General features: G+C 32.2%; 1 protein-coding gene across 1 annotated transcript; it reads left to right on the forward strand.

The window, feature by feature from the left end:
• Positions 1–29,263: 29,263 nt before the first annotated feature.
• LOC143049758 (uncharacterized) lies at positions 29,264–97,705 on the forward strand. The gene is made up of 5 exons (XM_076223474.1): positions 29,264–29,514; positions 68,731–69,018; positions 70,382–70,602; positions 82,492–82,588; positions 91,751–97,705. Exons 2-5 carry the CDS (start codon positions 68,799–68,801, stop codon positions 95,494–95,496), a joined length of 4,284 nt encoding a protein of 1,427 aa, XP_076079589.1. The 5' UTR covers positions 29,264–29,514; positions 68,731–68,798; the 3' UTR covers positions 95,497–97,705.
• Positions 97,706–144,179: the final 46,474 nt, after the last annotated feature.

The following is a 144,179-nucleotide window of genomic DNA, read 5'->3' on the forward strand; positions in this document are numbered from 1 at the left end:
CGAAACCAATTATATTCGGTGTCCATGAAGTGTTAGCAAACTCGCTTATAACTTCTTCCTTTGTTGTTGTATAAACCAAAAGATGAATATTTTTTCAAAAAGATCTTTCAAATTCTTTAATATTTATCTTTTTCTGTTCTATACAAATTTTATTTATTTTGACACATTATTTATGTTTTCTGTTGCCCTCCATATTATATAAGTAACCTCCAAGTCATAAAAAATTCTGCCCGAAAGTGGAAAATCGACCAATCGACAAATTAAAGTCATAAAAAACCTCAAATTACAAAAAAAAAATATGCATATGTTTTTATCTAAGAATTGAATGCTTCTTTTTGTAACTTCATAGGGGTGTAAAAGCGTTGACCGAAGTACATTTTGTATGAAGCGCGGATCCGCGCTTCATACTAAAATTGTGCGCACGGTCAACGCTTTTACAACGGTTACCCTATGAAGTTACAAAAAGAAGCATTCAATACTTATAGTTACAATTTTTTAGCAATGATCATGAAAACACGAATTTTATTATTGTTTTATTTAATTCACCTGTGCACTTAATTGTGGGACCACGTGTTATCATGAATGAAAAGTTTTATTGAGTAATGCAATTGCTTACGGAATAACACGTGATGTGCAGTTAACCAATCAGAATAAAGTATGATAATGAAACATACATCTAATGTAATTATAACTAAATGGACAGTGTTTATTATACATGTACAACTTATGTACAAATACTTTTTTTCTGAGGAAAATTCTATAAGAATCACTTTTAAAAGAAGTTTACATATTTTCAATTGCTTCCTTCCAGAAAGAAATTCGCCTACATATCTTCCGTATGCATAGTAACCTGAGAGTAACCCTTCTCGTAAAAATCCGGTGATCGCCAATACGCATGGATCTGCCATTGAAATAAACAATTATCTGATTGTACATGTTAAACACGTGCTCAATACCCAGTTTCGAATCCAGGGGGGGGGGGGGGGGGGTCCGGGGTTGGAACCCCCCTTTTTTTGGCCGATCAATGCATTTGAATGGGAGCATATAGTTGGAACCCCCCTTTACTCTGTGTTGGGAACCCCCCTTTTTTAAATGGCTGGTTCCGCCACTGATACCCATGCTTTTTGTTATTTGTTTACTAGAAGGTGACAATCGGTAAACTTCGGCTTCAAAACACGGCATTTAATGAGCAGCCATATTTGTTAAATCATAACAGACAGAGAGAAAAAAAATTGACGATTAAACGATATATTTGCGTAAAAAATGAGAAAATCGTGCACAAAGGACTAAGTTTATGATATATACACGCATTGGTTCAAGAATTGGAGAAACATTATTTTTCACCACTCGTTTCATACATGACTTTAAGTTATAATACTGTATGATTTACCTTTAATCTAGCATACTATGACAACTATTTTGTTTATAAAACATTTATACAGATATGTTATGACCCTAAGATATAAAATAGAAATTCCCTGGACTGTACAAACAACAATCGCACATAGAACAGATTTGTAATAGAAAAATCCAAGGTTATAAATCTGTTTACAAGAGATATAAAATCAAATTGTCTGTTCTTGAAGGTAAATTGAACTGTTAGGTTATGTTTTGAACTCTTACGGCTTGTAATGTTCAGATAGTGACTTGAGGCTAACACATGAATCATTTGGAAATGTCATTTAGGAATAATATTGTTTTATATATTTCGGTAAACAGATTACAGTTTGCACTTTTATATGTTAGGATTTGCCGCCAACCAGAAAATAAATAAATAATATGTCTGATGTAAATTCTCTGAGAACAATTTTGGGTAACGAAATATTTTGAAAAAAATGACAGATACCCCAGAGAATGCAGTATATCAAATTTCATAAAATGGAATCATGACTTCATACTTATAAAGTTTTCATTTGATTTTTATGTGTGTGTGGGGGAGGGGTAACTAGGATGAAAAATGTTGTCCTGGCCTTTTTATTTTTCACTGTATTCGGTCCTGCCTTAGTGAATCCGTACTTCTTTTTTTTTTTTAAATAAACTGTCATCCTGCCATTTCTTTTTTGCTCATCCTGCCTTTTTTTCAACCTAAAACTCATGTCCTGTCTTTTTTCAAATTTCATCCTAGCCCCTCTCTCCCTGTAAAATTCAAATGGTGTCTCACTAAAGGACACTCCTCTTCTTTTCTTCCTCAAATTTATTTCTTAGCGTGGATTAATGCATATAATATATTTTCTGGTTCATCAGCGAACAACGCCTTCTTGGACATTATTTAATCTTTAAAAATAGGCCATACTGACATACTAAATGTTTCTTTACGAGCACAACTACTAGGTAATTGTCTGATGCTTACCTAGTCCTATAAATAAACAAGTTCTCACAAAAATCAATATGACCAGCACGTTAGAAATAATGTCACAAGATTAAGTCAGATGTATGATTGCATTTTACAGTGGGTTGAGTTTAAATTCGTGACTTTTAGTCATAAAACGTATATGATTTAAAATTACATCGAACCCGCCTTCCTCCTTAACTATATGCAAAAAATCTACGAAAATATTTTGCTTTTGAAAATAGTTATAAGAAGTATTTATAAGAAGTAATACTGTAAAATGGCGATTTATCCAATAAGACACATTGATAGAATACAAACTATTAAAGTAGTTTAGAAGTTATAATGGCTGTTCTTCATCTCTGAACAGTGTCGCATTAAAATATTGCATGTTTTTTTGTACACTCACATCACTGACTTATGCTAAAGGAGGACCCCGTCAGTGAATGTTCCAAGTCAGAAAGCTGCAGTTCAGTAGTTGATGCTGTGTGAAATATTTTGTTTTTCGTTTATAGTTTGATCACAATTCAGTAAGATGATTTTCTCGTTCGAACTGCCGTACGTTTTGTCATGTTGGCGTCTCTTATAAGCCACATCAACCAGCGACAACCACTGAACAACACTGATTTTAGACAAGTGCAAACAAATGCAGTGGGTTGAAAAGTTTTAAAAGCACTGGTGCCAACCTTCACCCTAATTCTGGTACACAGGGCTATAGCTGCTTGTACGTCATGTTGTTACTGATTGAAAGTTGTCACATTGTTAATCATAACACATCACCTTGTTTCAATATAGATTACGTTGGTCATTCTACTATATCAACTCAGATACCAGTGACCATCAACGTGAATGACCAGTGTGGATGTATTATTTATCATATCTTTATAAAGTTGTTTGTAGGTTATTTCAGGTCACAGGTAGGATAGACAAATAGTCAATAAACAAGGTCAATAGTCAGACTGACACCAGAGATAACCAGACATCTATATTTAGTCAACAATAAATGGAATATTTACCTTAAGACAAGGTCAAATTACACAGTCCATATGTTGTACTTATTTTGGCGTGAGGATGATGGATCTATAAAAAAGATGTGGTATGATTGTCAATCAGACAACTCTCCTCAAGAGACCTTAATGACACAGAAATTAATAACTATAGGTCATCGTACTGCCTTCAACAATGAGCAAAGCCCATACCGCATAGTTTTTATAAAAGAATTTAAAGAAAAAGATAAGAAAACAATTTGCTTAATGCCTAGTAGCAAATATTTCATGCATGTTTCTCGTTTTTTTAAAAATTTTATATAGATAAGACCGTTGGTTTTGCCGTTTGAATGGTTTTACACTAGTAATTTTGGGGCCCTTTATAGCTTGTTGTTCCGTGTGAGCCAAGGCTCCGTGTTGAAGGCCGTACATTGACCTATAATGGTTTACTTTTTAGCTCATCTGGCCCTTGGCCAAGTGAGCTTTTCCCATCACTTGGCGTCCAGTGTCCGTCGTCGTCCGTCGTCGTTAACTTTTACAAAAATCTTCTCCTCTGAAACTACTTGGCCAAATTTAACCAAACTTGGCCACAATCATCATTGGGTATCTAGTTTAAAAAATGTGTGGCGTGACCCCGCCATCCAACCAAGATGGCTGCCATGGCTAAAAATAGAACATAGGGGTAAAATGCAGTTTTTGGCTTATAACTCAAAAACCAAAGCATTTAGAGCAAATCTGACAGGGGTGAAATTGTTTATCAGGCTAAGATCTCTCTGCCTTGAAATTTTCAGATGAATCGGACAACCGGTTGTTGGGTTGCTGCCCCTGAATTGGTAATTTTAAGGAAATTTTGCTGTTTTTGGTTATTATCTTGAATATTATTACAGATAGAGATTAACTGTAAACAGCAATAATGTTCAAAAAAGTAAGATTTACAAATAAGTCAACATGACCGAAATGGTCAGTTGACCCCTTTAGGAGTTATTGCCCTTTATAGTCAATTTTTAACCATTTTTCGTAAATCTTAGTAATCTATTACAAAAATCTTCTCCTCTGAAACTACTGGGCCAAATTAATCCAAACTTGGCCACAATCATCTTTGGGGTATCTAGTTTAAAAAATGTGTGACGTGACCCGGCCAACCAACCAAGATGGCTTCTATGGCTAAAAATAGAACATAGGGGTGAAATGTAGATTTTGACTTATATCTCTGAAACCAAAGCATTTAGAGCAAATCTGACATGTAGTAAAATCGTTCATCAAGTGAAAATCTATCTGCCCTGAAATTTTTAAATGAATCGGACAATGGGTTATTGGGTTGCTGCCCCGAAATAAGTAATTTGAAGGAAATTTTGCAGATTTTGGTTATTATCTTGAATATTATTATAGAAAGAGATAAAATGTAATCAGCAATAATGTTCAGCAAAGTAAGATCTACAAATAAGTTAATATGACTAAAATGGTCAGTTGACCCCTTAAGGAGTTGTTGCCCTTTATAGTCAATTTTGACGACAGTCTTTCAAGTTGGATGATGAAAATGCATATCTTTGAAAAAATATAATTTTTTTGTGTGTGAAAACTAGGGTTTATAGTCTTTATACACTAAAAAAATCTAGTCTGCCCTTCCACCAAATTTTTAATTAGAATTTTTTTAAATGTTTATAAATTTTCGAAAATTCCACCTGGCAACCGATCAGACAATAGTTTTAAGTTGTATCAATACAGACAAGATCATTAACTGATGCTCATTAGCTAGTTGATACATTTGTCTTTTAAAATACGACTGACATATAAGGATCGTAATGATACAATGTGGATAAATTTATCGATTTCTATGAGCAAAATTGGTAGCGCGTCATCCCTACAATGGCTTCCATTTCTACGATTATGAAAATGAACTGGCGTAATGGGGAGATAATTCTGACAAGGTAGAATCCTGACTGGGAAAAGTGACAATCCTAGACAATTAAAATTGTGAGTCGAGTGCACCGGCACGAGCAGGTTCTTTAGTTTTCTATGTTGTTTCTTGTGTGCTATTATTTGTATTTTTGTCTTTTTCTTTTTAGCCATGGCGTTTTCAGTTTATTTTTCGATCAATGTGTTTGACTGTCCCTCTGGTATCTTAAGCCCTCTTTCACAACCTCAGTCTTGACTGGCTAGTAATTACTTACATAGTCTTACATAGTCTGTAACTGATCGCTTGATCACTCCACTATGCTCAGATCTTCAGTTATTTGCTGACTTGTTTCGGTTCCGGCTCCTGTGTCAGCTTTTGCTCTATAGTTATATTCCATTTCACTATTTGTCTTAAATTTGTCTTGTCGGCTCTCAAATGTCTGAATAGTTGGTGCATTTACAATATTGCTGTATAGGCTGTTCCATATTGGTAGAATTCGTTGGGTGAAGAAGTTTGATCTAATATTTTTGTTGCATCTTTGATTAGCCAGTTTTTTGTTGTGTCCTCTAGTTGCAGAAATAGTGTTGTACATTAATAACTTGGGCAACGCTTCGTCGTATATTCCAGATGTTTTAAAATTTGTAAGCTTCTATCATATCACCTCTCATGCGTCTGTATTTAAGTGTTGGTAATTTAAGATTCTCCAACTGTTCTTCATACTCTAAATTTTTCAATTTTGGTATCAGTCTCGTTGCTAGTACAACTTCTTAGCCACCTGGCCACCGATGCCACGCCATTCAAATGATGAAAATGTTACAAATTTTTGGTTATTTTAATTTTTTTGTATTTTACTCCAGTCTTTTTTGTACATTGTGAGGTGGATATGTTTTCTTCCTATACAAGCTCTATCATCTAATAATAACAATTATTGTATTTGGCCATATGAATCAAACTAAAAGGTCCAGGATCTCGTTTTGGCAACACTAAAGCTTGCTTTATAAATAGCTGACAAAGGTAAAATTCAGATTTAATAGTTGTTTTTGCTAATAAAGTGATTGGTAGTTTGTATAACCGCTATTATAGCAGATTAAAGAGGTATCACCCTTATCAGACTATAAAAGCATATTGCTGCGTTTCTGAAGTAGAACTTAAAAATATCTATAAAAAAGTTAACGAGTAATTATTTGTTTTTCAGATAACACAAAGTTTGAACTTCATTTAATTCAGATTTTTCAAACAGTGATTTTATTTCTTTTCCAACCTTTCAAAACATATTCTTCTGTTTTTGTTAAATGTATTGACGAATAATATTATTGCAGTCAATACCTTGTAGTACAAGGTAACATGTACATGTTATATTTATATTTCTAACTGCGCAAATACCACGAACTAGTATTGAAGATAGTCATAGGATAACCCAAATGGAAAGAAAACAATATTTGTTTATAACAAGATAAAAATACAGAAAAGTAGTTGTCTTGTAATCTGATTGACTTGTAAAAGTGTTTATTGACCCTATAGTTTAGGTGCTATAGACTAATTAAACACAAAAGGTATGATGTTACTAAAATAAGTAAACTATTCTTATATTGATTTGGTCATTGAACAAAATTTATTTTGTACTAAATGGTCTTTTAGTGAAACTTTGTTTTTGAACTTCATAACTTTTAGATGCTTCCATCGACAGCAGGGGGAAAACAACGTGTATAACGATTGAAAATTTGCATTCTTTGTAGAACTTAAACACTAACAATTTTTTTTTAATTTTCATATAGAGTTCAGAGTCATTGAATATTCGAAATTAGCCTTATTTAAACAAATGACAACGACCACGACTACAATTGCCCTATTAATTATTTTTTGTTTTTCTCGTTATGGTTCTTGATCAAATGGATGTATTATTGTTGACAGTTGTACTACAAACACTGCACAGATTTAATTTGTATTGACTTTTAACTTTGTATAAGTAATTATACCACTATTGTTGAAATACTAGTTAATTAAACATGTTCAAAGAGCTTGGTCATCGATCTACATTTAGACTACTCGGACAACCTTTGCATGAAACACCTATTGGTCCTATAAACATTTGAAAATAGTTGTCTTGGGACGATGTTAAGGAGCAAGGACGATAAGTTTTTTGAAGTTTTTTTGTGTGTTTGTGTAGCCTATCTATCACCTTATGCATACTGGTAAGTTGATCCATTCAAACAGTTTTGACCTAGTTTGGTCACTAACCTCGTGTACACTGTCAAATATACAAGTGCCTTGTTATCAGTAAACAAGGTCGTCGTTATTTGGCCTCGAGTAACCTTTTTAAATAGCAAATATTTGCCTGTATTGTAAATAAACAAGTCATCAGTAACTGTGGTTAATATTTGATACTGAAATTCATCGTATCATTTGGAAATGTTTACATTTATTTCTCTACTGAACACAATCGGTAAAAACAACCTTTAATTTCTCATTTAGCAGTTTGCTCTCATTTTAGTATTTAATTTTACGGTAAGACAAAAAAAAAAGCTAAGCTACTGCTTGCACAATTTGTTCTAGACTTGCTACAATTCCTTTTTTCTTTTCTTTCTTTATTTCATTCTTACTAATTTTTATGTTTACTGAAAACTGCCAGTATACTGATTGCCCTTGGAGAAAGGCTTCCTCTGCAGATGTCAGTATAATGGTAATCTCTTAAAGTTGAAAAAAAATGATAAGGAAGGGACATGTAGCAAGTCTATAATTGCTCACGTGGTCGTAATACTATTACTATTATAATTTACTCGGCCACCAATCGGGGCTTGTGATGATAACCCAGGAACTTTCTATTCCACCAATAGTTGCATGCAGCATTCCTTAGTCGTTATAATAAAACATAAGGCACATAAGCACATTATTAAGGTAGATGGGGTGTCTAAATTATAATCCATAGAATTTTTTAATAGTTTGCCAAAAAGTAGTTTATATCATACTTTTTAAGAAAAAATAATAAAAAAAAAATGGGTCACGGGGCCTTTTTTCATGCTACGGGCTGTTCAAAATTGACAGATTTTGTATAGATTATGCAATGAAAACCAAATTTTCTGCCATAAAACGAAAACTGTACCATAGAATTTTGAGATAGAATATGATAACATAGCTTTCATAGTATGCTTTCAGATCAGAAAAAGATAAAAAAAAAAATGAGGTCACCAGGCCCGTTTTCTTGCTACATAATAAAATATTAAAATTCCTAACACATACTTTTGTAAAAGTACCTTAATCTGAATTATCTGCCCTTACACTAGAGTTCCCTCCCCTTATGTGGCAACGTCGGAAAACATTGAAACAAGCAAAAGTTTCTGCTTTTTTGTAAAATATAACCATAAATATGATAATACATCTCATTTTCTATGTTGAATTGAAAATTCGTACACATGAATTACCTACTACTCTAAAAATTTGCACATTCTATCAAAGATCTATACCGATGTTTTCTGGTATTTCAAAATCCAAGATGGAGGAAGACACCCTATCTACCTTAGGGGCACCATTCAGCCACAAGTTTGGATACCCTAGGATCTTCCTTTCACTTCATGTAGCAGTTAAATATCCCTCGTGGTGTTAAACTTAATTTTAAGATAACGACGCTAATTTGAAGCACATAGTTTTAAAAGTATGTTATATGGGCGTTTTTCAATAAAAGCTTGAATCTCAGACCTAGAGAAATGGAAAATCAACTTATCAAACATTTTATTTCAAGAGTTATTTTGAATGCCTCTATTATAGACCTGCTTGTAAACAAAAAAGTGCATTCGTCCACTACAAAACTGCTTCTAAACACGCATCTTATTGCAATTTTAAATGTTTCCTATAGACATTCCCGTTTGGTTTACTTTATATACTAAAAAGATCTAAGGCCGTTAGTTTTCTCGCCTTTTATAGCTGACTATGCGGTATGGGCTTTGCTCATTGTTGAAGGCCGTACGGTGGCCTATAGTTGTTAATGTCTGTGTCATTTTGATCTTTTGTGGATAGTTGTCTCATTGGCAATCATACCACATCTTCTTTTTTATAGTTTTTTTTTTTAATTGGAGAACCATTTTTTATCGATAAAGATTAGACAAAACTTCACATATGAAGGTACAACTCATCAAGAACTCAAAGTGGACATTTTGATGCGTTTCGTAGTTGGACAAAAAGTTTCGTAGTTGACATCAACCCTATTCAATGTTAATAAAAACATACTGAAAACTACATGAAACTAGCCCTTGTTATTTGTTTTGCACGAATATAATTGAAAAAGAGAAAAAAAAAAAAACCGACTGCATGGTAGTGGTAGTGTCCACTACGAAACATTTTTCTTCCATACTTGTTTCGTAGGTGACCGTTTCGTAGTGGACATATTCACTTGTTTTATTTCCCCCCACAATCCCTATATTGCTATAGTAACAAGAATGATTCTATTCATCAAAGCACGCATTAAGCTGTAAACTGATATTTTTTTTCATAATTTTAAAAGCAGATACTGAAGGAGATTTGACCCGTTTCGTAGTGGACATTAACAAAAATACGGTATCACTCTGGTCCATTTGATGAGCTCAATTCTTTTTACCAATGATTTAAATACCGTTATAAAAGCATCAATTCTTTTGTAAGACCCTTCAGTCTCGGTCACACCTTAACGGATAGCTCGAACGGACGCCTTATGGATAACTTTTTTTCAATCCGTTCATATCCGTTCATATCCGTTAGACGTCCGTTCTTATCCGTTAGACGTCCGTCCATATCCGTTGCATGTCCGTTTAACGTACGTTTCATCCGTCGACGTCCGTTCTGTCCGGTGGACGTCCGTCCATATCCGTTGCATGTCCGTTTAGCGTACGTTTTATCCGTCAACGTCCGTTCTGTCAGGCGGAAAATTTTGAGCATATTTTGTCCGTTGAACGTCCGTAAGGCGTCCGTTTTGTACGGTACTCGTCCGTTTCGTTTTCGTTTTGTATCCGTTACGTGTCCGTTATACATCCGTTGGAGGTTTGGAAGATAAATTCACCAACGGACTTCTACCGACCGCTTAACCGATAAAACGGATGTTGAACGAATGAGAAACAGACTTCTACCGGACGTATAACGGATACAACGGATGATGAACGGATCTGAAACGGATAAATGCAAATTGAAAATTTCACATCAGAAATGCCAATTATTGGTATGTCAGATTTCTTAAAGTTCATGAATTCTTATTATTCATAATCGATCTTAGAGTAAAGGCACGTCTTCACAATCAAGCAGCTCTTATTCAGACCAGACACTGCCCTTTGGCGGCATTTTGAAGAACAAACCAACACCAGTTACACAGAAACATTTTGAATATTTATGCTATTTACATTTATTATTTTTGTCGCCTTTAATTTTTCCATATATCTTGTTCATCCGTTTTATCCGGTACGCTTCCGTTATGTGTCCGTTTTATGCGTTACTCGTCCGTTGGATGTACGTTCGACATTCGTTCTGTCCGGTACGTTTTCGTTCCCGTATGTTGCATATCCGGTGTGTGTCCGTTATGCATTCGTTACACGTCCGTTTTATTTGGTCAGTGCATCAACGGACTCCCAACGGATAACAATTTTGTGAACGGACAACTTTTATTTTCATCCGTTAGGTGTCCGGTCGTGCTATCCGGTAAGGTGTGACCGGGGCTTAGTGTTTATATCTCTTGCAAACAAAATTACATTGATTTTATAAAACTGTTTATTAGCAAAATTTGATGACTTTGTTTCGTGGTGAACATTTTGTCAGGAACACACCTTCTAAAATAAAAAAAATCGTATGTCATAAGCTGTTTATTAAAATATGTTGGCGCTAAACATACTTTTGAATTATTAAAGAACTTATATTAAGTAAAAATAACATTTATTTCTACCTTTTTTACAATATTTTAGAGTATAAATGTTGAACAGGGCGGTTAGGGACATGCCAATTTGTTATTTTGGACCATTCAGGAATCAATATCTTATGAATCACTCAAACAATAGGACTGTTTCTTTGTTTAAAAATGTTAATCTAATTCAATGTACTGACTGCACAAAAAATTATTCGCAAAGATCAAACACATATTTTTAAAAGTGACTGGGAGAAGAAATCACTTTTTTTTTTTTATTGAAAAACGGCCATATATTTAAAAATATTAAACTAACAGTCCACCAGTGGTGGCATAGTACTAGTTCTTTTCTAACATGATTGAGGTAAATATTAAGGACAACTCAGAGCTTGTGATACCTCCAAGATATACAGTCCACGAAATGAAGCATAGTCCCATGCAGTGCAGTTACTCTAAGTTAAAAATGTACAACATAACTTGGCTGAATTGAGGCATCATTTCAATAATCTGCCAATTTAAACAGATACCTTTTGCAGCGAGATTTATTAAGGGCATATAAAAAATTATATTTGTCACACAACAATGATGCATTTTGGTTTGTTACAAAATGTCGTAGCCCAAGTTTTAATTTTGTTCGGTAACGACTTTTATTTTCATGTTCGCAAGACAGTTAGTTATTCATCTGATGAGTTTTCGATTATTTCGGTTTTGTATTGTCATCAAGAGGTGTATAGTAGATTATACAGAATTGTTCCTTAATTACAAGACAAGCACGTGTTTTCCCTAATATTCAAACTTGTATTTTTCTGATTTTTTCATAATCATGCGAATACTTTTTATGTATTTCTCGTTTTTATACTTTTGCTGACAAATTCGTTATTACTCTCATTTCTCTAACAAAAGAATTTTCAAAGAAAATATAAATTAAATTGTGTTTTCCGAAGTAAGAGTTTGTTAGAAGTGACTAAGAACTTTCGATTGTTGATAAGATTTGTAATTATGTTTTCTTGCTGTTATCGACGAGATCTTGATTTTTAAGAACACCAATAATCGTATGACACACAATCTTATGACAAAGAACACATGACACACAATCTTATGACAAAGAACACATGACACACAATCTTGTGACAAAGAACACATGACATAGTCATGATCAGCAGACGGTTTAACATGGAAAAATATCAATCGGCTGGGAAAATGGATATACATGTACTTAATATTTAGATTAAAGTTTGATACCTGTTATATTCATATATTTAATAATATTTGCCATTCAAGATACGTTTCGATTTTAATCAATATCATGCAATATGTGTTTTAATGGTGTCGTCTCCCTGTTTTTACTCAACAATCACAATATATGGCATATGCACATTAATGTTCAAGCATTTACTAATAAATTTTGAGAATCATTAAATCTAATACAAAATGTATTTTCAATCAGAAAACAGTTTGCTCATTGTTGAAGGCCGTACGGTGACCTATAGTTGTTAATGTCTGAGTCATTTTGGTTTCTTGTGGACAGTTGTCTCGATCATTGGCAATCATACCACATCTTCTTTTTTATATTGTTTAACTGTATTGGTAACTGTTTACCTAATGTTTAATACATGCAAAAATAATGGAATAGCTGTTACTAAATAACTAAGCACGCACAATTCATGTTCTCCATCTCTAGCTATTAAAGGGATTAAATTGAAGTTCACATGGATACGGATTCAATGAGGTCGAATTATTCAACTGCAAGTGAATACTTCATCATCAATGTTTCTTAGATTAGCTTATTTGGACAAAATCGGAGAATACTGACTGCTACATGCGAATGTTTATTGCCAATTGTATATATATACTGAAATTTCTAGAGGCGGATTGACCTAAATATATTCACTATTTTACTTTCATTAATGATTGAACAAGAAAAATCATATTTTGTATTTTTTATATATCTCGATCGTAGCTGGTGCCTCTTTAAAGAACGATTTATTTAAATGATCATAGTTTTTCAATTGTATTAAAAAAGATAACACAATTCTTTCAATAGAAAAATAGATTAATAGATTCATTTTTTAAATAAATATACCACCAGCAGGTAACACATATTTATATATAGGTCAATCCGCCTCTAGAAATTTCAATATATATACAATTGGCTGAGACAATTGGCAATAAAAGTGTCAAATGCAGCAGGTTTTCAGTTGAATATTTATAATAGGCAAAATCGGTCAAATTGTTATTTTTTTCTCTCTCTTGTGCAATTACTCAGTTTCTAGGCATATACTAATGGAGAACATTGTATCGTGAAGATGCAGTTTTATTACTTTTAAACATTATGTATCAATTTGAATTACAAAAGTTCATGCATAATTCAAATAATAGAAGAATAAAAAAACATAATGCATTATAATTATACCTGTTTGATAGAGCGAATGTCAGAACATTATAGGTTTTGTTTAACAACAAACCTCTTGAAAGAATTTTAATGCCAAAGTCACTTTTATACATATAGTGAGAGGTCGATAATATCGTCTTAAAGTTGAAAATAATAGATCTCAAATTAATTATATTTTGAGCAAAATTCACAAAAAGGGCTAAAACCGTCATTTAATGGCAGTTGCTTCTGTAAGGAGTAGATCTATTTGTAGATTTGTACTGCCAATCATGTCTGCGTTTTTAATTTTTCTCAATCTTTTTGTTTTTGTTTTCAAGATATTGAAAAATGTATAAATCATCATTCAAGGACAATAACTTCTTTATTGAGACAACTTATTTTTTGTCCATCTGATGAGTTAAGCCTTTTTCAACTGATTTTTATAGTTCGTTCTTATGTTGTACTGTTATACCACTGTCCCAGGTTAGGGGGGTTAGGATCCCGCAAACATGTTTAACCCCGCCACATTATTTAAGTACGTGTCTGTCCCAAGTCAGGAGCCTGTAATTCAGTGGTTGTCGTTTGTGTATGTGTTACGTATTTGTTTTTCGTTCATTTTTTTTTTATATAAATTAGGCCGTTAGTTTTCTCGTTTGAATTGTTTTGCATTGTCTTATCGGGGCCTTTTATAGCTGACTATTCGGTATGGGCTTTGTTCATTGTTGAAGGCCGTACGGTGACCTATAGTTGTTAATGTCTGTGTCATTTTGGTCTCTTATGGACAGTTGTCTCATTGGCAATCATACCACATCTTCTTTTTTATACTGTCTGATTTATTTGTAAATTTCAAGATAATAGAAAGTACTTACAGTCTACCCCGAGGACCTATGTTCTATTTATTTGTGCATTGGTGTGTGGGATATCAAACATTTTTTTAAATGGATACCCAACCATGCACCATCTTAGTCCAGATTGGTTCAATTTTGCCAGCTAGTTTTAGAAGGAAAGATTTTTTGTTAACGAAGAACAACGGCGGATGTCAAGTGATGAGAATATCTCTAGCTCTTAGAAACAGATGAGCCTAAAGTGAGCTAATGATTATAACGCGCGCACTGAATCACATCTGAAACCATACTTCTGGTTATGACTCTTTTCTATTACAGTACACTATACACCTCATCGAGATTTAGTTCGATCCCCAAAAACAGTTACTTAGACAACTTAATTCCTGCTGAGGTCAAATGGAGCAAATAAAAAGCAACAGTCACCAATCGATTTACCAGAAACAACAGAAACATTGAACTGTTACAAAAACAAAGGCCAACATACATATATATAGAAACAGGTCATCTGAAAACAAATGCCATATTCATGACTTGGTACAGGAAATTTTAAGTTTTAAGAAAAATAATTGTGGTTGAATCTGTTTTAAAGACAATGAGCTGATGGAGGAAAAAGTTCAAAAAGTGAACATTTTGAAATTTTGAAATTTTAAGAAGCAATTTTTAAAAACCTTTAAAGTCATTGAAATGCTTTTTTGCTGTGTTAAATATGGTTTCAACATGACTCTAGTAAGAAAAGTTTTATGCGCAATGCATTGTTTAAACAATGCCACAGACACCTTCAACCGGTTTGCAAAGTTGTGTATTTTAAAACTTATCCGGAAAAGAATAAATAGTGAACATCGTATTCGTCATTTGTTATTTATAAACTGATGCAATTGTTTATTGTTACGTGACTGTCTGCAGCTCTCGCGATAAAACATTGTTATACTAGTAATTAAGAAGTTGAAGGATAATCTGTTTGCACAGCAGTTTTGAAAATAAGACTTTCTCATCAAAATCTATCAGAATGAACTATTAAATGATTGTATGAATATTCCTGGCTTGCAACATCTATCGGGATTTTCTTAAAATAGTGTAGCGATTCTTTAAATACAAAAGGGTCTTTTATAGTAACTTTTAAAGTTGGTAACATCTTTTCGAGGGTCGTCATGGATATAGTGTGTTTCCGGAATGTCTGTGTCATGATCATTTATAATACATCAAGTTTTATATGTTATTCTAAATTATTCATGTAATCTGTTAATAAGTTTGTTTGTTTGTTTGTTAGTTTAATTTTTCGTCAATTTCAAATACTTAATCCCAACTGAGAATCCCAATTATTTTTCTCTCTGAATTCCTTATTATAACTAGTTAAAATATATGAACGTGAATTGCTTTACTACTTTCATTTCTTTTCATCAGAATGGGATTTTCAGTGTGGAAAATTTGATTTCCTATATTATAAAGCAGGTCACTGTATCGATTCCGTACGGCGACATGTGTTTTTATGGATTGGATTTTCCTATTTATTCTATGATTCATCTACAATTGATACAGTATCTGTCTCGCTAATAAAATCATTTAGTAAATAAATATCATTTACAATATGTTACATTAATGTTAAATATAGTCATGCATGTTTACAAAACAAAAAATCCTTGACACAGCGTTAAAACATGTTCTAACTATTATCTTTCACTAACAGAAAAGGGTACCTAACTATTTATGCTTTTAAACACAAATGCAGAGGAAAATGAAAATGAACGAGGAATGGTTTTAGCAAAATGAATCAAGTTTTGCAAAGATTTTTATTTGCCTAAAGTCCAGTGACACCTATTTCAAACATGCCAATGGGAAAATGATGTCGAAATTATAACAGTTTTACCGAGAGATAACCTGTAATACATGAAGAATGTCTTAAAATATAAAAAAAAACCTGATAGAATAACGATGCAGGATATACAACAATGGGAAAAACAAGTGAAAGACATCTGAATATCTCATATTACTTACTTTTGCATAAACAGTCGTCAGCATCCCATATGTCGGTGCGGCAAAAGCATATAAAATGCATATAGTTCAGTATTATTTATTGTGCAAAGTATCACTTGTAACATATACATATAAAAAAGAAGATGTGGTATGATTGCCAATGATACAACTGTCCACAAGAGACCAAAATGACACAGACATTAACAACTATAGGTCACCGTACGGCCTTCAACAATGAGCAAAGCCCATACCGCATAGTCAGCTATATACAGTCTTTTGATGCTTGGCCTACAAACGAAATTGAAATGTGTGATTTTAATATATTCCTAGGAATATGTTTTTTTTTTAATAAGTGACAAAGAGCCAACGGCATGTGTCTTGATCATCGTTGTACATCTCCTTTTCTTTTTTTGTTGTTGTTCTTATGAAATAGTAGTTAGGCGATAGAGGGGAAATAACCCATAATAATACCAAGATAGTTTGTTATATTCTAATAGAAATAGTCCAGGAACAAATATATTGATATACTGTTTCCATTAAAGGGCAAGTGTATTTTAAAGACAAAACAAGTTTGTTCTTATTTATCATCAGTAATTCTGGTCACAGATGAGTCATGCAATTTGTCATTTCTAGTAGAAGTTTGATTTCATCTTAACAACTGCATTTGCAATTGTTAAATGGATAGAATAATGAAATTAACAAGTTATCGGAAACTCTCGGAAAACCAGCAAATACGTCGTTGTGAAAACCACAAATTAAACATTTTACTAGACAACATGCATCGATTATATCACTGCATAGATGTTGACAAGAAAAATGCTATTTTTGTTTTGGTTTTCAAGCATAAATCATTTAAAGTCTAAATATACACAATGTATTACATTATTACCTATTAACTACCTTGCATGGTAATGAATTCTGAAATGTTGTTAAGTTATCTTTCTTTTGAATTCGAATTATCGCACATATTTTCATTATTATTAAAATCTTGCCATATTCTGTATTCTGTATCAATATAAATTCTGCCAATGTAGGCACACCTCCATAACATATCGATAAGGAACCAAGAATTCGATTGTGTCTGTATTTTTTTAATGCCATTGGTCATTTTTATCTATTCCCATTTCTTCAGTTTTGACAAACCATTATTTCCTCTTTTTTGTCAATTTTTCTCTATTCTTTATTCATTTGGCCCCCTTTTCTATAGTATTGACATATTACAGTGGCGGATGAAGGGGGATTCCTGTGGTTGGAACCCCCTTTTCTTGGACGATCAATGCATTGGAATAGGGACATATGGTAGGAACCCCTCTTTCACCTTGGTTGGGAACCCTTCTTTCAAAAATGGCTGGATCCTATGGCACGCCGTTTTTATATTTATTCAAATTTGAAGATATCTTATTTATTTAACAAGATATCTTATTAAGTATTAAGATATCTTATTAAGTATTAAGATATCTTTAATTTTTATAAGATATCTTATTTAATCTGAAAGTAAATAAGATATCTCTATTAGTTTATAAGATATCTCTATTAGTTTATAAGATATCTCTATAAGTTAATAAGATATCTCTATTAATTACTAAGATATCTTATAAAGTATATAAGATTTCTTATAAAGTATATAAGATTACTTATAAAGTATATAAGATATCTTACTTCTTTATAAAGATATCTTTTAAATACATACTTTATAAGATATCTTATTAATTAATAGAGATATCTTATAAACTAATAGAGATATCCTATTAACTTATGGAGATATCTTATATATTAAATAAGATATCTTTATAACCAATTAAATAAGATATCTCTATAAGTTAATAAGATATCTCTAAAAGTTTATAAGATATCTCTATTAGTTTATAAGATATCTCTATAAGTTAATAAGATATCTCTATTAATTAATAAGATATCTTATTAAGTATATAAGATATCTTACTTCTTTATAAAGATATCTTTTAAATACATACTTTATAAGATATCTTATTAAGTAAATAAGATATCTCTATTATAAACTATATAAAAGATATCTTATATAGTTAATAAGATATCTTATAAATTAATAGAGATATCTTATATTTTAAATAAGATATCTTATATATTTAATGAGATATCTTATATATTTAATAAGATATCTTATTTAATATATAAGATCTCTTATTTAATAAATCAGATATCTCAATTAATATATAAGATATCTAATTTTGTTATTAAGATATCTCAATTAGTTTATAAGATATCTTATTTAACTAAATAAGATATCTCGAAATTGAATAAATATAATAACGGCGTGCCATAGGATCCGCTCCTGTACTATTCTCTATTTAGTAATTCCTTTCAGACCCTAGGAATAGTTCTAGAAATAGGTTTTTAATTATAGTCTCATGATTTAAAGTACAAAAAAATCATTCTTTTGATTGATAAGGTCTCAAATGTGACAGGTAAAAATATATACGAGGATTAAATCTATGTAAAGTGCAAATAACAGGTCTTTAAAAAGTGATGTAGTGTCGGAAATCTATCATTATCCATCCTCAATTTGAACCTGAGTTGAATTGTTTTTGCTGAAAAAGGTTATTTTTGAATAAAATGAATGTCAAAAATTAATTATATATACTTTTTTATTTTATGTCTTTTTTTAAACTTTAAACTGCACTAGACAATGGAGCAACCGTTGAGTTGCAAATTATGATGAATAAAAAAAAATCTTGAAGCGGTAAAGAAACAAAGGGCAACATATTATATTTGTTAAAGTAGAATACTGTTTCAAAACTATATTTACAATTTTGCCTCTTATTCAAATTGGGATGAAGGAATCTTCATTATAACTCTTTAAATCCAACAATTCCCAAACTATTCCTAGCAGTTAGAGTAAAGATACAAATACTTCCCGACTCGATTATTGCACATGTGCATTGTCTACTCGATATATGTGCATTCAATTGATATACACAAATAAGGTAAGTTTATATATATATGACTTCGTGACTTGTCAAAAAGTGTAATCTTTACTACCTACCAAATAATTTGTAGGTGTCAATTTGTCCTGGACATGATTCGATCGTGCTTACTAATTTTTTGTCACTAGGCATTGAAACTTTCACTGCACGAAGCTATAATTAAAATGGTGAAGTTAAGATCATCCCTTCTTAAATTTTACGGACGCCATCACGAGTTGGTTGACTGATATGGAATATCCGTTTCACAGATGATGTCGGATGCTCCTAATGTCGTAACTAAAATCCCGTTCATTTCCGAATGTAACCTACCGAATTAGACTATTAACCGGGTTTGTAATAACATGAGTAACACGACGGGTGTCACATGTGGAGCAGGATCTGCTCACCCTTTCGGAGCACCTGAGATCACCCAAAGTTTTTGGTAGGGTTCGTGTTGTTTAGTCTTTAGTTTTGTGTTGTATGTTGTATGTTGTGTCTTGTGTACTATTGTTTCTGTATGTCTTTTTGTTTTTTAGCAATTGCGTTGTCAGTTAATTTTGATCTATGAGTTTGAATGTCCCTTTGGTATCTTTTGTCCCTCTTATGTAAAAAAAATCATTTACAAACACTATTATCATTTCTACATTGATATAAAGAGATGTACATGCATGCATTACATAAATTATTAATATACATGGCTTTCAAACTAAGCATTTTTGAAATTGGGCTTGATAAACTAGCTAGCGTTTCCTTTTTATCACCAATGCATACAACACATTTTTTATTGAAAATCCCACTCTGTGCATGTACACCTGATCAATATTCTGTTTAAGATAATTATATGTCAATATAATCTGAATCAATTCAAAAACATGCATTGTACTTTAACATTACGTAACAAATTCTTAATGTAGTAATAAAACCACTATGATTCACCATTTGTTGAACAGATTATTCTTTTATTTTCGGATAATGCCTTGCATCACACGTTGTATAATAAATAAACCATATCATATGAAAACACAATAAACTTTATATTTTGTACTTTACAAACTTATGTTTTTTGCTTCCTTTCGCAGTATTTAAAATATCTATGTAGTAAATTATAAACGGATTTAACAAAGATTCGCAGTCTGGATTCGTGTAATTTATTTACCTTCTAAATCATGTCACCAAGACGACAACCGATTAATATGTCTCGTGGATTATTAACTTAAAATCTCAATTTCTGGTGTTTATAGGAAATGATTCAATGTACAGCATTTTCTTATGAAAAAGTCCAGGCCTTGAAGGCAGAAAACTTTGCTCAGTGCTCGGAGCAAAAAAAATCATGCTCGAAACATGAAATCCAGCATTTTGATAGGTTGATTCTTGAGTCTGAGTACAAAAATCGTGCTCGAAACTTTTATGACCGCAAGTCCAGGTGAATTTAGTATACTTTACTTTTTCATTTGTCTTACTAAAATTTTATTATTTTTGGTGTAAACATTATTATGGTATAATCATCTTGCATAACAGCAAATCAAACTTTGGTCTTTTTAGAGGAGAATTAGTGGTTTATTGTCAATTCTAATAGACTTCTTACACTAATTTGATTCGAGCGCTACTGTTGAGTCTGAAGTAGACAAAATGTATTTTTTCTATTTGTTTCGAGCGATGATAAGGACTAAGATTGGAGAGCTGAATTGGGAAATAAATACGACGACGATGATGAGAATGAGGGGCTGGGATTTCAATACCATGTTTATTTATCTTACTACCATATCGCCAGCCTTGTTTGTATGAATTAAAAATTGACTAAGAATATCGCTTTTTTATCAAGAACTTACTGTACTTCCCCAACACATAATGTTATATAATCGATCTGGTTTCTTAGAGTACCAGACAACCTTCGCCTACTTATTTAAATATAGCGTGTCAGTGCAATCATTGTCGGATTAAATAGAATAAATGACCATATCGTAGGTTTGAAGCGTACATTGTAAATAATTGATTCAGATAATAATGTACCAAAGAAGTGAAAGAACCAACATTACCGGTCTTAAACTACTTATATAGAATAATTGAATATCATAAAGACATTTTTTATACCAATTATTGTCACGCGATTAAGTGTACTTTTTCGTTATTGTTACGGATATATCAATGATATTGGAAAAGTCACATCGGGTTTATTCGGCTCGATAAATCAATTCTCGCCGGCCTTATTTCAGATAAAAAATACTGGTAAATTCCCTTATGTCCTTGGCACCGACGTTCTTGAACTGTTGTCTCATTGGCGCTTGATTTGTTTGAAGCTTGAAATGAAATTGTAAGGCCCAAGAATATATGACATGCAGAGTATAACCGCAAAGTGTTTAAGGATCGTCTTTTCGTTTCTGGTGTCAGTGAAACAGACATACATAAGTTCATGTTGTTCTCTGACTATGTTTATGACTTCTATACACGAAATCCATTGGATGTTGGATGTATATTGATTAATGATTTCTTTTTGTTGTTGGGATATACTAGTACCCGGCCACGTCCAATCTGTGTTTTCGTATTTCTATTTGTATCCATCTGATGAGTTTAGCCTTTTTCAACTGATTTTTATAGTTCTTTGTTATGTTATGCTGTTACTCATACAAGTGAGAGGTTTAGCTAGCTGTAAAACCAGGTTCAATCCACCATTTTCTACATTAGAGAATGCCTGTACCAAGTCAGGAATATGACAGTTGTTATCCATTCGTTTGATGTGTTTGGACTTTTGATTTTGCCTTTTGATTTTGGATTTTCCTTTTTGAATTTTCCTCGGAGTTCAGTATTTTTGTGTTTTTACTTTTTACACCACTGTCCAATGTTAGGGGGAGAGTTGAAATGTTTAGCCCCGCCGCATTCTGTATGTATGTGTCTGTCCCAAGTCAGGAGCCACTTATTCAGTGGTTGTCGTTTGTTTATGTGTAACATATTTGTTTTTCGTTCATTTATTTGTACATACATTAGGCTGTTAGTTTTCTCCGTTGAATTGTTTTACATTTGTCATTTCGGGGCCTTTTATAGCTGACTATATGGTATTGGCTTTGCTTAATATTGAAGACCGTACGGTGACCTTTAGTTGTTAATTTCTGTGTCATTTGATCTCTTGTGGAGAGTTGTTTCATTGGCAATTATACCACATCTTCTTTTTATATATATATCTTCGGCTGTCTCGGAAAGTGGATGAGCGCATTACAGGAATAGTAGTCATGTGAGTACACCAGATACATTGTTTTAGCCTGTAGTCGGTCGATTTTGCGAATTCTAAACCATGATGATGTCCTCATGACTTCTTACCATGAACCATACCGCCAGATCAGGCGCGGATCCAGAGGGGGGGTTCCGGGGGTTGGAACCCCCCCTTTTTTTGGCCGATCAATGCATTTGAATGGGAGCATAAAGCTGGAACCCCTCCCCCCCTTTACTCTGGGTTGGGAACCCCCTTTTAAAATGGCTGGATCCGCCCCTGCAGATAGTCATGAGGTTTTTCCAGTCATAACATTCACAGTTTTAGGCTATTTTTTGTCGAGCCTGCAACTTTTGTTGCAGAAAGCTCGACATAGGAATAGTGATCCGGCGGCGGCTACGGCGGCGTTAGCTAACTTCTCAAAAGCTTTATATTTTAAAAGGTAGAAGACCTGGATGCTTCATACTTTGTATATAGATGCCTCATGTTACGAACTTTCCGTCAGTCACATGTCCAATGTTCTTGACCTCATTTTCATGGTTCAGTGACAACTTGAAAAAAAAAGTTAAGATTTTTTGTAATGTTAAATTCTCTCTTATTATAAGTAATTGGATAACTATATTTGGTATGTGTATACCTTGCAAGGTCCTCATGCCCGTCAGACAGTTTTCACTGGACCTCGACCTTATTTCATGGATCAGTGAACAAGGTTAAGTTTTGGTGGTCAAGTCCATATCTCAGATACTATAAGCAATAGGTCTAGTATATTCGGTGTATGGAAGGACTGTAAGGTGTACATGTCTAACTGGCAGGTGTCATCTGACCTTGACCTCATTTCCATGGTTCAGTGGTCAAAGTTAAGTTTTTGAGTTTTGGTCTATTTTTCTGATACTTTATGCATTAGGTCAACTATATTTGGTGTATGGAAATATTTTATGATCTATATGTCTGTTACGCAGGTTTTATTTGACCTTGACCTCATTTTCACGGTCCATTGCTAAGTGTTAAGTGTTTGTGTTTTGGTCTGTTTTTCTTAATTTATAAGCAATAAGTCAACTATATTTGTTGTATTAAAGAATTGTTAGCTGTACATGTCTGCCTGGCATGGTACATCTGACCTTGACCTCATTTTCATGGTTCATTGATCAATGTTTCTTGGTTAATGTTGAGTTTATGTGATAGTGGTATTACATCTATGGTTGTAATAAAGCTTTATATTTAGGTCTATCAACATTATATCAACGATTAGTAAAGAAGGCGAGACATTTCAGCGTGTGCACTCTTGTTGTGATAAGTTGTGGTTGGCTTTAACCAATTTTACTTGTGCATACCATACCCCCTTCTGTTAACTAAAACAATAAAGTGTTATTTTTCACATTTTAGAGTATTTTAATATATATATGTTAAAGACATAAGACAATCTGTAATAGAGTAGATTAAAACGTTTCCATAAAAACCAACAACAAACACAGTATCTAACAATGTATCACAGTGTACCAATCATACATGTATTCATAAGGGTCGGGATGGGGTTGACAGAATAGTGAATAATAAACAGAAAAATGGACCAAAAAAAATAAGGAATGACAGAAACATAGGCTAAAAAAATAAGGAATACAGAAACATAGGTAAAAAAACTTAAGAATATAGTAACATAGTCCCAAAACATAAAGAATAGACAATATGTCAAAATCTATATAGATTATAAAGGGGAAAATCGTAGAAAAAGACCCTCATTAATATATATGTATAATATATACTATCAATTACCTTAAACTGTTACTCTTTTTTTCATTTCCGTTTAAACGACATCGATTTTTATTTTAAATTAAGAAGAGATAAACACATAACTTGAAGTGATCTACAAAGAATAATAATCGAATGCATGCAATTTTAGACAGAAGTCCAGCTCTGTTTCGTGGAGTGCAATACATTACATTTATCTTATGTCTCTCGTTTTTTTTGTAACGCTTAGATAGATATAAGAAGATGTGGTATGAGTGCCAGAGACAACTCTCGATTCTAGTCAAAATTTGTAAAAGCATTAAATATTTGTGTGCCTCATTAAAATTGAAATTTTAAACTGCATTTTAATATTTTCGTTCAATATTTTCTATTCTATCAATATAATCTAAATCAACAAGAATTCAGCGAACAGATTTATAAAAGGAAATGCCATGGACATAATATTAAAGACTCAATTAAATGCAAATACAAGAACGAAAGCCGAAGCTATAACAGAATTAAATGCATTATTCATATGCACATAAAAAAAAGAATTTTATAGGATGTTGGGTGAATCAATCTCTTCATATTACAATGTCAAGGTCATGTTGATTCTTTGTATGATGACTGTACACACAGTTCAATTAAAGGTCAGTGTAACAGATGCTTACGCTACAAAATGTAGACCTCTCCTGAAGACATCCAATAGGAATCATATACACCCAATTAAAATATAGAATATAGAACAATGGGATGTTGAAATATAATTAATATACAATAATGGCAAAAAGTTTTAAGAATAGAGCAAAATGGACTTACAAACCAAAGAACATAGGAATGTTTTTCGAGACCCTCAAATCTAGTTGGTCACAGTTGTGATGTTCTGTTTGTGTGTAAGATTGCGTGAAGATTTTGATGGAAATCATGAAGACGACTATGTTTCAGAAAAGATTAATATGATAAGGTTACTCAATGTCAATATTCAGTATTAAGATTAAAGCTGGATTTTGAAAATAAATAAACCTGATCGGGTAAAAACGAAACTAAATAGTTTTACACCAAATTGTATGAAAATGAACATTCTGCAACACGAAATGCAGGAAATATTTAAATAAAAAGTGAAGATAATTAAAATGAAATAAAAAAGCATGCGCAGAAACACAAGTTTAAAAAGGATATTTTTTTTTATCAAAGTACAAACAAAATTTAACCCTTAGGGTGACTGGGGTTCTTTCTAAACATATTGTCATCACTCAACTATCCCTATCTAACAGTAAAACATTTACTAAATTTAATAAATTTGGCACCAGTTTGGATGGTAGAATGTAGAAATACCCTGTCGCGTCCGATCGGAATAAGTTAAATCTGAAGTATCGGGGAGGATGAGTGCCATTGTCTCTGCAGGTCACACAAACTTTTCATAACTATACGAGGGGATGCACGACGCATATTCTGTTCTTGTTAAGTCTACATACTCTCACAACTATTCTGTCTCAACCCCATTATTACTTTACAATTTTCTTATTATATACATGGTGGTAAAACTATCTATATTACAATTTATATATATATCTTTTAGATTAAGTATAAAATATTTGTCACTGGACCTTAAAGTATTCAATGATCAATGATCAGTGTTATGAATAAATCTGAAAAAAATGAGGACGAAAAAAAAAATACTATTATTATTAGGTTAATGTTTGATCAATTTATAATTCAAGAAATTTAAGACATTTGTCTTGTCTTGTTATCTGGACCTAAGAGAGATAACTCACAAAATTCATGTGAAAAAATCATTAAGTCTAACCTGGTAGTGTTTCCCTTTACTCAGATGCTCAGATTACAGCACTGTTAAACATTTTACATTGTCTCAAAAGAAAGAAAACAATGATTTCTTGCTGAATGCGATTAATCTTTAATGGGAAAATACACACATGACACACAGGTATATGGACAGGAAAATTTTGTTAAGCCGTGCCTTATTATATTTTTTTTTGGCGTTCTATCAATTATTACTATTTTCATGTAATCTGCATTAAATGTATATATCAACACGAATATACTAGAAATAACTTGTACGTGCTATTTGAGTTAAAGGTTCAATCAATTTCAGGATTACTATCCACAGCAGTCACTGATATATTATATAGAGCTCTACATGCTTTAAAAAACATTTAAAAAATTGTTTGATTCCGGCTTTTGTGAACAACACGTTTAATAATTTCTTGCATTCGAAGCGCTTTTCTGGATTTATCTTCATCAGGAACGATCAAAGCCAAACATTTAATATCCGAAGATGTATAAGTACCGAAACCGTTGAAGAGCTTTATGTCAAAAATACCTAAAATAAATAGCAAAATTAATCTAAACCAACTTTGCCTGATGGAGTTGAAACCTTAGTTTCTTCATAATTGAATTGGTTCGCAGTTAGAGGTACGAAATACAACTTAGACGGTTAAGTGGAATTCGTTGCAAAGTAATTGTCACGAGACTTTCTTATTACATTACATACTATGAGAAAATTTTCGAAATGTTAATTCAATCATAAGTTACAAGTTTTTAGGTTGTTTTTTATCCTTGGTTTAAAATATTCGGCTTTACAAGCGTTTCTTTTGAAGTATAATCCAGAAAAGAACTTCGGACGAATGTAATTCATAACGCGTTTTTTAAATTTTTTTTTAGTTATAAAAACGATTTAAAAAAGATATCTATAGTTATTGAAATAAAGTTTTGCAAATGTTTTGAAATCACGTTTTTAATGATCAAGAAAACTCAAACATATTTTCCGATCACTAAATAGATAAACCTGAATGCTGGCACTGTTTACTTAATTTGACATGTACCATTGCAACGACATTCATTCAATAGCTTTTTAAAAAATGCACTATTATACCCCAATAGAGTTGATGGGATACACGAAAATGTTTTATGTTCTATTGTTTGTCTGTTTGTCATTTTCTTTTAAATTTTAGGCATTGCGTTGTCAATTTATTTTCGATTTATGAGTTGGAATTTCCCTCTGGTATCTTTTCGCCTCTCTTTTACAAAATAACACAAAACATATGTAAAACACTACAAATAATAAAAACTACATGCATGAATACCTTAACTCTAACCCGAACCCTAGACACTGTCATATCATGCATTGTTTAAAACACTCTCTGCAGTGTCCAGACTTTCTAAAAAAATGCAAATCTTTCTTTTCTGATTTGCTCGCTTTCCTTCTAAATGTAGGAACCAATGTATTTTTCTCGCAGTTGTCTCTCTTTTATAAGCAACATTATAATTCATTATCGGCAATATAGTAAATTAAATAAGCAATCGTATAAACTACGTATTCTTATTAACTATATTAGATATTCAATAAACTATATGAGATATCTCAAATAATATATAAGATACATAATATATAATATATCTTTTATAGTTTATATTTTATAAGATATATAATATACCTTTTAAAAACTTTATAAGATATCTATTATACCTTAAACTTTGCAAGATATCTCTAAGGGAAGATACAAGAGGAAACAATAATTGATGAAATGGGCAAATATATTTGATCTCAAACATTAAAATTCTCAATGTGTTGTTGATATGTCTGCAAAATTTACGTGAATGTCAAAAATTGAAAAACGAGCAAAAGACAAACTAAACATAATACTAGTACAACATAGAAAATTAAAAACTGTTACACTAACCACACCTAAAACTAGAGCTAATGTCAGGTGCACTGGAGGGGTAAACATATACAAACCCGGTCACAAGACTTATTCGGTAGGTCACCCTTCAGGAAAATGATGGCGTCCTTAAAATATCCCGAGGGATGCTTTCAATTTCACAACTTGGTTTAACTCTTGGTTTAATAGTTCCTTGTATGTCGCTGCAGTAGCCCTCTATTAAGGAATTCCTGATAGTAAATGCAAGCTCTCAGACTGGAATCTCATATCAACTGAGAGATATAAACCCCACATGCAGGCGCTGATGGAATGTTGCTACATAGAAATTTAAAGTCCACAATTGGGAAGTAGCAATAATCTCTTTTCGCATAAAGTATGTTATGTCAACCTACCCTTATTGTCAATTTCTAGATGTAAACCAAGATATGAGGTAGAACTAACTTTATTGGCTGTATCCTTTATTCCAAGTTCTAATGGATAGATGCGTTCAGCATACTTACCAATTTTTTTAATTATTTAGTAAGAAGGCATCAGCTTTATATCGGAACGTGAAAATTAAAGGATAATGTTGGCTCAGGAGACTATAAAGTCAGCCTCATATGAATAAAGGAACAATTCGACAAGAAGAAGAGCACATATGGTCCCATTCTTAGTAATGAAAAGACAACTATCGATGTGTATATATTTACACATATCTCTATCATGTTTGTAAATATATATAGATTTGAGGCTTTAGAACATTTCCAAATAATAAAAGATAAAATAAGAATACGGTATTCAACAGCGATCTGCGATTGCTATGAAACAAAATTTCCTTCATAATATAAGTTCCATTTGAACAAATGTTATAGTTTTTGGTCTTCACAGAATAAAAGGTATGGAATATTTGTTTAAGCAAGAACAGATTAGTATAGCTTTGTTATAAAGTTTCAAGGAAAAATCTGTCAGGAGGATCAAATATACGTTTACAAGGAATTCGAATATTTCACAATTTTAAACACTTACATGACCATGAATGTGCAGAAATAATTATTAATATGTAAGTATGCATACAGACAAATATGGAGATTCATATAAAATGAGACGATCTTTAGTTCCTAATAGTTAAACTGAATCTATACTAAAAATCAACTGAGAGTTTTTAAAACAAAACTGTTCATATCATCAAATACTGAAAATGGAAAACATCCCGTCTAAGGTACGATAATATGATCATCAATAATCGTAAAGTATGACGATCTAGAAGTATAGTTTTAGGTGACCTTAAAACTATGATATACTAAAAAAATTCTACCTTAAGAGTTTAAAATTCTACAAACAGGAACTGTATTCATTATAACTGTCTTTGATTGGTTTGCTTTGAACTATTTTTTAACCAATTATAAAATATATAGTTGTTTATAAAGACTTAAAAATAAAGTGTATTCACAATTCGTATAGTCAGTCAAGGTCGTTAAACACTTATATATATTCAAAATTACAAGACTTTTCTTAACCGAATACTTGTACATACATACGAAAACATGTAGGATTTTACAAAGAAAATGTTGTAATTTAAATTGTGCTGATATAAAAAGGTAGACGATGACTTAATTAAAAAGAAATTTCGAGTACTACAATTGAGCGGTGAAATTCACGACCAACAAATTGTGAAATAAACATTTGTAAATGTGCAAATTTGTATGCGTTGCAGCGTAAACAGATCTTTAAAGGTAAGACTTTTTTCATAGTCCTTTTAACACGATGTATAAAACTATCTTATTTCGAGCAACCATTGAGTTGAATAGAAACATATGTTGTCGGTATTTATAAATATAAACATGCACTTAAAGCAAAAGTAACAACACTTTAATTTCGCGGTTTTTCAGCTCAAATATACTTTGAGTCTCTAAAAGATGCCAAAGCAGTTCCTTGGTACAAATAAAGCGAAATTCTAGGCTAGGTATTTATTATTCTACATTATTTTACATTATTGAACGTAGCTTTGGGTTGTTGTTTTGGTGTTTAGTATGCCGTCCATTTTTACTGAACACGTACACATTTTGTTTAGTGGGCAGCTGAAGCCCGTCTTCTGTTCGGGATATTCGTGCTGTGTTGACGACCCATTCGTGGCCTTCGGCCGTTTTCTGCTTTATTTGTCGGGTTGTTTCCTCTATGACACATTCACCATTGCAATTCTCAATTTTACGATTTTACAATATTATGGTGTAATGAAATCTTACGAAACCTAAAAACACTGCTTGATAAATACAGATCAGTAAAATCATTAATGTAACAATAGATCATTTCAAGATATTTTAACTCTTTTTGCAGTACATAATTGACGTTATCGTAATTGTCAGGTATATACTTGTAATAAGTATGATAAAAATGTAAATTGTTTCAAACATTCATCGCGTGCAATTTTAAGGCAAAGTATATATAATATCTCAGTTTTATGTATTGTAGACTTGGTAAACTGCAGTATCAAAATGAAAAAGAATAAGATAAATATAAAATTTAAAACTTCTAAAGAGACCGAAACTTTAACTATTCTTACTGATCTATAAACGTGTAGAATGTTTACGTATACTATGCAATTTGTCAAACAGAATTTAGTTTGAAATGCTGTTGATATGTTTCCGTATATATATTCTATATAATAAAAGTATAAGTGTTGTAAGAAAAAATCCCTGTTGTATCATTCTCCACCGTACGCTTATTCTGTCCTGTCTGACGTTTTTTCATAGTTATTATCGAGACTAAGTGATTTGAATGAAAAGATAAAATATAAAAAGATGACTGCTATTCATATACGAACATTCGTTCTGTTATGAAATGATAACCCAATTTTTACTGCCATCGAACGTATACTGACGTTTTCCCAAAATATCCTGCTGAATTTTTGGTAAATGACTTTAGAGAGTGACTTTATCACCCGATTATATTTAATATACAAAAGAAATATTGAACAATGCAGCAGACCACGTCGCCTACCAATATTGAACCACCTTTCATCCGTTTTAACTATTCTGGTCACATGTATCGTGTACGTATTCATTTTTATTATATGTTGGTACGCATTGATTATAGAGGAGAAAATATTGAAAATAAACCATAATATGTGTATATATTTCGATATATCAGAACCCATACCATTGTTTCAACTTTAATCAACAAATTCATTGAAAATAAACTCATCATAGATACCAGGACTAAATTTTGTATATACGTCAGACGCGCGTTTCGTCTTCAAAAGACTCATCAGTGACGCTCGAATCAAAAAAATTTAAAAAGGCCAAATAAAGTACGAAGTTGAAGAGCATTGAGGACCAAAATTCCTAAAAAATTTGCCAAATACGGCTAAGGTAATCTTCGCCTGAGGTAGAAAAACCTTAGTATTTCAAAAATTGAAATCTATCCTATCAAAGTTGATATATAAAAAGGAAATAATATATATGTCGATTTGGTGTCACGATATCACAGTAGCATGGGTTCGAATCCCGGCGAGGGAAGAACCAAAAATTTGCGAAAGCAAATTTACAGATGTAACATTGTTGGGTTGATGTTTAGACGAGTTGTATATACATAATGTACACAGCCATGTATCACCATCATTGATGGCGATCCGATGGATACATCTGTTGTAGGGTTGTCACTGACTCAGACGTACTTATAAATATAATTATTTTCTGTGACTGTATCTTACATTAATTTGTAGGATCCTTTACTATAGATAATTTGGCTGATCTGTAACAATAACATCTTCATTCCTTATATATCATGTACTGCAGTACGCCGCTAGATTAAAACTGACGTGGAAAGGTAACACACGGCCAGCGAAAGCTCTATTTTAAGAGCCCAGGTGGTCCTGTGGTCTAGCGGGACGGCTGCAGTGCAGGCGATTTGGTGTCACGATATCACAGTAGCATGGGTTCGAATCCCGGCGAGGGAAGAACCAAAAATTTGCGAAAGCAAATTTACAGATCTAACACTGTTGGGTTGATGTTTAGACGAGTTATATATATATATATATATATATTTATATAAGGTTTGAAGACATATGTGAGTTTGTGATTTAAAGGAATGGACAATATATATATAGTGTCGTCAAGGACATTGTTAAAACGTCGCCTGAAGATTGCCAGAAGGCATGAAAGCGCTAGTGACAATATTTTAACGAACTGTTATTATTTGATGTGAAATGTCAAATTTAAAAATATTATTATATATATATATATATATATATATATATATATATATATATATATATATATATATATATATATATATATATATATATATATCTAAAACTGAAATTATCTAACCTTGTAGTTAAAACAATAAATTACCCCTTAAGACATGACAGGCCAATTGCAAAATCATATATATATATATATATATATATATATATATATATATATATATCGATATAGTATTCTCTATTCGTGTTAATTTGGATGATTATAAGGTTTTTAAATGACCCTAAAACCTTTATAGATCAAAGGATAAAGTAAATTTTAAATTTTATAATAGTAGGATACGAACTTTAAAACAGTGTTCTTTGTCATTATATTTGTTTAATTTGCCTTTAAATTTTACTCGTATGAAATATAAGCAGCTTTTATGAAAAAGTCACTTTCAGAAAATTATGTATGCTAAGGTGTGTTTTTGTTGCACTTCAGTGTTCCGCGCTGTTTACCTCTTATGGTGATGTGTAATCCTCGGTTTAGTCTGTAACCCGGATTTGATTTCTGTCAATAGATTTATGACTTTTGGTGGCACGGTAGTATTTCCTGGCCCATAAGGCATAATGATAGCCTTTTTAGAATTTTCACCACTTTCTAACACTGCAAAAATTATACATTCACAGTTAACTGAAGTACTTTCATTTTATTATTCAGAAATGAATTTGAATGTGTATCATGACCGTTTACTACTTTTGTTGCTATTTTTAAAACCTAAGCCCACTAGTGCATTTAGGTCTTTAATCACGCAGTGAATACACAATTCAAAAAAATTCTTAAAAATTTATTTTCATCTGTTTGTAAAATTATTTTATAGTTTTCTACACCTGATTCATCCCCCGGTTTTGGAAAGTGGTGTTCAGTTGAAATGATTTTTTGTCCAATCACACTGTTCAGATACATTGACTTAGGTAGGGTATACAAAAGAGCAACCTAAATTCTGAAATGCAAATACTACCGTGCCACCTTTTGAACAATGGTATACTACTAATGCCTTTGTGAATAAAACATGTTTTTATTTAAAGAATATAAATAAAGCAATAACAAAATTAAAATAAAATATTACGAATGCATTACATTTCGAATTTTATTATTTAACGAAACTCTTGATTCATCTATCACGTCTGGAAGAATATTGTTGAGCTAAATAATTTGCGTCCTGTTCTGCTGAATTAGGAGTTATAAGTACGCATTTCCCATTTGATTTTGAAATACAATTGTAATTAATTCCAAAATATTGAGGATGAGGGAGAAATATCATACCCCTCCCACTTGTTAAATTCTTTGGATGATCTCCTATAAAATATGAGACTATTTGAAACGTTTTAAAGTTATTAAAAAAAGACAATATATTGGACAAAAGGACCTCCATAAGTCATTTTTTTTCTGACCAAAACATTCAAAAGAACACGTAAGACGGAAAATTGTACAGTAAAACCAAACTGACAATAATATAAATTACTTTTAAAACAAAAAATCAAACTGTAGCTTACATTTAAGTCATTGTAAATAAGGTCATTATGTTATGCCTTGAAACAGACTACAGAAACTAGGTATCGTCTGGGTGTTTGTTTTTTTTCAATTAAGGCTCTATCATTCTGAAATGAAATACCTCTATATAGTATTAGACAAACAAAAATATAGTATCTGTTTGGTTATGTGTTTAGAATTTGATTTGTGGACCACACATGTCCTTGTTAAAAAGAATAAGTGTAGTCGGAGTCTCTGTTTCATTGCGGAATTAACAATTTGTCCGTTTATAGATTTTGTAATCATAAACTGAGGTTTCAACTTTCTCAGATTATTCATATCATTTGTTTCATCTGCTAAATTCGGCCACAATGCAAGCGACAAAATCAATCAACACATTCCACATTTATCATAATCACTTTGTTCTTTGTTTTTATTTTAAAACTATCTAGAACCGGACGTGTTGAAGACACGCTATGTTTCGACTTCTGACTGTTGAGATTTTGATAAGGGACTTTCTGTTTTGAATTTCCTCGGAGTTCGATATTTTTGTCTAATTTACATTTTACGAAAATGTTCAGATCTATCAAGTTGTATAGTTCCGCGACATATCCTTTCTTTTTTCCGCAATTGTAACTTCGGTAATAAAACACCGATTTTGTACTTTCCATGAACAACAAGTCTATCGCCATGATTGCAACAGGATATTCTAACCACAAAACATTTTGAAACGATATGAATTCTAGAATGACTTATGAAAAGTCAGTTATCCAAACGACAAGGTTAAAATTTAAATTTTCGTATGACTTTTGAAAATTATTTTGTCTCTTTTTAGGTACAGCAAATTTAGATTATCAAACTTCAAATGAAAAATTACCTCAGATATTTAATTCTTGTTATTTATGAACTTTTCCGTGAATAAAGATTTTACATAGATCGTAGACCGTAATATGTTATTCTCAACATTATCGTTTTATAAGTAGTAAAAACTAAAATCACAAAATACTGAACTCTGAGGAAAATTCAAAACGGAAAGTCCCTAACCAAATGGCAAAATCAAAAGCTTAAACACATCAAACTAATGGACAACAACTGTCATATTCCTGACTTAGTACATGCATTTTCTCATGTAGAAAATATTGGGTTGAACCTAGTTTCATAGCTCCTCTCACTTGTATGACAGTCGCATTACGTTCCATTATATTTACAACGATACATGAACAAAATAGACATAATGGGCAGGAGTATGAAAATAAGAGTATAGTAGTCAACCTATAGACAAATTTTGTAATTTATACAAAGGTGACCGCTCATTAAATTTATTACGAATAAAGCAAGCGTTAGATTTCATGACTGACAGTCACAGTGTAGATACTATTCTGTACGCTATACGGAAGTCGCGATTTTCGAAGCGATGATTTCCAACTGGCTTACAGGACGGTTTTGCCTACGGTAACTTTTCTCATCATTTGTTTCTACAAAGTGCTTTGAACATCTTCAAGGTATATATAGCATCATAAATATGAGTAACTGTAACAAAAACATGCATTGGAATATAAAATATACGTGTGCATCACATCAACTTGGTAGAAAAAAGTGAAATCGATGGACAATTTTGCTCTCGTAGTACAAAGCAAATAATCTTTTATTGCAAATATTTGCATCAGTTTACAGTTAAATATATACTGTTTCAATATTCTTTTCGTATTTAAGTAGAATATTCGTATTTCCCATAAAAAAATATATTTTCCTAGAGGATCCCAAAATAAATTACTGTACGATCAGTCTAGAACTGACTGTATTCTAGAAGCGATTTCAGATTTTTTGACTGTATGATCAGTCGTGATTTTGAAGAAAAAACAACAGCAATTTGAAGGTATATACGTGTATATGTGATATTATGAACTATCCAGGGAACTATAACGTGTAATTACTTTCATCAGACAATACAAATATATTTCTGATGAATTTTTTAGACGGCAAAATAATTGTATTTTTGTTCCATCAGTCTTATTTAAAATAAAAAAATAAAAAAAAAGTAATACATGATTCGCTTGTGGACTTTGTAATAGTGTATCGTTACAGTTATCTGTTTAGCTATTACATTTTTAAAGATTATTTACACCGTCCGCCGTTGACCAATTGATGATAACATAAATCAAGCTTGTCTTTTAAAATAACAAAAAATGGATAAAGACAGCTTTGCGTAGGGGGATAATTCATGTGATATAATTTTGGTAAGTTTACAGAAAAAAGAAGGTCCATAATGCATTAATCGAGTAAAAATGGAGCAATTTCAGAAAACTTTAATGATTGATTTAGGAGGTGTTGGAAATACCTGATGAGTGCCCCCATATAATGTAATGTTCAAGTCCGTATCTTATATAAAGTAACCTCATAAAAGATTTTTACTAAAATTCGAAATAGACGGTACACAATACAATCATTATCATTTATGATAAGAAATCCGAATAAGATTAATTAATAGTTATATCAGTGACGGATTCAAAAAAAGGGGATCCGGCAGTTTGAAACCCTTTTTTAACTATCAATTCATTTGTATGGGAACATATATTTGGAATCCCCTTTTCTCCTGGATTGGACCCCTCTCCATTTAAAAATGGCCGGAACCCCCAATGTATATTAAGTGGTTTATGAGGAGATGCGCTTACAAAACCGGCGAAACATATTGTACCGGTCCAACGGACGAAAGGAAAGACGGACTTCTTTATCACTATAACCCCCCACTTGACAAAGTGGTGTACAATTGAGTGTCAAAAAGACAGTTTTCTCGTTTGAATTGTTTTACATTGTCTTATCGGGGCCTTTTATAGCTCACTATGATGTTAACGAACTCAAATTAATCGATTGATTGCTACATTGTTATTTACTTAACATTCAGTGACAAATATTGCATGCATGTACAGGATGAGACCAAGTACAATAATTTAAAAGATATGTTTTGCAAGGAAGGCCTCGACCAACCTGGATAAAAGACAAATAATTTTAACTGTCACTGGGAAATTAGTAGTATCTTTGATAGATGAATAAAAAGGCCGTCTTTGAACCCCTCAGAGAGATTTTGAAACTTTTATTTACAGACAATAATCGTGACACTCAATTTTCACGAGGCAAGAAATTTAAGGTCCTCATGTAGCCCGCACACAAATGAAACTGTGAGCATGTATGATCTAGAATTTTTACACTCACCAAATTAAAAAAAAATTGAAAGTAAAGCTTATCTCATTTTATTGCTTTTTTCTCTCAAATCTTGTTTGTAGCAACAACGGATTTAAAACACACTCTTATGGACAGCCTACTGTTATAGGAAGTACTTGTTTAGCGTGAAATTCTTGGATAATTGCCAATACCTTAAATTTGTACTCAAGGAATATAATTAGTCGGGCACTATAAACTAGAATGATCTCGAACAAGAAAATCTTACAACTACTGTACAAAAGTATCCCACATTCACATTGTAAAAAACACAATATTTTTGTATAGACTATAACTGTGCTTGAATTGTGTAAGATATCTTTCTGATAATAATATAGGCCAATCGATTATGTATATAATCTAGTAATCTATGGTTGTACTAATGCGGCGTAAAGCAACCAACAATCAATCAATAGTAATCTATGAAAAAATAACTAGAATTATGGCTAGCAATAGCACTGGAGTATAGAGGATCTATCCGGGCATTGGTAATCAGATTATGTTGATGATATTGTAAATTGATATGCTATGACAATTTTGTATGGAGCAAATATAGTTAAAATTCAAAAATGGTTTAACAGAGAAAAAATATTTATGAAATAATGATTCAACCCTTTGAAATAATTTGAAAGACGAAAACATTTGTTAAACTTGTCATGAATGTTTAAATACAGCTCTGTGCCTTGTCTTTGATAATATGCCAATATCAACCACTGTTTAAATGTACAAACTAAAGAAGCGTGACAGACATTTTATGATTAATTATTTTTCATTCAACCGTAATGACATCAAGCTGTTATACCGTTCCGTTGGTCGATATAGACCGATCGTTTGATATTGTCATATCTTATAGAATTCCTTCTTTAAGAATTTACCCATGTTGGAGTTCAGTATTTTTGTTTTCTGTACAGTTAAATGATGAACCATGTCCATAACTATTTCTCATTTTAAGAACAGCTTCATTGAAATCTGACCTTTGTATTGCATCATTTGTACACTCACAACACAGTTTAGTGTTAATCAACTGAAAAAAAAAACCACTCATCTTAATAACGAAATCGGTATATGAAATGAAAATGGAAGTATTCTTATATAAAGAAGGTCTAAAGACATATGCAAGTATTTGGTTAGAAGGAATCAACATTATAGATCTAAAACTGAAATTCTTCAACCTTGCAATCAAAAACAATAAATGACCCGTATTGAAAATGTGGAAATAACTTGACAATTGCAAAATAATTTTATATTTCTATATAGCTTTCTCTTGTGCTAATTTAAATAAGTATGAGGTTTTTAAATGACACTAAAACTTCAATGGATCAAATGATAAAGTCAACTTTAAATATTATTATAGTAAATTACGAACTTAAAAACAGTATTCTTTATTGTACATGTTTTGTTTGCCTTTAAATAAAACTCCACTGAATAAGGTTTAAGTAAAAACTTCTCTCTATGATCTTGAATTACAACTGTTATTAAAAAAAAATATTTTACATTCCTCTTCTTAAATTGTGCTGATGTTGCCTTTTTAAAATATGACAATATTGGGTAATTTGAATATTTTAAAGCTATTTAAAAACAATGACAACATCCATAAATCATTTCACGATTTCCAATACCGTTCGAATCATCATTATTTAATGCTCCTGATTTTTTTTAGAAATCTTCACTTGCATGTGATAAAAATGCGGCTCATTTCAAAAGTGTTTTGAAAAGTTTTGCATTACTGAGGTGATCTCTTGTTATGCTCCGATATACTAGAAACACATTTCATGAAAACTAGGTATTGTCCGGGTGTTTTTTTTATTTTAAAAAGAAAGCTCTATCATTACGAAATAAAATAGCCATTTTGTTTCATGGAAGATTCTTTGTTTCTAAAATTGTCCGTTTATCAAATTTGAAATTATAAAGGAAGTGAAGTTTCAATTTCCTCACGAAAAGTTGACAGTACATGTATGTTGCTATTTGTGTAGATACGTTTGGTCATCTAGCTATTCAACTTCTTCCATTTCTTGTATATCCTTGACTATGAAATATTCGGCTTGGAGCATTCCTGAAGAAGGTATATTCAGAAAAGGCTTTAGACGGACTGACATCATAACGTGCTGTTATAATTTTTTTTCCCGTATTATCGATCATCCATTTTCATTGTTCAGCTGCTGAATTTGGTTACAAAAAAGCGACTGAATATTTCAACCCATTCCACGTTCTAAAAATGTCCATTTATAGATTTTGTTATTATACACTGAGGTTTCAACTTTCTCAGAAAAAGTTGACCGTATATGAATTGGCTATTTGTACTTTTGGTTATAAAACTCTTCAACTGTTTCGGTTCTTTTAAATATTCGGCTTGAAACGTTTCCGAGGAAGATGGTGTTGTTTTCATTCTTTTTACTATTATTAAAAATCCACATACGTTGGTTCAGCTGCTGAATTTGGCCACAAAATTAGCAACAGAATCAATACTGAATGTGGACTCATTCATATCAGAAGCCGTTTACCCTGTCAACCCATACCGGTTTCCTCTTTTTTTTTACAACCTTTCCTTTTTTCCGTAATTGTGACTTCGTTTATGAGACGTAATACCAAATGTGTACTTTCCATGAATGACAAAACACATGTCATGATTGCTACAGGATATTGTAACCAAAAACACTTTTTGAAACGATACGAATGATAGAATGACTTTTAAGATAAGTCAGTTATCCACATGACGGAGCTAATAAAAATGCTCATTGTTGAAGGCCGTACGGTGACCTATAGTTGTTAATGTCTGTGTCATTTTGGTCTACTGTGAACAGTTGTCTCATTGGCAATCATACCACATCTTCTTTTTAATATTGTTAATCGACTGTAAAAATCACACTCAAATAAAAAAAAAATTGGTATATGAAAAGGAAATCAAATATATTTGTATATTTATATATAGAAGGTTAAAATACATGTGCAAGTTTGTGGTTAAAAGGAATCGACAATATATATATCTAACACTGAAATTCACCAACCTTGCAGTTAAAAACAATAAATGCCCCTGTCTATTATATCGAGTATGGTTAAACCTAGCGTAGATCTTGACAAACTAGCAATTCACATGGTTGAAAATGAAAATTCCGCATTAAAGGTTACAGTACAGGAACTCAAATATAAATCGGAACTAGAAAAAGCAAATTTACAATCGAAACTTGATTTACAAACATCCAAATCTGAAACTTGCAAACAAACATATGAAAAATCTATAAAAGTTTTAGAAACAGGAGCTGAATCCTTGAATGAGAAATTACGTGACAAAGAAGACAAACTTGAAATGTTGCAAAAGTCGAATAAAGAATTAAGTTCTGTAATACAGGCAAAAGATGAGGAACTATTACTTGCAAAACAACAAGAAGGTGCTGTGGTGAACAAGGAAGAGTTCAAAACAGTAACCCATCAAAGAGACAGAACAAAAGCTAGCCAGAGTAAACCAAAAACACAGCAACATGAGGTGAAGGAAAGGCCTTCTGTAATATTAATTGGAACATCTAATATAAAAGGAATTGAACCGTCCAAATTATCCTCCAAATTTACCTTGAGGAAGCTTAATGCGTATACGTTTGAACAAACAGAAAGCCTGCTCAGAGATGTAAACAAACAACCAGATGTAATAGCTTTCCATTCTCTTACTAATGAAATGGTGGATAATTCAACAGAGTACTGTGTCAACAAAATGAAAGATATCATAACTTCAACGTTGGATAAATTCCCTTTATGTAAAATTGTGCTATCCGCTCCCACACCAAGGGCGGATAGTTGTTCACTAAATAGTCAAGGTCAATTAATCAGTGCTTTATTAAAGAATGAGTATGTAAATAATGAAAAGGTGTTCTTTTGCGACAACAGTAATCTCTCCTTCAAAGGAAAGGCAATTCAAAGATTCTTAAGTAAGGATCAATTCCATCTATCTTCACAAGGTGTAAATGTGTTAGCATCAAATATAAGAGATGCAATCGATGAGGCCCTAAATCTCCCAAAACGTATACCAGCACAACAGAGAAATTCTGATTACAGGAATTACAATCACACAAACACAGATTACAGAGATTATAATGATTATGGCCAATCAAATACAGACTACAGGAATTACGATGAACCCTATAATAACAGTTCTAGAGGAGGTTACTACAGACGTGGAAGAAAATGGTGACGATAATGCTCATGATGAAAATTCTGATAATTACTTTATAATTAAACTTTTGGTTGTAAAAACTATAAGCTCTCAGTACTATTTTGGTTCAATATTGTTAGCTTGCAAGTTGTTTTAACTTTGGTAAATTTAGAATATTTTTTTTTGGTTTTTTTGGGGGTTTTTTCTCTCTTCTTTTTCTTTTTTTTGTATAATTAAAGTTTAGTTTTTTGTCACACATCTGTATTACTAAAAAGTGGAGAATTTTATTATTCCAAAAAGGGTAAACTTTATAAGTAAAGTTACGTGTATATATAAATATAGGAAAACATGATCAAGAAAAAAGACACAAACTCTAACATATTTTCAAATTTATCATTCTGTGTCTGGAATGTTGGTGGACTAATATCAAAAAATTTTGATAAAACTTTAGACCCTTTATTTATACAAGAAATAGTAAAATATGAAGTGATTTTGTTAACTGAAACACATCTTGGTCATAACACTTCTGTTAATATTGACGGATACAGATATTATCCAGTATGTAGAACACAATCCACCAATGCAAGATTTTATGGTGGTCTTGGTATATTGATAAAGAATGATATTCGAAATGGCATTAACATTTTACAAAATACAAGCAAAGATTATCAATGGTTAAAATTTGATAAATTTTATTTCAACTTAAAGAAGGATTTAGTTCTTTGCTTGGCTTATATTATACGTAGCAACTCATATTATGCCAGTCAATCAGAAAATGACATTTTAGAAAGTATTGAAAAAGATATAGCCACACAATTCAATAATCAAGGCCATATTATATTATGTGGAGATTTAAATGCCAGGACAGGGTCGGAACCTGATTTTATACAAGATGATTCAAGTGATGATCATATACCATTGTACAATAATAATAATTGTGATATTATACAACAAATTAGATGTAGCAATGATTGTAAAGTTGATAGTAGAGGTAAACAGCTTCTAGATTTATGTATCTCTTCCAAACTACGTATTGTGAATGGTAGATTATGGGGTGATTCCTCTGGTAAATTTACTTGTATCAAACCAACAGGTTCAAGTGTAGTTGACTATGTTGTCATGTCAGAAGACTTGTTAAACACCACATCATACTTTCAAGTTTCTGATTTTATTTCTACTCTGTCAGACTGTCATTGTAAACTTTCATTTGGAATATTAGCAAGTTATTCTGTTGAGAGACAAGATCTCAATCAAAATGAATCAATATTCCCTGGTAAATACATTTGGTCAACCAAGGCGGGTCAAAAATTATGTGATGCACTAACACAGGCAGATGCAAAATACAATATTAAAAATTTCCTCGACAAAAGTTTTGAGAATACATCTGAGGGCATTGAGAATCCTGTGAATACATGTCATGAAATAATAGTTAATGCTGCTAATAAAGCAACAGTATTTAAAAAATCTATTAAGCGAAAAAAGCGTAAAAATAAAAACTTTTTTGATACTGACTTAAAAACAAAACGGGGGATACTCATTCTAAAGGGAAACTCCTATCTAAATTTCCCTTTGATCCAATTGTAAGAGGGTCGTACTTCAAATGCTATAGAGAATACAATAAATCTCGCAAACGAAAAAAGAGAGAATTTAAACAAAAAATATTGGACAGTCTTGATGGGTTAAGGGAAGATAATCCAAAAGAATACTGGAATTTAATCAAGTCACTTAAAGATGATAAAAAGAAGGGTCCAGAAAAAACAGTAAATACAAATGTTTGGTATACCTACTTTAAATCACTTAATAAAATACCAGATAAATATAAATGTAGAATTAATCAAATTGACAAGTTACTTAAAAACATGGAATTAAGCCACTCTTTCAATGAACTGGATTTTAGAATAACCTCTAAGGAAGTGTTAGACACTATTTGTAAGTTAAAATGTGGAAAGGCAGTCGGTTTAGATGGCCTCCCAAATGAAATACTGAAGAGTGGTGCTAGTATTTTGACTCCATTATTTCAAAAACTTTTTAATCTTGTATTTTCTTCAGGAATATATCCCAAAAAATGGTCATCAGCATATATTTTCCCAATTTTTAAAGCTGAGGATCCATCTAAACCTGAAAACTACAGGGGTATTGCAATTAATATGTGTATAGGAAAACTATTCAATTCAATACTAAATAAAAGGCTTGATAACTATTTAGAAACAAATAATATAATAAATCCAAGTCAGATTGGTTTTTCAAGTAAAAGTAGGACATCGGATCACATGTTTGTATTAAAAACTATAATCGATAAGTACACCATTATGAAAGGTGGGAAACTTTATGCTTGCTTTGTTGATTTCAAAAAAGCGTTTGACAAAGTCATTCATTCTGGTTTAAAATATAAGCTATTAAAATATAATATAGGTGGTAACTTTTATGCTATCCTGAGAGACATGTACAATAAAAGTGAATTATGTGTTAAAATAGGTGATGTGCTTACTCCTAATTTTTATTCTCAAATTGGAGCAAAGCAAGGGGATGTTTTAAGTCCAAATCTTTTCAAGATTTTTATAAATGATTTACCGGATGTATTTAAGGAAAGCCAAGATGCTGTTGATATAAACGGTCGCAGGATTGACTGCCTCATGTATGCAGATGATATTGTTATTTTTTCTAGTTCCAAGGCAGGTCTTCAAAAACGACTTGATGATTTATCAAAATTTTGTACTAAATGGTGTTTAGAGGTCAATCTGTCTAAAACCAAAGTTATTATATTTAACAAACCTGGTAAACTTTTAAAAGAATATTTTTATTTCGAAAAAGATACAATAGAATGTGTTAACAATTATAAGTATTTAGGTTTAAAATTTATATCTAGTGGACTTTTTAAGCAGGGAAAGGAAGAATTATACAAAAAATCACTAAAAGCTGTATTCAAATTGCAAAGATCTTTATCATCTTCCAATCCAAGTATTTCTACTCTTTTACATATATATGACCATACAATAAAACCAATTTTAATGTATGGCAGCGAAATTACAGGTATGTTTAAAACTAGCACTGCAGCATGCCAGAAAGAAAGTGAATATTTATCACAGCACATTTATATGAATGATTTTTTAGATAAATCCAATTTAAAATATATGAAGTATATATTAGGTGTAAACAAAAAGTCTTCTAACCTAGCTGTGCTAGGAGAGCTTGGTAGATTCCCTTTATATGTAGATTCCCTTTATCTTTTTCAGTTGTATTATCAATGCTAAAATATTGGTTTAGAATAAAGAATATGAAAGACGGTTTACTGTATGATACCTATATGTGTAACAAAAACATGTTTGATAATAATATTGAATGCTGGTATTCATCCATACATTTCATTTTTAAAAAGCTGAATATTCATAATTTGGAGGTGAAGCTCAACTTTTGTATCAAGTCAGTTAAGCAAAAACTTTGTAATAGTTTTGTAAAATTTTGGAACACAAAAAGAACAGATACACAGAGTAGTAAATTAAATACTTATTTCAAACTTAAAAATTGTTTTTCGAAAGAAATGTATCTATCTTTAAACAATTTTCAATTGAGAAGTGCCATATGTAAAATTAGAATCAGTGCACATGATCTCAAAATAGAAAGAGACAGGTATAAAACATTATATATAGAAAGAGATCAAAGGCTTTGTAAGAAATGTACTCTAAATCTGGTTGAAGATGAACAACATTTTATAACTAGTTGTCCAGCATACAAAACTGATAGGGAAATATTTTTCAAGGAGATAAACTGTATTTGTCCTAATTTTATACATCTTTCAAATGAGGCAAAATTTGTTTGGTTATTTACTAATGAAAATTTGTCTGTACTTAAATATTTAGGGAGCTATACTATTACATGTCTTGATGTTAGACGAAATGTTGATTAATGTATGTAATAACAATTATTGATAATTGTAATGATTTTATGGTTCTGATCCTGCCTGGTATTAAATGTATTTGATTTTTATAGAATGAAGATAATAACACTTGTCTGAATTTTTTTTTTAATATTTCATTTTATTATATAAAAATGTTTTTCTGTTACAAATCATGATGTATTGTTCTATGTGTACATGTTATGCTGCCCATCAAGGGCCCTTGATTGGAATAATAAAATATTCTTATTCTATATTGTTATTCTTATTACATGACATGTCAAATGCAAAATCATTTAAATTTCTAAATAGCATTCTCTTTTGTTAATTTGAATGATTATGAGGTTTTTAAGTGACCTTTTAACTTCAATAGATCAAATGATAAATTCAATTGTAAATATTATAATAGTAAATACGAACTTTAAAACATTGCTCTTTCTCATTGTATTTGTTTTGTTTGCCTTTAAATATAGCTCGTATGAAATATTAGCAGCTATGATAAAATAGTTTCTATGTATGTTGACGTTTGTTTTTGTTGAACTTCAAAGTTTCTTTTGTTTTATTGTTAATATCGTCTTTAATTTATTACACGGATTTGTTTTCTATCAATCGATTTATGACTTTTGAACATCGGTATACTACTGTTGCCTTTATAAATAAAACACGTTTTTAGTTAAAGAAATATCAATAATATCAAAAATATCAATAATATCTTATGACTTGTTGTTATATGCAACTATATTTCATTTATATGTTGTTTTAATATTGTAATATTGTCTGTATTTGGATCACGCCTCTATTGTACTCTTTCCAATAAAATATTGACTCGAATTGAAAGCAATAAAAAAAGAAAATAATTAAAAGATGCTTGTGCAGTTGCATTTCGAATGTTATTTAACGAACCTCTTGATTCATATATCACGATTGTTGAACTTTAGAATTTTCGTCCTGTTCTACTGAAATTAGGAATAAGTACTCATTTTTCCATTTGATATTGAAATACAATTGTAATTAATTCCAAAATATTAAGGATGAAGAAACAATTATTTACCCCTCCCCCTTATTAAATTCCGTGAATGTTGTCCTGTAAATTATAAGACTATTTGGTAATTGAAATGTTTTAAAGGTATTGAAAAACTTTGGAAAACAGGACGGTCATAAAGACTTTTTACAATTTCCTATACTGTTTTAATCATCGAGATTTAAAGAACTTGTTTTATCAAGTATTTTTAAATTATTCTCCCCCACTAAATGTGATAACAATTTGGCTGATGTTCAAAATGTTTTGAAAAGGTTTGCATTACTAAGTTTATCTGTGGAAAAGCAACTTTATATTGTATAATAAACTGAACTTCACATTATTTGTTTGTGACATTTTATAATAATTCAGTCCAATAAATGGAAAAATGGATTGTTTCTGACCAAAACGTTCAAAAGAACATTAAAGACGGAAAATGGTACAGTTAAAACCAAACTGAAACTATACATGCTTACTAAATGTAAAAATTATATGCACTGAATATTTTTATCAAACTGTAGTTAACATTTTAGTCATGGTAAATAAGGTCATTATATTATGCATTGAAAAACTTCATGGTAACTCGGTGTCGTCTGGTCTTTTTCTCTCAAAATACAGCTCTCTCATTCTAAAATGAAATAGGTCTATAAAGTATTAGACAAATACAAAATAAAGTATCTGTTTGGTGAAGTGTTTTGCATTTGCTTTGGGTACACAACATAAGTTCTTGGTAAAGACATAAGTGTACTCGGACCCTTCGGCGTCGTTGAAGAATTTTCAATCCATATTAAAATTGATCATTTATAGATTTTGTAATTATAAACTGAGGTTTTAACTTTCTGTAGATGCAATTTGCTGTATGTGTATGTTATTTTGGTAATTTAACTCTTTAACTGTATCGGTTCTTTTACATCCTCAGCTATCAAATATATTGCTTGGACCGTCACTAAGGAAGGTAAATCAAGAAAAAATAATAACGTATTGTTTTGAGTTTTTTTCGTGTTATCGATCATCCATATCCGTTGCTTCAACTGCTGAATTTGGCCAGATAATGAGCAACAGAATAAATCAACACATTCCATATTTATCATGATTACTTTGTGCTTTGTTTTTTATTTTAATACTATATATATCTAGAACCGAACGTGTTGAAGACACGCTATGTTTCGACTTCTGACCGTTGAGATTTTGATTACGGACTTTCTGTTTTGAATTTCATCGGAGTTCGATATTTTTTTTATTTTACATTTTACGAAAATGTTCAGATCTATCAGTGGTATATTTCCGCGGCACATCCTTTCCTTATTTTTTCGCAATTGTGACTTCGATAATGAGACTTAACACGTATGGAACGCGGAAACCACATTAACAGTTTATCGGGAATACTGATAGTTTATCGGTCGATCATTATAGATAGTCGGCGTAAAGAATACTTTACGTTCGACCATCATAGATGATCTATTTAATGTGACTCGAGCGCAGATAATGATGGTTACTTTTTTGATAATGCATTAACGGTCGATGATGTGAATTGTTTCGATAATGATAGTTAACCTCGACCAAGTGAATTAAAACACGAGTCATAAATTTGATAACTTGAATTAATGCTTGCCGATTGTAAAATCGATTTTTGAGAGGCGGTCAGCTTTTTTCTACTTTCGCTTTTGCGAATTGATGTAAGCGGCATGGATACATCAATCTATATGTTTTGGAGGTGAATGACAGCTGTAAATAATAATCTTATGTTATTTATGATATAGTTTCTGTAATTTGTAATACTTATTCTCATTACACCTTTAAATATATAGACCTGAATGAGGCGGTTTTCCTAAATTCCTTGATAGGTCAACGTCAAAAGACAAAGGTAGCCTGTTGTCACCTGGCATTTAGCTTTTGACCCTATGCGCCTATAAATTGTGTTTGTGTTATGGGGAAGGGGGATTTTGAAATTATTGAATTATCGGTGCTGGCAATTACCGAAAATAAGTACCCAAGTACAGTAATAAGCCCCCCTGTGACAGGATGAAACAGTTTAAAAAGAAATAATCTACAGGACAACAAAGGCAGTCTGACTAGACCCAGCCCCTACTAACGGCAGTGGATAGTTGGGGCTGGGTCTAGTGACGCAATGTGGTTTTCATTTTTTAGTTCAAGTGCTTTAATCTTGCTTGTCCAAACAATTATGACATCTTGTGAGGCTAGTTGTGTATGCTCCAATAGAAGGGGTATTATTTTTTTGGTAAATGTATCTGTCCATCTTCCTGTCTGTTTCTTAATCAATTCCTACTAAGGTTATAGTCTTGAAAGAAGTTAAGGGTGAAGTTGTAGTCACTTCAACTTGAAATGAAATAATAAATGTTCCTTATTATGTATTCTTTCTAATTTGCAATTCAAATGAGGGCTTTTGACTCCTTTTTCATGCTTCTGGTATGCGGTTAACGATTTAAAAATAAGGAACAAGCAGTCTCACCGGGACTAAAAAACACAAACAAGTCCAAGGCCACCAAAGGGCCCTCTATACAGCCATAAATCCAGCAGCCAGAGGCTGTATTGAACAGGTCCCGAAACACTAATGTATACTAGTTCAGGAAAATGGACGCCACTCTACACTCCGAAACATAGATATGAACCAAAATGAAAAAAAATAAATATACAAGACTAACAATGGCAAGAGGTTCCTGACTTAGGACTGATGCAATAATGCTGCCGGCTTAAACGTGTTTACTTTTGTGAGATCTCAACCTTCCCCCTATAAGCATGATAAGTACATTTTAATAAATTTAAAAAAAAAAAAAAAAAAAACACCTTTAAATATCCCTTATCAATTAACAAAAGCCCTATACGTATAAAACAAATAATGTTTCAAACGTATAACATTTATCAAGAGTAGACCGAACGGAAAACTATATTTTTTTTTAAAGAGACGGAACTGTTAGACCACTTGCAACCTGGGAGTAGATCAAATGGGAGTAGACCAACTGGAATGATACCATTTTCAGTACCTGCTAATACCTAAAGTTTTCTAATCAACATAAATATAACTTTATGGTATATGTACTGTATTGTACTGTAAATTAATTTTTTTAAAGCCGTGGGATCTGAAGTAATAAAAATGTTCAGAAATACAAGTAGGAGGTACACAAGTAAAGTGACTGCTTTTATTAACATAAAATCTTTCTGAACCAAGTATAATGAACAGTTCTTGTAGTATAAGTAATATTACTGTTCCAAAGTTCATCAAAGCTTGATTTTTCACCGTCTACTTTTGAGGTGTTATTTAATTATAAAAAACTAATCTGAAGAAAAATCAGACTATGTATAAACATCATTTATATAACATATATGTGCCCATTAAATTATTTACATTTTTTTACTTTAAATATGCTATAATGTGACTTTTTCAGATACATGTATGCATTAAAAATCTACCATCTAGATAATTGTGACCTTTTTTTCTGTGCATTCAAACATTTATTTGATTAATATATTTCATACATGTAAATTATGACTTTTTTCTGCTCCATTTAGAAAACTGTACTCTGTCATATATTGCTACTTTTGTCTTGTGATTTTTTCCTGTGACATTGTCCAGTGACTTTTAGTCCCCTATAGTATTTGTGCCTATTTTGCTTGTGACTTTTTTCATTTTAACAAAATTAGAAATCATATAAAAATAGCCTTTTCCTTTAGTTTAGTTCAACTTAAGAATTTTATTTTATGCACAAATTGGAATGTCATTTTTAGCTCACCTGACCCAAAGGGTCAATGACACTATATTGACTCTTAAAGACATCAAAGTCAATTTTGAAAACAATTTTTCGTAAATTTTTGTCATCTTTTACAAAAATATTCTCCACTTAATCTACAATGCCAAATACATTTAAACATTGATGCGCCATATACATTAACACAATGTTTACGTTATAAACTAATATATTTACAGCCTGACGCTTCACACGGTTGCACATTATTCAAATAGCAATACTATTGTAAATGACCAAATTAGGAGACGTTTTGATAATACTTCACTTATGATCACGAAGAAAAAGACTGATCGCATCAAATTACGTAGATTTAAATTTTAAAGTTCATTGTTTGTGTTTTAAACAGAAATATCTTATATTAATTTTTACAAAGCCATATGACTCATCCACATTTCATGTTCGTTAATTTAATGACACTTTTAATCAATTACAGACAAATCTCACAAATAAAAAAAAAAATAGAGTTAAATAGTTATTGAAATCTTTGTTTGCATATTATCGGTAATATGATAATTTTCAACATGTTACAAAATGTATGCTTGTATCTTTCAAGTTACACAAAAAAGAGGAAAAACCATCTGTCTCATCTTTTCTATCATTTCATTAATATTGCCTTTCTGATGTTCATTTTTTGGTTCGATATCTTCTATCTGTTATCAGAACTCATCAAAGAAACCATGCTCATATCTGATACTCCAGACGTGCATTTCGTCTACAGAGAACTCCAAAGTAGCGCCTAAATTAAATCAGTTGGAAGACCAAAAAAATTAACGACGATAAATACCAAATCATTAGCGACGATATATACCAAATCATTAACGACGAAAATACCTAATCATTAACGACGATAAATACCAAAATCATTAACAACGATAGATACCTAATTATTAACGACGATAAATACCTAATCATTAATGACGATACATACCAAACGACGGTAAACACCTAATCATTAACTATGATCACACACTAAGTCAAGCAAGGACAAGGGCAATAGAGTATTTGCCATGGGATAGAGTAAATTATCTCCCCTGTATTAACCAATCAAAATCTGACACTTTGACATGAAGTATAATAACATCAGTTGATTGACCGATGAGATGTGTTGGTGTCTCAACTCATTTTGTTGCGGTCTCATATCTTCAGACACGTATTGTACAAGAAAAGTCGTGTGGTCTGTAATTTTTACCGATGGTGCCCTATGTCCGATTGTGGCATTCTGATCGACTATTGATTCGCCTGGCCGTTGATACTTACATAGCAGGAGACGCTTACCGTGTCGACTCAGAAAGCCTTCTTTTTTTTAAGTTAATGCGATTCCATCAGTCTATTATTGTTCCCTGAATTTTTGTCTCCTTAATCGGTATATGAAATGTTAAGCGATTATACTAGTTATCTACAACAGGTATCTTCCGCCTTTGTTTAGTTTTTTGTTGTTGTCTTGTGTCAAATAACTTGTTTGCGAGTTAAGCAATTTACCAGTAAGATTTTATCACATATAGATATATCTCAACTTGTTCGATTTGCTCGTGTATGTAACAACGTATTTGATTTTAACGAAAGAAATCTCTGTATTCCTAAAACAAATATTGCACCAGGGTTTTCGATATCACAAACTAGTCAAAACATTTACTAAATTTCATCATAGATACAAGGACATCATATGTAAATATAAATCAACATGCAGACATGGTTTTCCTGTTTGAATTGTTTTAAACTAGTAATTTTGGGGCCCTTTTATTTGCTGTTCGTTGGAGCAAAGGCTACTTGTTGAAGACCGTACTCTGACCTATAATTGTTAACTTTTTATACATTGTGACTTGGATGTAGGGTTGTCTCATTGGCACTCATACCACATCTTCTTATTTATATGTACTTTTTTCGTTTCTATTTTCCCTCAGTTTTAATGGATCTCATGTCTGCCATCCCTCTCTGGACCCTGTTTTTGCGCTTTACAGTTGATGGAAATAAATAGTGTAGTCAATTTTAGTAATAATCGTTTAGCGTTGATCGGTACTTAAACATCTCGCCATTGTGATATTGTGCTATAGTCATTTTTATACGACCACAAAAAAAAATTGGGGTCGTATTGTGTCCGAAGACATTTGGTTTCCGAACAATAACTTTAGTTTATGTGTATGGATCTCTATGAAATTTAAATAAAAAATAATTTTAGGGGGGTCAATTGTTTGACCTCAAGATTTAAGAAATTGTCAATTTTCCAAAGAAAAATTGGGGGTCACAATTTATTTTGCTAATTCTTTGTATATAGTCTGAAAACAGATTTACTAAGTATTGTGCAACAGCACAGTCATGACAGTGTATTGCACAAATCAAGAAATCTTCAAGTGAATATAAATTCAAATCATATAACCAATTTCAAGTTCTGTGATTGATATTTCAACAGACATTCGGTATTCAAATGGGTACTTATTGTGCACCCTTCTGGACGATTTGTTTTTCTACTCGTATGAAGCAGAATTCATCCAGAACAATCTAAAAAAGAAAAAGAAAAAGCACCTTGCGAAATTCTTTAATTTTACATTCAGATATAGTACTGATGTCCTAACTCATATTTCAGTCAGAACTTGCATCTCATATATGTCAATGAACTTGAAATTGAGGATACTATTGATACTAGAAGTACTGCTTCATACCTTGATCTTTTCCTCAATATTGACACAGATGGACGACTTCAAACTAAAGTCTATGACAAACGGGATGATTTCAACTTCCCAATTATTAATTTCCCATTTCTCAGCAGTAACATACCCTCTGCTCCGTTGTATGGTGTTTACATATCTCAATTGATACGTTATGCTCGTGCATGTTCACACTATACGGACTTCATATACAAGAGTGTGTATCTTACGCAGAAACTGCTCCAACAAAGTTATGAGGAGGAAAGATTAAAAATGACACTCCGTAAATTATATGGACACCATCACAAATTGGTTGATCTATACGATGTGTCTGTGTCTAAACTAACTAACGACGTTTTTACCACGTCTTAGATTGTGGTTTACCATCTACATCGTCTGTCTGCTAAGTACCGAACGTGACCTATTTCCGAATATGACTGTTTTGCCGATTGAAAATTCGCATGCTATACGACGTGTTTCGGTATTTATTGATCCAACATTCATGTATTTAGTTATAATGTTTCTTTTCTAAGTACGGTTAGATATTGTGTTTTATTAGACTTCATGTCAAAATTCCAGATTTTGATTGGTTGATAGCAAGAAGAAAATTTACTCTATCCCATGGCAAAAACTCTATAACCCTTCACGGAGACGTTTGATCGAGTGTGCGCTTTAATAAATACGGATGATTGGTATTGATTTGTCACAGCTTATTTCTTTGAATTTGAAATTTAATAGACAGCAATAACAGAACATTCAGTATAATAAATTAAATAACACATATCTGAGAGAGTGGTAGAGCAGATTATTACCCCTCGAAAAGACATTGTCAATCTTGGCTTGAAATTTTAAGACTGCGATTTTATTTTTTTTTGATTTTTTTTTTGGGGGGGGGTATGATGCATAAACAGAGCATGACTTGCAAATAAGTGCGATTTTGTTATACCCCGCAAAATTTTGAATTTGAGAAGGTTATATTAGCTAACTATTTCATTTAACAAAGATGTAACTTAATAGGATTTCCATTTTAAACCGAATATGAAACTATGTCAGCTGTGCTAAGGTTCTAAATTTTGATCGAAACATTTATCAAGTGCGTCATTAAATAAAAAAAAACCTGCGATGCACATTTAACAATGACGGGTATATGATACTGATGGCGTGATCATATAAGAAAACAAAATATCACTTTACAGCATTAACAATACAATATATTTATAGTTCTCTTTAAATGGACAAAAATATATAAATCATCATAAAACTTAAAAATGTCAAATCATAACTTTCATAAGATTAACAAAGTACAATACTGAGAATCGTCTTTCTGCTGTATTTTTTCTGATTCCAAGTATTCATAGAGAAAGTCTGTTCTTATTATGTTAAATTTGTAAGTGCATTGTTGGGTTAATACAAATTATTATCCATAAAACACTTAACATCTCATATACCGATTAAGAAGACACGAAAGCAGGGAGCAAGCAAAGACTGATAGAATCGTATGACTTCCAAAATGAACGATACTGGGTGCGGCGACACGGTAAGCGTCTCCTGCTATGTAAGTATCACCGCCCATGCAAATCAATACTTGCTCAAAATGTCACAATCGGGCATTGGACACCATCGGTAAAATTACAGATCACACCACATTTCTGGTACAATATGAATCTGAAGATATGAGACCGCAAAAAACATGTCGCTTGTGAGTTAAGACACCGACATATGCATCGGTCGATCAATTGATGATGGTGATCGTGAAATCTATGTAATGTGTCAATTATAATCAATATTCCTCACAACTCAGTTCGCGCAGTTTTTATGAAAGAAGTTCAACCCCTTTAATATGGTAAAGTGTTAAAATAGACGTGATTAACCTATTTACTGATATATGCAAACGCCAAACGATGAAGCAGAGGGTGTGTTAGTGCTCAGAAATTGGAAATTTTGTCATGAAGTTGAAAGTTTTGTTTGCAGTTGTCTTCTACTTCGTTAATGACTTTGTTTTAATGTCATTAATGATTTTGTCTTCAAACTAATTTGATTTCAGCGCTACTTAGGAGATCTATGTAGACGAAACGCACATCTGGAGTATTAAATATAAGCATGGTTTCGTTGATGAGTTCTGATAACTTGTAGAAGATATCGAACCAAAAAATAAGCATCATAAAGGCAATATAATGACATGATAGAAACGACGAGGCAGAAGGTTTTCCTTAATACTCTTTTTACTGTCACTTAAAAAAATACAAGAATACATATTGTAACATGTAGAAAATAACAAATATCATCGATAATGTGCAAACAAAGATTTCAATAACTATTTAACTCTTTATTTGTAATTTCTTTCTTGTGACACATGTCTGTAATTGATATAAAGTGAAATTACATTGACGAACATGAAACATGGATGGGTCATATGACATTGTAAAAATTGATATGAAATATTTCATTTTAATACACCAAAAAAAAAAAATGAACTTCAAAATTTAAATCTACGTTATATGATGCGATCAGTCTTTTTCCTCGTGATCATAAGTATTATCAAAACGTCTCTTAATTCGGTCATTTACAATTTGCCTAGTATTGCTACCGATTGAAGTGTCAGGCTGTAAATATATTGGTTTATAACGTTAACATTTTTCAGTGTATAAGGAACATCACACGGCCACATCTTCTTAATCAAATGAAAATTATAACCAGTGAAATAATCCTTAGAGCTGAAATAATCCTTTATGTTTATACTGTGCAAACAGAGTGTGCATTTGTGCCAGAAGAGAAATGGCAGGTCATGCATGCTTTAAATACAGCAATCACAATATGCAAATGAAACGCATTTGTTTTTAGTTACCAATACAGTTCCTTTTTGAATGTAAAATGGTAAAAATGTACCATTGTTCTTCACTCAATAGTCGTCTAACTGAGATTGATCTGTTTGCAACTTTCTACAAAAATTTGCATTTGTCATAGTTGGTTACATTACTAGATTAGTCAATAGAGCGCTGTGGTGGAGATGTTTACTCTGAAAAACACTAGCTAATCCAACTGTAAAATATGTATTGTATTGAAATGGTAGAACAGCATGGAGTGCAATTTTACATACCCCACACAATAATAATAGTAGACTGAGATAAACATTCGAAGCTTAAATGTTAAATTAGAATCAAAAGCAAACACAACCGCAAAATACATGGTTATTGGAATAGAACCTGTTAGATTCACGTCAATAAGACAGCAATCTAACGATATAGATAACCAATATTAATCTACAAGACATTAGTTAATTTTAAAAACTAGACAGGTGTCCTTATAATTACAGTTCATGACCATTCCTTTAACTCATTGAAAAACCGAATGTTCATAACTAAAAAAATATATATTTATAACATGTACGTATGAACTTAGAATTCGATAGACAAAATGTAGTCGCTAGGGATTTTTCTTCTTTAATGAGTTCAACATCCTTTGAAACAGGAATGGTGTTAATGTGGTGTCATTTGTATCGATTGATATGATTGGTCGGAATTAATTAGCATGGTCGATAACGCATTGTGATTGGGTACATATGAATTGCTACTGAAAACAGGGCGTAAATATTGTATTTACGAATCGCCGTTAAACTGTTCTTATCCAATAATGTGGTTCTCGCTTTGATCTATCATAGATTGTCGATCGTTAATGCATTTATGTTAGATAATGATAGATTGTCGTCGATAATTTCGTAAATGCATTTACATCCGTAAAGTATACTTTACGCCGTACATCTATAATGGTCGACCGAAAATCTATCATTGTCGCAGATAATTTGTGATTGTCTCATTAATGTTGTTCCCGCGTGCCATAATATTTCGTAATTTCCATGAACAACAAGACTATCGCCATGATTGCAACAGGATATTGTAACCACAAAACATTTTGAAACGATATGAATTATAGAATGACTAATGAAAAATCAGTTATCAAAACGACAGGGGTAAACTTTAAATTTTCGTTTGACGTTTGAAAATTATTTTGTCTGTTTTTCAGTACAGCAAAGGAGTAGGTCCAGTAAGACCCCTTTTTGGCCCCAAAATATAGCAGTTTTACAAAATAGTTAAAATGTAAATTTTTAGTTATTTATTGGACAGTAAAATGCTTCTGCTACATTAATATGGGCTGTTTGTGAATACAATGCACATATATCGGGTACCAGCACCATTAAGTCATGCTAAATTACTGAAATCTTCACAATTCTAGCATTTTAGTTAAAGTTTAGACGGTTTTCGTGTAAAACGAAATTGGCCGCATTCGTGTTCATCCTTAATATTGAAATGTAAGTGGTATTTCATGATAATACATAACATACACAAAGGTTTAGGATGAACACGGATGCGGCCACTTTCATTTTTTACCAAAACCATCTGAAAAGTGACATTTTTCGGCATATTTGATAGATTTTTCATATTTCAGCTTGAATCGGTGCGTTTTTTATGACTAAATCAGTTAAAATCTTTCACATAAACTAATTGATTCAAATAAAATAGACACTTAAGCGTTTAAAAAGTGGTCAAAATCTTTCGTCAGATAAACCTGAAATTTGAGGCCAAAATCGGTCCTTACCGGACCTACTCCTTTATCAAACTTCAAATGAAAAATAACTTCAGCTATTTAATTCTTGTTATTTATGAACTTTTCCGTGAATAAAGATTTTGCATAGATCGTAGACCGTTATATTTTATTGTCAATATTATCGTATAATAAGTAGTAAAAACTAAAATCACAAAATACTGAACTAAGAGGAAAATTCAAAACGAATAGTCCCTAACCGAATGGCAAAATCAAATGCTTAAACACATCAAACTAATGGACAACAACTGTCATATTCCTGACTTAGTACATGCATTTTCTTACGTAGAAAATGTTGTGTTGAACCTGGTTTTATAGCTCTAAACCTTTCACGTGTATGACAGTCGCATTACATTCCATTATATTTACAACGATGCAGGAACAAAACAGACATAATAGGCAAAAGTATGAAAATAAGAGTACAGTAGTCAACTTATAGACAAATTTTGTAATTTCTACAAAGTTGACCGCTCATTAAAGTTATTACGAAAAAAGCAAGCTTTAGATTTCATGACTGACAGTGATCTATAAAAAATAAATCATACATTTCTGATAAATTGCAACAAAGTATATTATAAACTCTGATATTTGATGTAAACGAACTCAAATTAATCGATTGCTTGCTACATTGTTATTTACTTAAGGATGGACACCTCTGAGGAGCCAAATATTTCTAGAATTAAACTTTTTTTCTTAACCTGATTTTTGGGTTTATAAGACTGTAACAAAATAATTGGTGAAGAAAAAATCATATGGTGGTGCACTTCTTTTTTTGGTACGGCCCTTTGAAAATGCCCAATTTTGATGATTTTCCCATTTTTCATCGATTTTTACCTATTTTTGGGCTAATATCGTGAAAAAAATCACATTTCCACAATTAAACTTTTTTTCATACTTTCTATAAAGATGAAGTGGACCAATCTGAATAAATTTTACTTAAAAAAACTATAGGTAGGTGTTAATATAAGAAAGTTTTATCATATTTTGATGCTTTTATGTGTAAAATTTACCATGCTGTCAACTTTGTATTTTTGTAATTTTTCTCAGTTTAAAGAAAAAAATGCATATTATTTCAACTTTTTTGTTATAAATGATTGAAATAATACATATCTAAGAAATCTGAAAAGACCAAAATGATATGAGATGTACATGATTCTTGTAAAATCATTTTTTGTATCCCTAACCCATTTTCTCAAAATTTTGGCTAAAAATACTGACTTGATTGGTCGTAAAATTTGAAAACTAGATTACTCAAAAACCATTCATTGTAAATACACAATTTTTTTCACAGAGTTATGTTTGATTATAATATTTTTAAAATTCATTGATATTTTCCACTTGTATCACATGTTTTGGAAATAATTCAAGAACGAGATTTCAACGAGACTGAACGAGACTGAAAAGTCAGAAGAATACATCCTTAACATTCAGTGACAATATTAAAATTAACGGTACCAATTTTCTTGCACCAGATGCGCATTTCGACAATACATGTCTCTTCAGTGATGCTCGTGGCCAAAATATTTGAAATCCAAATCTGATATAAAAGATGAAGAGCTATAATCCAAAAGTTCCAAAAAGTAAAGCCAAATCCATGAAAGAAATCAGAGCTTTGCATGAGGGAGATACATTCATTTATTAATATTGCATGCATGACTAGGATGAGACCAAGTTAGCCATTATTAAAATATGTTTTGCAAGGAAGGCCTCGACCAAATAGATAAAGGACAGATAATTCTAACTGTCACTGGAAAATTAGTAGTATTTTTGATAGACATAATAATTGTGCATTTAAAAAGGCCATCTTTGAACCCCTCAGAGAGATTTTAAAACTTTTATTTACAGACATTGATCGTGACACTCAATTTTCACGAGGCCTGAGATTTAACGTCCTCATGTAGCCTGCACACAAATTAAACTGTGAGCATGTATGATTTAAATTTTTTACACTAAATTGCTCACCAAATTAAAAAAAAAAGATGGAAAGTAAAGCTTATCTCATTTTATTGCTTTTTTCATCTCAAATCTTGTTTGTAGCCACAACTGATTTAAAGTTCACACTTATGGACAGCCTACTGTTATAGGTAGTGCTTGTTTAGCGTGGAATTCTTGGATAATTGGCAATACCTTTTTGTACTCAAGGACTATAATTAGTCGGGCACTTATAAACTAGAATGATCTCGAACAAGAAAATCTTACAACTACTGTACAAAGTAGCCCACATTCCCATTGTAAAAAAACAAAATATTTTCGTATAGATTATAACTGTGCTTGAATTGTGTTGGATATCTTTCTGATAATAATAAAGGCCAATCGATTATGTATATAATCTAGTAATCTATGAAAAATAACTAGAATTGTGGCTAGTTTGAGTATGAAATAGGCTAAGACCCTATCCAACAAGTAATGGAAATGTTACAAAATTATACAAACATGTAGTAAAGAAGATTCATTTAAAATATATTCAATAAGAAAACTCAAATCTTCATTTGCTGTAATATTAAATATGTTAGACACATGAAAGATGCAAAATAAAAAGGCTTCATGAGTCTGAATTCTTTTTATTTAAAATTTAAGATATCTTTAGCACTGAATTATAGAGGATCTATCCGGGCATTGGTAATCAGATTATATTGATGATATTGTAAATTGATATGCTATGACAATTTTGTATGGAGCAAATATAGTTAAAATTCAAAAATGGTTTAACAGTGAAAATATTTATGAAATAATGATTCAATTCTGTAAAAATTATTTGAAAGATGAAAAGGAAAAATTGATATCATACAGCCGTATAAACATTTGTTAAACTTGGATTTAAACTACAACTGTGTGCCTTGTCTTTGATAATTTGACAATATCAACCACTGTTTAAATGTACAAACTAAAGAAGCGTGACAGACATTTTATGATTTATTATTTTTCATTCAACCTTAATGACATCTAGCTATTATACCGTTCCGTTGGTCGATATAGATTAATATTTGATGTAAAAGAACTCAAATTAATTGATTGAATGATTGATTGTGAAATAGTTATTTGCTTAACGTTCAGTGACTAATATTGCATGGATGTAAATAAACTCATGTAAAGGACAAGAACTAGTGAACACTAATTTCAAAAATATGTTTTGCAAGAAGGGCTCGACCGACCGGAATGAAGGACAGACTTGTTTGACTATTACTGCAAAATGAGTAGTATCTTTGATAGGCGTTATAATTTTGCATTTTAAAAGGCCATCTTTAAACCCCTCAGTGATATTTTGAAACATGTTTTTGTTCGACAATTTTCACAAGGTAAGTGATTAAATGTCCTCATGTATTCCCAGACACAACTAATACTGTGAGTAAATATGTTTTTAACACTGAGTAGCTCATTAAACTTGAAAAAATCGCAAGTAAAGCTTATCTCATTTATTCATCTTAAAGCATTGTTTGTAGCCACAACATATTAAAAGCACAAACTTATGGACAGTCTACTGTAACTGTGTTTGTTTAACGGGGAATTTCTTTGATAATAACCAATACCATAAATTTGTACCCTAGAAATATAATTAGTCGGGCTTTAATAAAAACGAAACTGTGCTTGCATTGTTTAAGATATCAGTCTGACAATGACAAAAGCTAATCGATTATATATATAATCCAGTAGTTTATGAAAAATTAACTAGAAATTTCGCTGGTTTAAGGATGAAATAGAATAAGATCATTATGCAACAAGTAATGGAAATGTTACACAATTATCAATTATGTAGTAAAGAAGATTCATTTCAAAAACATTCAATAAGAAAACTTAAATATTTTTCATATTCAATCTCCAAGGCACGAAGAGTACGAATTCTTTTTATTTATAATATTAGATATCTATAGGTTACACTACACCATTCGATTGTATGTGCGCAGCCATTTTATGAGCATAACATCGTATTCAGAATTAAGAGTATGGCTAATCCTGATATGTTGATATGTGCGCCCATTATTTTTTATCAATAGAGATTTCATGCATTCTGCATTATATCAAAGGCCAAACAAATTATTTTCCTTGGCCCTAACGGAAATGAGATGTTTTTTTCAACGCTAGGACGAGACACGTACTTTTTAAGTGCAAAACTGATGGGCATGGCAGAAACAAATACGTTAAGAAAAGTAACGCGAAACTAAATTGTCGGCCCAGAAAAACTTGTCCAAATAACTTTTCTGTAATTCTAGCAAGGTTTCGTAAAAAAACACCTTTCTAAAGTCTGTATCTTAAAGAAGGCTATCATTGTCGCCTATGGGGAAAATAATTGTATGTTTCAATCTTTAGCACTGAATTATAAAGGATCTGTTTGGGCATTGGTAAAATAGTTTCGAAAATTCAAGCATGAGGGTCGTGACTTTAAATGTTTGATGGTCGTAAAGTCAACTATAGTATTTTGTATGATGGTCGGAACCGACACAAGATGGTCGTAACTTTGAAAGAGGTGCGAAAGATACCAGAGGGAGAGTCAAACTCATAGATGTCATATATGGTTTGCTACAAACAATATTATTTATAACTCTTATAATGGTCTGAGAAATTAAGCTTAATAATTATTAAGCACACATAGTTCTGATGAATTCAAACGTCCATCATTTAAGAGTAACAGTGAAAACTGGTCAACTCGCATTAAGCCAAATAGTATGTTAGGGTTGAGTATTTTTATAATTTTTACTAAGCGTTAAGGCATAAATTTGTTTAATACACGTGTATTCCATCATATTTGTTTTTAGATTTTTTTTTATTTACTTTTTATAATCTGCAATCATGTCGGCAGATGAAATTATTGGACGTACAATTTTGAACAGTCATCTTTAACTTTTTATCAGCTATAAACCATTGGGCTTCAAATATTCGGCTTTTGGTCGTTCATGATAAAATTAAATCTACAAATGCTCTTCGGAGTCCAGGAGGTTTTAACGTGTTGTCTTTATTCTTTATCGATAACATCACGATCCTATATTGCGGTATATCATTGATATTAGTTCTAAGTATTGGTACGGAATGAAAACTGAATCCATGGTGTCGCAATGAACATTGTGTTAACCTCGAAAGGAGGAGTATTGTTGATATATATTTTACTCTACTACACGCGCTGAATATAAGAGTAAGATAAAGTACTAGTGTGTAGCCAGGATAATATTACATGGTAGAACTAAATGTACTACAGGTTGAAAATAATATGTATGTTTAATTTTTATTTTGTATGAATGTATTCAGCTTTAAAAGACCAGCACGTTGAGTTGAAACATAAAGTTTTAATATTATCCTGCCTACAAGCTACTTACACATGTATTTGATTCCATTCATAAGTTATGTGTGTATAGCGGATAGCGGTGTGAAATATATAAACAACCTTATACGTTCGAAGCCAACAAAAGGTTTATTACGACCCCGTGGATTCAGTATTACAACCCTTGCCAAGAAATTCTCGCTCAAACTAATGTGGACCTTCGACGCACTAATCAGTAGTTACAGATTTGAATTTATTCAATAAATTAATTTATGACCTGCATGTACGTGTCACTTAAAACACGTTCATGATATTATTTATCCGTGTTATTTGTTCTATGGGATGTTTCCATAATTTCAACGAAGGCAATTTGGCATGTTATTAATAGGCGTATTCAGGATTTGCTATATCCACGTGTGATGATCATGCATGAACTTCGTCATTGGACATAACTGTTCACCTTATAATCGGTTTGATTTTACAAAAAGACAATACGACTTCTAAAAGTCCAGGCTAAAAATAAAGCGTTAGTTCTTTAATTCAGGTACGGACCTATGTTTTAGCGCGTATTGTCTGGTCTCGATAACGACCTCCATAACCTATCAGTATTTTTAGCTTATTTTGATTCCTTACTAATGCTCGTTCGACTTAATGTATCAATTTTAAATTATGGATTGAAAAAAAATTCTACCTAGTAGATATATCCTCAAATATTTTTAAAAAAGTTTATCTTTTCATTAAATGCAAAATTTAAAGAAGAAAAAACATGATACTGTCATTTCATGTCATGTCCAGTTTGTTAAAAAATGCATTTTCTTAAAATCATTTATTTTGTAATTAAAAATGATTTGCTACATTTCGAGCCTTTTTATTCCTAACTAAGAATGATCATAACCAGAGCCGTGTGTGTTGTTTTAAAATGAATGTTCTACTTTTGAGAAATTAACATTGTTAATGAATTTAACCGCTTAGAAATTATTTGCCTCTTGGTTAATTTTATATATTATATTTTAAGTAACAATGTTTGTTCATTTCATTTTGTATTGCTTCGTTCAATTCGCTCCAATTTTCTTCCGTTTCGCACTTTACAGGTATTCCTCTCTTCACCCCTTTTAGTTTTTATTATTTGATAAAAACAACTTTACAAATATATAATATAATATATTCATATATAATAAAAGACACGTTTAAAACTCTTGACTTGCCTTATTCGGTCCAAAACATTTTAATTTTGGAATTTTAAATCAAACTTTAATCAACATTCCCCAAAAACTGATATTTGAAAACTTTGAATTAATAAGTGTTACACGGATTAAAATTGCTTTATTATACGTTGTATGTAAAAATTAAAAACAAACCTTAACAAATATGTTATATAACATATATTCATATAATAAAAGACACGTTTAAAATTCTTGACTTGCCTTATTCTGTCTTATCTAATAAAAAGTTACGTCCATCCTCAACATTTTCGTTTTTTAATTAAAACCTTCATGCTCGATTTTTTTAATGACTTTCTTACAAAAATTGGAATGTTTAAATGCGTCATATTTTGTTTCAATATCAACACACTGACGATAAGTATGTATGAGACACGTGGTTTGGCTCAAATAAACCTTTTACTGCACGCAAATCGGGAAAAAAACTTATCCCTAGAGTTGTCTCCCATGTTTGAATAGTCGTAACGTTAAGACCATCCGCTTACCACGAGTGAATATCAACCATTATTTAAATGTACAAACTTAAGTAGCGTGACAGACATCTTACATTCAACCTTAATGAGATCAAGCTATTATATCGTTCTGTTGGTCTATACAGACCGATTGTCTGATATTGTTATATCTTATAGAATTGTTTCTATAAGAATTGATTCATGTTGGAGTTCTTCTATATTCTTTTATGTAGATGGTTTTAAGACACATGCAAATTTTCGGGTTTAAAGAATCAAGACTATGACTAAAACTGAAATTCTTCAACCTTGCAATAAAAAACAATACATCAACCGTTTGAAAACAGTATGACAATGACCCTTAAAATTTAAAAGATCAAATAATAAAATCAATTTTAAATATTATATTAGTAAACTAAGAACTTTAAAACAGTGTTCATTATCATTGTATTTGATTAGTTTGCCTTTAGATATAACAAGTATGAAATATTATAAATAAAACACGTTTTTAGTTGAAAATACAAAACGAAAATAGAAGATGTTAATGTTAATCCTAAATTTATTTAATTAAACTTATAATTCATCTTTCTTGTGTAAAAGCATATTTTTGGACAGCAGCCTCAGGGTTTTAGTCCTGTTTTACTGAGTTAGGTTTTAGTACAAACTCTTTGATCTTGAAATAAAACTAACTAAAATGAGTATGATGGTGATTTCTATTACCTCCCTCTTCTTAACTTCTGGTGATGTTCTCTTTGTTAAATATGAGAATATTGCGTAATTGGAATGCTTAAATGTAAAAACACACTGAAAAAAGGACATCCATAAGTAGTTTCACGATTTCCAATACAGTTCGAATCATGATGTAATGCTCTTGATTATGTTTAGATATATTTATGTGAGAATGTGATAAAATAGGGTTTTGAAAAGTTTTGCATTACTATGTTTATCTCTTATAATGCTCAAATATACCTAGAAACACATTTCATGGAAACAAGGTATCGTCCGGGTGTTTTTTTTCAAAAGAAAGCCATATCATTCCAAAATGAAATAAACCTTCCGTTTCATTGAAGCAAAAAAACATCTATATATGACACAACGGGAACCACATGTAAAGCAGGATATTGTTACCCTTCTGTAGCACCTAAGATAACCCACAGTTGTTGGTGGGGTTCGTATTGCATAGTTTTAAGTTGTTTTTGCTGTTTTTTGTATACAATTGTTTTTCTATTGGTTTTTTTTTAACCATGGCGTTGTAAGTTTATTTTAGATCTGAGTGTGAATCTCCCTATGGGATCTGTCGCCCCTCTTCTATTAGTTATACCACTCAAAAGGTTAATGCAAATATTTATATAAGTCTGAAAATTATACCAAACAGTGTTAGAGTTAGATTTTATACTGACAAATTTTTGTCCGTCCCTCAGCGGGATTCGAACTCACACCTTTGATACACTACAGCACCAATAGCTTAGCCTCATGTCCAGCGCTCTAGACCACTCGACCACATCCGCTATATAAAAATATAACTTCAATAGTCGTAGTGTTACCTTGTCACGGAAGGTGAATCTAGAGATAGACATGAGACACGTGTTTTTTAAGCGTGTGTAGATGTTATATTATTATTTTCATACACAATGTATTTATTATTTGTCAGCAATCTAACTCAACAATTTTTATAGATCATATAGGATCATGATTCATTTCATTATACAGTCACTAGAAATAAGTATATTTTACAAACAAGTCTAAACAAGTGACAAACCATACAATATATATGTCCACTGGATCTAAGAGTGATATAGATACAAGGTTAATGCAAATATTTATATAAGTCTGAAAATTATACCAAACAGTGTTAGAGTTAGATTTTATACTGACAAATTTTTGTCCGTCCCTCAGCGGGATTCGAACTCACACCTTTGATACACTACAGCACCAATCGCTTAGCCTCATGTCCAGCGCTCTAGACCACTCGACCACATCCGCTATATATACAACTAAATTTTCTTGAGTAAATAGCCATGTAAATAATAAAATACCCATACCATCTAATGACTAATGCTTTTAGTTTTCAATGACGGATTTAAAACTTAATAAATATTTTTAAACTTCAATTGCCTTCTTTGACACGAAAAGATAACTATATTATTCATGTTATATCCGTTTTTAGAGTTTTGTCACGTTAAGGAAATATGTATGAAGGTTGAGATGGATTTTTACATTTCAACAGAACAGATTACTTCGTCTAAAAATAATACGCTTCGAAGTATTACAATTAGTTCAAAGCAATGTATTTGTTTGCCTTGCTCTTCATTTGATAAGTCTATTGAACCTTCAACATACTACATTTTTTAAACATACAAACACATTATTATCTTTTATATGAAAAACATTAAATGTCTTGTCTAGTAATTTGAATTGAAATTTTATCATATCAATCACTTTGAACATTCATCTGGTTTAAAAAGCACCGCGAGACCATGCGAATATGATCATGCTCTACTGAATTGTATTTTTGTATCATATTGGTTTTAGCCCATTTTTCTCTGTCAATAATTTAACAAAAGACAACTATACCTTCATGAATTAAATTTCAATAATAAAAATACTTAACTCCAAAGAAAATTCATCATATAGAGCAGGATCAAAAAGGAAAGTCCCTAATCAAATGGCAATATCAAAAGCTCAAATAAACTCATCATAGATATCAGGAATAAAATTTAATATTTACGCCAGACGCGCGTTTCGTCTACAAAAGACTCATCAGTGACGCTCGAATCGAACACATCAAACAAAGAAATAGAAACTGTCATATTCCTGACTTGATATAGGCATTTTCATATGTAGAAAATGGCGGATTAAACCTGGCCGATCTTTTACTATATATTAGTTTTGTTAGCATTTTCGTTGCTGTTGAACTACAAGTTTCATATAAAAAAAGAAGATGTGGTATGATTGCCAATGTGACAACTCTCAACAAGAGACCAAAATAACACAGAAATTAACAACTACAGGTCACCGTACGGTCTTTAACAAAGAGCAGAGCCCATGCCGCATAGTCAGCTATAAATGGCCCCGAAATGACAATGTAAAACAAGAAAAGTAACGGCCTCATTCATATAAAAAAATGAACGATAAATAAATATGTAACACATAAACAAACGACAACCACTGAATCACAGGTTCCTTACTTTGGACAGGCACATACATACATAATGTGGTGGTGTTAAAGATGTTTGGGGATCCCAACCCTCCCCTAACCTGGGACAGTGGTATAAAAGTACAACATGAAGACGAAATGCCTACGAAACAGGAGAAATGATTTAAAATTTACTCCTTTATCCCCTATGTGTAGTTTGACCGACCTAACAATATTGAAGTTATTTTATATGAAATTATTTATAATCCTTATCAAAATATGCGAGTTTATAAGGATTAACTGAATTGTCCGGAGTATTACTGATTAGAAACGCTCACATGTTAAAATTTGTCGAACCAATATAAAAGTCTTCTTAAAACGTTTTTATGAAATATGACAGCTTATAAAGTAGACAAATAATTAACAAGGAAATTTCAAATGCCCCGTAATTAAATATTTGGATATTCGGTATTTTGGTGATTTTACTTTTGTTAGAAGTAACTTAAACTGCAGACAATTTTTGTATTACTAAAAAAGTTTTTTTTTTAATTATTTGAGGTTGATGAATTTTTAATTGAAAGTATTTATGACCATTCGTTCACATTGATTTGAAATGTATTGTTACGACATAACACATGGGACATTCCAACCATTAAGTAACTGAGAACACCAAGACAAAAAAAGACGACGAAAAGACATACAATAGTCTACAAAACACAATATAGGATACTAAAGAATTAGTAACACCTACCCTACTTAAAGCGGTGTTGATGTAAGGTAGGGTGAGCAGATCCTGCTCTATATGATGCATCTATCGTGGTGTTTATGTGATTACAATTGCGGTGATAAATCTTAACCGTTGATGTCACTTTCATGTTAAAGAGATTGGCATTGTGGTAACGACACTAGAAATAAATGTAAACCTTGTGATAGCGATCGGAGTAGAGACTGCAACTTTCCCACTTGGATTCCTTGTTTTAATAGATTCCTTTTGAGCAGACTACTCTATCACAGAAATCAACAGAGGAAACAGATGTCTTGAATTTCATATCATCAACTGTTGGCATGTTGAGCCCATGTCATTTATCGTAAAGTTTAGTTATTAACCCAACCTAATTGTTAGACATGTAACATGATATGAAGCAGACTTTACTGTAAATAAGATATTTGTTATTTCGATGACAATTGTGATAATTTCAATTCTAATTTTTTGAAATTTTGCTAAACATTTCTTAACTCTTACAATGTTCAAGAGCTTGCAGCTACTAATCAGACTTTGGTCAGCTTCAAATGGTCAATGTACGCAAATAATAACAGCACGAGAAAGGTGTCTCTTTTCTCTCAAAAAGCTTTTCGGAAATTACCAAGACCTGATAGATGAATATTGAGTGTCTTCTGCACAAATATTACAGGATGGTCTTGACTTGTATATTCCGGATACTGGCGTTGCGTTTCCTTTTATGTATTTGCAATTTTGTGAAGTGAATTCACAAATGTCCGGCTCCTTAATCTAAGTTACTGTCATGTTGTCATTTTAAGTCTGTTTGAGTTATAATTGACCTTACATTTTTCAATAGTCTCACAACGTACCGCAAAAAAAAAATGCACGTACCGAATTCGAAATTTACAGTACTGTCTTTCTGTTCCCCTGTCCGTCCATGCATCTTATTTTAAAGTTGATGTTTTACAATAGCTTCAATGTTACCGATTAAGTTTTAGCTTCAAATGTAACCAAGTTTAACATCAATTGACATGTCAGTGACCCGTTGCAAGTGTGTAATAATAATTGGTTAGTTCAACTGTGTGATAGATTTGCTACATGTTTTCACGAGCAGGTATATATATTCCTTTATATTTGCTGATATTTACTTTTAATAAGTACGGTTTCTATTTTTTTTTAACAGATACCTATGTCAATTATTAAAGTGATTGATTAAAGTGTGTCCTGGTTGAGACAGACTGACAAATAAAAATGGCACAAATGACGGAAGAAGTAGAAAACTATGTGAAAATGTGTTTTTTGCTGGTCGGAATCTCTCAACGTGCAGCAAGAGTTTATTTTGACAGTGAATTTGATCCATCATGCTTAAAGAAATCTTTACAAGCTAAAAACATGTATGACAAATTGGTGAAGCTAAAAAATGACAGAACCATCAATCAATCCCAGTGGAACCTTTTGTTTCCACTTAAAGGTAGGTAAAAGTTTTCTGATAAAAGATAATTCTGTCACATAACAATGCATGTTAACATTTACTACGGGAGCACATATGATTCAAATTCGATATCTCACTATTTGCTCGTTTTGACAAATGTATGCCTTGGATTCGAGTAACATAAACAAAACTCCAAAATTAGGACCATGTTCGGATGACCTTTTATGCAAATTGTTCATCAACTTATAAACTCAAGTGCTACAATTCAATTTCGGAATTAGAGCAATATATCAACGTTATAATGATCAATGTCTTAGAAACATACGATTTACAATATGTAAAATAGACCCAAATAAATGAATATGACTACTTTACCTCTTTTCAAAATTGGTAAATGTTTAAACAATAAGACCAGTTTCATGAAATCGAAGCGATGTCGGTTATAAGAATGGCAAGATAATAGAATATCCGGCTACCTGTCAACGTTTTCGATTTACTTAAAACATGCCACAATCATTTGAAAGTTAGGATTAACTCGATGCTTCAAGTTCAAAATCAGGATACTATCAACTTAACGATTATTTTGAAGGTATCAAAAATTTTGAAAGACCTGTTAGAGTATATATGTCCAATTTTTGTGCTATAGCATACGAACATATAACATTTACACAAGTATCCCTCGTTCTTAACCGAAAAAAAGTCAGATTGAAGAAATAAGACAAATTGTGTTTCATCAAAAGAGTTGTGAATATAGATTTATACCTTGTTTTAGAAAAGAAAAGAATAATAAACTCAAAATAAGATTAAACAAATTAAACAAGAAAATTAACGACAAGATTTGTTTGGAAAATGTCGTAAAAAAATATTCTTTAAATTAACAGTATAAAACTATGTTTTTGATTTTTTTTAAAACATACAAATTTAAAGGTGACATTTTTTTAGTAACCTTTAGAGTTTTATGTAAATGTTTAACCGTCAATGATGCATGCCTTTATCCAAAATTGCATTCATCTCTTAGATAGAAAAAAATCAATCAGTTTCTTTTGGCAGCTAAATCTTGGAAATCTGCAAATAATAATTACACCGTCTATTATTTTATCTTCATCTGCCAAATCTTCAAATCTTGGTGCAAAAATCACTTCATTGTGATGTACTGCTCACACTAATCAAATCCTCAATGAGTTTGATAGTGAAAGGTTATCTTAAATGTAGTTTTTACAGGGAAATTGTTAAACAAAAAAAAAAAAAATAAAACAAAAATACAAAATTGTCAGAGAGGTAAATCAAAAGTAGACAGAAAACTATTTCAGTCTGGGCTCTTCTTCTTTAATTTTGGATGTGGGTTTGTATGCCTTCTCACTGATGTTTTTTTAATTTTTTAACTTTAATTATTTTTCTTTAGGATGTGTTCCAAGTTCAAACACATTTGACATCACGCTGATTATTACACTGCTTAGAAATTTGATAAATCTGAGTCCTCCTGACAACTTACCATCGGTAACTAATTCAACGCCGTCTGCAGCATTGGCGACACTGAAATATTATAGAAACGAGATATCACACATTAAGAACGCAGAAATAACGAGTTCTTATTTCAACAAGGCGTGGGATGATATAACTGGGGTACGTAAATTAAAAGTTAGTTTTTACCAGGACAAAGCACTACTGAAAAAAGAAAAAAAAAAACACTCCATACCAAAACAGTCATTGTACGTTTGTCTAAATCTGCGGAAGACTAAAAATAATTGCAAAATACTAATTATAATTGTAAGTGTTGTAACAGTTGCCTTGTTTCGTAGTAACAGTTATTGTGGGTCTGTCTCAACACTTCTAGAGGTTGTGAAAAACAAGCATTGCTATCCACAGTCATTTGAAGAATGTTGTAGTGGTTAACAGTGTTATCACAAACATATTAAACTATTTGTTACAGTCTACCAAAAGGTTGTGGTAGTTGTAATATAATGTTTGTTCCAACATTTCTGTAGATAGTACAGTTAATAAAATTTGTTTTTTTAAATGTTTTTTTCAACATTTATCGACCGCAACAACCTTTAAAAAGTCGAAATAAACATTTAATGACTGTTAAAACGTTAGGACAGTTGTAACTAACAATTTAGAACTGATAACACGCTAACAACAACTTTTGTGTGCACCAAATTTTAAAAAGACGACAACAATTTTATTTATGCACTTGTTAGTGAAAATATATTGGAAGCAAATACAAGGTTCCATTGTCCAGTTAGTTGAATACCTAATTTGCATTAACTGAAATACACCAAATTTAAACTGAAGCTTTGGGAAAGTGAAAAAGCGGACTATGAGCTCTACTCTGAACAGTTATGACAAGTAGACTGGGATACATAGCTTGAGCCTAATTTTAACGACGCAATCTCGATTGTGACACAAACATTCTAGATGCTGCTAACAAGAATATATCTGGTAAATTAATTGTTATTGGCACAAAAATCCTCCCTGGATGACGAAGGAAAAAAATTCGTAAAGGAAATGTTCGCACAAATAAGCCAAAAAAAACAAAAAAAAAACAATATTCCTGAGTTTTGGGAAAATGTAGTTTGTGCTGTATTTAGACTCCTCTACAATGAAATTTGTTTTACTTGCACACTTATAAAAACTTAGGAAAGCGAAATTGTCATATATGTGAGACATTTTTGTCGAAATTGCAAAATTCCTAATTTAGAGATTCCTTTGTCTTGAAAACATGGTAACCAATGTTTAATTTTATGAACCACAAAATTTTGTCTCAAACTACAATATTACCTGTGCCATAATCTTAATAATGGTGACCAATATGTCAATTATTATACCCCTTGTTGCTTAATATAATAATAGCCAAGGTATAAATTAAAAATTGGTCAAGGATAAAGCGAAATCATGACTGCATTGAAGTGTTAAAATTGTATAACTTACAGGTCAAGTGCCTCAGGTAAAATATATGTGTTTGTCAAATGATATAATTTATAAGTATAATTTACAAGAAAAAAAAATTTATTAAAGATGTTTCTCTTATTTACTAAAATCAAAATTGATTATACTTAATCGTATGATCTGCATTCAACTTTGTTTAACAAATGTTTATAAAAATTTGAAACTAAAAAAATTGTCATGTAACAAACTATAATTAGTGTGTGACAAAACAAACATTTATCAATTCTATAAGAAATCAAAACATGGAAAAAAATTATTAGGTATCTGCACTAAGTTTTAATGACTCTATTATAAATAGTCCAGTCGAATTGTGAAAAAATTGCTCAGAATGTGGTAAAAGCATCAAACTTTGCAGAGTGTTAGTTGAGGTCATAGCTAACATTTTTAGCTATGGACCCAATTTAGAAAATCAAAATGGCGGCTCTGGGCGGCCATTTTGAAATCATGTCCAAAAAAATAATAAAAATAATTAGAAATAATATGAAAACTATATTTCTTTACCAATTTTGATAAACTTTCGTATTTCTTATGACAGAGAATATCAACTGAGGACCATTGAAACATTTAGTGGCCATCTTGAATGGTGGCCATCTTGGAAACGTAAATTTCCAATATATCATTATTCGCTATCCTAATTTGTTTTTTGAATTAATATTAAGTTTTATTTGCATTTACAACTAGTTTTGCTAATCATTTATTTATGACTGTTAATATAGGATATATTCACCAAGTGCTCAAATAAGCTATGCGTATGTAAACACGGTTAACAAATAAATGTATGTAAAGAAATACGTACATTCTTTTAATTGCAGTTAAGCATATAGGGCTTAGTTACTTGTTTACCACCAAAAAATGTGTATATACAATATGAGTTATGACCAATGTATGTTGAAAAAGAAAACTGCGTAGCTATTAAAATCACTGGAGCTGAAAAAAATAATAAAAAAAATAGACTGGAAAGAATTCCGTAACGCGAAGAGAGGACACATAAGGATTTGCGATGCCAGGCAAATACAAAAAGGGCAGACATAGACATTTGAGCTGGTAATCAGTCAGTTGTTGTAAGCATACAACTGTTCCAAGTTGATGAAGGACATGTAATGGGAGAACCACAAGGCAAAAGGTAATAATCCTTTCAAGGCAAATCTTAAGATCAAAATATATTTTGTCAGGAAAAACGAAAAAAGTCTGATGAGTCACGGATTGAAAAAAAAACAGTAAAATAACCAGCCACAATTGTGATGAATCAACAAGAACAATAACTGCAGGGTGTTTTGATTTTCTTTCTATTAGATGAGGTATCTGACTATCATTCATCATCAAGCATCGACAATTATGATCGACAATAGTGTACGTTACTGTCACTTGAACTACTAACCATTGTTCTTTTAGCCAGACTCAGTGCTGGAGATTAATATTTCAGGAGCAAATAACATGCTAAATGTTTGTTAAAACTGCACGATTAGACAATTAGACAGAATTCGAGACACAGAAAGAAAGTCAAGAATCTGTTATCCATGGAATGGGCCTCGCCAAAATGATAGAAAACAGTGACGGCTACAGTCTGGAATTGTTTTAATATTTGAAATTGATGATATCTGTAAATTGTACAGTAAATGTTCTTAGTAAATATGAGTTGTTATGAACACTTCTAAAAATTGAAAACTAGCTGCCATAGATAATATGCAAGCACACATGAATGGTTGCGTCTTTCTCTGGATTCTCAACGAATATGTTGGGGATGTTCTGAAAAAGGCCATGTCTTGTAGTCGTGATGGTGAAGGCCTCTTCATAGTCAAAGTAACTAGAATAGTTTAAAGAGTTGGGCTTGCTACTATAAAAAGGTTTACAGGGACATTCAATGTAGGCTTTTAAAATTAATCAGTTCCACAATCTTTGAGACATCTTAATCTCTATCCGATGGCTGATAAGTTTCAGTTGTATCCTTTCGACTACGAGTTGCACAATTGAACTATTATAGCTGAGAAATGGTATGTTTGTCTGCCACTCAACGACATAACTGGACTGTGTCACGATGTTATGCCATCATGTATCATTCTTACTGAGGAAACATATGTCTGTTTAACTGATTCGTGTCAACAGCGTTTACTGAGTGTCCCTGTAAAGCTACTTTTAGTATCAAGCATATATATTTTGCCTGCTATGGCTATGGTGATGCCTTTATTTTTACCTTTTTATAAAGAGGTCTGTTTTAGAGCGTCTCGAATACCTTTGTTGAAAATCAAGAGAACTAATTTATCTTGCTTGTATGCTTGCTATGGCAGCTACATTCCAATTTTGTTAACAGCGTTGTATCAATTCTTCCTTCCATGAAAACTCCAAGTTGTTCCAGGCGTTAACTGTACAATTAAGCGTGATGTGCAAGCTTGGAGATTAGTACAATACCTCTTCCAGACCGTGTGCCATCAATGTATTTTATTATTTTGGAAAGCATAGCTCCAAGGATAAAAGATTCCTGGCTTTCTTTCTGTGTCTTGTACTCTCTGATTTGCTATGTTGTCAAGTGTTATCAATCATCAAGCAGGATATTAGTGAGTTGACATCTTCAGCACTTACTTTGGCTAGGGGAATATGTCTTGTAGTACAGGTGCACAGTCATGCCCTATTTTTGTCGATTTGAAAATGTCGATGTATCACGGAGATCTTCAGATACATCACCACAGAAAAAATACACTGCAGTCATTGATTTTGTTGATCCAGTATCACCTTACAGTGTCTGGTTACTTATTGTTTTCTTTCAATTGGCAACTTATCTAGTATGTTTTCCCTTTTACTGATGAAATATTTTGAGATCTGAACATTTGTTTGACATGAGTTGTGCCATTATGCCTTGTGATTCTGGAGTGCTTCTGCAGTTCCATAGCCCTCATTCAACTGTTTTGAATTAAGCGAAAGGAAAAGCATTTCAAAACCCAACATCTTCATATGTTTGCATCAAAAGAGTGATTGCCAGCTCAAATGTATATGTCTGTTCCATTTGTATCTGCTTGGTATTGCAAACCCTCACATGTCCTCTCTTGCCGTTTCACACATTCCTTACAGTCTAATCGCCCATAATGTTCTTCTGATATCTAGCCCCAGGGTTTTCGAAATCTACAATTTTATCTTTTCCAACAAAAATATTCGGTCATAAATTATATCATATATACGTAATTTCTGTTTTAAAAAGTTACTTAGGCAAACATGTAAGTAACAAAAAATCTGATACTGATATCTTTATTTTGTAAACATGTGCATGCCTTTTCTGACTTCTTTGTGAATATCAAATATAGATTAGTAAAAAATGTATGAATGCAAACAGTAAATTAATAAGATAAGCAAATAATGATATATTGGAAAATCATGTTTTCAAAATGGCCATCATTCAAGATGGCTACCCCTAAAAAAATCAATATATATGAAGTTCTCAGATGACAGGCCTTGTCATCTGTGATGAATATACCATATGACTATATAATAACTTCCTGCAGTAAGCGCTCAACTTATACATGTTATAAGTCAAAGTGAACACGGTTACTAAGGAAATGCAAATGTGTAAAGAAAGTATTAAGTAGTACTACGATATGTAAACGTGGATGACAATGTGATCGAATATGATAGACAGAGTGTGATTTGGTAAAACATATACATTTCATTTATTGTTAGATATTTTTAACGTCAATTGAAAACATTTGCGTAATTGATGTTCTTTTAACATTACTTGCATGATATGTAATTCATTATGTCTGCAATCAAGGTTTGTTGGCATTACACGGGTTATGTTCTTCTCATATATGTTATGATGATATGATATTAAACCCCTAACGGGAAGGATTGTGCCTGATGTTCATATGATGAAATCATAATCTTTCAGTCATTTTAATTGAAGTCTGGAGCTGGCATGTCAGTTAACTGCTAGTAGTCTGTTGTTATTTATGTATTATTGTCATTTTGTTTATTTTCTTTTGTTACATCTTCTGACATCAGACTCGGACTTCTCTTGAACTGAATTTTAATGTGCGTATTGTTATGCGTTTACTTTTCTACATTGGCTAGAGGTATAGGGGAGGGTTGAGATCTCACAAACATGTTTAACCCCGCCGCATTTTTGCGCATGTCCCAAGTCAGGAGCCTCTGGCCTTTGTTAGTCTTGTATTATTTTAATTTTAGTTTCTTGAGTACAATTTGGAAACTAGTATGGCGTTCATTATCACTGAACTAGTATATATTTGTTTCGCTACATTGAAGACCTGTTGGTGACGTTCTGCAGTTGTTTTTTTCTATGGTCGGGTTGTCTCTTTGGCACATTCCCCAGTTCCATTCTCATTAAATGAACAATATCAACAAAACGAATTATCCTGTAATCAGACAATTATTATAAACGACAGGTATACACATATTTTCTTGCTTTATTTGTACTTGTAAAATAAAATTCTCCTGTTATTCTATGTTGAACAAGCGGTGGAACGAATATTGGTTTTAGAGTAATAGTTCATTTTATGATCCTCTTCGTGGTCCGCGGGGGTATGCTCACTTTTTTTTCCTATTTATATAGCTCAAACAAATAAATTCGTATATCTTCGACAATGCATTTTTTAAAATTTTTATCGAAAAATGACTACATATTTTGGCTTAAAAAATCAAGATTTTTCAAGATGGCCGCCATTCAATATGGGAAATATTTCCAAAACTTTTGTTCAACAAGACAATTGAAATCGGCACTGTTGTTCTATAAACCAGGTTTCATGTCAATATCTTCTCTAATATCATTTTCATGAATTTTTTTTATTAATCTACAAAGATTTAACGGCCGCCATTTTAAAATGGCCGCCTCGTCCACAAATTTTGACTTTCAGAGTGGGTCCATAGCTTAAAATGTTGTCCATGACATATACTACTACTATGCCAAATTTCATGCTTTTACCACAATCTGAGCAATTTTGTCAAAAATCTGCACAAATCGACTGGACTAAAAGGGGCCAACATCTTAACACTTTCCATGTATGAGTGGTTAAGCATGTTTTTACTTTTTTTTTTATGGGAACGACATATATTATGAGAAGTTAACAATTTTCAAATAGATTATCTCTTAATTGTTTTGTTAATTTTACAATCGAGAAGGAAGTGCTCTTCATCAAACCGGAAGTGGCATTGTTTATATGTTTTATATGTTTTATCCTTTTTATAAATTTTATATTATCCACTATTTTTCATTTCTAATTATCACCACAGATTCTTTACTTAGAGAAGCATTAGAATTTCCATTTTTCAGCAAAAGTTTTTTTTCTATTGTCAAACATACTGCTAAAAAAAATGTTTCTTAAAATTCGTTTTTAATCCAGGGCTTTGAAGAGTTTTAATTCGTTCAAGTCCCTACAATTATTATTTTTTATCTAAAATGCCTGGGTTGAGTAAAACATTCTTGGTAAAAAAAGAGGGATGAAAGATACCAAAGGGACAGTCAAACTCATAAATCGAAAACAAACTGTCAACGCCATGGCTAAAAATGAAAAAGACAAAGACAATAGTACACATGACACAACATAGAAAACTAAAGAATAAACAACATGAACCCCACCAAAAACTAGGGGTGATCTCAGGTGCTCCGGAAGGGTAAGCAGATCCTGCTTCACATGTGGCACAAGTCGTGTTGTTTATGTGATAACAAATCCGGTAAATAGTCTTATTCGGTAGGTCACCATCATGAAAGGGAAGGGAATGTAGTTACGATATACGGAACATATCCGATATCATTTGTGAAACGGTTATTCAATAACGGTCAACCGACTCGTGATGGCGTAATGTATACCAATATTAATATATGTATCATACTAGTCCGGTAGTTTCGACAATATAATACACAGAAGAAAAGGTGATTTAATTAATACACCATAAATATGTAACAAACTATAGAATTATAATTATAATTTTCTGGAGACAAATTTGGCTGTGTACTGACAGAAATTAGCCAAACTGCAAATAACATATTTGATAAGTAAACAGCTAGAATATTTTTACTTTAAAATTCTTTTTCTTGACAAAATATTTACTTTATTCAGAGATTTCAGAACATTTTTCATTATGATTAGCATTTTTAATAAGCATTTATCCAAATTTGATGATAACTAGGTAGGAAACTCAAACGACTACCAATATTTTTTTTAGTATTTATTTTGACCAATTGATTAAAATATAATACACAAACACTTTTTAATAAACTGTTATCACAGAGATATGTCTTGTTTTTTTTGTAATTTCGATAATGGAAATGTTGAAATAAAAAATAGCAACACCTTAACATGTAAGTTTTGCAAATATTCAAAGTCAATGAACTATGACTGAAGGTAGTTGGCTAAACAATCTCCATGGAAATGAGATGTGCCAATGCTGATACAACTGCACAACAAATACCATTGACTTATCATAAGTACATTTGTAGTTCTCTTTACACAAACCTGAAAACAAACTAATTCATGTGAACTAAGCGAACTTTCAAAGTCAAAGAACTATAACTGAGGGGGAGGATAAGAAAAATTCCATAGTAATGCCAATGCTTATTCAACTGCATACCAATTATCATTAACCTACGACTAGTGGCTCCCAATAAACTGACCTATTCACAAACTAATACATTAAAAGTAAGCAAAAGTTTCAAAATCAAAAGACCATGAATGTGGGGGCGGGGCCAAATAATCTCCATGGAAATGAGATATGCTGATGCTTATACAACTACACACCAATTATCATTACGTTATCCCTAGTGGTTCCCAATACACTGACCTAACAACAAACTAATATATGAAACTAGGCAAAAGTTTCAAAGTCGATAGACGATAACTGAGGGGGCGGGGTAAAAACATCCAGAGGCGGATTCAGGAGAGCAGGGGCCCGCCCCCTTTTTGGGAAAAAAATTGGTTGCTTATATAGGGAATCACTGAAGCGTGACAAGAGGACCCCCCTTAAGGCAGTCAGTGGGTCCCTACTTATGAAAATTTCTAGATCAGCGAGACAAAAACTTTTGCATTTAACCTTAAATGATGTTTTGAAATTTGAAAAATGATAAACAATTATTTTTCTTCTAAACTGTGTAATAATATTTGTAGTTTTCCTGAATAATTATAGATTGTACAACATTTTTATCAAAAATTATTGTAAAAGGATTGATTTTGATCATTTTGTTTTGTTATGAATGAATAAAGGTAACAGTAGTATACCGTTGTTTGAAATTCATAAATCGATTGAAAAAAAAAAAAAAAACCACTCCGGGTTACAAACTAAAACTGAAACAGGCTTGTGAAATTACTTGCTTCCTCAATGTTCATTTGTATTCCTTTTTAATAAAACAACAAGCTGAATACTTCAACCCTGATTGATTTCAACATGTAACATAATTAGATAAAACATCAACCTATGTTTTATGACCCCAAAAAATGGCAAACATCTCAAGATTGAATAATCCAATATTAAATGGTCACCATTTGATGCTGACCATGCAAGAGGGTGGACATGATTAAGAGGATGTCACAGGTTTTATTGTACAATATATTTCAAAATCAGGAAGTTGACATTATACATAAAAAAGTAAATAACAAAAAAAAAAAAAAAAAAAAAACTCCAAGGAAAATTAAAAACGAAAAGTCCCTTATAATGGTCTTAAAGTGGCTCGGGCCTATTCGAAGTTTCTGTCAGAAGTGCCGTTTTTTTGTTATATTAATCTTTGTAGAGAGTGAATCAAATTGTTCGAAAAAAGGGGGTTCCGGACCATTTAAGCTCAAAATTCTACTTTGAAACAGGTATGTAAAAGGAACCCTTTTTTAATAAAATGACAGGGAAAATATTGGAGTTGACATATTTTCATTGGAATATAAACTAGAGGCTCTAAAGAGCCTGTGTCGCTCACCTTGGTCTATGTGAATATTAAACCAAGAACAGTACACAGATCGATTCATGACAAAATAGCGTTTTGGTGATGGTGATGTGTTTGAAGATCTTTCTTTCCTGAACATTCTTGCTGCTTACAATTATTTCTATCTATAATATACTTGGCCCAGTAGTTACAGTGGAAAATGTTAGTAAAAATTTACAAATTTTATGAAAATTGTTAAAATTGACTATAAAGGGCAATAAATCCTAAGGGGGTCAATTGACCATTTTTGGTCATGTTGATTTATTTTTAGGTCTTACTTTGCTGTACATCATTGTGGTTTACAGTTTATCTCTATCTATAATAATATTCAAGATAATAACCAAAAATGACAAAATTACATTACAATTACGAATTGTGGGGCAGCAACCTAACAACAGGTTGTCTGATTCATCTCAAAATTTCCAGGCAAATAGATGTAGACCTGATAAACAATTTTACCCATTGTCAGATTTGCTCTTAATGCTTTGGTTTTTGAGATATAAGCCAAAAACTGCATTTTACCCCTATGTTCTATTTTAAGCCATGGTGGCCATTTTGGTTGGTTGGCCGTGTCACCGGACACATTTTTTAAACTTGATGATTGTGGCCAAGTTTGGTTTAATTTGGCAAAGTAGTTTCAGAGGGTAAGATTTTTGTAAAAGATTACTAAGATTTACGAAAAATGGTTTAAAATTTACTATAAAGGGCAATAACTCCTTAAGGGGTCAACTGACTATTTTGATCATGTGATTTATTTGTAAATCTTACTTTGCTGATAATTATTGCTGTTTACAGTTTATCTCTATCTATACTAATATTCAAGATAATTACCAATAACAACAAAATTTCCTTAAAATTACCAATTCAAGGGCAGCAACCGAACAACGGGTTGTCCGATTCATCTGAAACTTTCCGAGCAGATAGATCTTGACCTGATAAACATATTGACCTTGTCAAATTTGCCCTAAATGCTTTGGTTTTTGAGATATAAGCCAAAAAATGTGATGAGAAAAGCTCAATTGGCACTTCGGGCCAGGTGAGCTAAACAAACTGTCTGTGACACTTGGTCCACACTGCTATATAAAAAGCTGAGATATAGCTTCAAAGAAAAAGCAAATATAAAATATAGGTCACCGACAAGGAAAAAAAATAATTTTGCCATAAAACCTTAAATTTTGGCGGGAAAATTGTGAATTATGTGATTTTATTTTGCCTGTTTGTTTTGCTCAAGTCAGTAATATGACAGTTTTGTTCCATGCGATTGATGTGTTTGAGCTTTTCAATTTGCCATTTGTCAAGGAACGTTCTGTTTTAAATTTTCCTTTGAGTTCGGTATTTTTGTTATTTTTCTTTTAATGTACTTAAATAATAAATAATAATAATAATAATTAGATGAAAGGTCATTTTGAGCCTTTTACAGATACACTTTTTAATTATAACGATGTTATATTTTTTTACTGAAATAAATACAATCATTTGACATCTTTAATAAATCAAAATATTAAAAAAATAATAGTGAATTTACGACACAAACGTTTCGTATGCATGGTAATTCAGGCGTGAAATTAAGCGTAATCGAATAGTCCCGACCTCCCTTATTGTATATAAGAACTAAAATCAAAGAATATATTTTTGACAAAGTATTTAGTTATTTGCTATTCAATTTAAAACATATTACAGATAGTCAGAAAGAATTGATCAGTAGTACAAGATCTACATACATGAATAATGCCTTAATTTTTACAATCAGATTGAAATACAGATACTGTGTCCTTGCTTGACTTTAAATGAATTGACAACGCTCCGCGCGTAACTTTTATGCAACCACAAAAGTTGTAAACGAGATTTGTGTTTCTTAAAAACCCTTTCTGATTGAAAATAGCGCAACACTTTATATCGAAATGCCCTTTTTCGACAGTTGAGGGATTAAGACCCTTTTGTTTTACTATAAGATTGCAAATGGAAAATTGTTTTGATGTCTGCTATTGTTGAAACAATTATAAATTGGAAGTTTGATAAAAGATAAAGTTGAATAACAAGAATCGGGATTTTTTATATATAAAGATTAAGTAAAAAAATTCGATAACTTTCAGCTTTAAACACAAGAGTAAGAAGTCTTAACTTACATATGGGATAAACATTTCCAAACTCGCTCGGTATTCAGGGGTTTGCACTCAAATTTTATAAAACATCGAAGTGTCTGTGCAAAATATAATTTTGGAGTGGCTCATTATCAATGTTATCTCTACATCCCACCATTGTTTTATTGTGATATGGTCTTTTTTTCTTTTCTTTAATATTTGCTTATGTGCTTTATTAGTATTTATATGCAATTCTTTTTTTCTTTGCTGTTATTTTAAAGGGATTTAGATTATATAACAGTGTTGACCGTTGTAACCCGAATTTTTACATGTTTACCTATTTTCTCTGTTTGTTTTGCTCAAGTTAGAAATATGACAGTTTTGTTCCATGCGATTTTGCCTTTGTCAAGGAACTTCCGTTTTGAATTTTCCTTTGGGTTCGGAATTTTTGTTATTTTTCTTTTAATGTACTTGCTGCATAAACAATGTCAAAATGTGGTATTATATTTTGTAATCAGCAATTTTAATGAGCTTGTATGTATAAATTAAATAATGTTACTATATGTTGAATGTTGACAGGCTGTTGGACGACTAGGTGGTACAAATATGCTTGAAGAATGTAAAAAGTTAAGAACGAACATTTTTGAACCGTCAATAGTACCTTGGAACATAAGAGGTAAGGACCAAAACTTAAGACCAACCATTTTATTTTTATGCTGGAAAATTAAAGATGATAATATAAATCTAATACAAAACACCAAATCCTCAAAACAAGATGTAAGGACCAACAATTAAGACTTATAAGTAACTTTTGTTACCAAAGAGGACAAAAAACTGTAGACCTGGCTTCAGTATTACATGTATTATTGAACATTTAACGTCAACAGCAAGATTTACATTATAGATCTAGACATATCGAATTGTAAATGTATAACATATGTAAACTGTTATAAAATATGAATTTACGCTTGCTTATTAGCTCATTTTGCCTGAATAGTGGAGTGACAAATCGGAAAAAGTCGCTTATTTAAAGAGTTTAATGGACCGAAATACCTCACGGCTGAAAATTCGCAAAAGATGAAGTAAACATATATTTTCACTTTAGCCCTGTCGTAGAGTTTTCCCAAGGTGCATTTTTTTTTGTAAAATCGCGTTAAAGTGTGATATTCGGATTTTTATATTTTCATTTTCAATCACCGGAACGCTTATAAAGAATTCCCGAATGACGATATCAGCAAAAAATTAGTATCAGATGAAAGAGTCATGTATCAGCTTTTATTTGACATCAAACTTTAATATCATATGAAAATATAAATTGAGTGAATTTGACAATTTTCAAATGTATGTAACATTTTTGTCAATCTTAGGGAGCTACCATTTGATTTTTATGGGGGTGGGGGTGATGGCTAGGATGAAAAATTTTGTCCTGCAATTTTTTTATCTGTAATCTCTGTCCTGCCTTTTTATTTTTCACTCTGTTCGGTCCTGCCTTTTTTTTTTTATAGTTTATCCTGACTTTTCTTTACCTAAATTGTCGTCCTGACTTTTTTTTTGCAAGTATCTCATCCTGCCTTTTTTTTTACTCAAAACTCCTGTCCTGCCTATTTTTTTTTCAAATTTCATCCTAGCCCCCCCCCCCCCCCCATAAAAATCAAACGGTAGCTCCCTTACCGTCTGTCAAAGTATAATACATTTCTTATATATATCACCAATAGTAAATTTTCACACCAAAAAGCGGAATAGCCAATCCTTAAGAGGTTTTGAAATATAAAAGTTTGATAGAACATACAAATCAACTTTTACAAGCATTTTTATAAAACTCATCACATAGCATTATTACTTCTCAATTTTCACCCAAATAAGTCATGTAACGTTCCCCTTTTCTATTTTCCCCTGTCATGAAATGCAATGAATTTAATATGCATTTTCTTAAGTTTTATAAAAAAGAATATATATATGTGTCATTTGTTGAAACTATGTGCTTGAATAAGTATAGATGATCACAGATGCTAAGGTTTATTAACTTTTGAGGTGCTTTTATTCTTGTTTTTCGAAAAGACTAATTTTAAACCACATTGGAACAACTCCGAAAAAGTTCCGGAAAATTATTGTCAGTGCTAATTCCATTTCATAAGAACGAGTAAAGTAGTTTAGATCGTGTTATTGGCCTTAACATGTCAAAGAAGAAAACATTTTCATACATTTGAATTAGTGAAAAAAAAGTACGCGTGAAACGATGAATCAACTTTCGTTAAAACACGCTTCATGACCTTACCATAATTACCATGACTGGTAAAAAATGTCTATTCTGGAGGCAAAAGTCTTACAAGCTAAGCAATTAAGGCATGTCGAGTCATTTTAGCGTGCCAATATTGTTTTGATTTGACGCAAATTATCAGGCAGGCCATCCAGGTCAACCCGTGGTGAGTTTTCTCTTCATAAATAACACCCAAGGTCAAGCCGCTTCAAAATTCAGCATGCACTGAAACTACTTGATGAAATTAAAAAAAAAATTCTCCTTATTTCAAATCGGGACATGATGTTGCTTTTAAAATACTAATAGAAAGTCTACATGATGATCAGTTTGCAAAAGAAATAAAACACCGTTTCGTTGTCGTATAATTTGCCAGTTACATTTGTTTACATATATTGCATTTTGCGAGAGAAAAAAAACACTTGGAAAGGTGTTAACGATCGTTCGAAATTTCAAATTATTTCTATCTTTACGATATCTCGTACAATATATTCCAACCTCTCTGATAAATATTTCACCTGGTTAGTAGATGCCAATTATTTTCAAATTTATAATAAGTACAATGCACTCTCATTTAATACTGAACGGACATGTATACTTTAGCTGAATGTGTGATTCCTTTATAAAAAACAGTATACCCCTGAGTGATAGATGGTATTGGTATTGGTCAAAGTCTTTATGTAAAATGGTACAATAGTTATTGAGATTTGGCCAATGACTGCTTTAAAACCACACTCAAACAGTATGTGGTATGATTGCCAATTAGACAAATCTCCACAAAAGACCAAATATTACACATACATTTACAACTATAGGTCACCGTACGGCCTTCAACAATAAGCAAAACTCTAACCGCATATTCACCAATAACGGACCCGAATTGACAAATGTAAAACAATTCAAACGAGAAAATCAACGGCATAATAAATGTACAAAATAATAAACGAACAAAAAAAATGTAACAGCAACAAATGACAACAACTGAATAACAAGCTTCTAACTTGGGACAGCCACGTACAGAATGTGACGAGGTAAAAGATGTCAGCGGGCGCTTAACCCTCCCCTTACATCGGACATTGGTGTATATAAAAAAGAAGATGTGGTATGATTGCCAATGGAACAACTCTTCTCAAGAGACCAAATGACACAGATATTTACAACTATAGGTTACCGCATGACCTTCAACAATGAGCAAATTTCATACCACATAGTCAGCTATTAAAGGCGTCAAAGAGACAATAAGGTTTATTTCAAATGGTGGAAGATCCAAATTGTTCTTCAAGTCGTTGAATGCAGATCAATTAGAGATTAAAAAAAATGTTTTTGTGCACCTGAAAATAAACATGGGGTGATAAGATTTGTTGGTACATTGTAACTATGCACTATCACACTACAATGATTTTGATTTGCAAGAACATGACGAAATATTTTTAGCGGGATCTTTTTAAAATCTATAGACTGTGAAGTAATTTTGTGTAGGATCTGTAAGTGACTTAAGAGACATGTATAAGAATTATTCTGTCGCCTCTCTTTGCCAATGAACTGATATTGAAAAGTTATTCCAGGGGTTGCATCATATTAAAGTCATGACAGTTATGGTTTACTTCTAATAAGGTCTTTTTCTCAGATGTCAAACATGATAATTGTGATTTTAGACTGGAGGCGTTTCTTCAACCAAAGCCACAAGACAGTTTTTACCTATTCACGACATATGCAACTTTTTGATTATTGACCCCTGATGTATGGCACATCAACAGCAGCTCGCGCCTTTATAGATTGCGACATGTTTTCTCTAATCGAAATTGACAAAGGACAACAATTACAAGGGGTCGGGAAAAACATACATGTATCAAAAGTTGTCATTCTAGCTGGTTCTTATACTCACACATATGTTGCAGTGAAAATAATAATGGGCAATCAGTACATGGTGGTAAGAATAACCTCGCGAGTATTGTCGGCGCCATACAATGACATCCAACTTTTTTGTTCTCTAGTATTCCGTTACCTTTTCAAATTGCATATTGGTGTATATTGTTAGTGTAATATAATTATACATGGACAGCAACTTTTGAAGCGTAATATCCCTGTGAATCTTTGTTTGTAGTTCACATATATATCGGGCTTTCAAGTCTGCTATATATTTCATTGTTTATAGATATAAGAAGATGTGGTATGAGTTCCCCAAAAATATCTTAATAGGTGGCCAAAGATTATTGCATAGCTAAATCTTAATTATGAATATTTTTTGTCGATAATGTCCGTAGATAAAGATATTAGTTTCATTTTCTGACATGTTGCAAGCGAGGGTAGGTTTCACTAATAACTGGTAATCAGACATAAACATGACAAGCTGTTAGTGTGGAGCATACCTAGCACATGTTTCCTTTGAAAAAAAACCCTTTTTACATGAGAGACGACCGAGAAATTGTCCAAAATGTCTAAAATGTTCGATTTTTTAAAATCACCCCTTTTGACCTTTGATCGCAGTTTTCAAAAATCTGCACCACTTTGACACTCTACGACATGCATTAATCAAAGGATAATATATTTAAGAAATAATTCATGGAAGCCATAGATTGTTGGAAATTTACACATGGCCTGGGCCGTGATATTCGAATTTTATCCTGAGCGTTAATTTCCAATAATCTATGGCTTCCATGAATTATTTCGATTCTAACAGGACAAATACGGTCATTAAAAAAATGTAGCGAGAGTGCACGTGTGTATGCTGTGTGTGGCTGTTCTTTTTTACTCCCTGTTAGAAAACGATCAAACATCTTAATATAATCTGTAGCTTGCATGCGTTATTTCGTGAATAACCAATAGCAAAAATCTGTTCAATTCTTTTAATTCTCAATGGAATATATATATATAAAAAAAAAACTACCTCAAAAATCAGTTTTAACACAATATCATACGAATTTCGATGGTTCCCGTAACAGAAAACTTTCAACTGTAGCGGTCTCATTTGTATGACGTCATGGTTTGAAATGACTTAAATGCGCCAAAAACATTAATCGACTTTCGCGGAATTTAATCTAATTTTTATTTTGTTGATTTCTCCGAGATCTTGTGCATGATTTCTTTCTATTATGCATCCGAATAAGAATAAAAGTTCTCTTGTCTTTTTTTAATTGCACTTATTAAAACAATCAAATCGGCAAAGGGTCTGCGAATAGGTTCCAATACATGAAGATTTACGTGGGAAGTATATTGTAACAGCCATTATTATATATATCTCTGAGTCTGCGCTAAGTATAGATATATCGAGAATTTTGTCACAGTGCTGTTTACAAAGCGAAAGAAGCACGTCATATTAGAATTATCTACAAAATAAGACAAAAATTAGCCGTGAGGTATTTCGGTCCATTAAATTTTAATATTTGCCTTATTTGTCACCGTACTACAATGGGTAGTGCTAGCTATTACTTGGTTTCCGTTGTCCAACATTTGTCTTCATGAAGTTTACCTAAAACATACATGAATCTCTGGGGCAGCTGGAGGAACGCTGGTTCTTAATCATTTATGAGTTAAAAATTGTAGCCGATACATCTGCCTCCAAGGATGAAAATAAAGTATAACGGTTAAATTCAATTATTTTATAAATCACCTTGATAAAAGTATATAAGAATAAATACATGGACGAAAATGTTCAAAAAGACTGAAATAGCGTGGCCAAATAACTTACATGGAAATAAGAAACGCCAATGATTATAAAACTGCAGACCAAATACAATTAACTTACCATAAGTGGTTCCTAATACCAAACTTATGCCAAGATACATTCGGTTAGTAATACAACATTTTTAATGATCAAAAGTAAAAGAAAAATAACAAGAATACCGAACTCCGAGGAAATTTCTAAACGGAAAATACCTAAGCAGATAGCAAAATCAAAGCTCAAACACATGAGGTCTTTTACTAGACAGAGAAACTATATCATAATTATGAATTTTTTCATAATTTTTCATAACTTTTGATTTGGCAAAAACGATTGAATTAATATCTAGAATACTGGACATGTTCCCTATACATCCCCCCATAACTTTGGGTTTGTTTTTGTTCCGTTTTATTCCATTATAATCTTGCACTATTACATAATTTCTCCTCAGTATTGGTAAATAGCTATAATATATATTTTCACCACCACGCTACGCATTGCTGGGTACATAAAATATTGCATGTCCATTCCTCTGTCTGTCCTTCCGGTCCTTCCGGTTTATTAAATTTTTCAAGTGTACAATTCTTGCCAAATTTTTATAAAACTTATATCGTATGGACACGTTCGAAAATCAGTGCCTATCAACCTTTTTTTAAAAGAGTTATGCCATTTGGAAATATTAACTATATTGAAAATTGCACTATGCATTTGCTGTCAGTCCGTTATTTCTTACATACATTTTGTATTTGTATAAAGTTTTAAAGAACAAAAAATATTGTTAGTTAGTGCCTTTTATTGGATAGAATACGTGCGACGCGGAGATGATTAGATTTTTTATCGTTTTATTAAAGTTGTATCATTGTTAATAATAAACGGCTTACCATTATTTATTTATTATAATTAAATTGAATTAATTGTTCAGTTAGGAAATTTACTTCTTCGTGTACCAAAATTTTCGGTATTGGTTTTTAGAAATCATTGGTTTTCTGTGAGCGCTGTAATAAAATGTCAGAAAATCGGATCCAAATCAAAATTTGATCATGGATGAAGAATGATAATCAAAATGATAATTGACAAACATTATATTAGTAACACCAAAAGGGTCAGTCATCTTGAGATTGCTCACTATACGATATTTTGTGAAAGATCTCACAGAAACTTCAAAATGAGGAACAACACGAGAAACAGTAATGTGTTTAATTTCTTATAATTTTATTAGACTGTTATCCTGTTAGAATCAAATGCACTATCATTAATGGTGTAGAAGTGAGCATGCGCGAGAAACAGAAATTGGAGCATCGATTATACAAAATATCGTTATTATTTCGAAAAGTGACACGTATAACAGAAAGTGACGTTTTGTGGGAATTCGAACGCTTAACGTCGCGCCAAGAGTTAACTCCCTTGAAACAGTATCGGATGCCCTAAACATATTTTATGTGTATTATATGAACTTCATGCAAAATTCTGTATGTTGTAACTATGTTATGTGTTATATGTGTATGCCCCTCTTGGGACGTAATTTGGAAAATAAAATATCTTATCTCATCTTATCATATAAACCCAAGTACGAATGAAGTGGATCTAAGAAATTATCTGCAAATGTACGGCCTTCAACAGTAAAACAAAACCCACCATACCGTATGGTCGGTTTTAAAAGGCCTCGATATGAAAAATATGAAATAATTCAATTGAAAAAACTAACGGCCTAATTTATAACAAAACAGTTTACGAAAAACAAATATGACACAAATGAACCAACGATAACAACTAAACTACATGCTCCTGACTTGGAACAGGCACATAAAGAATGTGAGCAGGGTTTGTGAGCACTCAACCCTCCCATAAGGAGTCTGAACTCATCAAGTTCATCATACAAAGAAATACATGAAATAAAAACACAAAATGACGTGGCAGTGTATATTACCATCCCTCATCATAACCCGAATAATTCAGTCGTTATATTCCGCTGATCTACGATTACTATATTAACGCCTGAATGCATAGATAATAAAAAATCTTCAATTAACCATTCGGAATTAGCTCGGGATTTACCTATCTGGATAAAATGTAGCTGATTGCTGTTTGGTCGCCTCTTCTACAGGGCACTAATCAAAATCCAGGATTCGTGAAGAGTTTTTATCGTGTTAGGAATTCGGGCCCTCGCAAGTAGGTGAGTTCGATTACGGGGAGGGACTGGATTATTCGGGTTACCCTTATCCCTAAGAACAGATCTGAGAATACTCGCAGTTACCGACAGCTAGTTCAAAGCCTATAACGACTCATGAAAAAAAAATCATGTACCTTAGTCTTAAATAGCAATCAGTACACATGAAACATCCAATGGGTTTAGTGTAAAGACGTCATTAACAGTCAGAGAAAAATTTGACCTTTTATAATGCCAAACTATAGATTGTAGTACATGAAAGTACATATGTGTAATATTTAGCACGGTTTTAATTTACTGATAACAAAATCAAAAATATTTATACCAATAAAACAATATTTAAAGATTAAATTACAGTGTTCGATAGGTAACCTTTTAAATTTAGCTTATTACTCTGGTCGTATGTAAATTTCCGCGCTCGGTTAACATCACCGTAACATTTAAGATATGCTATTCCGTTTAAATAAGTTTTCTACAGGTAAAGCCAAATTTGCAGACCAAATCCTTGTATTCACGTTCGAATTTATTAAAGGTTTTTAAAAGTAATTTTTGGTAAAGAAATTTCTGATTTGACAATTTACTAGTTATACATAGATTACGCTCATTGAAATCGAAAACGTTACTACACGGGCATTGCGAACGAGTCATATAAGACGGTGCCAAAGGAACTTCACCGTCCAAAAGGGAATATCAACACTAGGGAAAAGAAATATTATCCCTTTTGTCGTAAACTTTTGTGTAGAGTTTCTGGTGTAATTCCGAAATATATATATCTTGGAAGGGACAATTATTGGTTTTAGTATTTTAATTATTTATACTAAATTCCTTTGGTCACATTTCAGCAGTATAATTAGAGAATTCATGTTTATTTAACGAAAAATTTCATCAATTTAATGGAATTAAGACGGTTCTTTACCGAGTTTGGCCATAAACTCTTATTCGTAAAAGTATTCGTAAAAGTCGGTTATTAAAGGGACACGTATATTCCATGATCAAAATGTATATGAGGTCAGCTTTAACCAAGTAGATATTCTACAAACATTTACATAATTGTCATGTCCATTTCCTAGCAAAATGTCCTTTTAGGTACATTGTTTTGCTTATGTCTAAATATTGATGACAAGATCTCAAAATGATGCTATTTTTGAAGTTTTTGCTGTTTATCACTAAATTTAAGAAGTTGAAGCATTATTGTGAATATGTTAGACAAGATTAAAACATATGAATACTGATGTTCAAGAGGCTAATGTCTTATAAACATTTGAAGGATGTTTTGGGTAGATTTATAATATTTTGTGAATGCAAAAAGCCAAACAATTGGTCTAATCATACTTTCTCCTTTCGCTGGACGTTTTATATGTGAAAAATTTCATTTGAAACAGTTATATTACTAAGTTTGTAAGATTTGAACTGTTTGTCTTTATAACTTGAACACGCGTAAAGTCAAATATTTAAGAGAAGATGTATATATTCATTTATATCGGGATTTTATAAAGCGAAACGGACTCTTAAACCAAATCCATATCGGGGAGAACTATCTATAGTATTTACATGAAAAGAATCTTAATTGGGCGGAGCATGCATTGACAAATGGATCATGATTGCCTTTAAACATAAAAATGATATAGGCCGAAAAAGAACACCATATTTGGCATTTGACACAATTAGTTTTTTAGCTGCAATACATTATTCTTATGATATTAAGATGATCAATAACATATCTATCTTCTAATATTTATTTATTTATATATTTCAGTACAAATCAAAGATATGTTAGAAGCATGGAAGACGAATGATTCAACCTTTGTTGAAACCAGAGCAGCCAAACATGTACTGACATGTATACAAGAAAACAGTTGTGTCACTATTACTGCTAGTTCTGGTGTTGGAAAGACAGCCACTCTACAGCATGTGGCATTGAAAATGATTGATGAAGGGTACGATGTTCTTTTTGTAACCAATGCACATGACATTGTTAATTTTTACAATCCAGACCAGAAAACGTTGTTTGTTATGGATGACTTTTGTGGATCTTATTCCATAAACCAGTTTGATCTTAACCGTCTGGAGCCAGTCATGGAAAGAATAAAACAACTACTTCAAAATAAACTCACAAAAATTATTGTGGCATGTCGATTACAAGTGTATAATGATAACAAGTTTGAATCATTTTTCAAGACATGTGAATGTAATCTGTTGTCGGACGATTTGTATTTATCTCAAACAGAGAAACAGTCAATAGCAGAATTATACCTGGAAACAAAATCTACACAGATTATTCAGTTCTGTGATTTATATGAATGCTTTCCACTTCTCTGTAAATTGTATAGCGATAATCCTACTCTTAATATAACAGATTTTTTCAAGAATCCATTTTCAGTATATGAGGGTGAAATTGACAAGCTCCATCAAAAAGGAAATTATGGAAAATATTGTGCGTTGGCTTTGTGTGTCGTGTTCAACAACAGACTTGAAGAGAAATGGTTGACAGATGAGATAGATAAAGAAAAAAGAAAAATAATAAAGAACACATGCGAGGCTTGTAGACTGGATAGAGGTACACCACGACTTATTCTACTAGATGAACTTAAGACACTTGAATATACTTTCATTAAACAAGAACATGGGGTATACAAAACGATACATGATAAACTTTTTGACATCCTGTCTTTGTATTTTGGTGAAAAAATTTTCCAATGTTTAATCAAGAATGGAGACCCTCCGATTATTATGCAAAGGTTTTTACTAGAAAAAAAATTTGACATGAATCAGTTTATCACTGTTGTACCACCTGTATATCATGAGATGTATATACAGCGACTTATTGATGATTGGTCAAAAGGTTTAGTGCGGATAGTATTTGGTAACATTAATATGAAGATTCCAGAGTTCAGAGACAGACTCTTTCATCATTTGAACATACTTGCTATTTCATTCCAGAGACAATTAGCACATACCTGTGATGTTGAATACAAGGATACCGTACTGTTTCAGTGTTGTCATTATGATGATATGTCATTGATTCAATGGTGTTTAAATCACGGTGTTAATGTTAACCAGTGTAGAAAAGATAAGTGTAGCCCATTGCATGTAGCAGCGCATGAGGGTTATACAGAAACAGTAAAGGTATTACTGGATAACAATGCAAACATTAATAAGTGTAAGGATGATGGAGGATCACCTTTGTATATGGCCTGCCAGAACAATCGTAAAGAGATAGTCAAGGTATTACTTGACAACAAGGCAGACATTGACAAGTACAGGGATGATGGATCATCTCCTTTGTTTATCGCTTGTCAGAATAATCATATAGATATTGTCAAGGTATTACTGGACAACAAGGCAAACATTGATAAATGTATGAATGAAGGAGCATCACCTTTCTACATTGCCTGCCAGAACAATTGTAAAGAGATAGTCAAGATACTACTTGACAACAAGGCAGACATTAATAAGTGCAGCGATAATGGATCATCTCCTTTGTATATCGCGTGTAAGAATAATAATATAGATATTGTCAAGGTTTTACTGGAAAACAAGGCAAATATTTCTAAGTGTGCGGAAGATGAATCATCACCTTTCTTTGTTGCCTGCCAGAACAATTGTAAAGAAATAGTCAAGGAATTACTGGAAAACAAGGCAGACATTAATAAGTACAAGGACAATGGAATATCTCCTTTATACATTGCTTGTCAGAATAAACATATAGATATTGTCAAGGTTTTACTGAAAAACAAGGCAGAGATTGATAAGTGTGACGTCAGTGGAGCATCCCCATTGTATATTGCCTCCCAATACAATTTTTTAAAGGCAGTCAAGTTATTATTGGGCAACAATGCTGACGTGAATAAGTGTATGCTTGATGGGTCTTCCCCCTTGCATGTTGCGTGTTACAAAAATCATATAGAAATAGTCAAGGTATTACTCGACAACAAGGCAGACAACAAGGCAGACAGTAATAAGTGTATGATAAATGGAATATCGCCTTTGTATGTTGCCTGTAGCATAAGAAGTATAGAAATAATACAAGTGTTACTGGACAACAAGGCAGATATTGATAAGTGTAGAGATACTGGAGAATCCCCTTTATTCATGGCTTGTATGAACAATCATAAAGAAGCAGTAAAAGTATTGCTGGACAACAAAGCAGACATCAATAAGTGTAATGATGAAGGATCTTCTCCTTTGTATATTGCTAGCCATGAAAATCATATAGAGATAGTACAGGTATTACTGGACAACAAGGCAGACATTGATAACTGTGAGGTTACTTATGCATCTCCTTTGCTTATTGCTTGCCAGAACAATTGCCAAGAGATAGTGAAAGTATTACTGGAAAACAAGGCTAACATTAATAAGTGTGCGGAAAATGGAGCATCTCCTCTCTTTTTTGCCTGCAAGAACAATCATAAAGAGATAGTCAAGGTATTACTGGAAAACAAGGCAGACATTTATAAGTGTATGGATAAAGGGGCATCTCCTTTGTATATTGCTTGCCAGAACAATTGTAAAGAGATAGTCAAGCTATTACTGGACAACAAGGCAGACATTAATAAATGTATGGATGAGGGAGCATCACCTTTCTACATTGCCTGCCAAAACAATTGTAAAGAGATAGTCAAGGTACTACTGGACAACAAGGCAGACATTAATAAGTGCATCGATAATGGAGCATCTCCTCTGTATATCGCTTGTAAGAATGATAATATAGATATTGTCAAGGTCTTACTGGAGAACAAGGCAAACGTTTATAAGTGTGCGGAAGATGGATCATCACCTTTCTTTATTGCCTGCCAGAACAATTGTAAAGAGATAGTCAAGGAATTACTGAAAAACAAGGCAGACATTAATAAGTACAATGACAATGGAACATCTCCTTTATTCATTGCTTGTCAGAACAATCATATAGATATTGTCAAGGTATTACTGACAAACAAGGCAATCATTGATAAGTGTAATGTAACTGGAGCATCCCCTTTTTATATTGCCTGCCAGAACAATTGTGAAGAGATAGTCGAGGTACTACTAGAAAACAAGGCAGACATTAATATGTGTATAGATAAAGGAGCTTCCCCTTTGTATATTGCTTGCGAATTCAAATGTTTAGAGATAGTCAAGTTATTATTGGGCAACAAGGCTGACGTGAATAAGTGTATGCTTGATGGGTCTTCCCCCTTGCATGTTGCGTGTTACAAGAATCATATAGAAATAGTCCAAGTTTTACTTGAAAACAAGGCAGGCATTAATAAGTGTATGAATAATGGACAATCTCCTTTGTTTATTGCTTGTCAGAATAATCATATAGAGATGGTACGATTACTGTTGGAAAATGGATCAGATTACAATATATGTGACAACAATGGTATTTCATCGATATCAATTGCAAGAAGAGAGGGATATAGTGACATAGCTGATATGATTGATGAACATTCCAGGAAAGGCGAGCCACCAACTAAAAAAATCAAACTTAGTCACACATTCAGCTATTGTTCTTGTTTGTAGTCGTATACAGGATGTCAAGATTTAGTTAAAAGATTCAAAGATTAATTGATTAATTGGTCATGTTTACCAAAAGAAAATACATTAATGTAAGGTTATGGCATTGACATTTTACATAAATAAAATATTTCACTTTATAAGTAGTGATAATATAGTAAGTAATGTTAATTAAATGCAAGTTTGTTCAGTTTCGTTTGAAAATAATTTGTTCAGTATTTTAATTACTTTTCATTAATTAGAGTTTAAACGATAACTATTGCATTTTATTTTGGTACCAGTAGAAAATCCTTAAAGTCATATGAAACTTCAAATAAAAAAGAAAAGAAATGATATATATTGAGGCGATTGAAATCACGAAGGAAACGTAAACCTAAGAAATGTTTTAAATGTCATCAGTTAGGTCATGTCAGGTCTAATTGTCCACATATGTCTTTTAGAGTTCATGCTAGAGATGAAAAGTCTGCAGATAGCCAAGTAAAGTTCTCAGAAATAGGCGGAAGGTTGAAGAATGATTATTGTAGTACAGATTGTGTTACCTTTGTTTAATGTTTGTTTTTACATTGTGTTGTGTGTATATATATAGTTTTACTTTAGATTTATTTCAATATACTCATAGGTGTCATGCGTCTCAGTTTTGACTGTTTGGTTTTTCTTTTTTCCAAGGAAGGGATGTCGCACATCCCATCTTGTTATATTTTTCATTTTTATTACTGACTTGAATTATGGTTGATCTTCTGTGTAGTTTGTTGTGTAGACTGTCAGCTAGTTTTAGTAGAAATTGGTTGTTGCTCGTTTGTCTGGATTGTAATCTCTAGCTAAATATTTAATATTCAGGGAGTTTATAGGAGTCCAACTTCTTGACTTTTGTTATGACAAGCTTGAAGTTAGGAACACTTCTAGCTCATACAGATGGATCTGATCCATTATTTAGTACCTTGCAAAAATTTGGGCATCGTCCAACTTTATTTTGAGATATCCTTGCATACAGATGGACCCGATCCATCTCCGGTGGTACACCATTTGTGCAACCGTTATCAACAACGCTGGAATGCAGTAATAGAACCCGGTGGTACACGTTAAATGTGCCACTGTGAGATCAACACTGGTGGAGATTACCTGGTACAACTTAAATTACAAGACTATGTCTGCTGTGCAGATCAAAACCCGTATATTTTGTTCAGCTGAATGGTGCTTTCAATCGGTGGCACAACGTCTGTGTTACCGTTATCAACAACGTTGGAGAGCAGTAACAGATCCCACTGGTACACGTCAAATGTGCCACTGTGAGATCAACATTGGTGGAGATTACCTGGTATAACTTTTTTCATGAATTTCAACCATTAGCCGTGCCGTTACCCTTTATGTCGTACCACTGAATCTGAAGAACACTTACCAAGAAGACAGAAAGTCGCGTCCATTAACAGATGTACCTGATTCCGATGTGTGTTTGTGTATGCGTTAAACACTGTGACATTTATTTAAAAGGGATATTATTACATGCGTTTGAAAGACATTTAATCTTAGGACGTTAGTTATCAAATGTTATTCCATATAGATTTGTTTTCGAAGGGAGGAGGAGGGTAGCAGATTAGTGAAGTGGTCTTCATTGAACAGATTGAACAGTCTCGTTATTTGAATTTGACTGATATATATATATATATATTTGATTTAATGTTTACATGACTTTTAAATTTTGCGTTTTTTATGCAGCAGATACATCAATTTGATAGACATTTTAGTGTGCAGACTTTATTTATGAAATTTATTGTTTGTCTTAGGGGGAGGAATGTGTCAGTTAGGATTATTATGTCATTATTATTTCCCTTGTTTAAAACTATAAATTTCATATTTCTTTATTTGATGATTTAGATGAAGCTTATTCAGTATATATTTGTTAAATTGCAGTAGCTTTTGCTATATGAATTCAATGGTTAAAGATATTTATTTATAATGTAAATGTTAATATTTGCATCGTCACAAAACCTTTGATTTCCTTCTGCGAGAAACTTATGTATTTTATGTAACTGGTTTTAGATTATTATGTTAAATCCTCCGAGGACTGACATTCAGTTCAACCAAGGAAAACCAAGCTTTCCAACCACCCTTTAGGTTAGTGCATCTGCTACATGCCTTCTTAATACGGGTCAATTGAAGTCATTGAATGGCTTTACATAATAAAAGTTGTACTTTGTTGATTAAATTATATATTGTTTTCACGGTTTTTGGTTTTCTTTTACTTAGATATTTTATAGCGCTTTTACATTTGGCATCCGTCGTCTCTGTATAAATCAGTTCACAAACCAGAATAAGCTATGGTCCGCATCCCCGAATCTCCAGCAGAATTGCCCCTGCTACAGAAGCAAGATATTTTTATAAGTGGGACGAGTTGGCAGACCTTTATTCAGTGGGGTTTAAACCCTTTTCGTTAATAAGTGAGTTGTCAGACTGATTGTGCAATTTGATTTTACACTTTTTCAAAAGTGGGGCGAGTCGGTAAACAAGAGTGGGGAGATTTTTTCATAAAGTGGCGATATAGTGGGGCCGATTGGCCAGTGGGGCGAGTTGACATTGTTTGATATTTACTCATCGTGTTCGGGGGTCATAAGGGGTATAAATCATATAATAATATATAAGTATATTATGATGGTTTAGTGGCGTTCTAAACGAGATTTTATGAATTGTAAATGGTTTTTCGTCTTATCTAAAACAGCTGGGATGTAAAATAGTTATCCCACTCGGGCTTCCGGCCATCGGGGTGATCTCACACTGACACACCACGTCCTCGTGGGATCTATTAAGGAACGTAATTGTGTTTTGTTTACGTGTGAGTTACACGAACACAACACCGAGTTATGGTTAATATGAACATTGCCTTAGTTGTTTTTTCATATGTAAAGTACTGTCTTATCTTTATCGTTAATGGTTCTCCAATTCAGAAAAAAATGAGGTCTTTCTAGGATACAATGAAAAACAAACTGGAAAGTCTATAGGAGACATTAAAATGCAACAAGATGTGCATTTAGAAGCTGTTTCGTAAGAACAAATGTTCCCTACGAAACAGTACATGGTAGATTATGAAAATAATTTCATTTTAAAGAGTATTAAAGATTGCTCTTTTTCTTTACAAATAGGTCTATGGTAGAGGTATTCAGAATAATTCTTGAAATAAAATTTTAGACAAGTTGATTTTCCATTGTTTTAGGTCTGAAATTCACGCTTTTATCAAGTTAAACACGCCCAATTATGTCACAATGAAATATAAAATTGAAAGTGGTCATTTTGTAGTATGGAAAGGTGCATCTTGAAATACCAGCGTATTCCCGATTTTGGTATTACATGCCCCGTTTTTTACTTCTTTTACAGAAGCGACAAATAACAACCTCAGTAGCCAGGTCAATAATTCTCTATATTTAGATCGGAATTTCTTCTAGTCATTAAGACTCTAATTAATAGCGGTTAGAGACATTTGTTTCTGGAACTTTTATAATAAAAAAACCGGATAGCAATTATCGTTATCAAGTGATGAAAACATCGGGTTATTCAAATGAAATATGACTTATAGTGGAGGGGGCATTAAGTTTCATCAGCCTTGTCCGTGTGTACGTCCGTACGTCAAGAAATTAGTTTGCGTTCTTTCATCTTGAGTGTGCCTCAACAAAATGTTATGAAACTTATACACAATCCGTATTACAACAAAATACAGATCACATTTGAATTTTGGTGGCGTCATTTATACCATTCTATAGGGTTATGCGCCTTAACAAATTAAATAAAAAATACTGAATTTTTCGTTTCCATTTTCGTACTTAAGGTTGCCCGACACCAAAACCAAGACATATACAGAATAAATTTGCAGCAAAGAAACAGCGTCTTTACTGATGTTCTTCATCTTGAAAAAATACAGTGAGATCTTCAACACAGAGAAATCGTTCTCGTCTCAATGAAAGCTGCAAGACAGCCCTTAGCACTGGTTTGAGCAGAATTGTTTGCTAAAGTCGATATCATCACAGTTGTACTTACTTGGCATAGAAGACACACAGATGCGAGGCAATATGCATAGCTGGCAGAAAAAGGATAATAAATATGCCTTAGATTGCCCGACAATTTCACTTATACATTAATATAAAACGAAACAAATTTAAAGTAAAACACAGGGTAAGTTACTACAGGTTATATATATATAAAATCCCTCACAAAAGAAGTTTTAGGGTAAGTTACTAGAGGTTGTATATATATAAAATCCCTCACAAAAGAAGTTTTTAGGTGGTATGTATATATGATTAACCAAGTGCGTGTTTTTTCAAATTTCATCCTACTGAAGGTCGATGGCTTTCTCCGGACACTCTGGTTTCCTCCACCTATAAAAAGTGACTGCAACGAAGTCGCCAAAATGTAAAGCTTTAAAAAGACGTTAAAAACACCAACAATCAATCAATCAATCAAAATGGCTATTATGATAAAACTTTGATTAAGTCCAAATATGGGTAGTATTACTTTTACTGTTCTTGAGGTATATCCCTTAATAAGTTACCTCGTATATGCAAGCAGGGGCATCATTTCTGTCCTATGAACACAATTACAATTTATTCATAATAAAACGAAAAAAGTTCGTTTAAACTCTAAGAAAGATGATTGAAAAAAATGATAGAGGAAATTGAAGGTGTAGTCTTGTAACTACTTATGTCCCCCATTTCAGACCACTAAAAATTGGATCCCTTTGTATCATAGACACTAACCAGGTTTTTACAGGTAGTATCTTCTGGCGGATAATAACCCCCAAAGCTTGGAACTGTAGTTGTCAAACTCTATTTAACAGGACTGTTTGAAAGACCATTTAAGAGCACAGACACAGATCAGGTTTTATCGTTTGTAACTAGCCTTGTACTATAATTGTCACACAACACCTAAGAGGACTGTATATAATACTATTAAGGCCACATATACCAGTTTTACATGTATCTTCTAAGGACTAACCACCACATCCAGGTACTATAGTTGTCACACACTACCACAGAGGACTGATTATAAGACCTTTTGGACCATAGACACAGACCAGGTTTTACAGGCAAGTATCTTATAAGGACTAACCACCACAAACCGGTACTATACTTGCCAAACACAAACTCAAAAGACTGATTATAAGACCCTTTGGACCATAGACACGGACCAGGTTTTAAAGGTTAGTATCTTATAAGAACTAACATCACAACCAGGTACTATAGTTGTCACACTACCACAGATGACTGATTATAAGACCCTTGGGACCACATACACGTATACTCATATAACACGATTTTACTTTCTCGCATGTATTAACAGATTATAGAGGTTAGTATAGACATAAGACCATGGCCATAGCATTGTCAGTTTTTTTTTTATCTATTGGTTTGACTGTCCTTCTTGTATCTTTCGCCTCTCTTTCAGTAACCTGCAATATGTTCTACGCTGATATATATATAACCACTTCTAAGTAAAACAAAACACATATACAACGGTTTACTATCTCTTATTTATAAACAGTTCATGGAGGTGAAAACAGACATAATACTGACCAGTAACCTGGCAGTATGTTCAACACAGAAATATAACTGTACAACACTCGTTCTCAGTAAAAAAAAACTCATTTTACATGGTTAATTATCCCTTATGTATAAACAGGTTACAGACGTTAACACAGGCAAAAGATTGACTTCAGTAACCTGACATGCAGTATGTTCAACACAGAAATATAACTGTACAACACTCGTTCTCAGTAAAAAAAAACCTCATTTTACATGGTTAATTATCCCTTATGTATAAACAGGTTACAGAGGTTAACACAGGCAAAAGACTGACTTCAGTAACTTGACATGCAGTATGTTCTACACAGAAATATAACTGTACAGCACTTGTTCTCAGTAAAACAAAACCACTCATTTAATATATGGTTGACTATCCCTTATGTATAAACAGTTTATGGAGGTTAGTACATAAGACTAACTTTAGTTACCTGGCAGTATGTTCTACAAAGAAATATAACTGTACAACACTTGTTCTCAGTGAAAGAAAACTCATTTTACATGGGTGACTATACATTATGTATTAACAGGTAACGGCGATTAATACAGGCATAAGACTAACTCCAGTAACCGGGTAGTATGTTCGACACAGATATATAACTGTACAACACTTGTTCTCGGTAAAAAAAAACTCATATTGCATGGTTGACTCTCCCTTATGTATAAACAGGTTAAGGAGGTTAGTACAGGCATAAGACTAACTTCAGTAACCTGACAGTATGTTCTACACAGATATATAACTGTACAACACTTGTTCTCAGTAAAAAACTCATTTTACATGGGTGATTATCCCTTATGTATTAACAGGTTACGACGGTAAGAACGACATAAGACTAATTTTAGAAGTATATTACACCTCATTAAAAATGATTAAGAAATTGGAAATTAAATAACGAAATAGAAAACGAATCAAGAAACAAAAACGAAATAAGAAAACGAAAATCGAATAAGGATATAGAAGCTGAATAAGGAATTAAAAATCGAATAAGGAACTACAAACGGTATGAGGAAATGAAAATCAAATAAGGAAATGAAAATCGAATAAGGAAACAGAAACCGAATCGGGAAATGAAAATCGAATAAGGAAAAAGAAACGAAAACCGAATAAGGAAATAGAAAATGAAATAAGGAAATAGAAACCGAATAAGAAAATAGAACCCGAATAAGGAAATAGAAACTGAATGAGGAAATAGAAACCGAATAAAGAAATGAAAATCAAATAAGAAAACAGAAACCGAATAAGGAAATGAAAATTGAATAAGGATATGAAAATCGAATAAGGAAATAGAAACCCGATAAGGAAATACCAGGGTAGAAACCAAATAAGGAAATAGAAACCGAATAAGGAAATAGAAACCGAATAAAGAAATGAAAATCGAATAAGGAAACAGAAACCGAATAAGGAAACGAAATCGAATAAGGAAAAAAATCGAATAAAGAAAAGAAAATCGAGTAAGGATATAGAAACCGAATAAGGAAACGGAAAAAAAGTAGGGAAAATGATGTCGGAATTATAACAGTTTTACCGATAGATAACCGGTTAATATCCTACTGAATAAAATACATGAAGAATGTCTTAAAATATAAAAAAAAAAACCCTGATAGAATGGCGATGCAGGGTATACAACAATGAGAAAAACAAGTGAAAGACATCTGCATATCTCATATTACTTACTTTTGCATAAACAGTCGTTAGCATCCCATATGTCGGTTCGACAAAAGCATATACAATTCATGGTGTCTTAGTTCAGCATTATTTATTGTGCAAAGTATCACTCGTTACATAGACATGAATATATATACAGTCTTTTGATGCTTACCATAGAAACGAAATGAAATGTATAGTTTTAATATATTCCTAGGAATATGGCTTTTTTAATTTTTAAGTGACAAAGAGCCAAACGGCATGTGTCTTGATCATCGTTGTACATCTCCTTTTCTTTTTCTTTTTGTTCTTATATATTAGTAGTTAGACGATTAAGGGGAAATAACCCATAATAATACCAAGATAGTTTGCCAAGTTAGATTCTTATAAAAATAGGCCAGGAACAGATATATTGATATACTGTTTCCATTATAGGCCAAGGGTATTTTGAAGACAAAACAAGTTTGTTCTTATTTATCAGTAATTCTGGTCACAGATGAGTCCTGCCTTTTGTCATTTCTAGTAGAAGTTTGATTTCATCTTAACAACTGCATTTGCAATTGTTAAATGGATAGAATAACGAAATTAACAAGCTATTGGAAACTCTCGGAAAACCAGCAAATGCGTCTTTATGAAAACCACAAGTTAAACATTTACTAGACAACATGCATCGATTATATCACTGCATAGATGATGACAAGAAAAATGCTATTTTTGTTTTGTTTTCAAGCATTAAATCATTTAAAGTCTTAATATACACAATGTATTACATTATTACCTATTAATTACCTGCATGGTAATGAATTCTGAAATGTTGTTAAGTTATCTACCTATTGAATTATCGCACATATTTTCATTATTATAAAAATCTTGCCAAAACATATCGATAAGGAACCAAGAATACGATTGACAATTTGTGGCTGTATTTTTTAATGTCATTTGTCATTTTTATCTATTCCCATTTCTTCAGTTTTGACAAACCATTATTTCCTCTTTTTTGCCAATTTTTCTCTAATCTTTATTCATTTCGCCCCCTTTTCTATAGTATTGATATATTACAGTGGCGGATGAAGGGGGATTCCTGTGGTTGGAACCCTCTTTTCTTGGACGATCAATGCATTGGAATAGGGACATATGGTAGGAACCCCTCTTTCACCTGGGTTGGGAACCCTTCTTTCAAAAATGGCTGGATCCTATGGCACGCCGTTTTTATATTTATTCAAATTTGAAGATATCTCATTTATTTAACAAGATATCTTATTAAGTATTAAGATATCTTTAATTTTTATAAGATATCTTATTTAATTTGAAAGTAAATAAGATATCTCTATTAGTTTATAAGATATCTCTATTAGTTTATAAGATATCTCTATAAGTTAATAAGATATCTCTATTAATTAATAAGATATCTTATAAAGTATATAAGATTTCTTATAAAGTATATAAGATATCTTACTTCTTTATAAAGATATCTTTTAAATACATACTTTATAAGATATCTGATTAATTAATAGAGATATCTTATAAACTAATAGAGATATCTTATTAACTTATGGAGATATCTTATATATTGAATAAGATATCTTTATAACCAATTAAAAAGATATCTCTATAAGTTAATAAGATATCTCTAAAAGTTTATAAGATATCTCTATTAGTTTATAAGATATCTCTATAAGTTAATAAGATATCTCTATTAATTAATAAGATATCTTATAAAGTATATAAGATATCTTACTTCTTTATAAAGATATCTTTTAAATACATACTTTATAAGATATCTTATTAATTAATAGAGATATTTTATAAACTAATAGAGATATCTTATTAAGTAAATAAGATATCTCTATTATAAACTATATAAAAGATATCTTATATAATTAATAAGATATATAGTTAATAAGAAATCTTATAAATTAATAGAGATATCTGATATTTTAAATAAGATATCTTATATATTTAATAAGATATCTTTATAAACATTTTAATAAGATATCTTATTTAATATATAAGATATCTTATTTAATAAATCAGATATCTCAATTAATATATAAGATATCTCATTTTGTTATTAAGATATCTCAATTAGTTTATAAGATATCTTATTTAACTAAATAAGATATCTCGAAATTGAATAAATATAATAACGGCGTGCCATAGGATCCGCTCCTGTACTATTCTCTATTCAGTAATTCCTTTCAGACCCTAGGAATAGTTCTAGAAATAGGTTTTTAATTATAGTCTCATGATTTAAAGTACAAAAAAATCATTCTTTTGATTCATGAACTCTCAAATGTGACAGGTAAAAATATATACGAGGATTAAAATTATGTAAAGTGCAAATAACAGGTATTTAAAAATTGATGTAGTGTCTATCATTATCCTACGGAAGCGTATTAGCGCCACACATTTTTTTTTTTATTTTTCTTCCTATGTTTGCGTTATAACGCAAACCTTTGCGTTATAACGCAAACATTTGCGTTATAACGCAAACCTTTGCGATATAACGCAAACATTTGTTTTATCTTATTTCTTATTTAAGATTCAAAGGAAACAGTAGTTATTAATGGAGGAGGCTGGATATAATAAAATTTATCACCTTTGTAGTAATTGCAAAGTAAACTGCTTGAATAATTAGATCATATCAATGACTAATAATGAGCATAATAATATAAGAAGATGTGGTATGAGTGCCAATAAGAAAACTCTCCATCTAAGTCACTATTCGTAAAAGTAAACCATCATAGGCCGAATTACGGTCTTCAACACGGAGCATTGGCTCACACTAAACAACAAACTATAAAGGTCCCCAAAACGATATCCAAGTTACTAATAGTATATATATTACAAAGAAAATTGAGTAAATTGAGGTTATACCTAAGAAAAAAATCAACCCTGCTAATATAGCTATAACCGAATATAAATATACTTCCAAAGTAAGCTCTCGTTTGAGAACTGTGTAAAGTAGATTACATTCAAACAAGCTACCCTTTGGCAATAAATGTATAGAATGAAGATGTTTTATTAATAAAATTATGTTCTCTCTATTCAAATTGCTACCCAAGCATCTTAAAAATACTTCATTATATTGAAATGAAAATTCAATGACTTTCTATCAAAGAATCTTGATCATATTCTGAGATTTAAAAAAAATGTTTCCTTATTAATAATTCATTTTAAAGCAGATAGATCATTTTGTCTATTTGACTTGGAGGTTTCACAATTGTATGACATTATTTTTGATCTTTCAATTTTAATATGACTATATACTATATCTATTTTCTTGTTAAATTATATACTTTTCTGATGCACAAATCAGTCTTAATTTATGTATAATTGCACTTCAATTATTCCATTATTCCTATGCATATTTATTATAATGATTGGCCTTGTATGTATGTTTCTTTTTTTATCTACTAGTAAATCACATCCGAAATGAATGACAGACGGACATATATACAAAACTTAATGAATAATTGAAATAAAGATGTTTGCGTTATAACGCAAAGGTTTGCGTTATATCGCAAAGGTTTGCGTTATATCGCAAAGGTTTGCGTTATAACGCAAAAGGTTTGCGTTATAACGCAAAGGTTTGCGTTATATCGCAAAGGTTTGCGTTATATCGCAAAGGTTTGCGTTATAACGCAAAGGTTTGCGTTATAACGCAAAAGGTTTGCGTTACAACGCAAATGTTTGCGTTATAACGCAAAGGTTTGCGTTATATCGCAAATGTTTGCGTTATAACGCAAAGGTTTGCGTTATAACGCAAAGGTTTGCGTTATATCGCAAAGGTTTGCGTTATAACGCAAAAGGTTTGCGTTATAACGCAAAGGTTTGCGTTATATCGCAAAGGTTTGCGGGTTTGCGTTATATCGCAAAGGTTTGCGTTATAACGCAAAGGTTTGCGTTACAACGCAAAGGTTTGCGTTATAACGCAAAGGTTTGCGTTATATCGCAAAGGTTTGCGTTATAACGCAAAAGGTTTGCGTTATAACGCAAAGGTTTGCGTTATAACGCAAAGGTTTGCGTTATAACGCAAAGGTTTGCGTTATATCGCAAAGGTTTGCGTTATAACGCAAAGGTTTGCAAAGGTTTGCGTTATAACGCAAAGGTTTGCGTTATAACGCAAACATAGGAAGAAAAATAAAAAAAATAAAATGTGTGGCGCTAATACGCTTCCGTATTATCCATCCTCAATTTTAGAACCTGAGTTGAATTGTTTTTTTGCTGATAAAGGTTATTTATGAATAAAATGAATGTCAAAAATTATATATACTTTCTTATTTTATGTTTTTTTTTAAACTTTAAACTGCACTAGACAATAGAGCAACCGTTGGGTTGCAAATTATGATGAATAAAAAAAAAAAAAAAAAAAAAAAACTCTTGAAGCGGTAAAGATACAAAGTGCAACATATTATATTTGTTAAAAGTAGAATACTGTTTCAAAACTATATTTACAATTTTGCTACTTATAAAAATTGGGATGAAGGAATCTTCATTATAACTCTTTAAATCCAACAATTTCCAAACTATTCCTAGCAGTTAGAGTAAAGATACAAATACTTCCCGACTCGATTATTGCACATGTGCATTGTCTACGCGATATATTTGCATTCAATTGATATACACAAATAAGGTCAGTTTATATATGACTTCGTGACTTGTCAAAAAGTGTAATCTTTACTACATACCAAACAATTTGTAGGTATCAATTTGTCCTGGACATGATTCGATCGTGCTTACTAATTTTTTGTCACTAGGCATTGAAACTTTCACTGAACGAAGCTATAATTAAAATGGTGAAGTTAAAATCATCCCTTCTTAAATCTTACGGACGCCATCACGAGTTGGTTGACTGTGACGGAATATCCTTTTGTCGGATGCTCCTAATGTCGTAACTAAAATCCCGTTCATTTCCGAATGTAACCTACCGAATTAGACTATTTACCGGGTTTGTAATAACATGAGCAACACGACGGGTGTCACATGTGGAGCAGCACTGATCTGCTTACCCTTTCGGAGCACTTGAGATCACCCAAAGTGTTTGGTAAGGTTCGTGTTGTTTAGTCTTTAGTTTTGTATGTTGTATTTTTGTGTCTTGTGTACTATTGTTTTCTGTTTATATTTTTGTTTTTTAGCAATTGCGTTGTCAGTTAATTTTGATCTATGAGTTTGAATGTCCCTTTGGTATCTTTTGTCCCTCTTTTATAAAAAAATCATTTACAAATAATATTATCGTTTCTACATTGATATATAAAATAATTTACATGAATGCATTACAAAAATTATTAATATACATGGCTTTCAAAGTAAGCATTTTTGAAATTGGGCTTGATAACTTAGCTAGCGTTTCCTTTTTATCACCAATGCATACAACACATTGTTTATTGAAAATCCCACTCTGTGCATGTACACCTGATCAATATTCGGTTAAAGATAATTATATGTCAATATAATCTGAATCAATTCAAAAACATGCATTGTACTATATAACATTACGTAACAAATTCTTAATGTAGTAATAAAACCACTATGATTCACCATTTGTTGGAAAGATTATTCTTTTATTGTCGGATAATGCCTTGCATCACACGTTGTATAATAAATAAACCATATCATATGAAAACACAATAAACTGTATATTTTGTACTTTACAAACTTATGTTTTTTGCTTCCTTTCCCAGTATTTAAAATATTTATGCAGTAAATTATAAACGGATTTAATAGAATTCCGAGATAGCCGAAGAGATATGTCTGCTTCACTGACACCACAAAAGAAAAATGACCATCCTTACACACTTTGCGGTTATTTAGTCATGTTTTCGGCGATGGGCCATAAAATTTCATTTCTAGCTTCAAGTAGTACATCTATACAACAAAGTCGATGCAAAGGACATAAGGGAATGACCAAGTATTGTTTATCTGAAATAAGGCCAGCGAGGATTTGATTTATCTAGCTGAAAAAAACCCAATGTGACGTTACCAATATTGTTGATATATCCGTAACAATAACGAAAAGATACACTTAGTCGCTTGGCAATAATTGGTATAAAAAATGTCTTTATGATATTCAATTATTCTATATAAGTAGTTTCGGACCGTTAATGTTGGTTTTTTGGTACATTATTATCAATTATTTACAATGTACGCTTCAAACCTACGATATGGTCATTTATTCTATTTAATCCGACAATGATTGCACTGACACGCTATATTTAAATAATTTGGCGAAGGTTGTCTGGTACTCTAATAAACCAGATCGATTATATAACATTTATGTGTTTGGGAAGTGCAGTAAGGTGTTGGTGAGAAATTTAAGCGACATTCTTAGTCAATTTCTTTTGTTTAAGCATATGTGAAAATACTTAACCAAATAAACATTGTATTCTAAGGAATACCCCAACCCCTTATTCTTATCATCGTCGTCGTATTTGATTCTGTATTCCTCAGTATTTTTTGTCCATTTTTTAGGGATAGTAGCCATGTTTGTACAACATATGTATGGTTGTAGCCTGTATTCGGTCGATTTTGCGAATTCTAAAACATGATAATCTCCTTTTAATGTGATTTTAATATAATATATGTTAAAGACATAAGACAATCTTTATCACTGAACTAGTATAGAAGAAGAAGATGCTTTATTTCCATAAAATAGGCTCACAAGGAGCATAATATAATATCATTATAATATTATTATTTTACAAATATAATAAACAATACAGTATACATAGTTACAAACACAAATAAGAAACAACAGTCTTCATGTATTATTATTATTATATATATATAGCTTGTATAGGAGAATACATAAAACCTTTGTCTCAGGCACACCTCTAGAAAGTAAGAAAAAAGAATATTGTGAGTAGGCTGAATATATCAAGCTGAACTGCAGGAGGCACCAAGGGACGGTGCTATATGGCAATGGGGGGGGGGGGGGGGGTGCATATTGAAATGTGTATCGGGACACTAATGATATGGTAAGAGAAGTTTCACATAACTGGTATGTCATCCTCGTGCCTGGTGCAGATGAGTCAGTACTATTTAAAGTGACACAACTGCAAGAGGCACCAAGGGACAATGCTAATTGGCATGCCAAAGTGCACATATTACGAAAAGGATAAAATATTACCAGTTTAATAAAAAATATCACAAATATAACTTTACGATGAGTCCTATACCCCACCATGCCAACCTCGTGCCTAGTGCAGAAAGCCTGATTTAAATATTTATTTTTCAAGTTATATTTTGTCTTCATCAACTAACTCACAGACAGATAGAATCATATTCAAAACAGTGTAGCTGTGGCCATTGATTGACCACCTTAAATTATCCAATTGACTGGGGCAGATTATGTGAACGTTCGCTGTAACAACCGCTGCTCACTATGTAATTGTTAAAGGCACTTAAACTGTGGGGTCACAAAAGGTTATCAACACATAAATAAAGAAATTAGAAAAACTAATCAGGAATAACACGATGTTTTGATTTATATCTATAATATAAATCAAAACATAAAGTTATTCCTGATTAATTTTTCGAACTATTTTAATATTAAAGGCGTTAAGAACCTTTGGTGACCCCACAGTTTAAATTCTATAATTAGTAAGTAGTGAGCAGTTGTCGTTACAGACACACGTTCACCTAATCTGCCCCAGTCAATGGGATAATTTAAGGTTGTCAATCAATGGCCACAGCTACACTGTTTTGAATATGATTCTATAAAGATTCTCTACATTAAGAAGCCATATCAGTTTTTGGCTAGGAATCAAATGCATAAAGTTAGGGCATAGTGAGTTAATAGTGGAATTTAAACAATTTCTCTTATCTGGAGATGATGTGCACGAGAATAAAAAGTGTTTTTCATCATCAACTTCATTTGAGGTGCACCTGAGACATATCCTGTCTTGTCGGAGAGTACCCTGATAGCGACCTTGTTCAATTCTTAGTCTGTGAGAAGAAATACGCAATCGAGTGAAATTTCTCCTCTGCTCAGGCGATTGTAATATCGTAAGATATCTTTCAAGACCAAAATGAGTCCTAAAAGTGCTGTAGCTACAAAGCTTCCCATCAGCACAATCGTGCATTTAGTTTCTCCACTGTATTTCATAGTGCTGATACAAAAACTTTTTAATTAAAAAAAAGCTTGCAAAGGCTAAACTGTCAACCCCATTAATTTTTTTTTGCAAATAGTTTAATGATCCATACCAAGAGGGAATTTTTTATTCAAATAATAGCTTTGACTCTAAATATGCATCTTTTAGTAAGGGAAAGGATGAACCCAAATTTGCAAACCTGTGCGAGTATCTGATCATAGGTTTGGTGATATCAAAATGTAAAGGAAATCTCCCAAGTTCTGAAAGAGTGGCAAGGTTAGTAGCTCTTTTCCCCACACATAGTAATGCCCGCGTCACACTGTCTCGATTTTTACGCCGATGGCAACACGATAATGGAAAATTTCAAAATCGGGGCTGATCGTATCCGGATCGGGCTATTCGTAGTGCCATCTTTAACCATCTTTAACCATCGGCCACTTTTTCTAGCCTTCGAGGACAACTTCGGGAAGGGTTCTAAATTTTTTAACATGTTAAAAAATCCCCGAAGGTGCGCCCGATGTTGAGGGTTCGTATTGAGTTCGTATCACCATCTTTAATATCGTAATGTCACCGGGAATGCATCTTTGCACATCGTATTGCATTCGTGTTTCAATCGTTTCCATCGGGCAGTTTTGACATTACAATATCTACACGAATGAATCACGAAGATACCCGAAGGTCTTACGATGGCAACACGACTTCGTGAAGACCTCGTAATCCCGTCGTGTTGCCATCGAATAAAAGTACGAAGGCGACAAAATGGAACTACGACGGCAATAAATCCAGCTAAATGTAAGTTAATTTTCGCGCTAAAATACATTTAAAGTGTCATGCGCGATATGCACTGGTCAGTCCAATACGACAGTTAAGAAAGACGTTCACAAAACATGGAGCTCATATCATATGATTCTATGAGAACAAGAAAGGCGACAGCGTTGTTTCTATTAATTCAAATGGAACAAGAAGAGCAGCTATTACAGGCTCAGGATTTACTTTTACAAGTAAAATATTATTGTTTGTCAATTTTTTATATCAAGTAACATAATTAAAGGTGACAAAGAATTAAGAGTTTTTAATTTATATTAGACAATGTCGGAACATATTCAATTTCTTCTATTCACAACAACAACACGAAAAGACAAAAACGTTAGTTATGATAAGAGCGATATGTTCAGGCCTTTTCCATCTGGATTGTTTCATATAATTACATGCTGGGGTTCCTTTAAATAAACGCGCCTCGTACACCAACACTGCAGGTACACGTATATAGGGAAACCAACTTTTTATTCATTATTCTGATTTTTTATGTATCGTCTGAGTTGTTGTCACACGAATGTTTACTTCATAACCATTTTGTTTTCTATATGTCATATTTTGCCGCCTTTGATGCTTTCCCTACATCATTCCTTAATTTTGTCTATATTATTGTGATATTCCCCTGGAAAGAGCTCTTTTTGAATAAAAGGGATCAACGAACCCTTACCTTACCTTTAAGATAGATCAGTAAACATGGGCATAATTATGGGTGATTATTCAGACTAGTGCACACATTTTACAGTTCAAACAAGGCAATGCCGAGCGTGGCATCCCCTCGTATGTAACATATTGGGGACAAATATGGACACTATGCATATTTTGGCGTTAATATTGATTCACTTATAGGGTCTTTGCATCGTAACTAAACACATTTATTCAAAAACCAGTTGTTGGCATGACACGGGTTATGTTCTTCTCATATATGTTATGATGGTATGATACTAAACCCCTAACGGGAAGGATTGTGCCTGATGTTCATATGATGAAATCATAATCTTTCAGTCAGTTGAATTGAAGTCTGGAGCTGGCATGTCAGTTAACTGCTAGTAGTCTGTTGTTATTTATGTATTATTGTCATTTTGTTTATTTTCTTTGGTTACATCTTCTGACATCAGACTCGGACTTCTCTTGAACTGAATTTTAATCTGCGTATTGTTATGCGTTTACTTTTCTACATTGGCTAGAGGTATAGGGGGAGGGTTGAGATCTCACAAACATGTTTAACCCCGCCGCATTTTTGCGCCTGTCCCAAGTCAGGAGCCTCTAGCCTTTGTTAGTCTTGTATTATTTTAATTTTAGTTTCTTGTGTACAATTTGGAAATTAGTATGGCGTTCATTATCATTGAACTAGTATATATTTGTTTAGGGGCCAGTTGAAGGACGCCTCCGGGTGCGGGAATTTTTCGCTACATTGAAGACTTGTTGGTGACCTTCTGCTGTTGTTTTTTTCTTTGGTCGGGTTGTTGTCTCTTTGGCACATTCCCCATTTCCATTCTCAATTTTATACTATATTTGTATATGACACATGCAGAAAATGGTAAATTGAATATGCATATTTGATACATAAACTATTTTTTTAGAAATCAACCAAAACATTTAGTAACTGGAAATACCTTTAATATTGTCTTTAGAACCAGCAGGTAAAAAAATGAGCAACCAATTTCCTGTGTATTATGCTATTTCAAGGAGAAAAAACAAGTCCATCTGCATGACCATGACCTTTGGCCTTGAACGTAAAAAATGTCAGATCATTACAAGGAGGAACAATATACCAAATGTGGTTAAAATCTTTTGAAGCATATTGGTTTTAAAGTGTCCACAAGGGTGATATTGCCTTGTATTACAACTGCCACTGTGACCTTGACCTTTAAACTTTAAAGTCAATAGCGCTTAAGATATTCTTAACGAGTAACACCATACCAAGTTTTGAGCATTTTGGTTCTAGAGTGTCCATAACAATTTTATCTACACGCAACTTACATGTAGTAGGCGAGGGGATAATAAACTAAGTTTTATAAGAATTAGACAAAAAGATCGATTACCCGCCATGCATGGCAGATTTGTACAGAAACGATATGTTGTCGAAATTCTGTTCGTATTTTTTAGACATCGTATGGCCATCGCGCCATCACCGTAATTCATTGTGTAGCCTTCGTAATCCATCGTGTAGCCTTCGTGATCCATCGTGTAGGCTACGGCTGAGATATGAAGCTTAAATACCCGTCTTCGGTTAACCTTCGTATGTCCATCTTTTGCTATCGTATACAATTTCGGCACCATCGTATAGACTTCGTTATTCATCGTACTTGCTTCGGTCACTTTTTGGTATTTTAACGAGATCGGGACCAACTTCGTACGAAACTACAATTTTAGCATTCGGGTGTCCATCGTATATAAAAATCGGGACAGTGTGACGCGGGCATAACAATTTACAAAATTTCATATTTAATCTTTCAGAAAGAAGTTTAGGATAGGCTTCATCAACTGTAGAAGTCTGAGATTTTTTTTTTTTTTTGAAGGGATTTAAAAAGCCCCAAATATCCGAACTATACAAAAGAATGGATTTAATTGTATGATCAAATACGTGGAGTCTGTTTTTAATATTTGGATTCAGTGACAAGAAGTCCTTTCGTAGCTTGTAGTATGCTTTCAATGCCTTATTGTACAATTCCTTCTGAGCAAGGGAAAAAGATCCTGATGCACTAAATGTTATACCTAAATATTTACAATGTTGAACACAATCTATCAACATGTCATCAAATAATAAATTATGTTTTATATGCCTGCCTGCTTTGTTGAGTACCATCACCTTAGTTTTTTTTAGAGTAATTTTCATACACCAATCTTTGCAATACAGTACTTATTTAATTGATCAAGTTTACACTGAAGTCCTTTTTCCGAGGAAGAAAAAATGACAATATCGTCAGCATATAATAAACAATGAACTGGCTTGGAGTTAACCAGGACTGGATCAGGTGACTTTTCTAGATGATCAGGGAGATCATTTATGAAAGTTTTAAACAAATTTGGACTCAAATTATCTCCGTTTCACTCCCACCTTAGTTCGAAAAAGGTCTGTAACTCTATTCTTTAATCGAATACACGATTTACTCTGGGCATACATACTCTTAATTATATTATAAAAATTTGTAGCTAGCCCAATGTTTAAAATAACTTGAGTTTTATACCTGGGTGAATGACCGTGTCAAAGGCCTTTTGGAAATCAACAAAACAGGCAAACACTCTACCTTCTTTAGTATGACAGTACTTATCAATAATGGTCTTGAGTATGAACATATGGTCAGATGGTCGTGCCTTTCTTGTGAAACCATTTTGGCTATCTTTAATGATCTGATATTTATCTAAAAATTTGCAAAGACGGGTGTCAAGAATTTTATTAAAAAGCTTCCCCAAAGCATCAGGTATAGTTATTCCTCTATAATTATTAGGGTCAGATGCATCATTCCCTTTATGAATTGGGAATATGTAACCAATAGTCCAGGGTTTTGGGTAATGTCCATAAGAGAGGCAATTATTAAAATTTTTTAGTAAACAAGGTAACAAAGAGGTTTTATCATATTTTAGCATACTGTTAGAGATGTTATCCAACCCTGCTGCTTTATTAATTTTTAAAGATGACAAGGCAGTAGATATTTCGGTTTCAGAGATCCTACTATCAAGTTCATTAAAGCACTTTCTTTTTTCAAGAAAGTTAAGCTTTTCTTCCAAAAATTGCAGTCGTTCTTTAAACTCATCTTTTGGTTCAGTCAAATTTTTGAAATGATTAACCAATCAAATGGTGCAACTAATGCACTCTTATCATCCTTTTCCTTACCCTGCAGTTCATCAATCAATTGCCAGTACTGCTTAGGGTTTTCCTCATGCAGTGTTTCTATTTGTCTCAACAAAGGCTGCTTGGTCTCCCTGTATTTGTGTTTCCGTGCCTTAGTATATAAGCGCTGTAGTTTATAAAAGTGACCTTTAACAGCAGGATCTCTGGGAAATCGAGAATAAATTTTCCGATAACTAAATAGGTTTTTTCGCAAATATGCAAGATTACAGTCAAACCACTTTTGATGTTTAACCCGTTTGGGCTTTACGCCTTTTTAGAGAAGTATATATATTTGTTTAGGGGACATCTGAAAGACGCTTCCGGGTGCGGGAATTTCTCGCTGCATTGAAGACCTGTTGATGACTTTCTGCTGTGATCTGCTCTATGGTCGGGTTGTTGTCTCTTTGACACATTCCCCATTTCCATTCCCAATTTCAATCTGTAATAGAGTAGATTACGAGGTTTCCATAAAAACCAACAACAAAAAATATCTAACAATGTATCACAGTGTATCAATCATACATGTATTCATAAGGGTCTGGATGGGGTTTACAGAATAGTGAATAATGGACAGAAAAATGGACAAAAAATAGGAATACAGAATCAAAGGCCAAAAAATTAAAAAATACTAAAAAAAAGATTGAAGAATAGTTGATATGGCAAATATTATATCGAATATATAGGGGAAATACGGAAATAAAAACACCCCACTCTTTAGTCCCTCACTCATATATATATACATGTATAATGTATACTATCAAATACCTCAAACTGTTAGCATTTTTTCATTTCTGTTTAAACAGGTCGAGAACTCTAGATTTTCTGACGTCAGAATATATTTGCATAGTAATTTCCAAAACACAAGGCCAATATGGCCTTGAAAAACTGACCAATCGACTCAATGAACTACAATGCATTGTGGGCTACTACGAGTAAACTACTACTTAAAACACGTGGAATTAGTGGGAAAACAGTCAATTAATATATTGTCTGGGACTCTCATTACCAAAGTTTTTATTCTGCAAATATATTTAATGTAAAATATATAACGTAATCTTCAATTTGCATGCTCAGATTAAAAAAATATTGTTTATTGGCTTCACGATTCGACTTTCTTTTTCGCCTTGCAAAAGTAGTTAAACCGGTTTTGTGCATTGTTTTGAATTGAACCTGCATTAATTTTACGACATGACACAGTGAAATATCCAATGAAGTGACCACAGTCCAGTAAGAAAATCATTTGAGCTCTTTTAAACCTGTATAATGTCATTGCAAAATCATTTCTGCCTAGAAAAACACGAAACTTTCATTGAAACACTTCTTTCTGTACTGAATGTGTATTTTTTTTTATCAGGACCAGAACTAATAGTAAGAACATCATAATATTCAGTATGCTAAAAAGAAGTGTTATGAAAGCGTCAGGGGCGGGTCCAGCCATTTTAAAAGGGGGTCCTAACCCTGGACAAAAGGGGAGGGGGTTCCAACTACATGTCCCCATCCAAATGCACAGATCGTCCCAAAAAAGGGGGTCCATCCCCCGGAACCCCCGCCCCCTGGTTCCGCCGCTGAGCGGGTACGGTATATAGCTCAATTCATTTGTTATAGATTCATCCATCGATAATATCCGTTTGTTGCTAATTTTATCAAAAAATATACCTCAGAGGTTTTTTTTATCGTTCGGCTGCTGTCCTGTTGACATATGTAAAACATCTCCAATATTCAAAGTCTCTGGATCATAGTGAGTGCCATATTACTTATTATTTTTTTTTCTAAAACGTGCTTTGTATATAGAAATAAGAAGATGAGGTATGAGTGCCAATTGAGACATCTTTCCAACAAAGACATAATTTAGTAAAGTAAGCAGTCATAGGTCCAATGCTGAAAAGTAAGCTATTAATGACCCAAAAATTACTTGTGTAAAACAATCCAAACACAAAAAACACAAAAAACAACAAAAAAAAAACGGCCCAATTAAATATATAAAAGGACAAGAAATCTATCCCATAAAAAAAAATACATTGTATAGGAGCCTGTATTTCAGTGGTTGTCGTTTGTTTATGTGTTACATATTTGTTTTTCGTTCATTTTTTTTTATATAATTAAGGCCGTTAGTTTTCTCGTTTGAACTGTTTTACATTGTCATATCGGGGACTTTTATAGCTGACTATGTGGTATGGGCTTTGCTCATTGTTGAAGGCCGTACGGTGATCTATAAATGTTCATTTCTGTGTCAGTTTGGTCTCTTGTGGACAGCTGTCTCATTGGCAATCATACCACATTTTCTTTTTTATTATAGATCCAACGCTGCAATTTTCACAAAATATAAAATTTTCCACCTTGTCGCACATACATATGGATAAAACCATTACAGCTTATTTCCTAATGCATGTGGAGCAAAACTTTGGTTAGCTTGCTTGCTTTGTTTGTATATTGTACAAAATATAAAATATACAAGTTAAACTATGCCTATATATATATATTGTTTAAAGATGTCAATCTTATTTTCAAAGCTTGCATAAACAACTATACAAACAAAGCAAGCAAGCCAACCAAAGTTTTACTTTGCAGGTTTAAGAAATCAGCTGTAATGATTTTATTCAGTTTGGCAAATGTCCGAGCCCGTTAAAAAAAGAACAAACTGAAACTACAGTTGCTGACTTCACTACCTTAAAAAAAAGGGAACAGTTTGGAAGTCCCATATACTGAAATGTGACCAACAAAAATACTTATAGATTTTGTTAACACTGCCATGTATGTAAATATTGCTTCGCCTTTTTTACGAACACAAAATTCCAGGATCCCACATTTGCCTTTAATTATCTATACGGACATTGCTGTACTCTTGAATATCAGCACCGGCTGTTATTGACGGCTTACTTTACACCAGTAAGTTTGTCTCATGGGTAATTGTGTTTTTTCGCTGTTATTTCGTTGCTTCTGGTGGACAAACACATGAAATCTCTGTGACATCATCAAACATGTTAATGGCTATATATCGGGTAATTCAAACCCTTTTTTCTTCGCAAAGAAACAACTCTTCGTTAATCTGAGCATGGAAGTAATACTTTATATCACGAACTATAAATGAGGATACACAAAATGAAAAACTAAGCGAAATTGTGAATCCCGCATTGCACGAAAAAATGTGTTGTATTTCAGTAAATAACACGTGTTCTTGGTTGATTGTAAACACGTAGTAGTCCATCATGCATTGTGATTCATTTAGTGGATTGGTCAAAAACCTAGGTCAAAATAAATTGCGTCACATGTAAATAAACAATTACATGTGCGAGAACATAAGTATGCTAATTTATGCATTTCCATATAAGGTAGTGGTCCCGACCTGTTAAACGACATATTTTTTTTAAATTTTTGACTAAGGAGAGATAAACATATAACTTGAAGTGATCTACAAAGAATAATACACGGATGCAATGTATGACAGACGTCCAGCTCTGTTTCGCGAAGTGCAATACGTTACATTTCTGTCTCGCGTTTTATTTGTAACGCCTTAAATAGATATAAGAAGATTGTGTATGAGTGCCAGTGAGACAACTCTCGATTCACAATTAGTAAAACCATAGAATATTTTGAGCCTCCTTTTAGTTTGGATTTTAAATTGCTCTTTAATATTTTCTTTTAATATTTCCGATTCTATCACAGTAATCTGATATTACCAACTATTCTGAATACAAATTTATAAAAGGAAATATCATTGATATAATATTAACGACTCCCTAAAACGAAAATACAATACGAACGCCGAAGCTATAACAGATTTAAATACATTATTCATTGCACATTAAAAATAGAATTTTATACGACCTTATATGATGTTGGTGAATTAATCTCTTCACACACAGTTCAATTAAAGGTCAGTGTAACAGATACATACGCTACAAAATATAGTACTTCCTGGATTTATCCGATATGAGGGTATAGATTTGGTTCACAATAGGAACAAGAGGCTCTCAAGAGCCTGAATCGCTCACCTGAATTTTTTTGGTTTAATCTCATATCAATGATTATTTTGGCTTTTCAATTTATTTAAATGTTCTTTGAATCGTCCTATTTTCTTCAAAAGCAAAAAAAAAATCATTTTCTCCTATGTTCTATTTTAGCCATAGGAGCTATGTTTCTTGACATACAAGGAAATGAAATATAAAATTTATACTAGATACTCTGAAACTCTAAAACTCATTTAGCCTAAGTTTGGCTGAAATTGATACAGCAGTTTCAAAGGAGAAGATTTTTTAAAGTAAGTCAACATGATGAACAAATTGTGAAAAAAGTCTTTAAAGGACAATAACTCCTTAAGAGGTCAATTGACAATTTTGGTCAAATTGACTTATTTGTAGATCTTACTTTGCTTAACATTTTTGCTATTAACAGTTTATCTGTATCTATAATAATATTCAAGATAATGACCAAAAACTGCAAAATTTCCTTAAAATTACCAATTAAGTGGCAGCAACCCAACAATGGTTTGTTTGATTCATCTGAAAATTTCAGGGCTGATAGATCTTGACCTAATGAACATTTTTACCCCCTGTCAGATTTGCTCTAAATGCTTTCGTTTTTGAGATATAAGCCAAAAACTGCATTTGACCCCTATGTTCTATTTTAAGTAACGGCGGCCATGTTTTTTGACGGATCAAAAATCGAAGCACACACTTTGTGCAGGATAATCTAAGGAACAATCATGCTAAGTTTCATTCAAATCCATTCAGCAGTTTCAGAGGAGAAGATTTTTTAAAGTTAGCAAATATGATGAACAAATTGTGAAAAATTGTCATTAAAGGACAATAACCCCTTAAGGGGTCAATTGACAATTTTGGTCATATTAACTTATTTGTAGATCTTACTTTGCTGATCATTTTTGCTGTTTACAGTTTATCTTTATCTATAATAATATTCAAGATAATGACCAAAAACTGCAAAATTTCCTTAAAATTACCAATTAAGTGGCAGCAACCCAACAATGGTTTGTTTGATTCATCTGAAAATTTCAGGGCTGATAGATCTTGACCTAATGAACATTTTTACCCCATGTCAGATTTGCTCTAAATGCTTTCGTTTTTGAGATATAAGCCAAAAACTGCATTTGACCCCTATGTTCTATTTTAAGTAATGGCGGCCATGTTTTTTGACGGATCAAAAATCTAAGCACACACTTTGTGCAGGACAATCTAAGGAACAATCATGCTAAGTTTCATCCAAATCCATTCAGTAGTTTCAGAGGAGAAGATTTTTTAAATGTAGCAAATGTGATGAACAAATTGTGAAAAATTGTCATTAAAGGACAATAACCCCTTAAGGGGTCAATTGACAATTTTGGTCATATTAACTTATTTGTAGATCTTACTTTGCTGATCATTTTTGCTGTTTACAGTTTATCTTTATCTATAATAATATTCAAGATAATGACCAAAAACTGCAAAATTTCCTTAAAATTACCAATTAAGTGGCAGCAACCCAACAATGGTTTGTTTGATTCATCTGAAAATTTCAGGGCTGATAGATCTTGACCTAATGAACATTTTTACCCCTGTCAGATTTGCTCTAAATGCTTTCGTTTTTGAGATATAAGCCAAAAACTGCATTTGACCCCTATGTTCTATTTTAAGTAACAGCGGCCATGTTTTTTGACGGATCAAAAATCGAAGCGCACACTTTGTGCAGGATAATCTAAGGAACAATCATGCTAAGTTTCATCCAAATCCATTCAGTAGTTTCAGAGGAGAAGATGTTTGAAAAATTGTTAACGACGACAGACGACGACGACGACGACGACGTCGACGACGACGACGACGACGACGACGGACGCCAAGTGATGAGAAAAGCTCACATGGCCTTTTAGGCCAGGTGAGCTAATAATAGGCAAAAAATGTAAATAAAAGAGAAAAAAAAAAGGCAAAAAAACATAGAATAAGGAAAAGTTGAGAGCTGAAATATAAAGAATAGACAATAATGACAAAGCAACTGAGAACATAGAAAAAATAGCATTACAAATTAAAGAATACAAGAATGATCCCCCTTTTCATTTTCCAAACACTCCAATATTGTTTGCCAAAGCTTTGATAGTAAGCATGTACAACAACATCTTAAAATGAATAGTCTATCCATAACAAAATCCTCATTTCCAGAATGTCAAATGGTTCGTCTAAGTTGTCTAATAGAAAAGAAAGCTTTTGATGTACATCTTATTTTGTATGTTTAGTACTCAATGCAGCTTGTGTAAAAAAATATCATAACCGAATTTCAGAAAAAAACATTGAAGTTAAAAACAAACCGTACGAAATATAATTGTAACTCAGACATTTAACAGTTTAAGTTAATCTTTACGTGTTATCTGGACAACATATAACCTAAGAGAGATAACTCACGAAATTTATTAAAATAAAAACTCCGGAAAGGTTAGCCTGATAGCCCTGATAGTTTTCCCCTTATCAGATAACAGGCATGTCTAAAGTAAATCTTACACTTTCTGACTATCTTAAATCTAGAACTTTTTACTTATAATACATATTTTGATAATGAAAGAAAACAGTATTACTAAATGAAAGCGATTGATCTCCACGTGAAGAATACATGCCTAGTAAATTGGACAGGATAATATTTGAAGCCTTACCCTTTTCCTAAATTGCGTTTTTCCTATCAGTTTTAGCTATGTTTGTGTTTGCGTTTTTCTGTATAACATGTATATGAACACTAGACATAACTTGTATTTGCTATTTTTAAGAAATGTCCACTGCGATCAATCATATAGAGAGCTCTTTTAACTTAATTATTTCTTTACATAACTATACAAACAGAACATTTTCGAAATGTTATTGCATTTCATTACTTAAATTTATTTACAACAAATTTGAAAGATAGTCAGCTGTTAGGTTGTTATATATACTTGGCTTTCAAATATTAGGCTAAGGTTAATCCAGTTAAGCATTTTGGACACATGAAATTTATAAATGTTTTCATTTTTTAAAGTTATCAAAAACGAAAGCATGCCTTTCAAAAATATAATGAAAAGTATGGGTCACTAGGCTCTTTTCCTTCTACGGTTGTGCAAAATTGTCCGATTTTGTATAGATTATGCATGGGAAAACCCTATTTTGAGTGATATAAAAAAAACTTCACCATATAATTTTTATAATAAACTCGAAAAGATTGCTCTAATAGTATGCTTTCAGATAAGATTAAGAAAAATTAGGTCATAGGAGTCGTCTTATTGCTACATAATAAAGTAGATAAATTCACAATATTCCTTTATAAAAAATACATTATGTGAGTAATCTCCCTTATATATGAATTATCTCCCGTGATGTGGCAAAAATGAAAGAAAAACTGGAACCTGTACTTTTTCTACGAAAACACCGCCTAGCATTGCGCAGAGTATAATATATATTTATATATATGTAATACCTTAATTTCCAAATGAAGCTTACAAAAGTTAGATTATAATTTATACTGCTAAAGTTGACCCTAAATGGATAATGCTATTCGTTCCCAGATCGTTATTGTCAAACAGTCCTAAAGTTTTCTAGTATCTATACCTACTTGAATATTGCACCGTAAAGTCTGTGAATTTCTCATGATTGTTAATCGTAAAGAGAAACATGATAAATGGTTGAAGTGTTATTTGTTTTTTCGATCACCCCGTTTCTATGTATAGGTGAATCGCCCTTTTTTCGATTACTTACAACACATCTCCTTTTAACAAGAGGTCGGCTATGAAATAACAACTGTTTTTTCTCACTTCTTTTTCTATGATCTTAAACGAAACAAAAACTTTCATTTGAGTGTGTAAATCAACATCAACTTGGTAAGCAAATACAAAAAAAACAAGTACACTATTTTTTGTAAAAATAAATCAATCTTTATGAATTTTCTTTGAAATTGAAATCAATTTTGGTTTGCTGGCTTATACCAATAAACAGTTACCTGAACCTGCATTGACTCAAATATGTTTAATTCATGTTACATAATAGACAATAGATTCATGTTTGAACAAATTCTGTAAACAATCAATGCATTTTAAATTTGTGTGAAAGTGCATACTCTGCAACATAAATCATTATTGTTTCCATGACAAAACTTTGTTTATTCTTGTTTTTAAGCTAATCGATATGGTTTTTTATATATAAAAACAACTGCTAATAGCAACTGTTGCAGACAGATACATTTTAATGGTAATGAAAGTGGTTATTAAAAACCTACTGGTATCAAACAATAAGTAAAGTTCTATAATACACTTGGTTTGTAGAGTGTATAATTTCACAGATATCAAAGGATTTCAGCTCAAACGTAAAGACGAAACGTTTATGTAAGTACTATCTTTATCATTATAAAATTACGATAAAAAGTTAAAGCAACCGGAGTCTACCGATGCTGAATATGGAATGAATCTCGAACCGACCATGTATACCAGGGTTGAGTTCAATATCGTAGCTGCTACTTAGTGCTACGTAGATTTTGACCAATGCAAGTGTACATAGCTATAGACTAGCTGGTACATAGATTTTGAAAGCAGCTACGTAGCCGCTACATAGCTGCTACGATATTGACCTCAACCCTGTGCTTTTTGTTATTGCATACATATATATCGATACATTTAATCTATTTTCCCCGAGTGGTTCCCATATGGTCAAAAACAAGTAAATTAAACTTGCTGCCTTTTAATAAATCAAACCCAAGTGTTTAAGTTCTATAAACATTTATTGGTATCACGATTTGTTTTTATGTTCCTCTATCGAAATGATACAACTAATCAGATGCACGAATGTTTGTGACTTTACTTTTCATTATATCGATCTGAATATATATTGTGTAATAACAAATGTATTTCAAGATTGTATGAAAGAACATATGCTGCAAAATAATACATTTAATTTTGAAAAAAAAAATCTTTGAATGACAAATATCAAGCAAAAAGACGTTTTTAAATTTGTTTATATTTATGTCCGGTCTTTACTCGTTTCAAAAGTCACTGATTTGGGTTATATATTGACAAACAACAATCTTCTGATTGTCTGACGTCGTTTTGTTTATCATATCATAGACACAATTTTGTCATGTGACCATGACGTCATCAAAGTTTTTTTCATGATTTACGCCGGTTTAAAATGGAATTTAGAATTAAACTATTAAGGAATGACTGTAATATTTTTTCTGTCTATGAAGAAATAACATACAAAATTTGGTGTACACTAAATAACGCGCATAGCGGGTTAGTTAACAGTGTGCACCACATTTTCTATGTTATTTCTTCATAGACAGAAAAAATATCACAGTCAAAGTAATAGTATTCAGTTTCGTCCTCATTTTTTTTTTTAGATCGATTCATTACAAGAATTGATTGATCATCGGATGCTTAAACTTCCAATAAAACAAATCCTACGTATCCAAGAGGAGAAAAAGATACAAAATGAAATACAGATATATTTATTTACCATAAAAATAGTAAGTACATTGTAAAGTAAAATGACCAGGTAGAGACGGAAAATGTGTGAGGTATGTTGACCGAACCGTTGTCCTATAGCCGGTACCCTATAGCCATTCTTTCCCCATGCCATATTCTCCGGGGGGAAAAACTGGATCGATCCAATTTTCCCCTCGGAAAAATTGGCATGATCCAACTTTTCCCCCTCAGCGTTAGGGGGGCAGGATCAGGCCAATTCCCCCGATAATAGCACGATAAGCTAATGTTTCCCCCTTGTTATATAACGTCGCCGACGTCAGTTCGAAATTTTTATCCAAAAAGAGTATAACAACCATTTTTAACCGGATTTTTGGGACAAACATGTCGGTTATTGATTTGGGGATGTACGGCGGACGGGCGGCCGGGCAGTCGGGCGGGAGGGCGGGCGGGCGGGCGGGAGGGCGGGCGGCAATCAAATGTTGTCCGTGCATTAACTCATGAACGGTTCAACCAAAGCTATATTGTTACTGACATCTAAATGAAGGTCAAGTTCAATAATGACGATTTTGACTTTTACCGTTCAGGAGTTATGGTTCTTGAAAGATGGAAAAATGGAGTTTCCAGTCATGTCAGTGCATTAACTCATGAACCGTTCAACCAAAGCTTTTAAAATTCTAATATGTAGTTACTGACAACTAAATGAAGGTCAAGGTCAATAATGGCGATTTTGACTTTTACCGTTCAGGAGTTATGGTTCTTTAAAGATTGAAAAATGGAGTTTCCAGTCGCGTCCGTGCATTAACTCATGAACCGTTCAACCAAAGCTTTTAAAATTTTAATATGTAGTTACTGACAACTAAATGAAGGTCAAGGTCAATAATGGCGATTTTGACTTTTACCGTTCAGGAGTTATGGTTCTTTAAAGATTGAAAAATGGAGTTTCCAGTCGTGTCCGTGCATTACGCATGAACTGTTCTACCAAATCTACCCAAATTTTTTATATGTTGTTACTGATGACAAATTGAAGGTCAAGTTAAATAATGACGATTTTGAATTTAACCATTCAGGAGTTATGGTTCTTGAAAGATTGAAAAATGGTGTTTCCAGTCGTGTCCGTGCATTTTCTCATGAACCATTCAACCAAAGCTTTTGAAATTTTTATATGTTGTTACTGATGACAAAATAGAGGTCAAGTTCAATAATGACGATTTTTTACTTTTCCCGTTCAGGAGTTATGGTTCTTGAAAGATCGTAAAATGGCATTTCCATTCAAGTTGTTGCATTAACTCATGAATCATCAGTCTAAGCTTTTCAAATTTTGATATGTTGATACTGATGACAAAGTTGAGGTCAAATTTGATATTGATGATTTTTACTTTCACCGTTCATCAGTTATGGTTCTTGTGATATTGCCAGGAGACAAATAAATGTTAATAAATCCGGTTTGCTGTCGTTGTGACAGCATCTTGTTGTTATTATTTTAGCGGTACCAAACCTTCATGTGTTATATCTACATTTTTTTTTATTGTTGTCTGTTTGGTATTAAATTAATAATTAACCAATATTAACCAACAACATGATTGAACTACATGCTCCTGGCTTCGGAATGGCACATAAAGAAGGTTGTGGCTTTAAGCATTCATACCACAAAAATAATCCAGCCTTGGACAGCACACCATAAGAAAAAAATGTAAAATATTAGTTGCAATTGGCTTCAATAAAATGTTGGTATGGTGCATAATTATCACTTAGCACCGGAATAAGAGTACTCTCAGTTACTGTAAGCTATCTCAAAACCAGTAACAACTTATAAAAATCCGACAAAGTAACACAACAAAATACAATTACAGACGGACTGATGAACATGTAAACAGACATATGGACATGTAGACACAGTATTCTATGGTAGACATATATAGACCAACTGGTAGACAAAGATTGTTACTAGGGCCAATGTCTATTATACTATCAGAATTGTCACTTGGGCTTACATGTATTTCTATTATACTATTGTCACTGTGGCAAATTTCTATTATAATATCAGAATTGTCACTGGGGCAAAGGAGTAGGTCCGGTAAGGGCCGATTTTGGCCTCAAATTTCAGGTTCATCGAACGAACGATTTTGGACAATTTCTAAACACTTAAGTGTCTATTTATATTGATTCAATTCGTTTATGTAAAAGATTTGAACTGATTTAGTCTTTCAAAACGCTCTGATTCAAGCTTAGGGTAGATGGGGTGTCTAAATTATAATCCATAGAATTTTTTAATAATTTGCCAAAATCTAGTTTATATCATGCTTTAAAAAAAATAATCAAAAGAATGGGTCACCGGGCGTATTTTCACGCTACACAGTGTTCAAAATTTACAAATTTTGTATAGATTATGCATGGAAACCCAATGTTCTGCAATACAGCGTAATCTACACCATAGAATTTTGAGATATCATATGGGAAGATGGCTTTAATAGAATGCTTTCAGTTAAGAAAAAAAGAAACAATGGGGTCACCGGACCCGTTTTCTTGCTACATTATAAAATAGGTAAATTCCTAACACATTCTATTGTAAAAGTACCTTAATCTGAATTATCTGCCCTTGCATTTGAGTTGCCTCCCCATATGTTGCAAAGTTGGAAAAAAATTGATCAAACAAAAGTTTTCTGTTTTTTTGTAAAATACAACCATCAATATAACAAAACATGTCATTTTCTATATCGAAGTGGAAGTTCTTACACATGAATTACCTACAACTCTAAAAATTTGCACATTCTATTGAAGATCTAGATCTTGTTTTCTGGTATTTCCAAATCCAACGATGGAGGAAGACACCCTATCTACCTTAAATATGAAAAATATATCAAATATGCCAAAAAACGTCACTTTTTAGTTGTTTTTTGTCAAAAATGAAAGTGGCCGTATCCGTGTTCATCCTCAACCTTTATTTATGTTATGTATTATCATCAAATACAACTTACATTTCAATATTATGAATGAACACGAATGCTCAAATTGTGACGTTTTCAGTAATTTGGCATGACTTAATGATGCTAGTACCCGATATATGTGCATTTCACTGTCAAAAATAGCCCATATGTATGTAGCAGAAGCATTCTACTTTCCAGTAAATATCTAAAAGGTTACATTTTTTTTATACTTTTGTAAAACTACTATATTTTGGGGCCAACAAGGTGTCTTACTGAACCTACTCCTTTCTATTATATTATCAGAATTGTTACTGGGGCTAATTTCTATTTTGCTATCAGAATTCGCACTTGAATAGGGTCAAATTCTATTATACTATCAAATTGTCACTAGTGCCGATTTCTATTATATTATCAGAACTGTCACTGGGGTCAATTTCTATTATACAATCAGAATTGTAACTGAGATCAATTTCTATTATACTTTCAATATTGTTACTAGGGCCAATTTCTATAATTCTATCAGAATTTTCACTGGGACAAATTTCTAGTATACTATCAGAATTGTCACTTAAGCGTACATATATTTTTATTATGCTATCAGAATAGTCACTTTGGCTATCATGTATTTCTATTATACTATCAGAATTGTTACTGTTGCAAATTCTACTATGTATGGAATATAAGACGATAACAGTCCATTCTGTTCATATTTTACAGAATGGATTGTTAGAGGCTTATATCTTACTTAAAACATTGTTTAACACGTCCAAAATTGTAAATCAAAAGAAAAAGGAAGCAAAGATTTATTTCATTTTGAATAAACTTCTTTTCATTAAAATATATCCTACATGTTGGCCCCTTTAAATAGTAGCTCAACTTAGAAAATAGACAAAAAGAAAGAACAGCTAAAGGTTAACAATATGTATTGCTATATGAAGAATAAGACACAGGGTATGCGTATCATGATTTTTGCGTGCGCAAGGACTGCTAATAGTTTCCGCTCATAGTCATAGTTTCCGTGAATACCTTTACATGCGTTTTGTGTTTCAAAATGAATAAAGTGATGAAAGTATATGCCTTATGCAAAAACTAAGAAAGAAATGTCGTTATTAGTGATTGTGTTGTTTCAAACTTTGGATTTCAATCAAATGTTTATTCAGAATCAATTTATATGACATGCAAATTTTATGTAACATTAACATGTTTAACCCCGCCACATTATTTATGTATGTGCCTGTCCCAAGTCAGGAGCCTGTAATTCAGTGGTTGTCGTTTGTTTATGTATATTTTTTTACTTAAATAAGGCCGTTAGTTTTCTCGTTTGAATTGTTTTACATTGTCTTATTGGGGCCTTTTATAGCTGACTATTCGGTATGGGCTTTGCTCATTGTTGAAGGCCGTACGGTGACCTATAGTTGTTAATGTTTGTGTCATTTTGGTCTTTTGTGGATAGTTGTCTCATTGGCAATCATACCACATCTTCTTTTTTATATATTATATACATTATTTCAGTGTAGATTACAAAGAGGCTATAGGCATATAGCAGCTAATAATGGCAAGTTTTATAAATATTATATTCCAAAATGTAGTCCTCTCCTAATAGTTTCTTGTTTCTTCTCGGGTTTTATGCTTTACAGGGATAAGGTTCATCATAACAAATTGACAAATATGGCCGTATTTTCACCTCTAAAACTTGTCAGTGTACAGACTTACCTGTGAAGTTTGGAAAGTTTTAAGGCCTGGCATCCACTAGATATATGAGAATTAAATGCTTTTTGTGCTACAAAAAGATAAAATCGTTTTTGGATTTTGATGGGCATTTTTTTCCCTTCCTGCAGAAGATGTAAAAATAAACGAACACCTGAATTACTTTGATACTGTCCAATAAAACTCTTTAACTCACCTATAAATGTGGAGATATCTATTTGTCCATGCCAATCAAGGACAATCAATACAAGCCAAACCAGTGCTTACCTGAGAGGGAGCATCTCAAAGTTATATTCCAACTTAGATTATTACACCTTCTACAGGAAGGGAAAAATGCCCAATAAAATCCAAAAAAGATTTTATCTTTTTAAAATGCAAAACACATTTAACTTTTATATATCTAGTGGACCTTAAAACTTTCCAAACTGCACAGGTAAGTCTGCATACAGGGTTATTTTTGAGTTAAAAATTCGGCCATATTTGTCCATTTGTTATGATGAACCTCAATGAGAAAAAAAAATAGCATATGAAGACAGGTTATTGTTGAACCATATCAAGTGCACCGCAGTCGCTTTAATTTCAAATACATAATTAATATTAACAAACGAAGAGATAACAACATGCAATCAGATATATTCTTTTGAATTTTTAAGAGACAGTCACTGTTATTGTTTACCCAAAGGGTACCACCTGAATCCCCTTTTTCTGTTTTTTGTCTGCAAGGTCGTATCGCTCTTTTTTTCCGTTTATTTGCTTGTGTTTTTTAAATGTTACCTAAACGCAATTTTGTCTCGATTTTCTTATGCATAAAAACCTTTTATAAAATGATCACTGCGAACAAAGTGAAAATCGGACACACGATTGTTTTTTAACAGATAAAATGCGGTAATGTTTTTCTTTATTCTGCTTCCCGAAGTTCTAGATTCGCACATTGTACACAGGATAAGGATTAGGTTGTTGGAGGCCCTTGTATTGCGGCATGATCTATCAAATTTTCGAAGCAATACTGTATTGCTTTTTTCATTTAAATTGTAGTTAAAAATGATACTGGGAAGAATAAGAGCAACATCAGAGGTAAATTCTGATTACCTAAAGACGGACGAGGATAAATCGTTTGAAAAAAGAAATTCATAAAGGCAACAAAAACAAGACTTACAACGAGCATAATCACGGTGGGTATGGTTGTCCTCCGAGAGAACGTACTGTGCTGGTGATTCGGTCCTGACGGGTGCTGGTGGGTCCTGATTCTGTGCTGGTGGGTTTGTTTACATTGTATCAGAACGGCAATAAAACGACTGTTTTGTTGCTTAATTTTTCTCTGATGCGTTATAAGTACCATGCAAAGTATATTACAATAATATTATATTGCAAAAGTCGTGCAAGTTCGTTAAACGGAATTGTCCTGACGATGTGCTGGTGATAAGAAAAACGGTCCTGGTTCTGTGCTCCTATGTCCTGGTTCTGTGCCTTTATATTTTAGATAAAAGTGGCATATATTCAAGATCATTGATGCTGTACTGTTATTGACTAATTAACTGTCGTCTGCTTTCTTGAAATTGACATTGTTATGAATCTGTTTACTGTTATTATTGGAGAAAAAATACCCCTATTTTTTATTCTTTTTAAAATTAACTGTAATTTTATTTATTGGCCTGTTAATGGAACCCTTCTTGCCCCCTTTGAAGATAAGAAAATATGTTTACGATTTTCGGGATTACGATCATTTTGCAAAATACGTTGTAATTTATACAATACTTATATAAGTAGATGATGTGGTATGTTTGTTGTCAATGAACAAATTTCCATACGAAACCAAAGGAAGCATGTGTTAAAAACCATACGTCATTGTACGACCTTCAACAATAATCCATAAAATAAAAAAGTAAAAGGTTTTGCATAAAAATGGAGAGCAGAAATATAGAACAAAGGACTTTCTGAGCGTTTGAATCATATGTCTTTAGCAGCTTAAAACACATTTGTTTGTGAACAATTGAGAGCTGACTATAAGAATGACAATAGTATTGCGGGTTTGTTTGTTTGGTTTTTTTGGGGGGGGGGGGGGGATGGGGATGAGTTAGAGCGAGGTTACAGTGAAAGTGTTAAGCTTGGAATAGTTTCCCGTAAGATTTGAAAGTTGTATTTTAAAAGAAAAATGTAGCTTACAGCTATTAAGAATCACTTGCTGTATCTGTATATAAGATTTTTTCAACATAATTCTTTTGTCTGAACGGTTATCAGGTAATTTTTTTTTCGAAAGTTCGATAGACTAAAACAAATTCACTATTTTATGAAAGGGCAGACTAGAATATGTCAGAGAATGAAGACGAGATAACCTAGAGAACACTAACAAAACTAAGATTTCTTATCTTTTTCATTTCAAAATTCCAAAATAAATAAATATTTTTGATAAAGAATTACAGGGGAGGAAGTGAACAATGTGTCCTACTTTTCTATATTTAAATATTTTTTATGAATACAAATCAAATGTGCCTTAATTATAATTGAAAATGAGTAAATGAAAAAAATACCCAACGAAAATACACTTTAATTTAAATATTGGTAATATCACCAAGCTTTTAAGTTTTGTGTGTCAAACACCACCATCTCTGTAGTAATGACTCCTTACTAAGGTATTTCACTTCTCCATTTTTTTTGCCTTTTATTATATTGTGAATTCTTAGTATTATTATATTAAAATGTAGCCTTAATTCGTATTTAAAAAAACTGAATCTAAAGCCAGATAAATCAAACATTTTTGTTTCCATCTATCCGTTTTCAGGACTTTAACAATCAACGTAAACACGCCTGGAAAGTAAAATGCATACTCGACTGCCTGTAATCGACCATTTTTAGACACCCTTCTAAAAACAAGCCGGGGTGGGGGTTCAGAGATGCAAATTAAGTACTTAGATCAATATTTTATATTTTCGTGTATGGTTTATCAACCCCTCCTGTGGCCTGTCAATTACGAAAATGTTCAAGCAATTAGGGCAAAACTTACCGAGTAAAAAAAATCAAAATATCTTTCTACTTTGCACATTTCAGAAAATTCAGACTGGGTCCAGGAACATTTATAAGCAATTTAAGATTTTGACCCTCACAGTTTCCATTCACCACAAATATTCTCGTTACAACAAATCATTTTAAATACAAAAATACCATTTGCAGCCTTTTGTTTATCTATTAATATATGTATACGGATAAAGTTATGAAAGGCAGCAGGGTCATCAGGGTGAGGAGTCCATGTCATCTGAAATAAATGCTAAGCATAGATCTAGAAAGCGGTAGATAATCATGACATTAAAAAAACTCTCTTCTTTTCGACTTTTTTCGAACAAATTGACACATAAAATGAATTATATAGTATTGTGGAATTTTTAACTTGTTTTCAATTCATTGGTTACACCTTTTACTAGGATAACAATCCTGTCAAGTATGAGCTGGGTAAAATATTTCAGAAAAGAAGATGGAAATGTGAAAGTTTCCGTGCGTCAGGTGCAACAGCATACGCACAGCTAACATGCCTCGTCAGGGTGGAAGCTAAAAAGTCCACGAAAATTTGATTTAAAACCTTTACTCGTTCCAACAAAGTTATTGAGATTTTGTTGAGGATTTAACCATCTACGACAACAAAATTTCTTTTTTTAGAATTTACAGCTCTTCTATAAATATATGCAAAGCAAACCTTTGATTAAATTGCTTGCTATGATTGTTTGGATGTTTGTAAACGACAGGTAAGTAGTCTGTTTACTATATACTACAATTTGTTTGGACAATAAACATTAACTTCAATTCCTGTCAGTTTGTATTTGTCCAATCAAATCCCAGTATGTATTGAAACTCCGCCTACCTATTGTTTGAAAACATCCAAGCAAACATAGCAAGCAAGTCAATCAAATTTTTTTTTGCATGCTTTTATAGAAGAGCTGTGCTATATAATGCAAAGAAGCGTTAAATTCTTTCGCCAAAAACAAACTATCAATTTCTTTTTGCCCTATGTAAACTTCCGTACCAGTTCCTTCCATTCATAGCGGAGCGCTAACAAACATGCCTATGCGGCATGGGCTTTGATCATTGTTGAAGCATCAATGTAAGGGGCATTTAATATCTTAATAAAACTATTCTTATTTTAGATACTTATATTGTTATCTGATATTGGACGAAAGATGTTGCCCTTTTATGCAATTATTTAATACAAGTTACGATCATTTGAAAACGCATTTTAAACAGTCAAATGGATGCACAAGAGCTCAAATAGAAGTCATAGATCCTATTGACAACAATTATCTGCCCAATTTTATTGATTTTGTCACATTTGTTTCAAATATGACCGACTTCTTATCCAAAATCACCAGCACCGTATCAGGACCCACCAGCACAGTATCAGGACATGAATAAATTGAGAAAATGCTAAATTTTAATAAATTGCAATGTTTTTTTACAAAATAGTTTTGTCGTGTGGATTGCGGTATAGAAAGCGGACTATATGAGCATTTTTGTTTTATTTTTTCAGTTCTAGATTTTCTGAAAATGAGCATTTTTGTGTTACGCTTACTGAAACAGTTTAGAGGGTCAACTTTTTAATGGTTTACATATGAACCCATAAGAAACAAAATTGAAAAATCTCAACTGTTTTCTTCCATTTTTTTATGAGTGAAAACGTCAAAAATCATCATTTTCGTCTTTGTTTACATTTTTTCATTGATCACTAGCACCCGTCAGGACCAAATCACCAGCACAGAACGTTCTCTCGCAGGACAACCATACCCACCGTGATAATCAACTTATTGAATAAGTGCGAAAAGAGACAACCCCAAAACATGAGAAAAATGGCTGTGATATAAGTATTGGTAGTGTTAAAAATCATTTTAAGGTTTTTTTGCCTCAAGAAACTGTTTTAACGAGTGACAAAATTATTGTATTGGAAGTTGACTTTAATAAAATGACTTTTGTTTAATTGTCATTTGTTCATTGGTTGTTTTTTCTTTACATGATGAAAACAATTAGGGTAATTAATAGTTTTTTTTTATTTCAGTCTTTGAATTATAATTTACCTGTTAGAATCAGTTATGCTACCTTTAGCTGTTCAATATTTTTAAGAAAGAAAAGGGCTATTCTTAAAAATATTGGACAGCTAAAGGTGACATAATGGTTTCTTACAGGTAAATGAAAGTCCAATCTCTGAAAGAAAGAACAGGTAAAACAATAGAATGACGTCACAACAAAGTTTTCATACTAGACCTTATAAACTTAAGAAGAAAAAATACAAACAAGCATATAATTAAGATGAAGTAATCTATGAGACTAAGAGAAATTTTAATGCATTAGGATATAAAACAAATATAGACCAGACAACAATTTCTTAATGCAAAAATATTTTTTACTTTGTAAACAACTAAATAAAGCTGTTAAAAGGAAGAAGAGGGATAATAAACAAAAGATATATGACTTTATATTAACAAATAAAATAGATAAAGACCCAAAATAATATTGGAAAATATTAAAATCCTTAAAATTAAAATATGATGAAGAAGAAATACCTGAAATTTATCTGGAAGAAGAAAATATAATTAAACATATCGAAAATCAGGGAAATCCTCCAACAGTAGATATTGAGTTCCAAAAAAACATTGAAACTATTTTAAGTCACATGGAAAAAACTGGAATATAAAAAAATCCGGATAAACCTATAACCTTTTCAGAAATTAAACAAGTAATTTCACAATTAAAAACTGGAAAATCAGCAGGACTTGACAGAATTTTAAATGAAATTATAAAATATACATATCCAGTGGTAGGAAAATTATTTTTAACTTTTAATCTTATTTTAAAATCAGATAAATATCCAAATACATGGAAAAAATCTTTTGTGATAGCTCTTCATAAATCAAGAGTCCTGAATGATCTAAATAATTACAGAGGTATTTCTTTAGTTAATTGTCTTGCAAAAATTTATTTAATGCAATTTTAAATAACAGATTGAATTAAATTATAGACGGGCCACTAAGTGGAAATCAGTTTGGTTTTCGAGAAAATCATCGGACTTCTGACAGCATTTATGTATTAAAATCTTTAACTAATAAATGCATATACAAAAAAAAGAAATGTATATATTGATGCAAGCACGCTTTGTGATGCTTCATCATTTACGTACATTCCCACTCGAACCTTTACTGGATTATTTCTTGGTCAGCGAGGAATTAGCTGGTTACGTAATTTCCTGTCAAAATAATCCCGAAGGAACATTTAGTCTTACTTCGGATTACCTACCTGTTTTCTTTAAAATGTGTATACCGTATGTTTGCAATTCAACAAATGGATGCAATACGGTTTGGCCGTCTTGGCGCAAATCATCGGAAAGCAGTCTTGATGCATATAACGAACTTACCGATAAAATAGCAGACGAGCTCTTGGACTTGCCGTTATGTAATTTGTATGATTTGGATACACTAGCTTACAAACTTACCGATAAATTGAAAGACTGAGCAAATAAAATAATACGGTGTCGGGAAGCTTTAATCCCAAAACTAAGCCGTATTGGTCAGATGAAGTAAAACAAGCACATACAGCTGAACATTTGGCTCGCAGGAAATGGATTAACCAAGGCAGACCCCGAGGGGCGAACTTTCCTTCTGACGTCGAATACAAATCTGCGAAAAACGAATTTATAAAAGTAAACCATTATAGGTCAATGTACGGCCTTCAACACGGAGCCTTGGCTCACACAGAACAACAAGTTATAAAGGGCCCCAAAATTACTACGGTAAAACCATTCAAACGGGAAAACCAACCTTCTAATCAACTTTACTTGTGCATACCCCGTCCTGTTAAACAAAAACAATAAGTTGCTATTTTTTACATTTTTTACAATTTTAAATATATATGTTAAAGACATAATACAATCTGTAATAGAGTAGATTAAGACGTTTCCATAAAAACCAACATCAAAAAGTAACAAAATTGAAAAATCTCAACTGTTTTCTTCCATTTTTTATGAGTGAAAACGTCAAAAATCATCATTTTCGTCTTTGTTTACATTTTTTCATTGATCACTAGCACCCGTCAGGACCAAATCACCAGCACAGAACGTTCTCTCGCAGGACAACCATACCCACCGTGATAATCAACTTATTGAATAAGTGCGAAAAGAGACAACCCCAAAACATGAGAAAAATGGCTGTGATATAAGTATTGGTAGTGTTAAAAATCATTTTAAGGTTTTTTTGCCTCAAGAAACTGTTTTAACGAGTGACAAAATTATTGTATTGGAAGTTGACTTTAATAAAATGACTTTTGTTTAATTGTCATTTGTTCATTGGTTGTTTTTTCTTTACATGATGAAAACAATTAGGGTAATTAATAGTTTTTTTTTTATTTCAGTCATTGAATTATAATTTACCTGTTAGAATCAGTTATGCTACCTTTAGCTGTTCAATATTTTTAAGAAAGAAAAGGGCTATTCTTAAAAATATTGGACAGCTAAAGGTGACATAATGGTTTCTTACAGGTAAATGAAAGTCCAATCTCTGAAAGAAAGAACAGGTAAAACAATAGAATGACGTCACAACAAAGTTTTCATACTAGACCTTATAAACTTAAGAAGAAAAATACAAACAAGCATATAATTAAGATGAAGTAATCTATGAGACTAAGAGAAATTTTAATGCATTAGGATATGAAACAAATATAGACCAGACAACAATTTCTTAATGCAAAAATATTTTTTACTTTGTAAACAACTAAATAAAGCTGTTAAAAGGAAGAAGAGGGATAATAAACAAAAGATATATGACTTTATATTAACAAATAAAATAGATAAAGACCCAAAATAATATTGGAAAATATTAAAATCCTTAAAATTAAAATATGATGAAGAAGAAATACCTGAAATTTATCTGGAAGAAGAAAATATAATTAAACATATCGAAAATCAGGGAAATCCTCCAACAGTAGATATTGAGTTCCAAAAAAACATTGAAACTATTTTAAGTCACATGGAAAAAACTGGAATATAAAAAAATCCGGATAAACCTATAACCTTTTCAGAAATTAAACAAGTAATTTCACAATTAAAAACTGGAAAATCAGCAGGACTTGACAGAATTTTAAATGAAATTATAAAATATACATATCCAGTGGTAGGAAAATTATTTTTAACTTTTAATCTTATTTTAAAATCAGATAAATATCCAAATACATGGAAAAAATCTTTTGTGATAGCTCTTCATAAATCAAGAGTCCTGAATGATCTAAATAATTACAGAGGTATTTCTTTAGTTAATTGTCTTGCAAAAATTTATTTAATGCAATTTTAAATAACAGATTGAATTAAATTATAGACGGGCCACTAAGTGGAAATCAGTTTGGTTTTCGAGAAAATCATCGGACTTCTGACAGCATTTATGTATTAAAATCTTTAACTAATAAATGCATATACAAAAAAAAAAGAAATGTATATATTGATGCAAGCACGCTTTGTGATGCTTCATCATTTACGTACATTCCCACTCGAACCTTTACTGGATTATTTCTTGGTCAGCGAGGAATTAGCTGGTTACGTAATTTCCTGTCAAAATAATCCCGAAGGAACATTTAGTCTTACTTCGGATTACCTACCTGTTTTCTTTAAAATGTGTATACCGTATGTTTGCAATTCAACAAATGGATGCAATACGGTTTGGCCGTCTTGGCGCAAATCATCGGAAAGCAGTCTTGATTCATATAACGAACTTACCGATAAAATAGCAGACGAGCTCTTGGACTTGCCGTTATGTAATTTGTATGATTTGGATACACTAGCTTACAAACTTACCGATAAATTGAAAGACTGAGCAAATATAATAATACGGTGTCGGGAAGCTTTAATCCCAAAACTAAGCCGTATTGGTCAGATGAAGTAAAACAAGCACATACAGCTGAACATTTGGCTCGCAGGAAATGGATTAACCAAGGCAGACCCCGAGGGCGAACTTTCCTTCTGACGTCGAATACAAATCTGCGAAAAACAATTTATAAAAGTAAACCATTATAGGTCAATGTACGGCCTTCAACACGGAGCCTTGGCTCACACAGAACAACAAGTTATAAAGGGCCCCAAAATTACTACGGTAAAACCATTCAAACGGGAAAACCAACCTTCTAATCAACTTTACTTGTGCATACCCCGTCCTGTTAAACAAAAACAATAAGTTGCTATTTTTTACATTTTTTACATTTTTTACAATTTTAAATATATATGTTAAAGACATAATACAATCTGTAATAGAGTAGATTAAGACGTTTCCATAAAAACCAACAACAAAAAGTTTCTAACAATGTATTACAGTGTATCAATCATACATGTATACATCAAATTCTATTATACTATTAAATTGTTACTAGGGCAGGTTTCTATTATACTATCAGAATTGTCACTGGGGTCAATTTTTATTATACTATCAGAATTGTCACTGGGGTCAATTTCTATTATACTATCAATATTGCTACTAGGGCCAATTTCTTTAATTCTATCAGAATTGTAACTAGGGCAAATTTCTATTATACTATCAGAATTGTCACTTGAGCGTACATGTATTTTTATTATACTATCAGAATTGTCACTTGGGCTAACATGTATTTCTATTATACTATCCGAATTGTCACTGTGGCAAATTTCTACTACACTATCAGAATAGTCACTGGGGCTAATTTCTATTTTGCAACTAGAATTTACACTGTGGCCAAACTCTATTATACTACCAGAATTGTCACTGGGGCAACTATCTATATTATTTTACAATCATAATTTTTGAGAATTAAATTGAAGCTAGCTGCTTAGATAGATCTTTATTACAAGTAACAGTTCCTGCGCTTGAACTGTCGCTACGAGCAGCAATTGAAAGCGTTGAAAAAATTGTGATCAAGTTGTTTTTTCTCATGTAAATGCAAAGGAGGTGCAGAACTTCGAATTGTAAATGTAAAAATCTAAATATATTGTGCAATTCCCGATGCCATCATTTATTCGCCTTCTCCAAAAAAGTATATAGACTTCTTTTTGTATTTTGTAATTAATTAAGGTTTAATATGAGGTAATCGAATCAAATTCTATAGTATGTAGTAATGCGTTTTTTTATAACAATTTATATACTTTAAATTAGTTTACGAGTTATAAGCGATTTTTAGTCAAATTTTGTACAAATTATAATCCGTAGAATTTTTTTGAACGCATTATAATTTGTTCAAAAAAGTAAAATTACAAAAATTTTGAATTCCGAGGAAAATTCAAAACGAATAGTCCTTAACGAAATGGCAAAATCAAATGATAAAACACATCAAACGAATGACCAACAACACTCATATTAGGATAACTTGTACACAACACAAAAGACATTACAAGGAGTTCGATAAACTATATATCTCCCATGTTTACGGATGGCTCAAAATGACCGATTTCTGTTCAAAATATATAGTGTTAATCTACCACAGATGCACTGCTTAACTGAAGGTTTATCTTATACTATTTATAAATGCAGATCGTATCAAAACAAATTCTCAGAAAAAAATAAATCTTCGATGTGTAAAGAGGACTTAAAGTGTCACTTTTGAATAAAAAATAGTCGAACATTCAGGTAAAAGTCATGAGGACGTTGGCTAGAATTGATTAATAGACACTTAAAGTTTTAGATTGAGGAAGATTTTTTTCTGGGAGTCTTATTGAAAGGATATGCGTATCTATAAAGTCTATAAGATTATTAAGTTTTATTTACATTGCTGTTTTTTCAGCGGTATCTGGTAAGTTTTCATAATAAATTTGAAGTATCAAGCAGGTACTCATAAATATATATATTAGGTAACTATATATATGCATAATATTAAAGAAATTGAGAGACTAGGAATGATTTACATCTGAGGACAACCATCAAGAATTTGCGAATTTCTTGAATTGATCACAATTGATTTCCTACGTCTATTTTCACTCTTTTGAACTGTTATCGTCATGATTTTACTGTTACAGGATGTTTAAATAGCCGTTTGGATCTTGAATAACAAAAAACAAATATCGGACCGATTGCTATCTTCACATACAGATATTATACACATACAATAAATATATGGTTTTCATGAATTTTATTCTAACACCTTTTGGGAGATAACAGTTACTAACATATGGACGCAGACCACGCATAACAACATAAACCATCTTAGAAATTACTAGCCATGGAAAAATGAACATCAGATATCAGAATTTTTAATTTATAGCAGCAATTTACAACAACTTTTACCCATATTATAACATATGAGATGTGTAAAAGAAACTAATAGTATATAGTCATGAAAACAATACTTTGTTAAACGATAATTGTTTGTGTCGCAACTGTTAATTCATTTGTTCAAGTAGAGGTTCATTGGTTTATATCTATTACTTATATGACTAATGAAATTTAAAAAAAAGACATGCATTGTTCAAATTGGTTTTCGTTAATCAACTATTTCGTATCATTGATCTACCCTACGCATGTTCCTAATCAAACTGACGGAATCAGGAATAACACAGTTTTGTACTGCTTTGTTTTTCCCGTTTGACTTCACAAAAAATAATAATTTGGACATCATTGCATTATGGAAGCAACCATATAAATATGTTCATTTATGTGAGATTGCTATTCGAGTCAGGATTGCTAAGCTAAGCTATTATAAGGTGAGTAAGTATTCCATTTTGGTGCGATATCAACCACGTATTTAATATATGAAGTATTTTACAAGTTCTAATCATGTATATAAACCGTTTATCTGAAATTAAAAATAATATATTAAAAAATACTATAATGCCATCATCTGATCTGAAAATAAAGTCATTTTTGATGAAATTCTATATTGCATATTGTTTTTTGATAATCATAAGCTACATGTTTATAATAACTTGAATCGTCTTATATAACTCTAACGACGGAAACAGAAATATAACCTCTGCCAAGTGTTATGACGTTAACATTACCTTCCTTATGCGTAACTCTTTTGCATGTTCAAATTCTACAAACTTGTACGTACGCTGTGGTTAAAAACAATACGCTGCCAATACGCTAGTAATTTTGGACACATTAAACTTGTCAATCATATATGTATTGTGTACACAACGATCTTTAAGGGTGTTAAGGACATACGAGAAGCATATTTAAGCATTTATTGGGCGTTGAAATTACGTATGTTGGTGTATATCTGGCGTTTCTCTAACTAAGATGAAATGTATACTACGAACGAAAAATGTCCCTTGGGTATTTGAGAAGCGTCTTGGTCGTGCCTTGGACTATTATCCTGGCTTTCATTGTGTCTGGGACGTGTAATTATGAGGTGTTCGTACTACCTCTAGATACACATGGTCTTGTGTTCCCGTCTTTTTCATAACAATTCATTTCGAAATGCAACTCAAAGAAAGAGGAAGCGGTAAATCAGATTTGGGACAAGATTCAAACGTCACAGCAGCTAATATTGACAGTAAGAGAGGGAAATGCAGAGGGACTTTATTAATCACTTGATAAAGTCGTCTATTGGATCAGTTGCCTGGTAGGACAAAATGATATGACACAAGAATAATAATTGAAAAATAAATTGATCACATTGCAAAAATGGTTTGATATGTTCTGTTCACACTCATTTGTCTTGGGTATTATTGAAAAAAATCTTTCGTGCTTCTTAATTCACCCTTTGGCCAACATATTCCTAATTCTTCTCTCAACAATGGTTCTTTCCCATCAACACTCCGTCTGGTAGTAAAACATGCATTACTCTACACATTCTTATGATAATCGGCCGAATCTGGTGGCCAAAATATCAAACGCATTTTACACAGCACACCTTGCTTGCGCAAGTCTATATCTGAATATACGATCTTCTCTGTCAATTTTTATATCAGAGTAAGGTGTCATCATTGTCGTTCTTAGGGCAAACGTGTCATCTCCAATGAAATAGAAGGGGAATGTCTCCGTTATAAACTCGAAGAGGTTCGTCATTGGGGAAGCCTATGATTCCATCTTCCGCTTTTTTTTAAATTGGAGGAAGAACAATTGAAATCGAGAGTGAAAGACACAATTTTGATGACCAATGTGTCTGTGTTTCAACCCACTTGCGACTTGATTTTTAGGACTTGGATCTATAGATACCAGTATTGTGATATGATCTGTAATTTTACCGATTTATTCCCGATCCTTATTGTAGAATTGTAAAAGAGAGCTGATTAACAGGGAAGCGTTTATTACATACCATTAGACGCGTACCCTGACGACACATCCGTTCTCATATCTTTAACTGTTAATGCAATTTCTTCAGCTTTTATGTAGAATGAAATTCAAAACAGTGTGGCTGTAGCCATTGATTGACACATTAAATTCATCCATTGACTGGGACAATTTACGTGAACGTTTGTCTGTAACGACCACTGTTCACGACGTACCTACGATAGACATTTAAACTGTGGGGTCACCAAAGGTTTCTTAACACCTTTAATTATAAAATAATTCGAAAAATTAATCAGGAATAACCTGTATGTTTTGATTTATATAATTGATATAAATGAAAACATCGTGTTATTTCTGATTAATTTTTCGAATTACTTTATTAAGGTGTTGAGAACCTTTGGTGACCCCATGGTTAAAGTGTCTTTAAAAAGTACATAGTGAGCAGTGGTCGTTACATACAAACGTTCACCTAAATTGTCCCAGTCAATGGATGAATTTTATGTGTCAATCAATGGCCACAGCCACACTGTTTTGAATTTCATTCTATAACTTTGGTTTGTCTCTTTGTAATCGATTTACGAGATTTGAACACTGTCGCTTGCACAAAAATTTATGTAGATGTTTACAGAAGTACTATATCTACTAAACATCTCTTGTATTTGGCAAACTTTTAGGAATTTTGGTCCTCAATGCTCTTCAACTTCGTACTATATTTGGCCTTTTTAACTTTTTGGGATTCGAGCGCCACTGATGAGTCTTTTCTTGACGAAACACGCGTCTGGCGTATATAGAAAATTTAGTCCAGGTATCTATGATGAGTTTATTTCCTTATTTTGTTGTTTTGTTTTGTTCTAGAACTTGCATGATGCTGTGTTATTCATGTTCCTTTTACCATGGATATTGATGATATATCATTAGTATACAGGGAACTTATTCTGTTTCAATGTTATTTGCTTATAATGTTCAATGCCCGGATATTTCTACATTTCTACAAATTATATTTCAATTGGTTTTAATTAGTTTTAGGTATCAACTTTACTAAATACTAATACTAGGCATATCAATAAATACTAAAATACTATATATAGCCGATAGCCCAGCAATACTGGTGGACCCCATATTTTATTTATATAAATATAATAGATATACACAATATACATGAAGCATAAGTATCAATGCACTCTAAATAAACTTTCATAAGGAATTCTTTAGAAAAACGAGTAAATTGTGTTCAAAAATATGGGCTCTGTCATAAACGATCCCGCCGGTCAGGAAAAACCAATCAAAACGAGTTACCTCGGTTCGAACTCCATTTAAACTGCAGTCAAAAGACTACATTTTAAATAAAGTGGAAAATTTTGGAAACCTGTGTCCAAACCCAAATGCTCGGAAGACCGTCTCGAGAGGTACACTTGGTCTGTGTATAACTAAATAAATATACTATAAGGAATAAATAATAAATCAAGTTACTTTATAAATTCC

Source organism: Mytilus galloprovincialis, chromosome 10, assembly GCF_965363235.1.
Source record: "Mytilus galloprovincialis chromosome 10, xbMytGall1.hap1.1, whole genome shotgun sequence".
Taxonomy (NCBI): Eukaryota; Metazoa; Mollusca; class Bivalvia; order Mytilida; family Mytilidae; genus Mytilus; species Mytilus galloprovincialis.

Bases quoted from the DNA above. Each gene is read 5' to 3' on its own strand.
- LOC143049758 (XM_076223474.1), top strand. From the start codon at position 68,799: ATGGCACAAATGACGGAAGAAGTAGAAAACTATGTGAAAATGTGTTTT. The intron at 69,019-70,381 runs GTAGGTAAAAGT...ATTTTTCTTTAG, and splicing joins CCTTTTGTTTCCACTTAAAG to GATGTGTTCCAAGTTCAAAC. The intron at 70,603-82,491 runs GTACGTAAATTA...GAATGTTGACAG, and splicing joins CGTGGGATGATATAACTGGG to GCTGTTGGACGACTAGGTGG.